Genomic DNA, 129432 nt, shown 5'->3' on the forward strand with positions numbered 1-129432 from the left:
GCACAGACTCGCAGTTAAAAAGATGTTTACATCCTGCAATCAGTGCAAAGCCAGCCTGAAGAGGTCAAGAGACCGAAACGCGTCGCTGGATGGCAGGGCCAGTCATGCCCGTCACTAATTTGGCTGTATGTGTCTGACGCAGCATGCGCATCTTTCGGGGTCTTCGGGGGGTTCCGGGGTTGGTGTGGGCGTCGCCCGGGCGGGCTGCAGACGGACTGTGCATTCCCCTTCCCCCAATCCTAACCCTAACCATAATCCTAACCAAGCCTGTGCCTCCAGTCCGTCTGGGTGGCGTCCCATCATTCGTGGGCCTTCTGGGGACTTTGTTGTGGTGTGTGTGTTGTTGGGGGGCCACAAGTTTAACACACAAACTTGTTGTAGACACAACAATAAACAGGAGTCGGAGAAACATCAAAGCAAACATTTTAATGCTTTCATAACACACCATAATACTTACCTGTCTGGTTGTCCACGTTGTGATGAACATTGTACGTCGAGTAGACCCATCACAACTGTAGGATTCATTTGGCTGTTTGGTTGTCCACGTTGTGATGAACATTGTACGTCGAGTAGACCCATCACAACTGTAGGATTCATTTGGAGAAGCCAAACATCTTTCATAACACACCATAATACTTACCTGTGTAGTTGTCCACGTTGTGATGAACGTCGAGTAGACCCATCACAACTGTAGGATTCATTTGGAGAAGTCAAACAACGACGCTGCAGTGTTGAGCTAGAGCCCCGCCCACTGCAGACCTCCCTATATATTCTCCTCCGGCTCAAAACGGCACAGAACTCTCCAGCAGTCGAAGGGAACACATCCTGCTGTAGAGAAAAATAGAGTAGCCGTAAGTCTAGGGGATTAGAAGTGCCCCACCTACTAGGGAATTAGAAGTGTCCCAGTAGGCACAGACTCGCAGTTAAAAAGATGTTTACATCCTGCAATCAGTGCAAAGCCAGCCTGAAGAGGTCAAGAGACCGAAACGCGTCGCTGGATGGCAGGGCCAGTCATGCCCGTCACTAATTTGGCTGTATGTGTCTGACGCAGCATGCGCATCTTTCGGGGTCTTCGGGGGGTTCCGGGGTTGGTGTGGGCGTCGCCCGGGCGGGCTGCAGACGGACTGTGCATTCCCCTTCCCCCAATCCTAACCCTAACCATAATCCTAACCAAGCCTGTGCCTCCAGTCCGTCTGGGTGGCGTCCCATCATTCGTGGGCCTTCTGGGGACTTTGTTGTGGTGTGTGTGTTGTTGGGGGGCCACAAGTTTAACACACAAACTTGTTGTAGACACAACAATAAACAGGAGTCGGAGAAACATCAAAGCAAACATTTTAATGCTTTCATAACACACCATAATACTTACCTGTCTGGTTGTCCACGTTGTGATGAACATTGTACGTCGAGTAGACCCATCACAACTGTAGGATTCATTTGGCTGTTTGGTTGTCCACGTTGTGATGAACATTGTACGTCGAGTAGACCCATCACAACTGTAGGATTCATTTGGAGAAGCCAAACATCTTTCATAACACACCATAATACTTACCTGTGTAGTTGTCCACGTTGTGATGAACGTCGAGTAGACCCATCACAACTGTAGGATTCATTTGGAGAAGTCAAACAACGACGCTGCAGTGTTGAGCTAGAGCCCCGCCCACTGCAGACCTCCCTATATATTCTCCTCCGGCTCAAAACGGCACAGAACTCTCCAGCAGTCGAAGGGAACACATCCTGCTGTAGAGAAAAATAGAGTAGCCGTAAGTCTAGGGGATTAGAAGTGCCCCACCTACTAGGGAATTAGAAGTGTCCCAGTAGGCACAGACTCGCAGTTAAAAAGATGTTTACATCCTGCAATCAGTGCAAAGCCAGCCTGAAGAGGTCAAGAGACCGAAACGCGTCGCTGGATGGCAGGGCCAGTCATGCCCGTCACTAATTTGGCTGTATGTGTCTGACGCAGCATGCGCATCTTTCGGGGTCTTCGGGGGGTTCCGGGGTTGGTGTGGGCGTCGCCCGGGCGGGCTGCAGACGGACTGTGCATTCCCCTTCCCCCAATCCTAACCCTAACCATAATCCTAACCAAGCCTGTGCCTCCAGTCCGTCTGGGTGGCGTCCCATCATTCGTGGGCCTTCTGGGGACTTTGTTGTGGTGTGTGTGTTGTTGGGGGGCCACAAGTTTAACACACAAACTTGTTGTAGACACAACAATAAACAGGAGTCGGAGAAACATCAAAGCAAACATTTTAATGCTTTCATAACACACCATAATACTTACCTGTCTGGTTGTCCACGTTGTGATGAACATTGTACGTCGAGTAGACCCATCACAACTGTAGGATTCATTTGGCTGTTTGGTTGTCCACGTTGTGATGAACATTGTACGTCGAGTAGACCCATCACAACTGTAGGATTCATTTGGAGAAGCCAAACATCTTTCATAACACACCATAATACTTACCTGTGTAGTTGTCCACGTTGTGATGAACGTCGAGTAGACCCATCACAACTGTAGGATTCATTTGGAGAAGTCAAACAACGACGCTGCAGTGTTGAGCTAGAGCCCCGCCCACTGCAGACCTCCCTATATATTCTCCTCCGGCTCAAAACGGCACAGAACTCTCCAGCAGTCGAAGGGAACACATCCTGCTGTAGAGAAAAATAGAGTAGCCGTAAGTCTAGGGGATTAGAAGTGCCCCACCTACTAGGGAATTAGAAGTGTCCCAGTAGGCACAGACTCGCAGTTAAAAAGATGTTTACATCCTGCAATCAGTGCAAAGCCAGCCTGAAGAGGTCAAGAGACCGAAACGCGTCGCTGGATGGCAGGGCCAGTCATGCCCGTCACTAATTTGGCTGTATGTGTCTGACGCAGCATGCGCATCTTTCGGGGTCTTCGGGGGGTTCCGGGGTTGGTGTGGGCGTCGCCCGGGCGGGCTGCAGACGGACTGTGCATTCCCCTTCCCCCAATCCTAACCCTAACCATAATCCTAACCAAGCCTGTGCCTCCAGTCCGTCTGGGTGGCGTCCCATCATTCGTGGGCCTTCTGGGGACTTTGTTGTGGTGTGTGTGTTGTTGGGGGGCCACAAGTTTAACACACAAACTTGTTGTAGACACAACAATAAACAGGAGTCGGAGAAACATCAAAGCAAACATTTTAATGCTTTCATAACACACCATAATACTTACCTGTCTGGTTGTCCACGTTGTGATGAACATTGTACGTCGAGTAGACCCATCACAACTGTAGGATTCATTTGGCTGTTTGGTTGTCCACGTTGTGATGAACATTGTACGTCGAGTAGACCCATCACAACTGTAGGATTCATTTGGAGAAGCCAAACATCTTTCATAACACACCATAATACTTACCTGTGTAGTTGTCCACGTTGTGATGAACGTCGAGTAGACCCATCACAACTGTAGGATTCATTTGGAGAAGTCAAACAACGACGCTGCAGTGTTGAGCTAGAGCCCCGCCCACTGCAGACCTCCCTATATATTCTCCTCCGGCTCAAAACGGCACAGAACTCTCCAGCAGTCGAAGGGAACACATCCTGCTGTAGAGAAAAATAGAGTAGCCGTAAGTCTAGGGGATTAGAAGTGCCCCACCTACTAGGGAATTAGAAGTGTCCCAGTAGGCACAGACTCGCAGTTAAAAAGATGTTTACATCCTGCAATCAGTGCAAAGCCAGCCTGAAGAGGTCAAGAGACCGAAACGCGTCGCTGGATGGCAGGGCCAGTCATGCCCGTCACTAATTTGGCTGTATGTGTCTGACGCAGCATGCGCATCTTTCGGGGTCTTCGGGGGGTTCCGGGGTTGGTGTGGGCGTCGCCCGGGCGGGCTGCAGACGGACTGTGCATTCCCCTTCCCCCAATCCTAACCCTAACCATAATCCTAACCAAGCCTGTGCCTCCAGTCCGTCTGGGTGGCGTCCCATCATTCGTGGGCCTTCTGGGGACTTTGTTGTGGTGTGTGTGTTGTTGGGGGGCCACAAGTTTAACACACAAACTTGTTGTAGACACAACAATAAACAGGAGTCGGAGAAACATCAAAGCAAACATTTTAATGCTTTCATAACACACCATAATACTTACCTGTCTGGTTGTCCACGTTGTGATGAACATTGTACGTCGAGTAGACCCATCACAACTGTAGGATTCATTTGGCTGTTTGGTTGTCCACGTTGTGATGAACATTGTACGTCGAGTAGACCCATCACAACTGTAGGATTCATTTGGAGAAGCCAAACATCTTTCATAACACACCATAATACTTACCTGTGTAGTTGTCCACGTTGTGATGAACGTCGAGTAGACCCATCACAACTGTAGGATTCATTTGGAGAAGTCAAACAACGACGCTGCAGTGTTGAGCTAGAGCCCCGCCCACTGCAGACCTCCCTATATATTCTCCTCCGGCTCAAAACGGCACAGAACTCTCCAGCAGTCGAAGGGAACACATCCTGCTGTAGAGAAAAATAGAGTAGCCGTAAGTCTAGGGGATTAGAAGTGCCCCACCTACTAGGGAATTAGAAGTGTCCCAGTAGGCACAGACTCGCAGTTAAAAAGATGTTTACATCCTGCAATCAGTGCAAAGCCAGCCTGAAGAGGTCAAGAGACCGAAACGCGTCGCTGGATGGCAGGGCCAGTCATGCCCGTCACTAATTTGGCTGTATGTGTCTGACGCAGCATGCGCATCTTTCGGGGTCTTCGGGGGGTTCCGGGGTTGGTGTGGGCGTCGCCCGGGCGGGCTGCAGACGGACTGTGCATTCCCCTTCCCCCAATCCTAACCCTAACCATAATCCTAACCAAGCCTGTGCCTCCAGTCCGTCTGGGTGGCGTCCCATCATTCGTGGGCCTTCTGGGGACTTTGTTGTGGTGTGTGTGTTGTTGGGGGGCCACAAGTTTAACACACAAACTTGTTGTAGACACAACAATAAACAGGAGTCGGAGAAACATCAAAGCAAACATTTTAATGCTTTCATAACACACCATAATACTTACCTGTCTGGTTGTCCACGTTGTGATGAACATTGTACGTCGAGTAGACCCATCACAACTGTAGGATTCATTTGGCTGTTTGGTTGTCCACGTTGTGATGAACATTGTACGTCGAGTAGACCCATCACAACTGTAGGATTCATTTGGAGAAGCCAAACATCTTTCATAACACACCATAATACTTACCTGTGTAGTTGTCCACGTTGTGATGAACGTCGAGTAGACCCATCACAACTGTAGGATTCATTTGGAGAAGTCAAACAACGACGCTGCAGTGTTGAGCTAGAGCCCCGCCCACTGCAGACCTCCCTATATATTCTCCTCCGGCTCAAAACGGCACAGAACTCTCCAGCAGTCGAAGGGAACACATCCTGCTGTAGAGAAAAATAGAGTAGCCGTAAGTCTAGGGGATTAGAAGTGCCCCACCTACTAGGGAATTAGAAGTGTCCCAGTAGGCACAGACTCGCAGTTAAAAAGATGTTTACATCCTGCAATCAGTGCAAAGCCAGCCTGAAGAGGTCAAGAGACCGAAACGCGTCGCTGGATGGCAGGGCCAGTCATGCCCGTCACTAATTTGGCTGTATGTGTCTGACGCAGCATGCGCATCTTTCGGGGTCTTCGGGGGGTTCCGGGGTTGGTGTGGGCGTCGCCCGGGCGGGCTGCAGACGGACTGTGCATTCCCCTTCCCCCAATCCTAACCCTAACCATAATCCTAACCAAGCCTGTGCCTCCAGTCCGTCTGGGTGGCGTCCCATCATTCGTGGGCCTTCTGGGGACTTTGTTGTGGTGTGTGTGTTGTTGGGGGGCCACAAGTTTAACACACAAACTTGTTGTAGACACAACAATAAACAGGAGTCGGAGAAACATCAAAGCAAACATTTTAATGCTTTCATAACACACCATAATACTTACCTGTCTGGTTGTCCACGTTGTGATGAACATTGTACGTCGAGTAGACCCATCACAACTGTAGGATTCATTTGGCTGTTTGGTTGTCCACGTTGTGATGAACATTGTACGTCGAGTAGACCCATCACAACTGTAGGATTCATTTGGAGAAGCCAAACATCTTTCATAACACACCATAATACTTACCTGTGTAGTTGTCCACGTTGTGATGAACGTCGAGTAGACCCATCACAACTGTAGGATTCATTTGGAGAAGTCAAACAACGACGCTGCAGTGTTGAGCTAGAGCCCCGCCCACTGCAGACCTCCCTATATATTCTCCTCCGGCTCAAAACGGCACAGAACTCTCCAGCAGTCGAAGGGAACACATCCTGCTGTAGAGAAAAATAGAGTAGCCGTAAGTCTAGGGGATTAGAAGTGCCCCACCTACTAGGGAATTAGAAGTGTCCCAGTAGGCACAGACTCGCAGTTAAAAAGATGTTTACATCCTGCAATCAGTGCAAAGCCAGCCTGAAGAGGTCAAGAGACCGAAACGCGTCGCTGGATGGCAGGGCCAGTCATGCCCGTCACTAATTTGGCTGTATGTGTCTGACGCAGCATGCGCATCTTTCGGGGTCTTCGGGGGGTTCCGGGGTTGGTGTGGGCGTCGCCCGGGCGGGCTGCAGACGGACTGTGCATTCCCCTTCCCCCAATCCTAACCCTAACCATAATCCTAACCAAGCCTGTGCCTCCAGTCCGTCTGGGTGGCGTCCCATCATTCGTGGGCCTTCTGGGGACTTTGTTGTGGTGTGTGTGTTGTTGGGGGGCCACAAGTTTAACACACAAACTTGTTGTAGACACAACAATAAACAGGAGTCGGAGAAACATCAAAGCAAACATTTTAATGCTTTCATAACACACCATAATACTTACCTGTCTGGTTGTCCACGTTGTGATGAACATTGTACGTCGAGTAGACCCATCACAACTGTAGGATTCATTTGGCTGTTTGGTTGTCCACGTTGTGATGAACATTGTACGTCGAGTAGACCCATCACAACTGTAGGATTCATTTGGAGAAGCCAAACATCTTTCATAACACACCATAATACTTACCTGTGTAGTTGTCCACGTTGTGATGAACGTCGAGTAGACCCATCACAACTGTAGGATTCATTTGGAGAAGTCAAACAACGACGCTGCAGTGTTGAGCTAGAGCCCCGCCCACTGCAGACCTCCCTATATATTCTCCTCCGGCTCAAAACGGCACAGAACTCTCCAGCAGTCGAAGGGAACACATCCTGCTGTAGAGAAAAATAGAGTAGCCGTAAGTCTAGGGGATTAGAAGTGCCCCACCTACTAGGGAATTAGAAGTGTCCCAGTAGGCACAGACTCGCAGTTAAAAAGATGTTTACATCCTGCAATCAGTGCAAAGCCAGCCTGAAGAGGTCAAGAGACCGAAACGCGTCGCTGGATGGCAGGGCCAGTCATGCCCGTCACTAATTTGGCTGTATGTGTCTGACGCAGCATGCGCATCTTTCGGGGTCTTCGGGGGGTTCCGGGGTTGGTGTGGGCGTCGCCCGGGCGGGCTGCAGACGGACTGTGCATTCCCCTTCCCCCAATCCTAACCCTAACCATAATCCTAACCAAGCCTGTGCCTCCAGTCCGTCTGGGTGGCGTCCCATCATTCGTGGGCCTTCTGGGGACTTTGTTGTGGTGTGTGTGTTGTTGGGGGGCCACAAGTTTAACACACAAACTTGTTGTAGACACAACAATAAACAGGAGTCGGAGAAACATCAAAGCAAACATTTTAATGCTTTCATAACACACCATAATACTTACCTGTCTGGTTGTCCACGTTGTGATGAACATTGTACGTCGAGTAGACCCATCACAACTGTAGGATTCATTTGGCTGTTTGGTTGTCCACGTTGTGATGAACATTGTACGTCGAGTAGACCCATCACAACTGTAGGATTCATTTGGAGAAGCCAAACATCTTTCATAACACACCATAATACTTACCTGTGTAGTTGTCCACGTTGTGATGAACGTCGAGTAGACCCATCACAACTGTAGGATTCATTTGGAGAAGTCAAACAACGACGCTGCAGTGTTGAGCTAGAGCCCCGCCCACTGCAGACCTCCCTATATATTCTCCTCCGGCTCAAAACGGCACAGAACTCTCCAGCAGTCGAAGGGAACACATCCTGCTGTAGAGAAAAATAGAGTAGCCGTAAGTCTAGGGGATTAGAAGTGCCCCACCTACTAGGGAATTAGAAGTGTCCCAGTAGGCACAGACTCGCAGTTAAAAAGATGTTTACATCCTGCAATCAGTGCAAAGCCAGCCTGAAGAGGTCAAGAGACCGAAACGCGTCGCTGGATGGCAGGGCCAGTCATGCCCGTCACTAATTTGGCTGTATGTGTCTGACGCAGCATGCGCATCTTTCGGGGTCTTCGGGGGGTTCCGGGGTTGGTGTGGGCGTCGCCCGGGCGGGCTGCAGACGGACTGTGCATTCCCCTTCCCCCAATCCTAACCCTAACCATAATCCTAACCAAGCCTGTGCCTCCAGTCCGTCTGGGTGGCGTCCCATCATTCGTGGGCCTTCTGGGGACTTTGTTGTGGTGTGTGTGTTGTTGGGGGGCCACAAGTTTAACACACAAACTTGTTGTAGACACAACAATAAACAGGAGTCGGAGAAACATCAAAGCAAACATTTTAATGCTTTCATAACACACCATAATACTTACCTGTCTGGTTGTCCACGTTGTGATGAACATTGTACGTCGAGTAGACCCATCACAACTGTAGGATTCATTTGGCTGTTTGGTTGTCCACGTTGTGATGAACATTGTACGTCGAGTAGACCCATCACAACTGTAGGATTCATTTGGAGAAGCCAAACATCTTTCATAACACACCATAATACTTACCTGTGTAGTTGTCCACGTTGTGATGAACGTCGAGTAGACCCATCACAACTGTAGGATTCATTTGGAGAAGTCAAACAACGACGCTGCAGTGTTGAGCTAGAGCCCCGCCCACTGCAGACCTCCCTATATATTCTCCTCCGGCTCAAAACGGCACAGAACTCTCCAGCAGTCGAAGGGAACACATCCTGCTGTAGAGAAAAATAGAGTAGCCGTAAGTCTAGGGGATTAGAAGTGCCCCACCTACTAGGGAATTAGAAGTGTCCCAGTAGGCACAGACTCGCAGTTAAAAAGATGTTTACATCCTGCAATCAGTGCAAAGCCAGCCTGAAGAGGTCAAGAGACCGAAACGCGTCGCTGGATGGCAGGGCCAGTCATGCCCGTCACTAATTTGGCTGTATGTGTCTGACGCAGCATGCGCATCTTTCGGGGTCTTCGGGGGGTTCCGGGGTTGGTGTGGGCGTCGCCCGGGCGGGCTGCAGACGGACTGTGCATTCCCCTTCCCCCAATCCTAACCCTAACCATAATCCTAACCAAGCCTGTGCCTCCAGTCCGTCTGGGTGGCGTCCCATCATTCGTGGGCCTTCTGGGGACTTTGTTGTGGTGTGTGTGTTGTTGGGGGGCCACAAGTTTAACACACAAACTTGTTGTAGACACAACAATAAACAGGAGTCGGAGAAACATCAAAGCAAACATTTTAATGCTTTCATAACACACCATAATACTTACCTGTCTGGTTGTCCACGTTGTGATGAACATTGTACGTCGAGTAGACCCATCACAACTGTAGGATTCATTTGGCTGTTTGGTTGTCCACGTTGTGATGAACATTGTACGTCGAGTAGACCCATCACAACTGTAGGATTCATTTGGAGAAGCCAAACATCTTTCATAACACACCATAATACTTACCTGTGTAGTTGTCCACGTTGTGATGAACGTCGAGTAGACCCATCACAACTGTAGGATTCATTTGGAGAAGTCAAACAACGACGCTGCAGTGTTGAGCTAGAGCCCCGCCCACTGCAGACCTCCCTATATATTCTCCTCCGGCTCAAAACGGCACAGAACTCTCCAGCAGTCGAAGGGAACACATCCTGCTGTAGAGAAAAATAGAGTAGCCGTAAGTCTAGGGGATTAGAAGTGCCCCACCTACTAGGGAATTAGAAGTGTCCCAGTAGGCACAGACTCGCAGTTAAAAAGATGTTTACATCCTGCAATCAGTGCAAAGCCAGCCTGAAGAGGTCAAGAGACCGAAACGCGTCGCTGGATGGCAGGGCCAGTCATGCCCGTCACTAATTTGGCTGTATGTGTCTGACGCAGCATGCGCATCTTTCGGGGTCTTCGGGGGGTTCCGGGGTTGGTGTGGGCGTCGCCCGGGCGGGCTGCAGACGGACTGTGCATTCCCCTTCCCCCAATCCTAACCCTAACCATAATCCTAACCAAGCCTGTGCCTCCAGTCCGTCTGGGTGGCGTCCCATCATTCGTGGGCCTTCTGGGGACTTTGTTGTGGTGTGTGTGTTGTTGGGGGGCCACAAGTTTAACACACAAACTTGTTGTAGACACAACAATAAACAGGAGTCGGAGAAACATCAAAGCAAACATTTTAATGCTTTCATAACACACCATAATACTTACCTGTCTGGTTGTCCACGTTGTGATGAACATTGTACGTCGAGTAGACCCATCACAACTGTAGGATTCATTTGGCTGTTTGGTTGTCCACGTTGTGATGAACATTGTACGTCGAGTAGACCCATCACAACTGTAGGATTCATTTGGAGAAGCCAAACATCTTTCATAACACACCATAATACTTACCTGTGTAGTTGTCCACGTTGTGATGAACGTCGAGTAGACCCATCACAACTGTAGGATTCATTTGGAGAAGTCAAACAACGACGCTGCAGTGTTGAGCTAGAGCCCCGCCCACTGCAGACCTCCCTATATATTCTCCTCCGGCTCAAAACGGCACAGAACTCTCCAGCAGTCGAAGGGAACACATCCTGCTGTAGAGAAAAATAGAGTAGCCGTAAGTCTAGGGGATTAGAAGTGCCCCACCTACTAGGGAATTAGAAGTGTCCCAGTAGGCACAGACTCGCAGTTAAAAAGATGTTTACATCCTGCAATCAGTGCAAAGCCAGCCTGAAGAGGTCAAGAGACCGAAACGCGTCGCTGGATGGCAGGGCCAGTCATGCCCGTCACTAATTTGGCTGTATGTGTCTGACGCAGCATGCGCATCTTTCGGGGTCTTCGGGGGGTTCCGGGGTTGGTGTGGGCGTCGCCCGGGCGGGCTGCAGACGGACTGTGCATTCCCCTTCCCCCAATCCTAACCCTAACCATAATCCTAACCAAGCCTGTGCCTCCAGTCCGTCTGGGTGGCGTCCCATCATTCGTGGGCCTTCTGGGGACTTTGTTGTGGTGTGTGTGTTGTTGGGGGGCCACAAGTTTAACACACAAACTTGTTGTAGACACAACAATAAACAGGAGTCGGAGAAACATCAAAGCAAACATTTTAATGCTTTCATAACACACCATAATACTTACCTGTCTGGTTGTCCACGTTGTGATGAACATTGTACGTCGAGTAGACCCATCACAACTGTAGGATTCATTTGGCTGTTTGGTTGTCCACGTTGTGATGAACATTGTACGTCGAGTAGACCCATCACAACTGTAGGATTCATTTGGAGAAGCCAAACATCTTTCATAACACACCATAATACTTACCTGTGTAGTTGTCCACGTTGTGATGAACGTCGAGTAGACCCATCACAACTGTAGGATTCATTTGGAGAAGTCAAACAACGACGCTGCAGTGTTGAGCTAGAGCCCCGCCCACTGCAGACCTCCCTATATATTCTCCTCCGGCTCAAAACGGCACAGAACTCTCCAGCAGTCGAAGGGAACACATCCTGCTGTAGAGAAAAATAGAGTAGCCGTAAGTCTAGGGGATTAGAAGTGCCCCACCTACTAGGGAATTAGAAGTGTCCCAGTAGGCACAGACTCGCAGTTAAAAAGATGTTTACATCCTGCAATCAGTGCAAAGCCAGCCTGAAGAGGTCAAGAGACCGAAACGCGTCGCTGGATGGCAGGGCCAGTCATGCCCGTCACTAATTTGGCTGTATGTGTCTGACGCAGCATGCGCATCTTTCGGGGTCTTCGGGGGGTTCCGGGGTTGGTGTGGGCGTCGCCCGGGCGGGCTGCAGACGGACTGTGCATTCCCCTTCCCCCAATCCTAACCCTAACCATAATCCTAACCAAGCCTGTGCCTCCAGTCCGTCTGGGTGGCGTCCCATCATTCGTGGGCCTTCTGGGGACTTTGTTGTGGTGTGTGTGTTGTTGGGGGGCCACAAGTTTAACACACAAACTTGTTGTAGACACAACAATAAACAGGAGTCGGAGAAACATCAAAGCAAACATTTTAATGCTTTCATAACACACCATAATACTTACCTGTCTGGTTGTCCACGTTGTGATGAACATTGTACGTCGAGTAGACCCATCACAACTGTAGGATTCATTTGGCTGTTTGGTTGTCCACGTTGTGATGAACATTGTACGTCGAGTAGACCCATCACAACTGTAGGATTCATTTGGAGAAGCCAAACATCTTTCATAACACACCATAATACTTACCTGTGTAGTTGTCCACGTTGTGATGAACGTCGAGTAGACCCATCACAACTGTAGGATTCATTTGGAGAAGTCAAACAACGACGCTGCAGTGTTGAGCTAGAGCCCCGCCCACTGCAGACCTCCCTATATATTCTCCTCCGGCTCAAAACGGCACAGAACTCTCCAGCAGTCGAAGGGAACACATCCTGCTGTAGAGAAAAATAGAGTAGCCGTAAGTCTAGGGGATTAGAAGTGCCCCACCTACTAGGGAATTAGAAGTGTCCCAGTAGGCACAGACTCGCAGTTAAAAAGATGTTTACATCCTGCAATCAGTGCAAAGCCAGCCTGAAGAGGTCAAGAGACCGAAACGCGTCGCTGGATGGCAGGGCCAGTCATGCCCGTCACTAATTTGGCTGTATGTGTCTGACGCAGCATGCGCATCTTTCGGGGTCTTCGGGGGGTTCCGGGGTTGGTGTGGGCGTCGCCCGGGCGGGCTGCAGACGGACTGTGCATTCCCCTTCCCCCAATCCTAACCCTAACCATAATCCTAACCAAGCCTGTGCCTCCAGTCCGTCTGGGTGGCGTCCCATCATTCGTGGGCCTTCTGGGGACTTTGTTGTGGTGTGTGTGTTGTTGGGGGGCCACAAGTTTAACACACAAACTTGTTGTAGACACAACAATAAACAGGAGTCGGAGAAACATCAAAGCAAACATTTTAATGCTTTCATAACACACCATAATACTTACCTGTCTGGTTGTCCACGTTGTGATGAACATTGTACGTCGAGTAGACCCATCACAACTGTAGGATTCATTTGGCTGTTTGGTTGTCCACGTTGTGATGAACATTGTACGTCGAGTAGACCCATCACAACTGTAGGATTCATTTGGAGAAGCCAAACATCTTTCATAACACACCATAATACTTACCTGTGTAGTTGTCCACGTTGTGATGAACGTCGAGTAGACCCATCACAACTGTAGGATTCATTTGGAGAAGTCAAACAACGACGCTGCAGTGTTGAGCTAGAGCCCCGCCCACTGCAGACCTCCCTATATATTCTCCTCCGGCTCAAAACGGCACAGAACTCTCCAGCAGTCGAAGGGAACACATCCTGCTGTAGAGAAAAATAGAGTAGCCGTAAGTCTAGGGGATTAGAAGTGCCCCACCTACTAGGGAATTAGAAGTGTCCCAGTAGGCACAGACTCGCAGTTAAAAAGATGTTTACATCCTGCAATCAGTGCAAAGCCAGCCTGAAGAGGTCAAGAGACCGAAACGCGTCGCTGGATGGCAGGGCCAGTCATGCCCGTCACTAATTTGGCTGTATGTGTCTGACGCAGCATGCGCATCTTTCGGGGTCTTCGGGGGGTTCCGGGGTTGGTGTGGGCGTCGCCCGGGCGGGCTGCAGACGGACTGTGCATTCCCCTTCCCCCAATCCTAACCCTAACCATAATCCTAACCAAGCCTGTGCCTCCAGTCCGTCTGGGTGGCGTCCCATCATTCGTGGGCCTTCTGGGGACTTTGTTGTGGTGTGTGTGTTGTTGGGGGGCCACAAGTTTAACACACAAACTTGTTGTAGACACAACAATAAACAGGAGTCGGAGAAACATCAAAGCAAACATTTTAATGCTTTCATAACACACCATAATACTTACCTGTCTGGTTGTCCACGTTGTGATGAACATTGTACGTCGAGTAGACCCATCACAACTGTAGGATTCATTTGGCTGTTTGGTTGTCCACGTTGTGATGAACATTGTACGTCGAGTAGACCCATCACAACTGTAGGATTCATTTGGAGAAGCCAAACATCTTTCATAACACACCATAATACTTACCTGTGTAGTTGTCCACGTTGTGATGAACGTCGAGTAGACCCATCACAACTGTAGGATTCATTTGGAGAAGTCAAACAACGACGCTGCAGTGTTGAGCTAGAGCCCCGCCCACTGCAGACCTCCCTATATATTCTCCTCCGGCTCAAAACGGCACAGAACTCTCCAGCAGTCGAAGGGAACACATCCTGCTGTAGAGAAAAATAGAGTAGCCGTAAGTCTAGGGGATTAGAAGTGCCCCACCTACTAGGGAATTAGAAGTGTCCCAGTAGGCACAGACTCGCAGTTAAAAAGATGTTTACATCCTGCAATCAGTGCAAAGCCAGCCTGAAGAGGTCAAGAGACCGAAACGCGTCGCTGGATGGCAGGGCCAGTCATGCCCGTCACTAATTTGGCTGTATGTGTCTGACGCAGCATGCGCATCTTTCGGGGTCTTCGGGGGGTTCCGGGGTTGGTGTGGGCGTCGCCCGGGCGGGCTGCAGACGGACTGTGCATTCCCCTTCCCCCAATCCTAACCCTAACCATAATCCTAACCAAGCCTGTGCCTCCAGTCCGTCTGGGTGGCGTCCCATCATTCGTGGGCCTTCTGGGGACTTTGTTGTGGTGTGTGTGTTGTTGGGGGGCCACAAGTTTAACACACAAACTTGTTGTAGACACAACAATAAACAGGAGTCGGAGAAACATCAAAGCAAACATTTTAATGCTTTCATAACACACCATAATACTTACCTGTCTGGTTGTCCACGTTGTGATGAACATTGTACGTCGAGTAGACCCATCACAACTGTAGGATTCATTTGGCTGTTTGGTTGTCCACGTTGTGATGAACATTGTACGTCGAGTAGACCCATCACAACTGTAGGATTCATTTGGAGAAGCCAAACATCTTTCATAACACACCATAATACTTACCTGTGTAGTTGTCCACGTTGTGATGAACGTCGAGTAGACCCATCACAACTGTAGGATTCATTTGGAGAAGTCAAACAACGACGCTGCAGTGTTGAGCTAGAGCCCCGCCCACTGCAGACCTCCCTATATATTCTCCTCCGGCTCAAAACGGCACAGAACTCTCCAGCAGTCGAAGGGAACACATCCTGCTGTAGAGAAAAATAGAGTAGCCGTAAGTCTAGGGGATTAGAAGTGCCCCACCTACTAGGGAATTAGAAGTGTCCCAGTAGGCACAGACTCGCAGTTAAAAAGATGTTTACATCCTGCAATCAGTGCAAAGCCAGCCTGAAGAGGTCAAGAGACCGAAACGCGTCGCTGGATGGCAGGGCCAGTCATGCCCGTCACTAATTTGGCTGTATGTGTCTGACGCAGCATGCGCATCTTTCGGGGTCTTCGGGGGGTTCCGGGGTTGGTGTGGGCGTCGCCCGGGCGGGCTGCAGACGGACTGTGCATTCCCCTTCCCCCAATCCTAACCCTAACCATAATCCTAACCAAGCCTGTGCCTCCAGTCCGTCTGGGTGGCGTCCCATCATTCGTGGGCCTTCTGGGGACTTTGTTGTGGTGTGTGTGTTGTTGGGGGGCCACAAGTTTAACACACAAACTTGTTGTAGACACAACAATAAACAGGAGTCGGAGAAACATCAAAGCAAACATTTTAATGCTTTCATAACACACCATAATACTTACCTGTCTGGTTGTCCACGTTGTGATGAACATTGTACGTCGAGTAGACCCATCACAACTGTAGGATTCATTTGGCTGTTTGGTTGTCCACGTTGTGATGAACATTGTACGTCGAGTAGACCCATCACAACTGTAGGATTCATTTGGAGAAGCCAAACATCTTTCATAACACACCATAATACTTACCTGTGTAGTTGTCCACGTTGTGATGAACGTCGAGTAGACCCATCACAACTGTAGGATTCATTTGGAGAAGTCAAACAACGACGCTGCAGTGTTGAGCTAGAGCCCCGCCCACTGCAGACCTCCCTATATATTCTCCTCCGGCTCAAAACGGCACAGAACTCTCCAGCAGTCGAAGGGAACACATCCTGCTGTAGAGAAAAATAGAGTAGCCGTAAGTCTAGGGGATTAGAAGTGCCCCACCTACTAGGGAATTAGAAGTGTCCCAGTAGGCACAGACTCGCAGTTAAAAAGATGTTTACATCCTGCAATCAGTGCAAAGCCAGCCTGAAGAGGTCAAGAGACCGAAACGCGTCGCTGGATGGCAGGGCCAGTCATGCCCGTCACTAATTTGGCTGTATGTGTCTGACGCAGCATGCGCATCTTTCGGGGTCTTCGGGGGGTTCCGGGGTTGGTGTGGGCGTCGCCCGGGCGGGCTGCAGACGGACTGTGCATTCCCCTTCCCCCAATCCTAACCCTAACCATAATCCTAACCAAGCCTGTGCCTCCAGTCCGTCTGGGTGGCGTCCCATCATTCGTGGGCCTTCTGGGGACTTTGTTGTGGTGTGTGTGTTGTTGGGGGGCCACAAGTTTAACACACAAACTTGTTGTAGACACAACAATAAACAGGAGTCGGAGAAACATCAAAGCAAACATTTTAATGCTTTCATAACACACCATAATACTTACCTGTCTGGTTGTCCACGTTGTGATGAACATTGTACGTCGAGTAGACCCATCACAACTGTAGGATTCATTTGGCTGTTTGGTTGTCCACGTTGTGATGAACATTGTACGTCGAGTAGACCCATCACAACTGTAGGATTCATTTGGAGAAGCCAAACATCTTTCATAACACACCATAATACTTACCTGTGTAGTTGTCCACGTTGTGATGAACGTCGAGTAGACCCATCACAACTGTAGGATTCATTTGGAGAAGTCAAACAACGACGCTGCAGTGTTGAGCTAGAGCCCCGCCCACTGCAGACCTCCCTATATATTCTCCTCCGGCTCAAAACGGCACAGAACTCTCCAGCAGTCGAAGGGAACACATCCTGCTGTAGAGAAAAATAGAGTAGCCGTAAGTCTAGGGGATTAGAAGTGCCCCACCTACTAGGGAATTAGAAGTGTCCCAGTAGGCACAGACTCGCAGTTAAAAAGATGTTTACATCCTGCAATCAGTGCAAAGCCAGCCTGAAGAGGTCAAGAGACCGAAACGCGTCGCTGGATGGCAGGGCCAGTCATGCCCGTCACTAATTTGGCTGTATGTGTCTGACGCAGCATGCGCATCTTTCGGGGTCTTCGGGGGGTTCCGGGGTTGGTGTGGGCGTCGCCCGGGCGGGCTGCAGACGGACTGTGCATTCCCCTTCCCCCAATCCTAACCCTAACCATAATCCTAACCAAGCCTGTGCCTCCAGTCCGTCTGGGTGGCGTCCCATCATTCGTGGGCCTTCTGGGGACTTTGTTGTGGTGTGTGTGTTGTTGGGGGGCCACAAGTTTAACACACAAACTTGTTGTAGACACAACAATAAACAGGAGTCGGAGAAACATCAAAGCAAACATTTTAATGCTTTCATAACACACCATAATACTTACCTGTCTGGTTGTCCACGTTGTGATGAACATTGTACGTCGAGTAGACCCATCACAACTGTAGGATTCATTTGGCTGTTTGGTTGTCCACGTTGTGATGAACATTGTACGTCGAGTAGACCCATCACAACTGTAGGATTCATTTGGAGAAGCCAAACATCTTTCATAACACACCATAATACTTACCTGTGTAGTTGTCCACGTTGTGATGAACGTCGAGTAGACCCATCACAACTGTAGGATTCATTTGGAGAAGTCAAACAACGACGCTGCAGTGTTGAGCTAGAGCCCCGCCCACTGCAGACCTCCCTATATATTCTCCTCCGGCTCAAAACGGCACAGAACTCTCCAGCAGTCGAAGGGAACACATCCTGCTGTAGAGAAAAATAGAGTAGCCGTAAGTCTAGGGGATTAGAAGTGCCCCACCTACTAGGGAATTAGAAGTGTCCCAGTAGGCACAGACTCGCAGTTAAAAAGATGTTTACATCCTGCAATCAGTGCAAAGCCAGCCTGAAGAGGTCAAGAGACCGAAACGCGTCGCTGGATGGCAGGGCCAGTCATGCCCGTCACTAATTTGGCTGTATGTGTCTGACGCAGCATGCGCATCTTTCGGGGTCTTCGGGGGGTTCCGGGGTTGGTGTGGGCGTCGCCCGGGCGGGCTGCAGACGGACTGTGCATTCCCCTTCCCCCAATCCTAACCCTAACCATAATCCTAACCAAGCCTGTGCCTCCAGTCCGTCTGGGTGGCGTCCCATCATTCGTGGGCCTTCTGGGGACTTTGTTGTGGTGTGTGTGTTGTTGGGGGGCCACAAGTTTAACACACAAACTTGTTGTAGACACAACAATAAACAGGAGTCGGAGAAACATCAAAGCAAACATTTTAATGCTTTCATAACACACCATAATACTTACCTGTCTGGTTGTCCACGTTGTGATGAACATTGTACGTCGAGTAGACCCATCACAACTGTAGGATTCATTTGGCTGTTTGGTTGTCCACGTTGTGATGAACATTGTACGTCGAGTAGACCCATCACAACTGTAGGATTCATTTGGAGAAGCCAAACATCTTTCATAACACACCATAATACTTACCTGTGTAGTTGTCCACGTTGTGATGAACGTCGAGTAGACCCATCACAACTGTAGGATTCATTTGGAGAAGTCAAACAACGACGCTGCAGTGTTGAGCTAGAGCCCCGCCCACTGCAGACCTCCCTATATATTCTCCTCCGGCTCAAAACGGCACAGAACTCTCCAGCAGTCGAAGGGAACACATCCTGCTGTAGAGAAAAATAGAGTAGCCGTAAGTCTAGGGGATTAGAAGTGCCCCACCTACTAGGGAATTAGAAGTGTCCCAGTAGGCACAGACTCGCAGTTAAAAAGATGTTTACATCCTGCAATCAGTGCAAAGCCAGCCTGAAGAGGTCAAGAGACCGAAACGCGTCGCTGGATGGCAGGGCCAGTCATGCCCGTCACTAATTTGGCTGTATGTGTCTGACGCAGCATGCGCATCTTTCGGGGTCTTCGGGGGGTTCCGGGGTTGGTGTGGGCGTCGCCCGGGCGGGCTGCAGACGGACTGTGCATTCCCCTTCCCCCAATCCTAACCCTAACCATAATCCTAACCAAGCCTGTGCCTCCAGTCCGTCTGGGTGGCGTCCCATCATTCGTGGGCCTTCTGGGGACTTTGTTGTGGTGTGTGTGTTGTTGGGGGGCCACAAGTTTAACACACAAACTTGTTGTAGACACAACAATAAACAGGAGTCGGAGAAACATCAAAGCAAACATTTTAATGCTTTCATAACACACCATAATACTTACCTGTCTGGTTGTCCACGTTGTGATGAACATTGTACGTCGAGTAGACCCATCACAACTGTAGGATTCATTTGGCTGTTTGGTTGTCCACGTTGTGATGAACATTGTACGTCGAGTAGACCCATCACAACTGTAGGATTCATTTGGAGAAGCCAAACATCTTTCATAACACACCATAATACTTACCTGTGTAGTTGTCCACGTTGTGATGAACGTCGAGTAGACCCATCACAACTGTAGGATTCATTTGGAGAAGTCAAACAACGACGCTGCAGTGTTGAGCTAGAGCCCCGCCCACTGCAGACCTCCCTATATATTCTCCTCCGGCTCAAAACGGCACAGAACTCTCCAGCAGTCGAAGGGAACACATCCTGCTGTAGAGAAAAATAGAGTAGCCGTAAGTCTAGGGGATTAGAAGTGCCCCACCTACTAGGGAATTAGAAGTGTCCCAGTAGGCACAGACTCGCAGTTAAAAAGATGTTTACATCCTGCAATCAGTGCAAAGCCAGCCTGAAGAGGTCAAGAGACCGAAACGCGTCGCTGGATGGCAGGGCCAGTCATGCCCGTCACTAATTTGGCTGTATGTGTCTGACGCAGCATGCGCATCTTTCGGGGTCTTCGGGGGGTTCCGGGGTTGGTGTGGGCGTCGCCCGGGCGGGCTGCAGACGGACTGTGCATTCCCCTTCCCCCAATCCTAACCCTAACCATAATCCTAACCAAGCCTGTGCCTCCAGTCCGTCTGGGTGGCGTCCCATCATTCGTGGGCCTTCTGGGGACTTTGTTGTGGTGTGTGTGTTGTTGGGGGGCCACAAGTTTAACACACAAACTTGTTGTAGACACAACAATAAACAGGAGTCGGAGAAACATCAAAGCAAACATTTTAATGCTTTCATAACACACCATAATACTTACCTGTCTGGTTGTCCACGTTGTGATGAACATTGTACGTCGAGTAGACCCATCACAACTGTAGGATTCATTTGGCTGTTTGGTTGTCCACGTTGTGATGAACATTGTACGTCGAGTAGACCCATCACAACTGTAGGATTCATTTGGAGAAGCCAAACATCTTTCATAACACACCATAATACTTACCTGTGTAGTTGTCCACGTTGTGATGAACGTCGAGTAGACCCATCACAACTGTAGGATTCATTTGGAGAAGTCAAACAACGACGCTGCAGTGTTGAGCTAGAGCCCCGCCCACTGCAGACCTCCCTATATATTCTCCTCCGGCTCAAAACGGCACAGAACTCTCCAGCAGTCGAAGGGAACACATCCTGCTGTAGAGAAAAATAGAGTAGCCGTAAGTCTAGGGGATTAGAAGTGCCCCACCTACTAGGGAATTAGAAGTGTCCCAGTAGGCACAGACTCGCAGTTAAAAAGATGTTTACATCCTGCAATCAGTGCAAAGCCAGCCTGAAGAGGTCAAGAGACCGAAACGCGTCGCTGGATGGCAGGGCCAGTCATGCCCGTCACTAATTTGGCTGTATGTGTCTGACGCAGCATGCGCATCTTTCGGGGTCTTCGGGGGGTTCCGGGGTTGGTGTGGGCGTCGCCCGGGCGGGCTGCAGACGGACTGTGCATTCCCCTTCCCCCAATCCTAACCCTAACCATAATCCTAACCAAGCCTGTGCCTCCAGTCCGTCTGGGTGGCGTCCCATCATTCGTGGGCCTTCTGGGGACTTTGTTGTGGTGTGTGTGTTGTTGGGGGGCCACAAGTTTAACACACAAACTTGTTGTAGACACAACAATAAACAGGAGTCGGAGAAACATCAAAGCAAACATTTTAATGCTTTCATAACACACCATAATACTTACCTGTCTGGTTGTCCACGTTGTGATGAACATTGTACGTCGAGTAGACCCATCACAACTGTAGGATTCATTTGGCTGTTTGGTTGTCCACGTTGTGATGAACATTGTACGTCGAGTAGACCCATCACAACTGTAGGATTCATTTGGAGAAGCCAAACATCTTTCATAACACACCATAATACTTACCTGTGTAGTTGTCCACGTTGTGATGAACGTCGAGTAGACCCATCACAACTGTAGGATTCATTTGGAGAAGTCAAACAACGACGCTGCAGTGTTGAGCTAGAGCCCCGCCCACTGCAGACCTCCCTATATATTCTCCTCCGGCTCAAAACGGCACAGAACTCTCCAGCAGTCGAAGGGAACACATCCTGCTGTAGAGAAAAATAGAGTAGCCGTAAGTCTAGGGGATTAGAAGTGCCCCACCTACTAGGGAATTAGAAGTGTCCCAGTAGGCACAGACTCGCAGTTAAAAAGATGTTTACATCCTGCAATCAGTGCAAAGCCAGCCTGAAGAGGTCAAGAGACCGAAACGCGTCGCTGGATGGCAGGGCCAGTCATGCCCGTCACTAATTTGGCTGTATGTGTCTGACGCAGCATGCGCATCTTTCGGGGTCTTCGGGGGGTTCCGGGGTTGGTGTGGGCGTCGCCCGGGCGGGCTGCAGACGGACTGTGCATTCCCCTTCCCCCAATCCTAACCCTAACCATAATCCTAACCAAGCCTGTGCCTCCAGTCCGTCTGGGTGGCGTCCCATCATTCGTGGGCCTTCTGGGGACTTTGTTGTGGTGTGTGTGTTGTTGGGGGGCCACAAGTTTAACACACAAACTTGTTGTAGACACAACAATAAACAGGAGTCGGAGAAACATCAAAGCAAACATTTTAATGCTTTCATAACACACCATAATACTTACCTGTCTGGTTGTCCACGTTGTGATGAACATTGTACGTCGAGTAGACCCATCACAACTGTAGGATTCATTTGGCTGTTTGGTTGTCCACGTTGTGATGAACATTGTACGTCGAGTAGACCCATCACAACTGTAGGATTCATTTGGAGAAGCCAAACATCTTTCATAACACACCATAATACTTACCTGTGTAGTTGTCCACGTTGTGATGAACGTCGAGTAGACCCATCACAACTGTAGGATTCATTTGGAGAAGTCAAACAACGACGCTGCAGTGTTGAGCTAGAGCCCCGCCCACTGCAGACCTCCCTATATATTCTCCTCCGGCTCAAAACGGCACAGAACTCTCCAGCAGTCGAAGGGAACACATCCTGCTGTAGAGAAAAATAGAGTAGCCGTAAGTCTAGGGGATTAGAAGTGCCCCACCTACTAGGGAATTAGAAGTGTCCCAGTAGGCACAGACTCGCAGTTAAAAAGATGTTTACATCCTGCAATCAGTGCAAAGCCAGCCTGAAGAGGTCAAGAGACCGAAACGCGTCGCTGGATGGCAGGGCCAGTCATGCCCGTCACTAATTTGGCTGTATGTGTCTGACGCAGCATGCGCATCTTTCGGGGTCTTCGGGGGGTTCCGGGGTTGGTGTGGGCGTCGCCCGGGCGGGCTGCAGACGGACTGTGCATTCCCCTTCCCCCAATCCTAACCCTAACCATAATCCTAACCAAGCCTGTGCCTCCAGTCCGTCTGGGTGGCGTCCCATCATTCGTGGGCCTTCTGGGGACTTTGTTGTGGTGTGTGTGTTGTTGGGGGGCCACAAGTTTAACACACAAACTTGTTGTAGACACAACAATAAACAGGAGTCGGAGAAACATCAAAGCAAACATTTTAATGCTTTCATAACACACCATAATACTTACCTGTCTGGTTGTCCACGTTGTGATGAACATTGTACGTCGAGTAGACCCATCACAACTGTAGGATTCATTTGGCTGTTTGGTTGTCCACGTTGTGATGAACATTGTACGTCGAGTAGACCCATCACAACTGTAGGATTCATTTGGAGAAGCCAAACATCTTTCATAACACACCATAATACTTACCTGTGTAGTTGTCCACGTTGTGATGAACGTCGAGTAGACCCATCACAACTGTAGGATTCATTTGGAGAAGTCAAACAACGACGCTGCAGTGTTGAGCTAGAGCCCCGCCCACTGCAGACCTCCCTATATATTCTCCTCCGGCTCAAAACGGCACAGAACTCTCCAGCAGTCGAAGGGAACACATCCTGCTGTAGAGAAAAATAGAGTAGCCGTAAGTCTAGGGGATTAGAAGTGCCCCACCTACTAGGGAATTAGAAGTGTCCCAGTAGGCACAGACTCGCAGTTAAAAAGATGTTTACATCCTGCAATCAGTGCAAAGCCAGCCTGAAGAGGTCAAGAGACCGAAACGCGTCGCTGGATGGCAGGGCCAGTCATGCCCGTCACTAATTTGGCTGTATGTGTCTGACGCAGCATGCGCATCTTTCGGGGTCTTCGGGGGGTTCCGGGGTTGGTGTGGGCGTCGCCCGGGCGGGCTGCAGACGGACTGTGCATTCCCCTTCCCCCAATCCTAACCCTAACCATAATCCTAACCCTAACCCTAACCCTAACCCTAACCCTAACCCTAACCCTAACCCTAACCCTAACCCCTAACCCTAACCCTAACCCTAACCCTAACCCTAACCCTAACCCTAACCCTAACCCTAACCCTAACCCTAACCCTAACCCTAACCCTAACCCTAACACTACACAGGAGTCTGAGGCAAAAGATCAAAGCAAACATTTTATTACATCAGCCAAACACATATATACTTACCTGTGTGTTTGTCCACTGCATGATGCACATTATATGTCGAGTAGACACATCATGCATGTAGGAAAGATCTGTGAGAAGTTGCTGGTGACACTGCAGAGGGGAGCTGAAGCCCCACCCCCTGCAGAACTCACATATAAGACCTCCTCCTTTCTGAGCGACTCATTCACTCTCCGGCTGCGATGAGGGGACATCCAGCTGCGAAGAGAAAACAGAGAAGTCGTCATTAAAAGGCCTCAGGAGATTAGAAGTGCTCCACCTACTAGGGAATTAGGAGTGTCCCAGTAGGCATGAGGTAACGCAGTTAAAAAGATGGCATACATCCTGCATTAGTAGCCAACCTGATGAGGTCTAAGGGACCGAAACGCGTCGTTGGACAGCAGTATTAATTTGGCCGTGTTTGCCACCAACTGCACACCCAGGAGTTTGGCGTTGTACGACTTCGGGGTTCTCGGGGGGTTCTGCGATTGGTGTGGGCGTCGCCCTGACGGGCTGCAGACGGACTGTGCATTCCCCTTCCCCCAATCCTAATCCTAACCCCAATCCTAACACGCCTGTGCCTCCAGTCCGTCGTTTGGGTGGCGTCCCGCCGGTTGTGGACTCCCTGGGGACTCTGTTGTCGAGGAACGTGTGTGCAAGGGGCACCATGTCAGTGTGGTGAGGGGCTCAAACGCACTACACAGGAGTCTGAGGCAAAAGATCAAAGCAAACATTTTATTACATCAGCCAAACACATATATACTTACCTGTGTGTTTGTCCACTGCATGATGCACATTATATGTCGAGTAGACACATCATGCATGTAGGAAAGATCTGTGAGAAGTTGCTGGTGACACTGCAGAGGGGAGCTGAAGCCCCACCCCCTGCAGAACTCACATATAAGACCTCCTCCTTTCTGAGCGACTCATTCACTCTCCGGCTGCGATGAGGGGACATCCAGCTGCGAAGAGAAAACAGAGAAGTCGTCATTAAAAGGCCTCAGGAGATTAGAAGTGCTCCACCTACTAGGGAATTAGGAGTGTCCCAGTAGGCATGAGGTAACGCAGTTAAAAAGATGGCATACATCCTGCATTAGTAGCCAACCTGATGAGGTCTAAGGGACCGAAACGCGTCGTTGGACAGCAGTATTAATTTGGCCGTGTTTGCCACCAACTGCACACCCAGGAGTTTGGCGTTGTACGACTTCGGGGTTCTCGGGGGGTTCTGCGATTGGTGTGGGCGTCGCCCTGACGGGCTGCAGACGGACTGTGCATTCCCCTTCCCCCAATCCTAATCCTAACCCCAATCCTAACACGCCTGTGCCTCCAGTCCGTCGTTTGGGTGGCGTCCCGCCGGTTGTGGACTCCCTGGGGACTCTGTTGTCGAGGAACGTGTGTGCAAGGGGCACCATGTCAGTGTGGTGAGGGGCTCAAACGCACTACACAGGAGTCTGAGGCAAAAGATCAAAGCAAACATTTTATTACATCAGCCAAACACATATATACTTACCTGTGTGTTTGTCCACTGCATGATGCACATTATATGTCGAGTAGACACATCATGCATGTAGGAAAGATCTGTGAGAAGTTGCTGGTGACACTGCAGAGGGGAGCTGAAGCCCCACCCCCTGCAGAACTCACATATAAGACCTCCTCCTTTCTGAGCGACTCATTCACTCTCCGGCTGCGATGAGGGGACATCCAGCTGCGAAGAGAAAACAGAGAAGTCGTCATTAAAAGGCCTCAGGAGATTAGAAGTGCTCCACCTACTAGGGAATTAGGAGTGTCCCAGTAGGCATGAGGTAACGCAGTTAAAAAGATGGCATACATCCTGCATTAGTAGCCAACCTGATGAGGTCTAAGGGACCGAAACGCGTCGTTGGACAGCAGTATTAATTTGGCCGTGTTTGCCACCAACTGCACACCCAGGAGTTTGGCGTTGTACGACTTCGGGGTTCTCGGGGGGTTCTGCGATTGGTGTGGGCGTCGCCCTGACGGGCTGCAGACGGACTGTGCATTCCCCTTCCCCCAATCCTAATCCTAACCCCAATCCTAACACGCCTGTGCCTCCAGTCCGTCGTTTGGGTGGCGTCCCGCCGGTTGTGGACTCCCTGGGGACTCTGTTGTCGAGGAACGTGTGTGCAAGGGGCACCATGTCAGTGTGGTGAGGGGCTCAAACGCACTACACAGGAGTCTGAGGCAAAAGATCAAAGCAAACATTTTATTACATCAGCCAAACACATATATACTTACCTGTGTGTTTGTCCACTGCATGATGCACATTATATGTCGAGTAGACACATCATGCATGTAGGAAAGATCTGTGAGAAGTTGCTGGTGACACTGCAGAGGGGAGCTGAAGCCCCACCCCCTGCAGAACTCACATATAAGACCTCCTCCTTTCTGAGCGACTCATTCACTCTCCGGCTGCGATGAGGGGACATCCAGCTGCGAAGAGAAAACAGAGAAGTCGTCATTAAAAGGCCTCAGGAGATTAGAAGTGCTCCACCTACTAGGGAATTAGGAGTGTCCCAGTAGGCATGAGGTAACGCAGTTAAAAAGATGGCATACATCCTGCATTAGTAGCCAACCTGATGAGGTCTAAGGGACCGAAACGCGTCGTTGGACAGCAGTATTAATTTGGCCGTGTTTGCCACCAACTGCACACCCAGGAGTTTGGCGTTGTACGACTTCGGGGTTCTCGGGGGGTTCTGCGATTGGTGTGGGCGTCGCCCTGACGGGCTGCAGACGGACTGTGCATTCCCCTTCCCCCAATCCTAATCCTAACCCCAATCCTAACACGCCTGTGCCTCCAGTCCGTCGTTTGGGTGGCGTCCCGCCGGTTGTGGACTCCCTGGGGACTCTGTTGTCGAGGAACGTGTGTGCAAGGGGCACCATGTCAGTGTGGTGAGGGGCTCAAACGCACTACACAGGAGTCTGAGGCAAAAGATCAAAGCAAACATTTTATTACATCAGCCAAACACATATATACTTACCTGTGTGTTTGTCCACTGCATGATGCACATTATATGTCGAGTAGACACATCATGCATGTAGGAAAGATCTGTGAGAAGTTGCTGGTGACACTGCAGAGGGGAGCTGAAGCCCCACCCCCTGCAGAACTCACATATAAGACCTCCTCCTTTCTGAGCGACTCATTCACTCTCCGGCTGCGATGAGGGGACATCCAGCTGCGAAGAGAAAACAGAGAAGTCGTCATTAAAAGGCCTCAGGAGATTAGAAGTGCTCCACCTACTAGGGAATTAGGAGTGTCCCAGTAGGCATGAGGTAACGCAGTTAAAAAGATGGCATACATCCTGCATTAGTAGCCAACCTGATGAGGTCTAAGGGACCGAAACGCGTCGTTGGACAGCAGTATTAATTTGGCCGTGTTTGCCACCAACTGCACACCCAGGAGTTTGGCGTTGTACGACTTCGGGGTTCTCGGGGGGTTCTGCGATTGGTGTGGGCGTCGCCCTGACGGGCTGCAGACGGACTGTGCATTCCCCTTCCCCCAATCCTAATCCTAACCCCAATCCTAACACGCCTGTGCCTCCAGTCCGTCGTTTGGGTGGCGTCCCGCCGGTTGTGGACTCCCTGGGGACTCTGTTGTCGAGGAACGTGTGTGCAAGGGGCACCATGTCAGTGTGGTGAGGGGCTCAAACGCACTACACAGGAGTCTGAGGCAAAAGATCAAAGCAAACATTTTATTACATCAGCCAAACACATATATACTTACCTGTGTGTTTGTCCACTGCATGATGCACATTATATGTCGAGTAGACACATCATGCATGTAGGAAAGATCTGTGAGAAGTTGCTGGTGACACTGCAGAGGGGAGCTGAAGCCCCACCCCCTGCAGAACTCACATATAAGACCTCCTCCTTTCTGAGCGACTCATTCACTCTCCGGCTGCGATGAGGGGACATCCAGCTGCGAAGAGAAAACAGAGAAGTCGTCATTAAAAGGCCTCAGGAGATTAGAAGTGCTCCACCTACTAGGGAATTAGGAGTGTCCCAGTAGGCATGAGGTAACGCAGTTAAAAAGATGGCATACATCCTGCATTAGTAGCCAACCTGATGAGGTCTAAGGGACCGAAACGCGTCGTTGGACAGCAGTATTAATTTGGCCGTGTTTGCCACCAACTGCACACCCAGGAGTTTGGCGTTGTACGACTTCGGGGTTCTCGGGGGGTTCTGCGATTGGTGTGGGCGTCGCCCTGACGGGCTGCAGACGGACTGTGCATTCCCCTTCCCCCAATCCTAATCCTAACCCCAATCCTAACACGCCTGTGCCTCCAGTCCGTCGTTTGGGTGGCGTCCCGCCGGTTGTGGACTCCCTGGGGACTCTGTTGTCGAGGAACGTGTGTGCAAGGGGCACCATGTCAGTGTGGTGAGGGGCTCAAACGCACTACACAGGAGTCTGAGGCAAAAGATCAAAGCAAACATTTTATTACATCAGCCAAACACATATATACTTACCTGTGTGTTTGTCCACTGCATGATGCACATTATATGTCGAGTAGACACATCATGCATGTAGGAAAGATCTGTGAGAAGTTGCTGGTGACACTGCAGAGGGGAGCTGAAGCCCCACCCCCTGCAGAACTCACATATAAGACCTCCTCCTTTCTGAGCGACTCATTCACTCTCCGGCTGCGATGAGGGGACATCCAGCTGCGAAGAGAAAACAGAGAAGTCGTCATTAAAAGGCCTCAGGAGATTAGAAGTGCTCCACCTACTAGGGAATTAGGAGTGTCCCAGTAGGCATGAGGTAACGCAGTTAAAAAGATGGCATACATCCTGCATTAGTAGCCAACCTGATGAGGTCTAAGGGACCGAAACGCGTCGTTGGACAGCAGTATTAATTTGGCCGTGTTTGCCACCAACTGCACACCCAGGAGTTTGGCGTTGTACGACTTCGGGGTTCTCGGGGGGTTCTGCGATTGGTGTGGGCGTCGCCCTGACGGGCTGCAGACGGACTGTGCATTCCCCTTCCCCCAATCCTAATCCTAACCCCAATCCTAACACGCCTGTGCCTCCAGTCCGTCGTTTGGGTGGCGTCCCGCCGGTTGTGGACTCCCTGGGGACTCTGTTGTCGAGGAACGTGTGTGCAAGGGGCACCATGTCAGTGTGGTGAGGGGCTCAAACGCACTACACAGGAGTCTGAGGCAAAAGATCAAAGCAAACATTTTATTACATCAGCCAAACACATATATACTTACCTGTGTGTTTGTCCACTGCATGATGCACATTATATGTCGAGTAGACACATCATGCATGTAGGAAAGATCTGTGAGAAGTTGCTGGTGACACTGCAGAGGGGAGCTGAAGCCCCACCCCCTGCAGAACTCACATATAAGACCTCCTCCTTTCTGAGCGACTCATTCACTCTCCGGCTGCGATGAGGGGACATCCAGCTGCGAAGAGAAAACAGAGAAGTCGTCATTAAAAGGCCTCAGGAGATTAGAAGTGCTCCACCTACTAGGGAATTAGGAGTGTCCCAGTAGGCATGAGGTAACGCAGTTAAAAAGATGGCATACATCCTGCATTAGTAGCCAACCTGATGAGGTCTAAGGGACCGAAACGCGTCGTTGGACAGCAGTATTAATTTGGCCGTGTTTGCCACCAACTGCACACCCAGGAGTTTGGCGTTGTACGACTTCGGGGTTCTCGGGGGGTTCTGCGATTGGTGTGGGCGTCGCCCTGACGGGCTGCAGACGGACTGTGCATTCCCCTTCCCCCAATCCTAATCCTAACCCCAATCCTAACACGCCTGTGCCTCCAGTCCGTCGTTTGGGTGGCGTCCCGCCGGTTGTGGACTCCCTGGGGACTCTGTTGTCGAGGAACGTGTGTGCAAGGGGCACCATGTCAGTGTGGTGAGGGGCTCAAACGCACTACACAGGAGTCTGAGGCAAAAGATCAAAGCAAACATTTTATTACATCAGCCAAACACATATATACTTACCTGTGTGTTTGTCCACTGCATGATGCACATTATATGTCGAGTAGACACATCATGCATGTAGGAAAGATCTGTGAGAAGTTGCTGGTGACACTGCAGAGGGGAGCTGAAGCCCCACCCCCTGCAGAACTCACATATAAGACCTCCTCCTTTCTGAGCGACTCATTCACTCTCCGGCTGCGATGAGGGGACATCCAGCTGCGAAGAGAAAACAGAGAAGTCGTCATTAAAAGGCCTCAGGAGATTAGAAGTGCTCCACCTACTAGGGAATTAGGAGTGTCCCAGTAGGCATGAGGTAACGCAGTTAAAAAGATGGCATACATCCTGCATTAGTAGCCAACCTGATGAGGTCTAAGGGACCGAAACGCGTCGTTGGACAGCAGTATTAATTTGGCCGTGTTTGCCACCAACTGCACACCCAGGAGTTTGGCGTTGTACGACTTCGGGGTTCTCGGGGGGTTCTGCGATTGGTGTGGGCGTCGCCCTGACGGGCTGCAGACGGACTGTGCATTCCCCTTCCCCCAATCCTAATCCTAACCCCAATCCTAACACGCCTGTGCCTCCAGTCCGTCGTTTGGGTGGCGTCCCGCCGGTTGTGGACTCCCTGGGGACTCTGTTGTCGAGGAACGTGTGTGCAAGGGGCACCATGTCAGTGTGGTGAGGGGCTCAAACGCACTACACAGGAGTCTGAGGCAAAAGATCAAAGCAAACATTTTATTACATCAGCCAAACACATATATACTTACCTGTGTGTTTGTCCACTGCATGATGCACATTATATGTCGAGTAGACACATCATGCATGTAGGAAAGATCTGTGAGAAGTTGCTGGTGACACTGCAGAGGGGAGCTGAAGCCCCACCCCCTGCAGAACTCACATATAAGACCTCCTCCTTTCTGAGCGACTCATTCACTCTCCGGCTGCGATGAGGGGACATCCAGCTGCGAAGAGAAAACAGAGAAGTCGTCATTAAAAGGCCTCAGGAGATTAGAAGTGCTCCACCTACTAGGGAATTAGGAGTGTCCCAGTAGGCATGAGGTAACGCAGTTAAAAAGATGGCATACATCCTGCATTAGTAGCCAACCTGATGAGGTCTAAGGGACCGAAACGCGTCGTTGGACAGCAGTATTAATTTGGCCGTGTTTGCCACCAACTGCACACCCAGGAGTTTGGCGTTGTACGACTTCGGGGTTCTCGGGGGGTTCTGCGATTGGTGTGGGCGTCGCCCTGACGGGCTGCAGACGGACTGTGCATTCCCCTTCCCCCAATCCTAATCCTAACCCCAATCCTAACACGCCTGTGCCTCCAGTCCGTCGTTTGGGTGGCGTCCCGCCGGTTGTGGACTCCCTGGGGACTCTGTTGTCGAGGAACGTGTGTGCAAGGGGCACCATGTCAGTGTGGTGAGGGGCTCAAACGCACTACACAGGAGTCTGAGGCAAAAGATCAAAGCAAACATTTTATTACATCAGCCAAACACATATATACTTACCTGTGTGTTTGTCCACTGCATGATGCACATTATATGTCGAGTAGACACATCATGCATGTAGGAAAGATCTGTGAGAAGTTGCTGGTGACACTGCAGAGGGGAGCTGAAGCCCCACCCCCTGCAGAACTCACATATAAGACCTCCTCCTTTCTGAGCGACTCATTCACTCTCCGGCTGCGATGAGGGGACATCCAGCTGCGAAGAGAAAACAGAGAAGTCGTCATTAAAAGGCCTCAGGAGATTAGAAGTGCTCCACCTACTAGGGAATTAGGAGTGTCCCAGTAGGCATGAGGTAACGCAGTTAAAAAGATGGCATACATCCTGCATTAGTAGCCAACCTGATGAGGTCTAAGGGACCGAAACGCGTCGTTGGACAGCAGTATTAATTTGGCCGTGTTTGCCACCAACTGCACACCCAGGAGTTTGGCGTTGTACGACTTCGGGGTTCTCGGGGGGTTCTGCGATTGGTGTGGGCGTCGCCCTGACGGGCTGCAGACGGACTGTGCATTCCCCTTCCCCCAATCCTAATCCTAACCCCAATCCTAACACGCCTGTGCCTCCAGTCCGTCGTTTGGGTGGCGTCCCGCCGGTTGTGGACTCCCTGGGGACTCTGTTGTCGAGGAACGTGTGTGCAAGGGGCACCATGTCAGTGTGGTGAGGGGCTCAAACGCACTACACAGGAGTCTGAGGCAAAAGATCAAAGCAAACATTTTATTACATCAGCCAAACACATATATACTTACCTGTGTGTTTGTCCACTGCATGATGCACATTATATGTCGAGTAGACACATCATGCATGTAGGAAAGATCTGTGAGAAGTTGCTGGTGACACTGCAGAGGGGAGCTGAAGCCCCACCCCCTGCAGAACTCACATATAAGACCTCCTCCTTTCTGAGCGACTCATTCACTCTCCGGCTGCGATGAGGGGACATCCAGCTGCGAAGAGAAAACAGAGAAGTCGTCATTAAAAGGCCTCAGGAGATTAGAAGTGCTCCACCTACTAGGGAATTAGGAGTGTCCCAGTAGGCATGAGGTAACGCAGTTAAAAAGATGGCATACATCCTGCATTAGTAGCCAACCTGATGAGGTCTAAGGGACCGAAACGCGTCGTTGGACAGCAGTATTAATTTGGCCGTGTTTGCCACCAACTGCACACCCAGGAGTTTGGCGTTGTACGACTTCGGGGTTCTCGGGGGGTTCTGCGATTGGTGTGGGCGTCGCCCTGACGGGCTGCAGACGGACTGTGCATTCCCCTTCCCCCAATCCTAATCCTAACCCCAATCCTAACACGCCTGTGCCTCCAGTCCGTCGTTTGGGTGGCGTCCCGCCGGTTGTGGACTCCCTGGGGACTCTGTTGTCGAGGAACGTGTGTGCAAGGGGCACCATGTCAGTGTGGTGAGGGGCTCAAACGCACTACACAGGAGTCTGAGGCAAAAGATCAAAGCAAACATTTTATTACATCAGCCAAACACATATATACTTACCTGTGTGTTTGTCCACTGCATGATGCACATTATATGTCGAGTAGACACATCATGCATGTAGGAAAGATCTGTGAGAAGTTGCTGGTGACACTGCAGAGGGGAGCTGAAGCCCCACCCCCTGCAGAACTCACATATAAGACCTCCTCCTTTCTGAGCGACTCATTCACTCTCCGGCTGCGATGAGGGGACATCCAGCTGCGAAGAGAAAACAGAGAAGTCGTCATTAAAAGGCCTCAGGAGATTAGAAGTGCTCCACCTACTAGGGAATTAGGAGTGTCCCAGTAGGCATGAGGTAACGCAGTTAAAAAGATGGCATACATCCTGCATTAGTAGCCAACCTGATGAGGTCTAAGGGACCGAAACGCGTCGTTGGACAGCAGTATTAATTTGGCCGTGTTTGCCACCAACTGCACACCCAGGAGTTTGGCGTTGTACGACTTCGGGGTTCTCGGGGGGTTCTGCGATTGGTGTGGGCGTCGCCCTGACGGGCTGCAGACGGACTGTGCATTCCCCTTCCCCCAATCCTAATCCTAACCCCAATCCTAACACGCCTGTGCCTCCAGTCCGTCGTTTGGGTGGCGTCCCGCCGGTTGTGGACTCCCTGGGGACTCTGTTGTCGAGGAACGTGTGTGCAAGGGGCACCATGTCAGTGTGGTGAGGGGCTCAAACGCACTACACAGGAGTCTGAGGCAAAAGATCAAAGCAAACATTTTATTACATCAGCCAAACACATATATACTTACCTGTGTGTTTGTCCACTGCATGATGCACATTATATGTCGAGTAGACACATCATGCATGTAGGAAAGATCTGTGAGAAGTTGCTGGTGACACTGCAGAGGGGAGCTGAAGCCCCACCCCCTGCAGAACTCACATATAAGACCTCCTCCTTTCTGAGCGACTCATTCACTCTCCGGCTGCGATGAGGGGACATCCAGCTGCGAAGAGAAAACAGAGAAGTCGTCATTAAAAGGCCTCAGGAGATTAGAAGTGCTCCACCTACTAGGGAATTAGGAGTGTCCCAGTAGGCATGAGGTAACGCAGTTAAAAAGATGGCATACATCCTGCATTAGTAGCCAACCTGATGAGGTCTAAGGGACCGAAACGCGTCGTTGGACAGCAGTATTAATTTGGCCGTGTTTGCCACCAACTGCACACCCAGGAGTTTGGCGTTGTACGACTTCGGGGTTCTCGGGGGGTTCTGCGATTGGTGTGGGCGTCGCCCTGACGGGCTGCAGACGGACTGTGCATTCCCCTTCCCCCAATCCTAATCCTAACCCCAATCCTAACACGCCTGTGCCTCCAGTCCGTCGTTTGGGTGGCGTCCCGCCGGTTGTGGACTCCCTGGGGACTCTGTTGTCGAGGAACGTGTGTGCAAGGGGCACCATGTCAGTGTGGTGAGGGGCTCAAACGCACTACACAGGAGTCTGAGGCAAAAGATCAAAGCAAACATTTTATTACATCAGCCAAACACATATATACTTACCTGTGTGTTTGTCCACTGCATGATGCACATTATATGTCGAGTAGACACATCATGCATGTAGGAAAGATCTGTGAGAAGTTGCTGGTGACACTGCAGAGGGGAGCTGAAGCCCCACCCCCTGCAGAACTCACATATAAGACCTCCTCCTTTCTGAGCGACTCATTCACTCTCCGGCTGCGATGAGGGGACATCCAGCTGCGAAGAGAAAACAGAGAAGTCGTCATTAAAAGGCCTCAGGAGATTAGAAGTGCTCCACCTACTAGGGAATTAGGAGTGTCCCAGTAGGCATGAGGTAACGCAGTTAAAAAGATGGCATACATCCTGCATTAGTAGCCAACCTGATGAGGTCTAAGGGACCGAAACGCGTCGTTGGACAGCAGTATTAATTTGGCCGTGTTTGCCACCAACTGCACACCCAGGAGTTTGGCGTTGTACGACTTCGGGGTTCTCGGGGGGTTCTGCGATTGGTGTGGGCGTCGCCCTGACGGGCTGCAGACGGACTGTGCATTCCCCTTCCCCCAATCCTAATCCTAACCCCAATCCTAACACGCCTGTGCCTCCAGTCCGTCGTTTGGGTGGCGTCCCGCCGGTTGTGGACTCCCTGGGGACTCTGTTGTCGAGGAACGTGTGTGCAAGGGGCACCATGTCAGTGTGGTGAGGGGCTCAAACGCACTACACAGGAGTCTGAGGCAAAAGATCAAAGCAAACATTTTATTACATCAGCCAAACACATATATACTTACCTGTGTGTTTGTCCACTGCATGATGCACATTATATGTCGAGTAGACACATCATGCATGTAGGAAAGATCTGTGAGAAGTTGCTGGTGACACTGCAGAGGGGAGCTGAAGCCCCACCCCCTGCAGAACTCACATATAAGACCTCCTCCTTTCTGAGCGACTCATTCACTCTCCGGCTGCGATGAGGGGACATCCAGCTGCGAAGAGAAAACAGAGAAGTCGTCATTAAAAGGCCTCAGGAGATTAGAAGTGCTCCACCTACTAGGGAATTAGGAGTGTCCCAGTAGGCATGAGGTAACGCAGTTAAAAAGATGGCATACATCCTGCATTAGTAGCCAACCTGATGAGGTCTAAGGGACCGAAACGCGTCGTTGGACAGCAGTATTAATTTGGCCGTGTTTGCCACCAACTGCACACCCAGGAGTTTGGCGTTGTACGACTTCGGGGTTCTCGGGGGGTTCTGCGATTGGTGTGGGCGTCGCCCTGACGGGCTGCAGACGGACTGTGCATTCCCCTTCCCCCAATCCTAATCCTAACCCCAATCCTAACACGCCTGTGCCTCCAGTCCGTCGTTTGGGTGGCGTCCCGCCGGTTGTGGACTCCCTGGGGACTCTGTTGTCGAGGAACGTGTGTGCAAGGGGCACCATGTCAGTGTGGTGAGGGGCTCAAACGCACTACACAGGAGTCTGAGGCAAAAGATCAAAGCAAACATTTTATTACATCAGCCAAACACATATATACTTACCTGTGTGTTTGTCCACTGCATGATGCACATTATATGTCGAGTAGACACATCATGCATGTAGGAAAGATCTGTGAGAAGTTGCTGGTGACACTGCAGAGGGGAGCTGAAGCCCCACCCCCTGCAGAACTCACATATAAGACCTCCTCCTTTCTGAGCGACTCATTCACTCTCCGGCTGCGATGAGGGGACATCCAGCTGCGAAGAGAAAACAGAGAAGTCGTCATTAAAAGGCCTCAGGAGATTAGAAGTGCTCCACCTACTAGGGAATTAGGAGTGTCCCAGTAGGCATGAGGTAACGCAGTTAAAAAGATGGCATACATCCTGCATTAGTAGCCAACCTGATGAGGTCTAAGGGACCGAAACGCGTCGTTGGACAGCAGTATTAATTTGGCCGTGTTTGCCACCAACTGCACACCCAGGAGTTTGGCGTTGTACGACTTCGGGGTTCTCGGGGGGTTCTGCGATTGGTGTGGGCGTCGCCCTGACGGGCTGCAGACGGACTGTGCATTCCCCTTCCCCCAATCCTAATCCTAACCCCAATCCTAACACGCCTGTGCCTCCAGTCCGTCGTTTGGGTGGCGTCCCGCCGGTTGTGGACTCCCTGGGGACTCTGTTGTCGAGGAACGTGTGTGCAAGGGGCACCATGTCAGTGTGGTGAGGGGCTCAAACGCACTACACAGGAGTCTGAGGCAAAAGATCAAAGCAAACATTTTATTACATCAGCCAAACACATATATACTTACCTGTGTGTTTGTCCACTGCATGATGCACATTATATGTCGAGTAGACACATCATGCATGTAGGAAAGATCTGTGAGAAGTTGCTGGTGACACTGCAGAGGGGAGCTGAAGCCCCACCCCCTGCAGAACTCACATATAAGACCTCCTCCTTTCTGAGCGACTCATTCACTCTCCGGCTGCGATGAGGGGACATCCAGCTGCGAAGAGAAAACAGAGCAGTCGTCATTAAAGGGCCTCAGGAGATTAGAAGTGCTCCACCTACTAGGGAATTAGAAGTGTCCCAGTAGGCATGAGGTAACGCAGTTAAAAAGATGGCATACATCCTGCATTAGTAGCCAACCTGATGAGGTCTAAGGGACCGAAACGCGTCGTTGGACAGCAGATTAATTCGGCCGTGTTTGCCACCAACTGCACACCCAGGAGTTTGGCGTTGTACGACTTCGGGGTTCTCGGGGGGTTCTGCGATTGGTGTGGGCGTCGCCCTGACGGGCTGCAGACGGACTGTGCATTCCCTTACCCCAATCCTAATCCTAACCCCAATCCTAACACGCCTGTGCCTCCAGTCCGTCGTTTGGGTGGCGTCCCGCCGGTTGTGGACTCCCTGGGGACTCTGTTGTCGAGGAACGTGGGTGCAAGGGGCACTCATGTCAGTGTGGTGAGGGGCTCAAACGCACTACACAGGAGTCTGAGGCAAAAAGATCAAAGCAAACATTTGATTACATCAGCCAAACACATTTATACTTACCTGTGTGTTTGTCCACTGTATGATGCTCATTATATGTCGAGTAGACACATCATACATGTAGGATAGATCTGTGAGAAGTTGCTGGCGACACTGCAGAGGGGAGCTGAAGCCCCACCCCCTGCAGAACTCACATATAAGACCTCCTCCTTTCTGAGCGACTCATTCACTCTCCGGCTGCGATGAGGGGACATCCAGCTGCGAAGAGAAAACAGAGCAGTCGTCATTAAAGGGCCTCAGGAGATTAGAAGTGCTCCACCTACTAGGGAATTAGAAGTGTCCCAGTAGGCATGAGGTAACGCAGTTAAAAAGATGGCATACATCCTGCATTAGTAGCCAACCTGATGAGGTCTAAGGGACCGAAACGCGTCGTTGGACAGCAGATTAATTCGGCCGTGTTTGCCACCAACTGCACACCCAGGAGTTTGGCGTTGTACGACTTCGGGGTTCTCGGGGGGTTCTGCGATTGGTGTGGGCGTCGCCCTGACGGGCTGCAGACGGACTGTGCATTCCCTTACCCCAATCCTAATCCTAACCCCAATCCTAACACGCCTGTGCCTCCAGTCCGTCGTTTGGGTGGCGTCCCGCCGGTTGTGGACTCCCTGGGGACTCTGTTGTCGAGGAACGTGGGTGCAAGGGGCACTCATGTCAGTGTGGTGAGGGGCTCAAACGCACTACACAGGAGTCTGAGGCAAAAAGATCAAAGCAAACATTTGATTACATCAGCCAAACACATTTATACTTACCTGTGTGTTTGTCCACTGTATGATGCTCATTATATGTCGAGTAGACACATCATACATGTAGGATAGATCTGTGAGAAGTTGCTGGCGACACTGCAGAGGGGAGCTGAAGCCCCACCCCCTGCAGAACTCACATATAAGACCTCCTCCTTTCTGAGCGACTCATTCACTCTCCGGCTGCGATGAGGGGACATCCAGCTGCGAAGAGAAAACAGAGCAGTCGTCATTAAAGGGCCTCAGGAGATTAGAAGTGCTCCACCTACTAGGGAATTAGAAGTGTCCCAGTAGGCATGAGGTAACGCAGTTAAAAAGATGGCATACATCCTGCATTAGTAGCCAACCTGATGAGGTCTAAGGGACCGAAACGCGTCGTTGGACAGCAGATTAATTCGGCCGTGTTTGCCACCAACTGCACACCCAGGAGTTTGGCGTTGTACGACTTCGGGGTTCTCGGGGGGTTCTGCGATTGGTGTGGGCGTCGCCCTGACGGGCTGCAGACGGACTGTGCATTCCCTTACCCCAATCCTAATCCTAACCCCAATCCTAACACGCCTGTGCCTCCAGTCCGTCGTTTGGGTGGCGTCCCGCCGGTTGTGGACTCCCTGGGGACTCTGTTGTCGAGGAACGTGGGTGCAAGGGGCACTCATGTCAGTGTGGTGAGGGGCTCAAACGCACTACACAGGAGTCTGAGGCAAAAAGATCAAAGCAAACATTTGATTACATCAGCCAAACACATTTATACTTACCTGTGTGTTTGTCCACTGTATGATGCTCATTATATGTCGAGTAGACACATCATACATGTAGGATAGATCTGTGAGAAGTTGCTGGCGACACTGCAGAGGGGAGCTGAAGCCCCACCCCCTGCAGAACTCACATATAAGACCTCCTCCTTTCTGAGCGACTCATTCACTCTCCGGCTGCGATGAGGGGACATCCAGCTGCGAAGAGAAAACAGAGCAGTCGTCATTAAAGGGCCTCAGGAGATTAGAAGTGCTCCACCTACTAGGGAATTAGAAGTGTCCCAGTAGGCATGAGGTAACGCAGTTAAAAAGATGGCATACATCCTGCATTAGTAGCCAACCTGATGAGGTCTAAGGGACCGAAACGCGTCGTTGGACAGCAGATTAATTCGGCCGTGTTTGCCACCAACTGCACACCCAGGAGTTTGGCGTTGTACGACTTCGGGGTTCTCGGGGGGTTCTGCGATTGGTGTGGGCGTCGCCCTGACGGGCTGCAGACGGACTGTGCATTCCCTTACCCCAATCCTAATCCTAACCCCAATCCTAACCCTAACCCTAACCCTAACCCTAACCCTAACCCTAACCCTAACCCTAACCCTAACCCTAACCCTAACCCTAACCCTAACCCAACGACAACGACCCCTCCCCAAAGGTCACCTGGAGGGGTCAACAACACACACGCAGGTCACTACAGCTGCCGCTGCCATCATTGAGTGTCACCAGCGTTGTTGTCGTTGTGTGCTTGTTGTTTTTGGTCGGGGTCCCCCGGGACCTTGCGCGCAGTTTGGGCACCACCCTGGCGGTCCTTGACGGACCGTGCATTCCCCTAATCCCTTACCCTAACCCCAACCCCAACCCCAACCCTAAACCTAACCCGCCTGTGCCTCGGGACTGCCGCCTGGGGGGTGCCCTGCTGTTTGTGGGTTTTCTCGGGTGGACTCCGTGCCGGAAACACACAGGTGCAAAACAAATATGCATTAAAAAATATATTTGTGTGGACTATATTGGGTGAGAATTGGGAACAGATTCAATGTAATTCTCAAAAATTGCCATATTATGTGTTTTTGAAGTCCATATTGGATACTGCATAATTTATGGTATTTATAACATTATTATTATTTCTTTAATTTTGCCATATTTGGTCATTATTTACATATATATAGTCTTATTATGCTATGTATATATATTATTTCTGTTTTATACCAGTCACCGGGTGATTTTGATAATAACTGCACTGGCCCTTTAAATCGGCATCCATTTTGTGTGCAAGAGCACGTCACCATGTGTAGGCTGGCAGAGGCAGTTCAGCTCCCGGCTGGAATGCATGCCTCTGGGAGGCCTGGCTGCCTCTCATTATGTTTGTACCATTTTAGGCCTGATGAAGACTGAATAAAGTCGAAACGTTGCCTGTTCATCTGGATGGTAATTATTCTTTTTTTATTTATTTATTTTTCCATTTTTGAGCAATATTTTGGTCTGGCTGTGGCTTGTGGCCTACTTAGCTCCACAGCTAATTAGCGGTAGCTCGCTGCTATGGTTCACAATAACCAATATTTTTGAACCTGCAAAACCTCTTGCTGCTTCCAAAATGCTCTCATGCCGTGAATATTGGACTCTGCACGCGCCTGGAGGCCCCGGACCCCTCGGTGAGACACCTGGACACCGTAGGTGAGTCGCCATGACAACCACAAAATGGCTGGCCCCTATTTGACTTTAAATGACCCTAAAGGTCACTGGGCTAATTTGGCTTCACTATGCCCACTAGCAGCAATGTTGCTATCAATTATGCAACCACATTATGCAGAGGTTCACTCCCCATTTTTTGCCACAAATAAGAAGAATGTCAGTGAGGATTATTAAAATTTTAATGAACATTGAGGTCCACAACACATCCAGCTCGCAGTAAAAAAGATGGCACGCAGCCCGCTGGAGCGGTTAAAAAGATGGTGCCAATCCTGCTTGAGTCACGTGACCTCTGACCCCGGATCAGCATCCTCTTCACGCCTGTGGCGCGTCCGAGCGCACAGGGATGGACAGCTACACGGTATGTCTGAGGCCGACAATACCGCAACGAGTCCGCCGTCAGCACAGCAACCTGCGACCCGATAATCCGGCCCCCCCCAGCATGACCTCGAGGCCGCGTGAGGAAGAGCCAGAGAGAGCCACCCACTGCATAATGCCCAAGCAGGCAGCTCGGGGACAAGGTGCAGAGGACCAAAGCGAGCCAACTGACGGTACGACAAACCTGCGATGGAGGAGACCCTCAGACCGCCGCTTGGGGACCCCCTTCCTGCTGCTCAAGTGCGCCAGGCACGTGAGAGGTCATCCGGAGGGTCAGCACATTTGCCACCTTGCAACAGCCGTCGTCACATGTCAGCAGACGGGACACGGCCACGCTGACCTTTCATTCGGACTCGCTGACATCCAACGACAACGACCCCTCCCCAAAGGTCACCTGGAGGGGTCAACAACACACACGCAGGTCACTACAGCTGCCGCTGCCATCATTGAGTGTCACCAGCGTTGTTGTCGTTGTGTGCTTGTTGTTTTTGGTCGGGGTCCCCCGGGACCTTGCGCGCAGTTTGGGCACCACCCTGGCGGTCCTTGACGGACCGTGCATTCCCCTAATCCCTTACCCTAACCCCAACCCCAACCCCAACCCTAAACCTAACCCGCCTGTGCCTCGGGACTGCCGCCTGGGGGGTGCCCTGCTGTTTGTGGGTTTTCTCGGGTGGACTCCGTGCCGGAAACACACAGGTGCAAAACAAATATGCATTAAAAAATATATTTGTGTGGACTATATTGGGTGAGAATTGGGAACAGATTCAATGTAATTCTCAAAAATTGCCATATTATGTGTTTTTGAAGTCCATATTGGATACTGCATAATTTATGGTATTTATAACATTATTATTATTTCTTTAATTTTGCCATATTTGGTCATTATTTACATATATATAGTCTTATTATGCTATGTATATATATTATTTCTGTTTTATACCAGTCACCGGGTGATTTTGATAATAACTGCACTGGCCCTTTAAATCGGCATCCATTTTGTGTGCAAGAGCACGTCACCATGTGTAGGCTGGCAGAGGCAGTTCAGCTCCCGGCTGGAATGCATGCCTCTGGGAGGCCTGGCTGCCTCTCATTATGTTTGTACCATTTTAGGCCTGATGAAGACTGAATAAAGTCGAAACGTTGCCTGTTCATCTGGATGGTAATTATTCTTTTTTTATTTATTTATTTTTCCATTTTTGAGCAATATTTTGGTCTGGCTGTGGCTTGTGGCCTACTTAGCTCCACAGCTAATTAGCGGTAGCTCGCTGCTATGGTTCACAATAACCAATATTTTTGAACCTGCAAAACCTCTTGCTGCTTCCAAAATGCTCTCATGCCGTGAATATTGGACTCTGCACGCGCCTGGAGGCCCCGGACCCCTCGGTGAGACACCTGGACACCGTAGGTGAGTCGCCATGACAACCACAAAATGGCTGGCCCCTATTTGACTTTAAATGACCCTAAAGGTCACTGGGCTAATTTGGCTTCACTATGCCCACTAGCAGCAATGTTGCTATCAATTATGCAACCACATTATGCAGAGGTTCACTCCCCATTTTTTGCCACAAATAAGAAGAATGTCAGTGAGGATTATTAAAATTTTAATGAACATTGAGGTCCACAACACATCCAGCTCGCAGTAAAAAAGATGGCACGCAGCCCGCTGGAGCGGTTAAAAAGATGGTGCCAATCCTGCTTGAGTCACGTGACCTCTGACCCCGGATCAGCATCCTCTTCACGCCTGTGGCGCGTCCGAGCGCACAGGGATGGACAGCTACACGGTATGTCTGAGGCCGACAATACCGCAACGAGTCCGCCGTCAGCACAGCAACCTGCGACCCGATAATCCGGCCCCCCCCAGCATGACCTCGAGGCCGCGTGAGGAAGAGCCAGAGAGAGCCACCCACTGCATAATGCCCAAGCAGGCAGCTCGGGGACAAGGTGCAGAGGACCAAAGCGAGCCAACTGACGGTACGACAAACCTGCGATGGAGGAGACCCTCAGACCGCCGCTTGGGGACCCCCTTCCTGCTGCTCAAGTGCGCCAGGCACGTGAGAGGTCATCCGGAGGGTCAGCACATTTGCCACCTTGCAACAGCCGTCGTCACATGTCAGCAGACGGGACACGGCCACGCTGACCTTTCATTCGGACTCGCTGACATCCAACGACAACGACCCCTCCCCAAAGGTCACCTGGAGGGGTCAACAACACACACGCAGGTCACTACAGCTGCCGCTGCCATCATTGAGTGTCACCAGCGTTGTTGTCGTTGTGTGCTTGTTGTTTTTGGTCGGGGTCCCCCGGGACCTTGCGCGCAGTTTGGGCACCACCCTGGCGGTCCTTGACGGACCGTGCATTCCCCTAATCCCTTACCCTAACCCCAACCCCAACCCCAACCCTAAACCTAACCCGCCTGTGCCTCGGGACTGCCGCCTGGGGGGTGCCCTGCTGTTTGTGGGTTTTCTCGGGTGGACTCCGTGCCGGAAACACACAGGTGCAAAACAAATATGCATTAAAAAATATATTTGTGTGGACTATATTGGGTGAGAATTGGGAACAGATTCAATGTAATTCTCAAAAATTGCCATATTATGTGTTTTTGAAGTCCATATTGGATACTGCATAATTTATGGTATTTATAACATTATTATTATTTCTTTAATTTTGCCATATTTGGTCATTATTTACATATATATAGTCTTATTATGCTATGTATATATATTATTTCTGTTTTATACCAGTCACCGGGTGATTTTGATAATAACTGCACTGGCCCTTTAAATCGGCATCCATTTTGTGTGCAAGAGCACGTCACCATGTGTAGGCTGGCAGAGGCAGTTCAGCTCCCGGCTGGAATGCATGCCTCTGGGAGGCCTGGCTGCCTCTCATTATGTTTGTACCATTTTAGGCCTGATGAAGACTGAATAAAGTCGAAACGTTGCCTGTTCATCTGGATGGTAATTATTCTTTTTTTATTTATTTATTTTTCCATTTTTGAGCAATATTTTGGTCTGGCTGTGGCTTGTGGCCTACTTAGCTCCACAGCTAATTAGCGGTAGCTCGCTGCTATGGTTCACAATAACCAATATTTTTGAACCTGCAAAACCTCTTGCTGCTTCCAAAATGCTCTCATGCCGTGAATATTGGACTCTGCACGCGCCTGGAGGCCCCGGACCCCTCGGTGAGACACCTGGACACCGTAGGTGAGTCGCCATGACAACCACAAAATGGCTGGCCCCTATTTGACTTTAAATGACCCTAAAGGTCACTGGGCTAATTTGGCTTCACTATGCCCACTAGCAGCAATGTTGCTATCAATTATGCAACCACATTATGCAGAGGTTCACTCCCCATTTTTTGCCACAAATAAGAAGAATGTCAGTGAGGATTATTAAAATTTTAATGAACATTGAGGTCCACAACACATCCAGCTCGCAGTAAAAAAGATGGCACGCAGCCCGCTGGAGCGGTTAAAAAGATGGTGCCAATCCTGCTTGAGTCACGTGACCTCTGACCCCGGATCAGCATCCTCTTCACGCCTGTGGCGCGTCCGAGCGCACAGGGATGGACAGCTACACGGTATGTCTGAGGCCGACAATACCGCAACGAGTCCGCCGTCAGCACAGCAACCTGCGACCCGATAATCCGGCCCCCCCCAGCATGACCTCGAGGCCGCGTGAGGAAGAGCCAGAGAGAGCCACCCACTGCATAATGCCCAAGCAGGCAGCTCGGGGACAAGGTGCAGAGGACCAAAGCGAGCCAACTGACGGTACGACAAACCTGCGATGGAGGAGACCCTCAGACCGCCGCTTGGGGACCCCCTTCCTGCTGCTCAAGTGCGCCAGGCACGTGAGAGGTCATCCGGAGGGTCAGCACATTTGCCACCTTGCAACAGCCGTCGTCACATGTCAGCAGACGGGACACGGCCACGCTGACCTTTCATTCGGACTCGCTGACATCCAACGACAACGACCCCTCCCCAAAGGTCACCTGGAGGGGTCAACAACACACACGCAGGTCACTACAGCTGCCGCTGCCATCATTGAGTGTCACCAGCGTTGTTGTCGTTGTGTGCTTGTTGTTTTTGGTCGGGGTCCCCCGGGACCTTGCGCGCAGTTTGGGCACCACCCTGGCGGTCCTTGACGGACCGTGCATTCCCCTAATCCCTTACCCTAACCCCAACCCCAACCCCAACCCTAAACCTAACCCGCCTGTGCCTCGGGACTGCCGCCTGGGGGGTGCCCTGCTGTTTGTGGGTTTTCTCGGGTGGACTCCGTGCCGGAAACACACAGGTGCAAAACAAATATGCATTAAAAAATATATTTGTGTGGACTATATTGGGTGAGAATTGGGAACAGATTCAATGTAATTCTCAAAAATTGCCATATTATGTGTTTTTGAAGTCCATATTGGATACTGCATAATTTATGGTATTTATAACATTATTATTATTTCTTTAATTTTGCCATATTTGGTCATTATTTACATATATATAGTCTTATTATGCTATGTATATATATTATTTCTGTTTTATACCAGTCACCGGGTGATTTTGATAATAACTGCACTGGCCCTTTAAATCGGCATCCATTTTGTGTGCAAGAGCACGTCACCATGTGTAGGCTGGCAGAGGCAGTTCAGCTCCCGGCTGGAATGCATGCCTCTGGGAGGCCTGGCTGCCTCTCATTATGTTTGTACCATTTTAGGCCTGATGAAGACTGAATAAAGTCGAAACGTTGCCTGTTCATCTGGATGGTAATTATTCTTTTTTTATTTATTTATTTTTCCATTTTTGAGCAATATTTTGGTCTGGCTGTGGCTTGTGGCCTACTTAGCTCCACAGCTAATTAGCGGTAGCTCGCTGCTATGGTTCACAATAACCAATATTTTTGAACCTGCAAAACCTCTTGCTGCTTCCAAAATGCTCTCATGCCGTGAATATTGGACTCTGCACGCGCCTGGAGGCCCCGGACCCCTCGGTGAGACACCTGGACACCGTAGGTGAGTCGCCATGACAACCACAAAATGGCTGGCCCCTATTTGACTTTAAATGACCCTAAAGGTCACTGGGCTAATTTGGCTTCACTATGCCCACTAGCAGCAATGTTGCTATCAATTATGCAACCACATTATGCAGAGGTTCACTCCCCATTTTTTGCCACAAATAAGAAGAATGTCAGTGAGGATTATTAAAATTTTAATGAACATTGAGGTCCACAACACATCCAGCTCGCAGTAAAAAAGATGGCACGCAGCCCGCTGGAGCGGTTAAAAAGATGGTGCCAATCCTGCTTGAGTCACGTGACCTCTGACCCCGGATCAGCATCCTCTTCACGCCTGTGGCGCGTCCGAGCGCACAGGGATGGACAGCTACACGGTATGTCTGAGGCCGACAATACCGCAACGAGTCCGCCGTCAGCACAGCAACCTGCGACCCGATAATCCGGCCCCCCCCAGCATGACCTCGAGGCCGCGTGAGGAAGAGCCAGAGAGAGCCACCCACTGCATAATGCCCAAGCAGGCAGCTCGGGGACAAGGTGCAGAGGACCAAAGCGAGCCAACTGACGGTACGACAAACCTGCGATGGAGGAGACCCTCAGACCGCCGCTTGGGGACCCCCTTCCTGCTGCTCAAGTGCGCCAGGCACGTGAGAGGTCATCCGGAGGGTCAGCACATTTGCCACCTTGCAACAGCCGTCGTCACATGTCAGCAGACGGGACACGGCCACGCTGACCTTTCATTCGGACTCGCTGACATCCAACGACAACGACCCCTCCCCAAAGGTCACCTGGAGGGGTCAACAACACACACGCAGGTCACTACAGCTGCCGCTGCCATCATTGAGTGTCACCAGCGTTGTTGTCGTTGTGTGCTTGTTGTTTTTGGTCGGGGTCCCCCGGGACCTTGCGCGCAGTTTGGGCACCACCCTGGCGGTCCTTGACGGACCGTGCATTCCCCTAATCCCTTACCCTAACCCCAACCCCAACCCCAACCCTAAACCTAACCCGCCTGTGCCTCGGGACTGCCGCCTGGGGGGTGCCCTGCTGTTTGTGGGTTTTCTCGGGTGGACTCCGTGCCGGAAACACACAGGTGCAAAACAAATATGCATTAAAAAATATATTTGTGTGGACTATATTGGGTGAGAATTGGGAACAGATTCAATGTAATTCTCAAAAATTGCCATATTATGTGTTTTTGAAGTCCATATTGGATACTGCATAATTTATGGTATTTATAACATTATTATTATTTCTTTAATTTTGCCATATTTGGTCATTATTTACATATATATAGTCTTATTATGCTATGTATATATATTATTTCTGTTTTATACCAGTCACCGGGTGATTTTGATAATAACTGCACTGGCCCTTTAAATCGGCATCCATTTTGTGTGCAAGAGCACGTCACCATGTGTAGGCTGGCAGAGGCAGTTCAGCTCCCGGCTGGAATGCATGCCTCTGGGAGGCCTGGCTGCCTCTCATTATGTTTGTACCATTTTAGGCCTGATGAAGACTGAATAAAGTCGAAACGTTGCCTGTTCATCTGGATGGTAATTATTCTTTTTTTATTTATTTATTTTTCCATTTTTGAGCAATATTTTGGTCTGGCTGTGGCTTGTGGCCTACTTAGCTCCACAGCTAATTAGCGGTAGCTCGCTGCTATGGTTCACAATAACCAATATTTTTGAACCTGCAAAACCTCTTGCTGCTTCCAAAATGCTCTCATGCCGTGAATATTGGACTCTGCACGCGCCTGGAGGCCCCGGACCCCTCGGTGAGACACCTGGACACCGTAGGTGAGTCGCCATGACAACCACAAAATGGCTGGCCCCTATTTGACTTTAAATGACCCTAAAGGTCACTGGGCTAATTTGGCTTCACTATGCCCACTAGCAGCAATGTTGCTATCAATTATGCAACCACATTATGCAGAGGTTCACTCCCCATTTTTTGCCACAAATAAGAAGAATGTCAGTGAGGATTATTAAAATTTTAATGAACATTGAGGTCCACAACACATCCAGCTCGCAGTAAAAAAGATGGCACGCAGCCCGCTGGAGCGGTTAAAAAGATGGTGCCAATCCTGCTTGAGTCACGTGACCTCTGACCCCGGATCAGCATCCTCTTCACGCCTGTGGCGCGTCCGAGCGCACAGGGATGGACAGCTACACGGTATGTCTGAGGCCGACAATACCGCAACGAGTCCGCCGTCAGCACAGCAACCTGCGACCCGATAATCCGGCCCCCCCCAGCATGACCTCGAGGCCGCGTGAGGAAGAGCCAGAGAGAGCCACCCACTGCATAATGCCCAAGCAGGCAGCTCGGGGACAAGGTGCAGAGGACCAAAGCGAGCCAACTGACGGTACGACAAACCTGCGATGGAGGAGACCCTCAGACCGCCGCTTGGGGACCCCCTTCCTGCTGCTCAAGTGCGCCAGGCACGTGAGAGGTCATCCGGAGGGTCAGCACATTTGCCACCTTGCAACAGCCGTCGTCACATGTCAGCAGACGGGACACGGCCACGCTGACCTTTCATTCGGACTCGCTGACATCCAACGACAACGACCCCTCCCCAAAGGTCACCTGGAGGGGTCAACAACACACACGCAGGTCACTACAGCTGCCGCTGCCATCATTGAGTGTCACCAGCGTTGTTGTCGTTGTGTGCTTGTTGTTTTTGGTCGGGGTCCCCCGGGACCTTGCGCGCAGTTTGGGCACCACCCTGGCGGTCCTTGACGGACCGTGCATTCCCCTAATCCCTTACCCTAACCCCAACCCCAACCCCAACCCTAAACCTAACCCGCCTGTGCCTCGGGACTGCCGCCTGGGGGGTGCCCTGCTGTTTGTGGGTTTTCTCGGGTGGACTCCGTGCCGGAAACACACAGGTGCAAAACAAATATGCATTAAAAAATATATTTGTGTGGACTATATTGGGTGAGAATTGGGAACAGATTCAATGTAATTCTCAAAAATTGCCATATTATGTGTTTTTGAAGTCCATATTGGATACTGCATAATTTATGGTATTTATAACATTATTATTATTTCTTTAATTTTGCCATATTTGGTCATTATTTACATATATATAGTCTTATTATGCTATGTATATATATTATTTCTGTTTTATACCAGTCACCGGGTGATTTTGATAATAACTGCACTGGCCCTTTAAATCGGCATCCATTTTGTGTGCAAGAGCACGTCACCATGTGTAGGCTGGCAGAGGCAGTTCAGCTCCCGGCTGGAATGCATGCCTCTGGGAGGCCTGGCTGCCTCTCATTATGTTTGTACCATTTTAGGCCTGATGAAGACTGAATAAAGTCGAAACGTTGCCTGTTCATCTGGATGGTAATTATTCTTTTTTTATTTATTTATTTTTCCATTTTTGAGCAATATTTTGGTCTGGCTGTGGCTTGTGGCCTACTTAGCTCCACAGCTAATTAGCGGTAGCTCGCTGCTATGGTTCACAATAACCAATATTTTTGAACCTGCAAAACCTCTTGCTGCTTCCAAAATGCTCTCATGCCGTGAATATTGGACTCTGCACGCGCCTGGAGGCCCCGGACCCCTCGGTGAGACACCTGGACACCGTAGGTGAGTCGCCATGACAACCACAAAATGGCTGGCCCCTATTTGACTTTAAATGACCCTAAAGGTCACTGGGCTAATTTGGCTTCACTATGCCCACTAGCAGCAATGTTGCTATCAATTATGCAACCACATTATGCAGAGGTTCACTCCCCATTTTTTGCCACAAATAAGAAGAATGTCAGTGAGGATTATTAAAATTTTAATGAACATTGAGGTCCACAACACATCCAGCTCGCAGTAAAAAAGATGGCACGCAGCCCGCTGGAGCGGTTAAAAAGATGGTGCCAATCCTGCTTGAGTCACGTGACCTCTGACCCCGGATCAGCATCCTCTTCACGCCTGTGGCGCGTCCGAGCGCACAGGGATGGACAGCTACACGGTATGTCTGAGGCCGACAATACCGCAACGAGTCCGCCGTCAGCACAGCAACCTGCGACCCGATAATCCGGCCCCCCCCAGCATGACCTCGAGGCCGCGTGAGGAAGAGCCAGAGAGAGCCACCCACTGCATAATGCCCAAGCAGGCAGCTCGGGGACAAGGTGCAGAGGACCAAAGCGAGCCAACTGACGGTACGACAAACCTGCGATGGAGGAGACCCTCAGACCGCCGCTTGGGGACCCCCTTCCTGCTGCTCAAGTGCGCCAGGCACGTGAGAGGTCATCCGGAGGGTCAGCACATTTGCCACCTTGCAACAGCCGTCGTCACATGTCAGCAGACGGGACACGGCCACGCTGACCTTTCATTCGGACTCGCTGACATCCAACGACAACGACCCCTCCCCAAAGGTCACCTGGAGGGGTCAACAACACACACGCAGGTCACTACAGCTGCCGCTGCCATCATTGAGTGTCACCAGCGTTGTTGTCGTTGTGTGCTTGTTGTTGTTGTTTTTGGTCGGGGTCCCCCGGGACCTTGCGCGCAGTTTGGGCACCACCCTGGCGGTCCTTGACGGACCGTGCATTCCCCTAATCCCTTACCCTAACCCCAACCCCAACCCCAACCCTAAACCTAACCCGCCTGTGCCTCGGGACTGCCGCCTGGGGGGTGCCCTGCTGTTTGTGGGTTTTCTCGGGTGGACTCCGTGCCGGAAACACACAGGTGCAAAACAAATATGCATTAAAAAATATATTTGTGTGGACTATATTGGGTGAGAATTGGGAACAGATTCAATGTAATTCTCAAAAATTGCCATATTATGTGTTTTTGAAGTCCATATTGGATACTGCATAATTTATGGTATTTATAACATTATTATTATTTCTTTAATTTTGCCATATTTGGTCATTATTTACATATATATAGTCTTATTATGCTATGTATATATATTATTTCTGTTTTATACCAGTCACCGGGTGATTTTGATAATAACTGCACTGGCCCTTTAAATCGGCATCCATTTTGTGTGCAAGAGCACGTCACCATGTGTAGGCTGGCAGAGGCAGTTCAGCTCCCGGCTGGAATGCATGCCTCTGGGAGGCCTGGCTGCCTCTCATTATGTTTGTACCATTTTAGGCCTGATGAAGACTGAATAAAGTCGAAACGTTGCCTGTTCATCTGGATGGTAATTATTCTTTTTTTATTTATTTATTTTTCCATTTTTGAGCAATATTTTGGTCTGGCTGTGGCTTGTGGCCTACTTAGCTCCACAGCTAATTAGCGGTAGCTCGCTGCTATGGTTCACAATAACCAATATTTTTGAACCTGCAAAACCTCTTGCTGCTTCCAAAATGCTCTCATGCCGTGAATATTGGACTCTGCACGCGCCTGGAGGCCCCGGACCCCTCGGTGAGACACCTGGACACCGTAGGTGAGTCGCCATGACAACCACAAAATGGCTGGCCCCTATTTGACTTTAAATGACCCTAAAGGTCACTGGGCTAATTTGGCTTCACTATGCCCACTAGCAGCAATGTTGCTATCAATTATGCAACCACATTATGCAGAGGTTCACTCCCCATTTTTTGCCACAAATAAGAAGAATGTCAGTGAGGATTATTAAAATTTTAATGAACATTGAGGTCCACAACACATCCAGCTCGCAGTAAAAAAGATGGCACGCAGCCCGCTGGAGCGGTTAAAAAGATGGTGCCAATCCTGCTTGAGTCACGTGACCTCTGACCCCGGATCAGCATCCTCTTCACGCCTGTGGCGCGTCCGAGCGCACAGGGATGGACAGCTACACGGTATGTCTGAGGCCGACAATACCGCAACGAGTCCGCCGTCAGCACAGCAACCTGCGACCCGATAATCCGGCCCCCCCCAGCATGACCTCGAGGCCGCGTGAGGAAGAGCCAGAGAGAGCCACCCACTGCATAATGCCCAAGCAGGCAGCTCGGGGACAAGGTGCAGAGGACCAAAGCGAGCCAACTGACGGTACGACAAACCTGCGATGGAGGAGACCCTCAGACCGCCGCTTGGGGACCCCCTTCCTGCTGCTCAAGTGCGCCAGGCACGTGAGAGGTCATCCGGAGGGTCAGCACATTTGCCACCTTGCAACAGCCGTCGTCACATGTCAGCAGACGGGACACGGCCACGCTGACCTTTCATTCGGACTCGCTGACATCCAACGACAACGACCCCTCCCCAAAGGTCACCTGGAGGGGTCAACAACACACACGCAGGTCACTACAGCTGCCGCTGCCATCATTGAGTGTCACCAGCGTTGTTGTCGTTGTGTGCTTGTTGTTTTTGGTCGGGGTCCCCCGGGACCTTGCGCGCAGTTTGGGCACCACCCTGGCGGTCCTTGACGGACCGTGCATTCCCCTAATCCCTTACCCTAACCCCAACCCCAACCCCAACCCTAAACCTAACCCGCCTGTGCCTCGGGACTGCCGCCTGGGGGGTGCCCTGCTGTTTGTGGGTTTTCTCGGGTGGACTCCGTGCCGGAAACACACAGGTGCAAAACAAATATGCATTAAAAAATATATTTGTGTGGACTATATTGGGTGAGAATTGGGAACAGATTCAATGTAATTCTCAAAAATTGCCATATTATGTGTTTTTGAAGTCCATATTGGATACTGCATAATTTATGGTATTTATAACATTATTATTATTTCTTTAATTTTGCCATATTTGGTCATTATTTACATATATATAGTCTTATTATGCTATGTATATATATTATTTCTGTTTTATACCAGTCACCGGGTGATTTTGATAATAACTGCACTGGCCCTTTAAATCGGCATCCATTTTGTGTGCAAGAGCACGTCACCATGTGTAGGCTGGCAGAGGCAGTTCAGCTCCCGGCTGGAATGCATGCCTCTGGGAGGCCTGGCTGCCTCTCATTATGTTTGTACCATTTTAGGCCTGATGAAGACTGAATAAAGTCGAAACGTTGCCTGTTCATCTGGATGGTAATTATTCTTTTTTTATTTATTTATTTTTCCATTTTTGAGCAATATTTTGGTCTGGCTGTGGCTTGTGGCCTACTTAGCTCCACAGCTAATTAGCGGTAGCTCGCTGCTATGGTTCACAATAACCAATATTTTTGAACCTGCAAAACCTCTTGCTGCTTCCAAAATGCTCTCATGCCGTGAATATTGGACTCTGCACGCGCCTGGAGGCCCCGGACCCCTCGGTGAGACACCTGGACACCGTAGGTGAGTCGCCATGACAACCACAAAATGGCTGGCCCCTATTTGACTTTAAATGACCCTAAAGGTCACTGGGCTAATTTGGCTTCACTATGCCCACTAGCAGCAATGTTGCTATCAATTATGCAACCACATTATGCAGAGGTTCACTCCCCATTTTTTGCCACAAATAAGAAGAATGTCAGTGAGGATTATTAAAATTTTAATGAACATTGAGGTCCACAACACATCCAGCTCGCAGTAAAAAAGATGGCACGCAGCCCGCTGGAGCGGTTAAAAAGATGGTGCCAATCCTGCTTGAGTCACGTGACCTCTGACCCCGGATCAGCATCCTCTTCACGCCTGTGGCGCGTCCGAGCGCACAGGGATGGACAGCTACACGGTATGTCTGAGGCCGACAATACCGCAACGAGTCCGCCGTCAGCACAGCAACCTGCGACCCGATAATCCGGCCCCCCCCAGCATGACCTCGAGGCCGCGTGAGGAAGAGCCAGAGAGAGCCACCCACTGCATAATGCCCAAGCAGGCAGCTCGGGGACAAGGTGCAGAGGACCAAAGCGAGCCAACTGACGGTACGACAAACCTGCGATGGAGGAGACCCTCAGACCGCCGCTTGGGGACCCCCTTCCTGCTGCTCAAGTGCGCCAGGCACGTGAGAGGTCATCCGGAGGGTCAGCACATTTGCCACCTTGCAACAGCCGTCGTCACATGTCAGCAGACGGGACACGGCCACGCTGACCTTTCATTCGGACTCGCTGACATCCAACGACAACGACCCCTCCCCAAAGGTCACCTGGAGGGGTCAACAACACACACGCAGGTCACTACAGCTGCCGCTGCCATCATTGAGTGTCACCAGCGTTGTTGTCGTTGTGTGCTTGTTGTTTTTGGTCGGGGTCCCCCGGGACCTTGCGCGCAGTTTGGGCACCACCCTGGCGGTCCTTGACGGACCGTGCATTCCCCTAATCCCTTACCCTAACCCCAACCCCAACCCCAACCCTAAACCTAACCCGCCTGTGCCTCGGGACTGCCGCCTGGGGGGTGCCCTGCTGTTTGTGGGTTTTCTCGGGTGGACTCCGTGCCGGAAACACACAGGTGCAAAACAAATATGCATTAAAAAATATATTTGTGTGGACTATATTGGGTGAGAATTGGGAACAGATTCAATGTAATTCTCAAAAATTGCCATATTATGTGTTTTTGAAGTCCATATTGGATACTGCATAATTTATGGTATTTATAACATTATTATTATTTCTTTAATTTTGCCATATTTGGTCATTATTTACATATATATAGTCTTATTATGCTATGTATATATATTATTTCTGTTTTATACCAGTCACCGGGTGATTTTGATAATAACTGCACTGGCCCTTTAAATCGGCATCCATTTTGTGTGCAAGAGCACGTCACCATGTGTAGGCTGGCAGAGGCAGTTCAGCTCCCGGCTGGAATGCATGCCTCTGGGAGGCCTGGCTGCCTCTCATTATGTTTGTACCATTTTAGGCCTGATGAAGACTGAATAAAGTCGAAACGTTGCCTGTTCATCTGGATGGTAATTATTCTTTTTTTATTTATTTATTTTTCCATTTTTGAGCAATATTTTGGTCTGGCTGTGGCTTGTGGCCTACTTAGCTCCACAGCTAATTAGCGGTAGCTCGCTGCTATGGTTCACAATAACCAATATTTTTGAACCTGCAAAACCTCTTGCTGCTTCCAAAATGCTCTCATGCCGTGAATATTGGACTCTGCACGCGCCTGGAGGCCCCGGACCCCTCGGTGAGACACCTGGACACCGTAGGTGAGTCGCCATGACAACCACAAAATGGCTGGCCCCTATTTGACTTTAAATGACCCTAAAGGTCACTGGGCTAATTTGGCTTCACTATGCCCACTAGCAGCAATGTTGCTATCAATTATGCAACCACATTATGCAGAGGTTCACTCCCCATTTTTTGCCACAAATAAGAAGAATGTCAGTGAGGATTATTAAAATTTTAATGAACATTGAGGTCCACAACACATCCAGCTCGCAGTAAAAAAGATGGCACGCAGCCCGCTGGAGCGGTTAAAAAGATGGTGCCAATCCTGCTTGAGTCACGTGACCTCTGACCCCGGATCAGCATCCTCTTCACGCCTGTGGCGCGTCCGAGCGCACAGGGATGGACAGCTACACGGTATGTCTGAGGCCGACAATACCGCAACGAGTCCGCCGTCAGCACAGCAACCTGCGACCCGATAATCCGGCCCCCCCCAGCATGACCTCGAGGCCGCGTGAGGAAGAGCCAGAGAGAGCCACCCACTGCATAATGCCCAAGCAGGCAGCTCGGGGACAAGGTGCAGAGGACCAAAGCGAGCCAACTGACGGTACGACAAACCTGCGATGGAGGAGACCCTCAGACCGCCGCTTGGGGACCCCCTTCCTGCTGCTCAAGTGCGCCAGGCACGTGAGAGGTCATCCGGAGGGTCAGCACATTTGCCACCTTGCAACAGCCGTCGTCACATGTCAGCAGACGGGACACGGCCACGCTGACCTTTCATTCGGACTCGCTGACATCCAACGACAACGACCCCTCCCCAAAGGTCACCTGGAGGGGTCAACAACACACACGCAGGTCACTACAGCTGCCGCTGCCATCATTGAGTGTCACCAGCGTTGTTGTCGTTGTGTGCTTGTTGTTTTTGGTCGGGGTCCCCCGGGACCTTGCGCGCAGTTTGGGCACCACCCTGGCGGTCCTTGACGGACCGTGCATTCCCCTAATCCCTTACCCTAACCCCAACCCCAACCCCAACCCTAAACCTAACCCGCCTGTGCCTCGGGACTGCCGCCTGGGGGGTGCCCTGCTGTTTGTGGGTTTTCTCGGGTGGACTCCGTGCCGGAAACACACAGGTGCAAAACAAATATGCATTAAAAAATATATTTGTGTGGACTATATTGGGTGAGAATTGGGAACAGATTCAATGTAATTCTCAAAAATTGCCATATTATGTGTTTTTGAAGTCCATATTGGATACTGCATAATTTATGGTATTTATAACATTATTATTATTTCTTTAATTTTGCCATATTTGGTCATTATTTACATATATATAGTCTTATTATGCTATGTATATATATTATTTCTGTTTTATACCAGTCACCGGGTGATTTTGATAATAACTGCACTGGCCCTTTAAATCGGCATCCATTTTGTGTGCAAGAGCACGTCACCATGTGTAGGCTGGCAGAGGCAGTTCAGCTCCCGGCTGGAATGCATGCCTCTGGGAGGCCTGGCTGCCTCTCATTATGTTTGTACCATTTTAGGCCTGATGAAGACTGAATAAAGTCGAAACGTTGCCTGTTCATCTGGATGGTAATTATTCTTTTTTTATTTATTTATTTTTCCATTTTTGAGCAATATTTTGGTCTGGCTGTGGCTTGTGGCCTACTTAGCTCCACAGCTAATTAGCGGTAGCTCGCTGCTATGGTTCACAATAACCAATATTTTTGAACCTGCAAAACCTCTTGCTGCTTCCAAAATGCTCTCATGCCGTGAATATTGGACTCTGCACGCGCCTGGAGGCCCCGGACCCCTCGGTGAGACACCTGGACACCGTAGGTGAGTCGCCATGACAACCACAAAATGGCTGGCCCCTATTTGACTTTAAATGACCCTAAAGGTCACTGGGCTAATTTGGCTTCACTATGCCCACTAGCAGCAATGTTGCTATCAATTATGCAACCACATTATGCAGAGGTTCACTCCCCATTTTTTGCCACAAATAAGAAGAATGTCAGTGAGGATTATTAAAATTTTAATGAACATTGAGGTCCACAACACATCCAGCTCGCAGTAAAAAAGATGGCACGCAGCCCGCTGGAGCGGTTAAAAAGATGGTGCCAATCCTGCTTGAGTCACGTGACCTCTGACCCCGGATCAGCATCCTCTTCACGCCTGTGGCGCGTCCGAGCGCACAGGGATGGACAGCTACACGGTATGTCTGAGGCCGACAATACCGCAACGAGTCCGCCGTCAGCACAGCAACCTGCGACCCGATAATCCGGCCCCCCCCAGCATGACCTCGAGGCCGCGTGAGGAAGAGCCAGAGAGAGCCACCCACTGCATAATGCCCAAGCAGGCAGCTCGGGGACAAGGTGCAGAGGACCAAAGCGAGCCAACTGACGGTACGACAAACCTGCGATGGAGGAGACCCTCAGACCGCCGCTTGGGGACCCCCTTCCTGCTGCTCAAGTGCGCCAGGCACGTGAGAGGTCATCCGGAGGGTCAGCACATTTGCCACCTTGCAACAGCCGTCGTCACATGTCAGCAGACGGGACACGGCCACGCTGACCTTTCATTCGGACTCGCTGACATCCAACGACAACGACCCCTCCCCAAAGGTCACCTGGAGGGGTCAACAACACACACGCAGGTCACTACAGCTGCCGCTGCCATCATTGAGTGTCACCAGCGTTGTTGTCGTTGTGTGCTTGTTGTTTTTGGTCGGGGTCCCCCGGGACCTTGCGCGCAGTTTGGGCACCACCCTGGCGGTCCTTGACGGACCGTGCATTCCCCTAATCCCTTACCCTAACCCCAACCCCAACCCCAACCCTAAACCTAACCCGCCTGTGCCTCGGGACTGCCGCCTGGGGGGTGCCCTGCTGTTTGTGGGTTTTCTCGGGTGGACTCCGTGCCGGAAACACACAGGTGCAAAACAAATATGCATTAAAAAATATATTTGTGTGGACTATATTGGGTGAGAATTGGGAACAGATTCAATGTAATTCTCAAAAATTGCCATATTATGTGTTTTTGAAGTCCATATTGGATACTGCATAATTTATGGTATTTATAACATTATTATTATTTCTTTAATTTTGCCATATTTGGTCATTATTTACATATATATAGTCTTATTATGCTATGTATATATATTATTTCTGTTTTATACCAGTCACCGGGTGATTTTGATAATAACTGCACTGGCCCTTTAAATCGGCATCCATTTTGTGTGCAAGAGCACGTCACCATGTGTAGGCTGGCAGAGGCAGTTCAGCTCCCGGCTGGAATGCATGCCTCTGGGAGGCCTGGCTGCCTCTCATTATGTTTGTACCATTTTAGGCCTGATGAAGACTGAATAAAGTCGAAACGTTGCCTGTTCATCTGGATGGTAATTATTCTTTTTTTATTTATTTATTTTTCCATTTTTGAGCAATATTTTGGTCTGGCTGTGGCTTGTGGCCTACTTAGCTCCACAGCTAATTAGCGGTAGCTCGCTGCTATGGTTCACAATAACCAATATTTTTGAACCTGCAAAACCTCTTGCTGCTTCCAAAATGCTCTCATGCCGTGAATATTGGACTCTGCACGCGCCTGGAGGCCCCGGACCCCTCGGTGAGACACCTGGACACCGTAGGTGAGTCGCCATGACAACCACAAAATGGCTGGCCCCTATTTGACTTTAAATGACCCTAAAGGTCACTGGGCTAATTTGGCTTCACTATGCCCACTAGCAGCAATGTTGCTATCAATTATGCAACCACATTATGCAGAGGTTCACTCCCCATTTTTTGCCACAAATAAGAAGAATGTCAGTGAGGATTATTAAAATTTTAATGAACATTGAGGTCCACAACACATCCAGCTCGCAGTAAAAAAGATGGCACGCAGCCCGCTGGAGCGGTTAAAAAGATGGTGCCAATCCTGCTTGAGTCACGTGACCTCTGACCCCGGATCAGCATCCTCTTCACGCCTGTGGCGCGTCCGAGCGCACAGGGATGGACAGCTACACGGTATGTCTGAGGCCGACAATACCGCAACGAGTCCGCCGTCAGCACAGCAACCTGCGACCCGATAATCCGGCCCCCCCCAGCATGACCTCGAGGCCGCGTGAGGAAGAGCCAGAGAGAGCCACCCACTGCATAATGCCCAAGCAGGCAGCTCGGGGACAAGGTGCAGAGGACCAAAGCGAGCCAACTGACGGTACGACAAACCTGCGATGGAGGAGACCCTCAGACCGCCGCTTGGGGACCCCCTTCCTGCTGCTCAAGTGCGCCAGGCACGTGAGAGGTCATCCGGAGGGTCAGCACATTTGCCACCTTGCAACAGCCGTCGTCACATGTCAGCAGACGGGACACGGCCACGCTGACCTTTCATTCGGACTCGCTGACATCCAACGACAACGACCCCTCCCCAAAGGTCACCTGGAGGGGTCAACAACACACACGCAGGTCACTACAGCTGCCGCTGCCATCATTGAGTGTCACCAGCGTTGTTGTCGTTGTGTGCTTGTTGTTTTTGGTCGGGGTCCCCCGGGACCTTGCGCGCAGTTTGGGCACCACCCTGGCGGTCCTTGACGGACCGTGCATTCCCCTAATCCCTTACCCTAACCCCAACCCCAACCCCAACCCTAAACCTAACCCGCCTGTGCCTCGGGACTGCCGCCTGGGGGGTGCCCTGCTGTTTGTGGGTTTTCTCGGGTGGACTCCGTGCCGGAAACACACAGGTGCAAAACAAATATGCATTAAAAAATATATTTGTGTGGACTATATTGGGTGAGAATTGGGAACAGATTCAATGTAATTCTCAAAAATTGCCATATTATGTGTTTTTGAAGTCCATATTGGATACTGCATAATTTATGGTATTTATAACATTATTATTATTTCTTTAATTTTGCCATATTTGGTCATTATTTACATATATATAGTCTTATTATGCTATGTATATATATTATTTCTGTTTTATACCAGTCACCGGGTGATTTTGATAATAACTGCACTGGCCCTTTAAATCGGCATCCATTTTGTGTGCAAGAGCACGTCACCATGTGTAGGCTGGCAGAGGCAGTTCAGCTCCCGGCTGGAATGCATGCCTCTGGGAGGCCTGGCTGCCTCTCATTATGTTTGTACCATTTTAGGCCTGATGAAGACTGAATAAAGTCGAAACGTTGCCTGTTCATCTGGATGGTAATTATTCTTTTTTTATTTATTTATTTTTCCATTTTTGAGCAATATTTTGGTCTGGCTGTGGCTTGTGGCCTACTTAGCTCCACAGCTAATTAGCGGTAGCTCGCTGCTATGGTTCACAATAACCAATATTTTTGAACCTGCAAAACCTCTTGCTGCTTCCAAAATGCTCTCATGCCGTGAATATTGGACTCTGCACGCGCCTGGAGGCCCCGGACCCCTCGGTGAGACACCTGGACACCGTAGGTGAGTCGCCATGACAACCACAAAATGGCTGGCCCCTATTTGACTTTAAATGACCCTAAAGGTCACTGGGCTAATTTGGCTTCACTATGCCCACTAGCAGCAATGTTGCTATCAATTATGCAACCACATTATGCAGAGGTTCACTCCCCATTTTTTGCCACAAATAAGAAGAATGTCAGTGAGGATTATTAAAATTTTAATGAACATTGAGGTCCACAACACATCCAGCTCGCAGTAAAAAAGATGGCACGCAGCCCGCTGGAGCGGTTAAAAAGATGGTGCCAATCCTGCTTGAGTCACGTGACCTCTGACCCCGGATCAGCATCCTCTTCACGCCTGTGGCGCGTCCGAGCGCACAGGGATGGACAGCTACACGGTATGTCTGAGGCCGACAATACCGCAACGAGTCCGCCGTCAGCACAGCAACCTGCGACCCGATAATCCGGCCCCCCCCAGCATGACCTCGAGGCCGCGTGAGGAAGAGCCAGAGAGAGCCACCCACTGCATAATGCCCAAGCAGGCAGCTCGGGGACAAGGTGCAGAGGACCAAAGCGAGCCAACTGACGGTACGACAAACCTGCGATGGAGGAGACCCTCAGACCGCCGCTTGGGGACCCCCTTCCTGCTGCTCAAGTGCGCCAGGCACGTGAGAGGTCATCCGGAGGGTCAGCACATTTGCCACCTTGCAACAGCCGTCGTCACATGTCAGCAGACGGGACACGGCCACGCTGACCTTTCATTCGGACTCGCTGACATCCAACGACAACGACCCCTCCCCAAAGGTCACCTGGAGGGGTCAACAACACACACGCAGGTCACTACAGCTGCCGCTGCCATCATTGAGTGTCACCAGCGTTGTTGTCGTTGTGTGCTTGTTGTTTTTGGTCGGGGTCCCCCGGGACCTTGCGCGCAGTTTGGGCACCACCCTGGCGGTCCTTGACGGACCGTGCATTCCCCTAATCCCTTACCCTAACCCCAACCCCAACCCCAACCCTAAACCTAACCCGCCTGTGCCTCGGGACTGCCGCCTGGGGGGTGCCCTGCTGTTTGTGGGTTTTCTCGGGTGGACTCCGTGCCGGAAACACACAGGTGCAAAACAAATATGCATTAAAAAATATATTTGTGTGGACTATATTGGGTGAGAATTGGGAACAGATTCAATGTAATTCTCAAAAATTGCCATATTATGTGTTTTTGAAGTCCATATTGGATACTGCATAATTTATGGTATTTATAACATTATTATTATTTCTTTAATTTTGCCATATTTGGTCATTATTTACATATATATAGTCTTATTATGCTATGTATATATATTATTTCTGTTTTATACCAGTCACCGGGTGATTTTGATAATAACTGCACTGGCCCTTTAAATCGGCATCCATTTTGTGTGCAAGAGCACGTCACCATGTGTAGGCTGGCAGAGGCAGTTCAGCTCCCGGCTGGAATGCATGCCTCTGGGAGGCCTGGCTGCCTCTCATTATGTTTGTACCATTTTAGGCCTGATGAAGACTGAATAAAGTCGAAACGTTGCCTGTTCATCTGGATGGTAATTATTCTTTTTTTATTTATTTATTTTTCCATTTTTGAGCAATATTTTGGTCTGGCTGTGGCTTGTGGCCTACTTAGCTCCACAGCTAATTAGCGGTAGCTCGCTGCTATGGTTCACAATAACCAATATTTTTGAACCTGCAAAACCTCTTGCTGCTTCCAAAATGCTCTCATGCCGTGAATATTGGACTCTGCACGCGCCTGGAGGCCCCGGACCCCTCGGTGAGACACCTGGACACCGTAGGTGAGTCGCCATGACAACCACAAAATGGCTGGCCCCTATTTGACTTTAAATGACCCTAAAGGTCACTGGGCTAATTTGGCTTCACTATGCCCACTAGCAGCAATGTTGCTATCAATTATGCAACCACATTATGCAGAGGTTCACTCCCCATTTTTTGCCACAAATAAGAAGAATGTCAGTGAGGATTATTAAAATTTTAATGAACATTGAGGTCCACAACACATCCAGCTCGCAGTAAAAAAGATGGCACGCAGCCCGCTGGAGCGGTTAAAAAGATGGTGCCAATCCTGCTTGAGTCACGTGACCTCTGACCCCGGATCAGCATCCTCTTCACGCCTGTGGCGCGTCCGAGCGCACAGGGATGGACAGCTACACGGTATGTCTGAGGCCGACAATACCGCAACGAGTCCGCCGTCAGCACAGCAACCTGCGACCCGATAATCCGGCCCCCCCCAGCATGACCTCGAGGCCGCGTGAGGAAGAGCCAGAGAGAGCCACCCACTGCATAATGCCCAAGCAGGCAGCTCGGGGACAAGGTGCAGAGGACCAAAGCGAGCCAACTGACGGTACGACAAACCTGCGATGGAGGAGACCCTCAGACCGCCGCTTGGGGACCCCCTTCCTGCTGCTCAAGTGCGCCAGGCACGTGAGAGGTCATCCGGAGGGTCAGCACATTTGCCACCTTGCAACAGCCGTCGTCACATGTCAGCAGACGGGACACGGCCACGCTGACCTTTCATTCGGACTCGCTGACATCCAACGACAACGACCCCTCCCCAAAGGTCACCTGGAGGGGTCAACAACACACACGCAGGTCACTACAGCTGCCGCTGCCATCATTGAGTGTCACCAGCGTTGTTGTCGTTGTGTGCTTGTTGTTTTTGGTCGGGGTCCCCCGGGACCTTGCGCGCAGTTTGGGCACCACCCTGGCGGTCCTTGACGGACCGTGCATTCCCCTAATCCCTTACCCTAACCCCAACCCCAACCCCAACCCTAAACCTAACCCGCCTGTGCCTCGGGACTGCCGCCTGGGGGGTGCCCTGCTGTTTGTGGGTTTTCTCGGGTGGACTCCGTGCCGGAAACACACAGGTGCAAAACAAATATGCATTAAAAAATATATTTGTGTGGACTATATTGGGTGAGAATTGGGAACAGATTCAATGTAATTCTCAAAAATTGCCATATTATGTGTTTTTGAAGTCCATATTGGATACTGCATAATTTATGGTATTTATAACATTATTATTATTTCTTTAATTTTGCCATATTTGGTCATTATTTACATATATATAGTCTTATTATGCTATGTATATATATTATTTCTGTTTTATACCAGTCACCGGGTGATTTTGATAATAACTGCACTGGCCCTTTAAATCGGCATCCATTTTGTGTGCAAGAGCACGTCACCATGTGTAGGCTGGCAGAGGCAGTTCAGCTCCCGGCTGGAATGCATGCCTCTGGGAGGCCTGGCTGCCTCTCATTATGTTTGTACCATTTTAGGCCTGATGAAGACTGAATAAAGTCGAAACGTTGCCTGTTCATCTGGATGGTAATTATTCTTTTTTTATTTATTTATTTTTCCATTTTTGAGCAATATTTTGGTCTGGCTGTGGCTTGTGGCCTACTTAGCTCCACAGCTAATTAGCGGTAGCTCGCTGCTATGGTTCACAATAACCAATATTTTTGAACCTGCAAAACCTCTTGCTGCTTCCAAAATGCTCTCATGCCGTGAATATTGGACTCTGCACGCGCCTGGAGGCCCCGGACCCCTCGGTGAGACACCTGGACACCGTAGGTGAGTCGCCATGACAACCACAAAATGGCTGGCCCCTATTTGACTTTAAATGACCCTAAAGGTCACTGGGCTAATTTGGCTTCACTATGCCCACTAGCAGCAATGTTGCTATCAATTATGCAACCACATTATGCAGAGGTTCACTCCCCATTTTTTGCCACAAATAAGAAGAATGTCAGTGAGGATTATTAAAATTTTAATGAACATTGAGGTCCACAACACATCCAGCTCGCAGTAAAAAAGATGGCACGCAGCCCGCTGGAGCGGTTAAAAAGATGGTGCCAATCCTGCTTGAGTCACGTGACCTCTGACCCCGGATCAGCATCCTCTTCACGCCTGTGGCGCGTCCGAGCGCACAGGGATGGACAGCTACACGGTATGTCTGAGGCCGACAATACCGCAACGAGTCCGCCGTCAGCACAGCAACCTGCGACCCGATAATCCGGCCCCCCCCAGCATGACCTCGAGGCCGCGTGAGGAAGAGCCAGAGAGAGCCACCCACTGCATAATGCCCAAGCAGGCAGCTCGGGGACAAGGTGCAGAGGACCAAAGCGAGCCAACTGACGGTACGACAAACCTGCGATGGAGGAGACCCTCAGACCGCCGCTTGGGGACCCCCTTCCTGCTGCTCAAGTGCGCCAGGCACGTGAGAGGTCATCCGGAGGGTCAGCACATTTGCCACCTTGCAACAGCCGTCGTCACATGTCAGCAGACGGGACACGGCCACGCTGACCTTTCATTCGGACTCGCTGACATCCAACGACAACGACCCCTCCCCAAAGGTCACCTGGAGGGGTCAACAACACACACGCAGGTCACTACAGCTGCCGCTGCCATCATTGAGTGTCACCAGCGTTGTTGTCGTTGTGTGCTTGTTGTTTTTGGTCGGGGTCCCCCGGGACCTTGCGCGCAGTTTGGGCACCACCCTGGCGGTCCTTGACGGACCGTGCATTCCCCTAATCCCTTACCCTAACCCCAACCCCAACCCCAACCCTAAACCTAACCCGCCTGTGCCTCGGGACTGCCGCCTGGGGGGTGCCCTGCTGTTTGTGGGTTTTCTCGGGTGGACTCCGTGCCGGAAACACACAGGTGCAAAACAAATATGCATTAAAAAATATATTTGTGTGGACTATATTGGGTGAGAATTGGGAACAGATTCAATGTAATTCTCAAAAATTGCCATATTATGTGTTTTTGAAGTCCATATTGGATACTGCATAATTTATGGTATTTATAACATTATTATTATTTCTTTAATTTTGCCATATTTGGTCATTATTTACATATATATAGTCTTATTATGCTATGTATATATATTATTTCTGTTTTATACCAGTCACCGGGTGATTTTGATAATAACTGCACTGGCCCTTTAAATCGGCATCCATTTTGTGTGCAAGAGCACGTCACCATGTGTAGGCTGGCAGAGGCAGTTCAGCTCCCGGCTGGAATGCATGCCTCTGGGAGGCCTGGCTGCCTCTCATTATGTTTGTACCATTTTAGGCCTGATGAAGACTGAATAAAGTCGAAACGTTGCCTGTTCATCTGGATGGTAATTATTCTTTTTTTATTTATTTATTTTTCCATTTTTGAGCAATATTTTGGTCTGGCTGTGGCTTGTGGCCTACTTAGCTCCACAGCTAATTAGCGGTAGCTCGCTGCTATGGTTCACAATAACCAATATTTTTGAACCTGCAAAACCTCTTGCTGCTTCCAAAATGCTCTCATGCCGTGAATATTGGACTCTGCACGCGCCTGGAGGCCCCGGACCCCTCGGTGAGACACCTGGACACCGTAGGTGAGTCGCCATGACAACCACAAAATGGCTGGCCCCTATTTGACTTTAAATGACCCTAAAGGTCACTGGGCTAATTTGGCTTCACTATGCCCACTAGCAGCAATGTTGCTATCAATTATGCAACCACATTATGCAGAGGTTCACTCCCCATTTTTTGCCACAAATAAGAAGAATGTCAGTGAGGATTATTAAAATTTTAATGAACATTGAGGTCCACAACACATCCAGCTCGCAGTAAAAAAGATGGCACGCAGCCCGCTGGAGCGGTTAAAAAGATGGTGCCAATCCTGCTTGAGTCACGTGACCTCTGACCCCGGATCAGCATCCTCTTCACGCCTGTGGCGCGTCCGAGCGCACAGGGATGGACAGCTACACGGTATGTCTGAGGCCGACAATACCGCAACGAGTCCGCCGTCAGCACAGCAACCTGCGACCCGATAATCCGGCCCCCCCCAGCATGACCTCGAGGCCGCGTGAGGAAGAGCCAGAGAGAGCCACCCACTGCATAATGCCCAAGCAGGCAGCTCGGGGACAAGGTGCAGAGGACCAAAGCGAGCCAACTGACGGTACGACAAACCTGCGATGGAGGAGACCCTCAGACCGCCGCTTGGGGACCCCCTTCCTGCTGCTCAAGTGCGCCAGGCACGTGAGAGGTCATCCGGAGGGTCAGCACATTTGCCACCTTGCAACAGCCGTCGTCACATGTCAGCAGACGGGACACGGCCACGCTGACCTTTCATTCGGACTCGCTGACATCCAACGACAACGACCCCTCCCCAAAGGTCACCTGGAGGGGTCAACAACACACACGCAGGTCACTACAGCTGCCGCTGCCATCATTGAGTGTCACCAGCGTTGTTGTCGTTGTGTGCTTGTTGTTTTTGGTCGGGGTCCCCCGGGACCTTGCGCGCAGTTTGGGCACCACCCTGGCGGTCCTTGACGGACCGTGCATTCCCCTAATCCCTTACCCTAACCCCAACCCCAACCCCAACCCTAAACCTAACCCGCCTGTGCCTCGGGACTGCCGCCTGGGGGGTGCCCTGCTGTTTGTGGGTTTTCTCGGGTGGACTCCGTGCCGGAAACACACAGGTGCAAAACAAATATGCATTAAAAAATATATTTGTGTGGACTATATTGGGTGAGAATTGGGAACAGATTCAATGTAATTCTCAAAAATTGCCATATTATGTGTTTTTGAAGTCCATATTGGATACTGCATAATTTATGGTATTTATAACATTATTATTATTTCTTTAATTTTGCCATATTTGGTCATTATTTACATATATATAGTCTTATTATGCTATGTATATATATTATTTCTGTTTTATACCAGTCACCGGGTGATTTTGATAATAACTGCACTGGCCCTTTAAATCGGCATCCATTTTGTGTGCAAGAGCACGTCACCATGTGTAGGCTGGCAGAGGCAGTTCAGCTCCCGGCTGGAATGCATGCCTCTGGGAGGCCTGGCTGCCTCTCATTATGTTTGTACCATTTTAGGCCTGATGAAGACTGAATAAAGTCGAAACGTTGCCTGTTCATCTGGATGGTAATTATTCTTTTTTTATTTATTTATTTTTCCATTTTTGAGCAATATTTTGGTCTGGCTGTGGCTTGTGGCCTACTTAGCTCCACAGCTAATTAGCGGTAGCTCGCTGCTATGGTTCACAATAACCAATATTTTTGAACCTGCAAAACCTCTTGCTGCTTCCAAAATGCTCTCATGCCGTGAATATTGGACTCTGCACGCGCCTGGAGGCCCCGGACCCCTCGGTGAGACACCTGGACACCGTAGGTGAGTCGCCATGACAACCACAAAATGGCTGGCCCCTATTTGACTTTAAATGACCCTAAAGGTCACTGGGCTAATTTGGCTTCACTATGCCCACTAGCAGCAATGTTGCTATCAATTATGCAACCACATTATGCAGAGGTTCACTCCCCATTTTTTGCCACAAATAAGAAGAATGTCAGTGAGGATTATTAAAATTTTAATGAACATTGAGGTCCACAACACATCCAGCTCGCAGTAAAAAAGATGGCACGCAGCCCGCTGGAGCGGTTAAAAAGATGGTGCCAATCCTGCTTGAGTCACGTGACCTCTGACCCCGGATCAGCATCCTCTTCACGCCTGTGGCGCGTCCGAGCGCACAGGGATGGACAGCTACACGGTATGTCTGAGGCCGACAATACCGCAACGAGTCCGCCGTCAGCACAGCAACCTGCGACCCGATAATCCGGCCCCCCCCAGCATGACCTCGAGGCCGCGTGAGGAAGAGCCAGAGAGAGCCACCCACTGCATAATGCCCAAGCAGGCAGCTCGGGGACAAGGTGCAGAGGACCAAAGCGAGCCAACTGACGGTACGACAAACCTGCGATGGAGGAGACCCTCAGACCGCCGCTTGGGGACCCCCTTCCTGCTGCTCAAGTGCGCCAGGCACGTGAGAGGTCATCCGGAGGGTCAGCACATTTGCCACCTTGCAACAGCCGTCGTCACATGTCAGCAGACGGGACACGGCCACGCTGACCTTTCATTCGGACTCGCTGACATCCAACGACAACGACCCCTCCCCAAAGGTCACCTGGAGGGGTCAACAACACACACGCAGGTCACTACAGCTGCCGCTGCCATCATTGAGTGTCACCAGCGTTGTTGTCGTTGTGTGCTTGTTGTTTTTGGTCGGGGTCCCCCGGGACCTTGCGCGCAGTTTGGGCACCACCCTGGCGGTCCTTGACGGACCGTGCATTCCCCTAATCCCTTACCCTAACCCCAACCCCAACCCCAACCCTAAACCTAACCCGCCTGTGCCTCGGGACTGCCGCCTGGGGGGTGCCCTGCTGTTTGTGGGTTTTCTCGGGTGGACTCCGTGCCGGAAACACACAGGTGCAAAACAAATATGCATTAAAAAATATATTTGTGTGGACTATATTGGGTGAGAATTGGGAACAGATTCAATGTAATTCTCAAAAATTGCCATATTATGTGTTTTTGAAGTCCATATTGGATACTGCATAATTTATGGTATTTATAACATTATTATTATTTCTGTAATTTTGCCATATTTGGTCATTATTTACATATATATAGTCTTATTATGCTATGTATATATATTATTTCTGTTTTATACCAGTCACCGGGTGATTTTGATAATAACTGCACTGGCCCTTTAAATCGGCATCCATTTTGTGTGCAAGAGCACGTCACCATGTGTAGGCTGGCAGAGGCAGTTCAGCTCCCGGCTGGAATGCATGCCTCTGGGAGGCCTGGCTGCCTCTCATTATGTTTGTACCATTTTAGGCCTGATGAAGACTGAATAAAGTCGAAACGTTGCCTGTTCATCTGGATGGTAATTATTCTTTTTTTATTTATTTATTTTTCCATTTTTGAGCAATATTTTGGTCTGGCTGTGGCTTGTGGCCTACTTAGCTCCACAGCTAATTAGCGGTAGCTCGCTGCTATGGTTCACAATAACCAATATTTTTGAACCTGCAAAACCTCTTGCTGCTTCCAAAATGCTCTCATGCCGTGAATATTGGACTCTGCACGCGCCTGGAGGCCCCGGACCCCTCGGTGAGACACCTGGACACCGTAGGTGAGTCGCCATGACAACCACAAAATGGCTGGCCCCTATTTGACTTTAAATGACCCTAAAGGTCACTGGGCTAATTTGGCTTCACTATGCCCACTAGCAGCAATGTTGCTATCAATTATGCAACCACATTATGCAGAGGTTCACTCCCCATTTTTTGCCACAAATAAGAAGAATGTCAGTGAGGATTATTAAAATTTTAATGAACATTGAGGTCCACAACACATCCAGCTCGCAGTAAAAAAGATGGCACGCAGCCCGCTGGAGCGGTTAAAAAGATGGTGCCAATCCTGCTTGAGTCACGTGACCTCTGACCCCGGATCAGCATCCTCTTCACGCCTGTGGCGCGTCCGAGCGCACAGGGATGGACAGCTACACGGTATGTCTGAGGCCGACAATACCGCAACGAGTCCGCCGTCAGCACAGCAACCTGCGACCCGATAATCCGGCCCCCCCCAGCATGACCTCGAGGCCGCGTGAGGAAGAGCCAGAGAGAGCCACCCACTGCATAATGCCCAAGCAGGCAGCTCGGGGACAAGGTGCAGAGGACCAAAGTGAGCCAACTGACGGTACGACAAACCTGCGATGGAGGAGACCCTCAGACCGCCGCTTGGGGACCCCCTTCCTGCTGCTCAAGTGCGCCAGGCACGTGAGAGGTCATCCGGAGGGTCAGCACATTTGCCACCTTGCAACAGCCGTCGTCACATGTCAGCAGACGGGACACGGCCACGCTGACCTTTCATTCGGACTCGCTGACATCCAACGACAACGACCCCTCCCCAAAGGTCACCTGGAGGGGTCAACAACACACACGCAGGTCACTACAGCTGCCGCTGCCATCATTGAGTGTCACCAGCGTTGTTGTCGTTGTGTGCTTGTTGTTTTTGGTCGGGGTCCCCCGGGACCTTGCGCGCAGTTTGGGCACCACCCTGGCGGTCCTTGACGGACCGTGCATTCCCCTAATCCCTTACCCTAACCCCAACCCCAACCCCAACCCTAAACCTAACCCGCCTGTGCCTCGGGACTGCCGCCTGGGGGGTGCCCTGCTGTTTGTGGGTTTTCTCGGGTGGACTCCGTGCCGGAAACACACAGGTGCAAAACAAATATGCATTAAAAAATATATTTGTGTGGACTATATTGGGTGAGAATTGGGAACAGATTCAATGTAATTCTCAAAAATTGCCATATTATGTGTTTTTGAAGTCCATATTGGATACTGCATAATTTATGGTATTTATAACATTATTATTATTTCTTTAATTTTGCCATATTTGGTCATTATTTACATATATATAGTCTTATTATGCTATGTATATATATTATTTCTGTTTTATACCAGTCACCGGGTGATTTTGATAATAACTGCACTGGCCCTTTAAATCGGCATCCATTTTGTGTGCAAGAGCACGTCACCATGTGTAGGCTGGCAGAGGCAGTTCAGCTCCCGGCTGGAATGCATGCCTCTGGGAGGCCTGGCTGCCTCTCATTATGTTTGTACCATTTTAGGCCTGATGAAGACTGAATAAAGTCGAAACGTTGCCTGTTCATCTGGATGGTAATTATTCTTTTTTTATTTATTTATTTTTCCATTTTTGAGCAATATTTTGGTCTGGCTGTGGCTTGTGGCCTACTTAGCTCCACAGCTAATTAGCGGTAGCTCGCTGCTATGGTTCACAATAACCAATATTTTTGAACCTGCAAAACCTCTTGCTGCTTCCAAAATGCTCTCATGCCGTGAATATTGGACTCTGCACGCGCCTGGAGGCCCCGGACCCCTCGGTGAGACACCTGGACACCGTAGGTGAGTCGCCATGACAACCACAAAATGGCTGGCCCCTATTTGACTTTAAATGACCCTAAAGGTCACTGGGCTAATTTGGCTTCACTATGCCCACTAGCAGCAATGTTGCTATCAATTATGCAACCACATTATGCAGAGGTTCACTCCCCATTTTTTGCCACAAATAAGAAGAATGTCAGTGAGGATTATTAAAATTTTAATGAACATTGAGGTCCACAACACATCCAGCTCGCAGTAAAAAAGATGGCACGCAGCCCGCTGGAGCGGTTAAAAAGATGGTGCCAATCCTGCTTGAGTCACGTGACCTCTGACCCCGGATCAGCATCCTCTTCACGCCTGTGGCGCGTCCGAGCGCACAGGGATGGACAGCTACACGGTATGTCTGAGGCCGACAATACCGCAACGAGTCCGCCGTCAGCACAGCAACCTGCGACCCGATAATCCGGCCCCCCCCAGCATGACCTCGAGGCCGCGTGAGGAAGAGCCAGAGAGAGCCACCCACTGCATAATGCCCAAGCAGGCAGCTCGGGGACAAGGTGCAGAGGACCAAAGTGAGCCAACTGACGGTACGACAAACCTGCGATGGAGGAGACCCTCAGACCGCCGCTTGGGGACCCCCTTCCTGCTGCTCAAGTGCGCCAGGCACGTGAGAGGTCATCCGGAGGGTCAGCACATTTGCCACCTTGCAACAGCCGTCGTCACATGTCAGCAGACGGGACACGGCCACGCTGACCTTTCATTCGGACTCGCTGACATCCAACGACAACGACCCCTCCCCAAAGGTCACCTGGAGGGGTCAACAACACACACGCAGGTCACTACAGCTGCCGCTGCCATCATTGAGTGTCACCAGCGTTGTTGTCGTTGTGTGCTTGTTGTTTTTGGTCGGGGTCCCCCGGGACCTTGCGCGCAGTTTGGGCACCACCCTGGCGGTCCTTGACGGACCGTGCATTCCCCTAATCCCTTACCCTAACCCCAACCCCAACCCCAACCCTAAACCTAACCCTAACCCTAACCCTAACCCTAACCCTAACCCTAACCCTAACCCTTTCTTGTGGTAAATAAACCGTTCTATTTTGTTATAATTCTTCTCCAGTGGTATTATTAATTCGTTCCGTTTTATTATTCGCGTGAAATATTGCATATTTTTTGCAAAAATTACATTTTTTCAACTTCACGCTCGAACTGAAGACCGGAAGTACTTCCCTCGACCTCACTCGAAGGTCCCGCCCATTAGTACCCGGATCTTCCACGTTTTCATCGATAAAACGGTCAAATACCACCAAAAACTTTTTTTGAAAAAGCGAACTCACCTCTTTTTTGCCGACTTGTGCTACCGTGGTACTTTCCAGCGGTAAAAATCCATCATTCGCTCGGAAATGGCGGAGTACTACGACGAGGGGTGGGTCCCGGTGAGATCCCGGAAGCAGCGCCGTCAACACCGGCAAAATGTGTCCGCAGAACGACGCAGAAGACCGGATTACCGCTCTTTTGACCGCCAAGATTACCCTGAGGATTACCAGCGACAAAGACCACAGAGATCATATGCTGAGGTGGCGCGAGGACGCGGGGATCTCCGCTTTCAGAGACCGCGTCCTCGCTCTCAGACACGCCCCCGTTCTCAAACACGCCCCTTCTGGTTTGATGGACAGCAGCAGCAGCAGCGCCGCAGGAGCGCATCTCGCAGGTATTTTGGGAACAATTCCCGTCCTCAAAACAATAACAATAACTTTGGCCAGCAAAGATATTATCCACAAAATTACTACACGCCTCCATACTCACCTCCAAGGCGTCCCCGCAATCCTCCTCGTCCCAAAAAGGCGCGTAAACAGCGTCAAGATGCCCCCAGGAGGAATGCACCCCTCAATAATTTCAAAACTGTCATTGAGGGAAATTTAATGGCCAAAAGCTGTTATAATATTATTAAAGTGACACACCACCTTAATAATGTCAAAAAAGACACTCTCCCCAAATCCATCTCCAATATGCGGGAAACACTTGCCACGATGATTCGGCCAGCAGTTTCAAACCCTGAAATAGAGTGTGAAATACGTGGCAATGCCACACAGTGGGCACATCAAACTATCGTCACACTCAAACGACACTATAAAACCACACTCGAATTGGAATTATCCAAATTAACCACATTTATTGAGGAAGACTGGAGACCTGCTTTCCACCTGGCCAAAGAATGGACCAGGAAACACCTGGGACGTAGACTGTTGGGGGACACTCTCCAGGAGGCCGAGGCACTCATCACCAGTGCCTTTGAACATCTGCTGCTCAACACAGATGTGGTGCCCCCCACCCGCCCCTCACCACCCCATGCTGCCACCCGGACATCGGTGGCCACAGTCACGGACCCTGTCGGACCTGACAGGTCCCCGGCTGTGACACGGGCTCCACACCGCCCTCCAACACCGACGGTGACCCGCGTGTCAGTAGCCACAAGCACCGACTTTGGGGGCCCGGATTGGTCCCCTCAAGTGGATCGACCAGCAGACCCTCCACTACGGGTGGCCCCAATCTTCCTCCCCCGCCGGCCGCCCGCTCCGGCTGCCACACCACCACCCATGGAGCAGAGGAGGACACCGCGCCGATCTCCGTGCATCGCGTATGTGGACGACGTCATCCAGGAGCATCCGACCATCCAGCCGCCTTCTCCTCCACGCCGCAGGACCCCGCTTCAGAGATCACCTACGAGACAGGATCGAGTCATCATGGTCCACAGGACGGACCAAGCAACACAAGACACCCCGGTGCAAACGGAGTACGACATCCACTCACCACCGAGAGCTGCAGTTCCCGAGGCTCTCCTCATCGACCTTCGGGATCAGGAGCAGGACAACTTCGACCCCTCCTCCCTGATGTCCCCTCTTAACATCTCTACGTCCAGCGATGAGTCCCAACTCAGCCGGGACCTGAAAAAGGACACAACATCAGAAGGAGAATCCTCATCATCTGGTCCCACACAATCCGTGGCGCCACTGGTGGATTATCCAGACTCACCCCGGCAGGAGCATGACAGCGAAGAAATGGTTGTCACTCCTCCCTCTCACCCTCCCTGCTCACCTCCAGACTGGGTCCCCAACTTTGGTCGCATGACATCTGTCCCAGGTACTTCTTCACCACACCTGACACGTAGTGAAACCTTGGTTACAAACACCTCACCACTACTCTTCCACACATCCAGGGAACCCTCGGTTCCAGACACACCACCACACATACCTGATAGGGCACCCTCTGTGCCAGACACTTCATCATCACACACATCTGACACAGAGGATGAAGACGTACAGGAAGTGTTTAGACATGCTAACACTAATCGCAAAATGCTCGATTGGAGACTCGTGGCCACCAGAAAGATTCTGGTGATCGGAGACTCCAACCTGAGCCATATACCTCCTTTTACTGTGCCCGATCTCCAAGTAGACAGTTACCCGGGGGCAAATTTCCGCCACGCGGAAGCCATCCTGTCCAAGACAAGATCCACGGTCCAGGTGGAGGTTCTAGTCCTAGCTTTTGGTATCAACAACCGTGAGCAGAAGGTGAAGGAGACCACACTCAAACAGCTCCAAGGGGCACTCCGGGCAGCCAGGAAGACATTCCCACATGCCCGATTGCTGATCCCCCTGATAAATTTTTCAGCTTCTCTGCCTGTTGAGCAACAGAACAATCTGGAGATGCTGAACGAATATATCAGGAATCATTATGCTCACATCCCGGCCCTGGACAGCCGGGTATTTGATACTCGCAGTGACCTGATCCACTGGACTCGGGACACAGCCGTGCGCATGTTGGAGCACTGGCTCGAATCGTTAAACTAGGCACCCCCAAAATCCCGAAAAATCGGGGGGGCAGTAAGAACGTAGTAAATTTGGCCCTTAGTTTTACGCCAACCCCCTCACAGGTTTCCCTACTCAACAAGGGCCTCAACTTCATCCCCTCCTCTAATCTGTGTAGTGACTGGCACCAGCAGTTGAGGTTTGACCTCCAGCACTATCACAGACGTGTCAAACTAGCCTTGTATTATGAGAAACAGGACCATCTCATACCCAAACCCTTCACAGCCCGCTCCCACTGGGAGCCCTCACCTGGACTCTTGCCTCCGGAATTCCAGGCATTGGTCCAGGCTGACGGGCTCACATTGTCCGGTTCGGGCTGTGCACCTGCGGTTCCCCCTAACCTGACACGCGAGGAAGTTGAGGCCCTTGATAGTCTTAAGTGCAATAAGCACATTGTGATCAAGCCTGCCGACAAAGGCAGTGCTGTTGTCATTTTTGACAGAGCACAATACATATGGGAGGGCTCTCGGCAGTTGAGTGACACTACATATTATAAACCGCTGCCTGAACCTATTTACCCCGAAACTATCCCCATGGTAGAAAAGATTATTCATAATCTACTACTTAAAAAGTTTATCAATTCGAAACAAGAAAAGTACCTCCTTGGTGAGCCGGATCCCCGCCCCCGCAGATTTTACATGCTCCCTAAGATCCATAAGGAGCCAGAGCAATGGAGCAGGCCCCATGAGATACCGCCGGGCCGCCCCATTGTATCTGACTGCGGGAGCGAGACGTATAGAACGGCAGAGTACATCGACCATTATTTAACGCCACTCTCCCTTCTACACGGCAGCTACATCAAGGACACTTACGATTTCATTGATAAGATTAAAAATGTGCACATTCCCCCAGATGCCATCTTATTTACGATTGATATTGACAGCCTGTATACTAACATTGATATCGAGGAGGGTATCCGGGCTGTCAAAAATGTCTTCCACAGGTATCGTGACGTCAGCAGGCCTGAGAAGGAGCTCTTGGAGCTCCTTGATATTAATTTGAGGCGAAACGATTTTGAGTTCGATGGTCGTTTCTACCTCCAAATTAAGGGCACTGCTATGGGCAAGAAATTTGCACCTGCGTATGCCAACATTTTTATGGCAGAATGGGAGACATCTGCTTTGGCCTCTTGCCCAAAACGTCCCGAACATTATTTTCGGTACCTGGATGACATCTGGGGCGTTTGGACTCACTCTAGTGAGGAGTTCAGCGTGTTTTTAAACACGCTCAACACGCACAATAAAAATATCACCATCAAGTCGACCACGAGTCACACATCCGTCGACTTTTTGGACACCACGACATTCAAGGGTCCGAATTTTGCTAAAACGCAACTTTTGGACATAAAAGTGTTCTTCAAGGAGACGGACACCCATGCGCTCCTTTACAAAAGCAGCTTCCACCCCAGGCACACATTTGCGGGGCTGGTGAAATCCCAACTCCTGAGGTTTCATCGTATTTGTACTAGGCAGGAGGATTTCCTGGTGGCCGCGAAGACCCTCTTTACTGCTCTGAAGAGGAGGGGCTATTCCAGGTCCTTCCTCAGAAGACAGTTTAGGGTCTTCCTGGACCCGAAGGGACCTCCTCCTGGTACGGACATGATTCCTCTTATCACCACCTACTCTCCTTCGGCCGTCAGGGTCGTGAGAAAAGTCAAAACCCATTTCCGTACATTCTCGGAGAGTAGCGGGAGGCTGCAGGGGCACTATGTGGTACCGGCCTACCGGAAGAACCCCAACTTGAATGATATGTTGGTCAGGGCCAGGGTCAGCCCACTGGGAGACCCACCCTCCGTTCAGAGGGACGCCCTTGTCCGACACGCGCCGTGGTTTGTGAACCCCCAGAACCGCAAGGTTTTCCAACCACTGTGTCGTGGCGGACTACATACACAAAACTGTGTTTATGTCATTCGCTGTCAACGATGTGGCAATATGTACGTGGGCGAGACGGGCAATACCTTAGCTAGGAGATTCGCCCAACATAAGTACAACATCGTTAGACGCAAAAACACCAATACTCACCTGGTCCGGCATTTTGTCCGACACGGGTGGTCTGCCGTCCGGGCTACTGTCGTCGAAGCGAACCCCAGATGGAGCCTCGCCCAACGTCGGAGGGCGGAACACATCTGGATCGCGAACTTGGGCACCAGGTATCCAGTAGGCCTCAACGAGGTATGAGGGTGAGCCATAGGACTGTTGATGGACAGGGCATATTCCTTTTTTTACTTCCCTTTTTATTTTTCTTATATATCCCCCCACCCCCCCTTCCTTCCTAACCCTACCCATTTTTCTTTTTTATGGTTTTTACCATAACCCCAATCCTAACCCTAATCCTAACCCCAACCCCAACCCCAACCCTAAACCTAACCCTAACCCTAACCCTAACCCTAACCCTAACCCTAACCCTAACCCTAACCCTAACCCTAACCCTAACCCTAACCCTAACCCTAACCCTAACTCTAACCCTAACCCTAACCCTAACTCTAACCTCTAACCCTAACCCTAACCCTAACCCTAACCCTAACCACAAAAGAACAACCATATTTACATTGCCTTGCGTGGTTGGGCTGAGGGGTCCGTTGTGACACTGCAGGGGAACCGAAGCTCCACCCCCTGTAGAGCTCTCATAAATAAGTCCTCCTCCTACTCCACCGGCTCAGTCGCTCTCCAGCTGTCGATGAGGGGACATCCAGCTGTGAAGACAGGACAAGCCGTGTGTTAGAGAACAGCCAACCTGATGAGGTCTGAGGGACCGAAACGCGTCGTTGGACAGCCAAAACCATTTGGCCGTGTTTGCCACCACATTGCACACCCAGGAGTTTGGCGTTGTACGCCTTCGGGGTTCTCGGGGGGTTCTGCGACTGGTGTGGGCGTCGCCCGGGCGGGCTGCAGACGGACCGAGCACACCCTTACCCCAACCCTAATCCTAACCCCAAACCTAACCCGCCAGTGCCTCCAGTCCGTCTGGGTGGCGTTCTGCCGGTCGTGGGGCTTCCTGGGGACTCTGTTTGCGAGGGACGTGAGTGCGAGGGGCACCATGTCAGTGTGGTGGGGAGCTCAAACACATGTACAGGAGTTGAGGCACAAAAGAACAACCATATTTACATTGCCTTGCGTGGTTGGGCTGAGGGGTCCGTTGTGACACTGCAGGGGAACCGAAGCTCCACCCCCTGTAGAGCTCTCATAAATAAGTCCTCCTCCTACTCCACCGGCTCAGTCGCTCTCCAGCTGTCGATGAGGGGACATCCAGCTGTGAAGACAGGACAAGCCGTGTGTTAGAGAACAGCCAACCTGATGAGGTCTGAGGGACCGAAACGCGTCGTTGGACAGCCAAAACCATTTGGCCGTGTTTGCCACCACATTGCACACCCAGGAGTTTGGCGTTGTACGCCTTCGGGGTTCTCGGGGGGTTCTGCGACTGGTGTGGGCGTCGCCCGGGCGGGCTGCAGACGGACCGAGCACACCCTTACCCCAACCCTAATCCTAACCCCAAACCTAACCCGCCAGTGCCTCCAGTCCGTCTGGGTGGCGTTCTGCCGGTCGTGGGGCTTCCTGGGGACTCTGTTTGCGAGGGACGTGAGTGCGAGGGGCACCATGTCAGTGTGGTGGGGAGCTCAAACACATGTACAGGAGTTGAGGCACAAAAGAACAACCATATTTACATTGCCTTGCGTGGTTGGGCTGAGGGGTCCGTTGTGACACTGCAGGGGAACCGAAGCTCCACCCCCTGTAGAGCTCTCATAAATAAGTCCTCCTCCTACTCCACCGGCTCAGTCGCTCTCCAGCTGTCGATGAGGGGACATCCAGCTGTGAAGACAGGACAAGCCGTGTGTTAGAGAACAGCCAACCTGATGAGGTCTGAGGGACCGAAACGCGTCGTTGGACAGCCAAAACCATTTGGCCGTGTTTGCCACCACATTGCACACCCAGGAGTTTGGCGTTGTACGCCTTCGGGGTTCTCGGGGGGTTCTGCGACTGGTGTGGGCGTCGCCCGGGCGGGCTGCAGACGGACCGAGCACACCCTTACCCCAACCCTAATCCTAACCCCAAACCTAACCCGCCAGTGCCTCCAGTCCGTCTGGGTGGCGTTCTGCCGGTCGTGGGGCTTCCTGGGGACTCTGTTTGCGAGGGACGTGAGTGCGAGGGGCACCATGTCAGTGTGGTGGGGAGCTCAAACACATGTACAGGAGTTGAGGCACAAAAGAACAACCATATTTACATTGCCTTGCGTGGTTGGGCTGAGGGGTCCGTTGTGACACTGCAGGGGAACCGAAGCTCCACCCCCTGTAGAGCTCTCATAAATAAGTCCTCCTCCTACTCCACCGGCTCAGTCGCTCTCCAGCTGTCGATGAGGGGACATCCAGCTGTGAAGACAGGACAAGCCGTGTGTTAGAGAACAGCCAACCTGATGAGGTCTGAGGGACCGAAACGCGTCGTTGGACAGCCAAAACCATTTGGCCGTGTTTGCCACCACATTGCACACCCAGGAGTTTGGCGTTGTACGCCTTCGGGGTTCTCGGGGGGTTCTGCGACTGGTGTGGGCGTCGCCCGGGCGGGCTGCAGACGGACCGAGCACACCCTTACCCCAACCCTAATCCTAACCCCAAACCTAACCCGCCAGTGCCTCCAGTCCGTCTGGGTGGCGTTCTGCCGGTCGTGGGGCTTCCTGGGGACTCTGTTTGCGAGGGACGTGAGTGCGAGGGGCACCATGTCAGTGTGGTGGGGAGCTCAAACACATGTACAGGAGTTGAGGCACAAAAGAACAACCATATTTACATTGCCTTGCGTGGTTGGGCTGAGGGGTCCGTTGTGACACTGCAGGGGAACCGAAGCTCCACCCCCTGTAGAGCTCTCATAAATAAGTCCTCCTCCTACTCCACCGGCTCAGTCGCTCTCCAGCTGTCGATGAGGGGACATCCAGCTGTGAAGACAGGACAAGCCGTGTGTTAGAGAACAGCCAACCTGATGAGGTCTGAGGGACCGAAACGCGTCGTTGGACAGCCAAAACCATTTGGCCGTGTTTGCCACCACATTGCACACCCAGGAGTTTGGCGTTGTACGCCTTCGGGGTTCTCGGGGGGTTCTGCGACTGGTGTGGGCGTCGCCCGGGCGGGCTGCAGACGGACCGAGCACACCCTTACCCCAACCCTAATCCTAACCCCAAACCTAACCCGCCAGTGCCTCCAGTCCGTCTGGGTGGCGTTCTGCCGGTCGTGGGGCTTCCTGGGGACTCTGTTTGCGAGGGACGTGAGTGCGAGGGGCACCATGTCAGTGTGGTGGGGAGCTCAAACACATGTACAGGAGTTGAGGCACAAAAGAACAACCATATTTACATTGCCTTGCGTGGTTGGGCTGAGGGGTCCGTTGTGACACTGCAGGGGAACCGAAGCTCCACCCCCTGTAGAGCTCTCATAAATAAGTCCTCCTCCTACTCCACCGGCTCAGTCGCTCTCCAGCTGTCGATGAGGGGACATCCAGCTGTGAAGACAGGACAAGCCGTGTGTTAGAGAACAGCCAACCTGATGAGGTCTGAGGGACCGAAACGCGTCGTTGGACAGCCAAAACCATTTGGCCGTGTTTGCCACCACATTGCACACCCAGGAGTTTGGCGTTGTACGCCTTCGGGGTTCTCGGGGGGTTCTGCGACTGGTGTGGGCGTCGCCCGGGCGGGCTGCAGACGGACCGAGCACACCCTTACCCCAACCCTAATCCTAACCCCAAACCTAACCCGCCAGTGCCTCCAGTCCGTCTGGGTGGCGTTCTGCCGGTCGTGGGGCTTCCTGGGGACTCTGTTTGCGAGGGACGTGAGTGCGAGGGGCACCATGTCAGTGTGGTGGGGAGCTCAAACACATGTACAGGAGTTGAGGCACAAAAGAACAACCATATTTACATTGCCTTGCGTGGTTGGGCTGAGGGGTCCGTTGTGACACTGCAGGGGAACCGAAGCTCCACCCCCTGTAGAGCTCTCATAAATAAGTCCTCCTCCTACTCCACCGGCTCAGTCGCTCTCCAGCTGTCGATGAGGGGACTTCCAGCTGTGAAGACAGGACAAGCCGTGTGTTAGAGAACAGCCAACCTGATGAGGTCTGAGGGACCGAAACGCGTCGTTGGACAGCCAAAACCATTTGGCCGTGTTTGCCACCACATTGCACACCCAGGAGTTTGGCGTTGTACGCCTTCGGGGTTCTCGGGGGGTTCTGCGACTGGTGTGGGCGTCGCCCGGGCGGGCTGCAGACGGACCGAGCACACCCTTACCCCAACCCTAATCCTAACCCCAAACCTAACCCGCCAGTGCCTCCAGTCCGTCTGGGTGGCGTTCTGCCGGTCGTGGGGCTTCCTGGGGACTCTGTTTGCGAGGGACGTGAGTGCGAGGGGCACCATGTCAGTGTGGTGGGGAGCTCAAACACATGTACAGGAGTTGAGGCACAAAAGAACAACCATATTTACATTGCCTTGCGTGGTTGGGCTGAGGGGTCCGTTGTGACACTGCAGGGGAACCGAAGCTCCACCCCCTGTAGAGCTCTCATAAATAAGTCCTCCTCCTACTCCACCGGCTCAGTCGCTCTCCAGCTGTCGATGAGGGGACATCCAGCTGTGAAGACAGGACAAGCCGTGTGTTAGAGAACAGCCAACCTGATGAGGTCTGAGGGACCGAAACGCGTCGTTGGACAGCCAAAACCATTTGGCCGTGTTTGCCACCACATTGCACACCCAGGAGTTTGGCGTTGTACGCCTTCGGGGTTCTCGGGGGGTTCTGCGACTGGTGTGGGCGTCGCCCGGGCGGGCTGCAGACGGACCGAGCACACCCTTACCCCAACCCTAATCCTAACCCCAAACCTAACCCGCCAGTGCCTCCAGTCCGTCTGGGTGGCGTTCTGCCGGTCGTGGGGCTTCCTGGGGACTCTGTTTGCGAGGGACGTGAGTGCGAGGGGCACCATGTCAGTGTGGTGGGGAGCTCAAACACATGTACAGGAGTTGAGGCACAAAAGAACAACCATATTTACATTGCCTTGCGTGGTTGGGCTGAGGGGTCCGTTGTGACACTGCAGGGGAACCGAAGCTCCACCCCCTGTAGAGCTCTCATAAATAAGTCCTCCTCCTACTCCACCGGCTCAGTCGCTCTCCAGCTGTCGATGAGGGGACATCCAGCTGTGAAGACAGGACAAGCCGTGTGTTAGAGAACAGCCAACCTGATGAGGTCTGAGGGACCGAAACGCGTCGTTGGACAGCCAAAACCATTTGGCCGTGTTTGCCACCACATTGCACACCCAGGAGTTTGGCGTTGTACGCCTTCGGGGTTCTCGGGGGGTTCTGCGACTGGTGTGGGCGTCGCCCGGGCGGGCTGCAGACGGACCGAGCACACCCTTACCCCAACCCTAATCCTAACCCCAAACCTAACCCGCCAGTGCCTCCAGTCCGTCTGGGTGGCGTTCTGCCGGTCGTGGGGCTTCCTGGGGACTCTGTTTGCGAGGGACGTGAGTGCGAGGGGCACCATGTCAGTGTGGTGGGGAGCTCAAACACATGTACAGGAGTTGAGGCACAAAAGAACAACCATATTTACATTGCCTTGCGTGGTTGGGCTGAGGGGTCCGTTGTGACACTGCAGGGGAACCGAAGCTCCACCCCCTGTAGAGCTCTCATAAATAAGTCCTCCTCCTACTCCACCGGCTCAGTCGCTCTCCAGCTGTCGATGAGGGGACATCCAGCTGTGAAGACAGGACAAGCCGTGTGTTAGAGAACAGCCAACCTGATGAGGTCTGAGGGACCGAAACGCGTCGTTGGACAGCCAAAACCATTTGGCCGTGTTTGCCACCACATTGCACACCCAGGAGTTTGGCGTTGTACGCCTTCGGGGTTCTCGGGGGGTTCTGCGACTGGTGTGGGCGTCGCCCGGGCGGGCTGCAGACGGACCGAGCACACCCTTACCCCAACCCTAATCCTAACCCCAAACCTAACCCGCCAGTGCCTCCAGTCCGTCTGGGTGGCGTTCTGCCGGTCGTGGGGCTTCCTGGGGACTCTGTTTGCGAGGGACGTGAGTGCGAGGGGCACCATGTCAGTGTGGTGGGGAGCTCAAACACATGTACAGGAGTTGAGGCACAAAAGAACAACCATATTTACATTGCCTTGCGTGGTTGGGCTGAGGGGTCCGTTGTGACACTGCAGGGGAACCGAAGCTCCACCCCCTGTAGAGCTCTCATAAATAAGTCCTCCTCCTACTCCACCGGCTCAGTCGCTCTCCAGCTGTCGATGAGGGGACATCCAGCTGTGAAGACAGGACAAGCCGTGTGTTAGAGAACAGCCAACCTGATGAGGTCTGAGGGACCGAAACGCGTCGTTGGACAGCCAAAACCATTTGGCCGTGTTTGCCACCACATTGCACACCCAGGAGTTTGGCGTTGTACGCCTTCGGGGTTCTCGGGGGGTTCTGCGACTGGTGTGGGCGTCGCCCGGGCGGGCTGCAGACGGACCGAGCACACCCTTACCCCAACCCTAATCCTAACCCCAAACCTAACCCGCCAGTGCCTCCAGTCCGTCTGGGTGGCGTTCTGCCGGTCGTGGGGCTTCCTGGGGACTCTGTTTGCGAGGGACGTGAGTGCGAGGGGCACCATGTCAGTGTGGTGGGGAGCTCAAACACATGTACAGGAGTTGAGGCACAAAAGAACAACCATATTTACATTGCCTTGCGTGGTTGGGCTGAGGGGTCCGTTGTGACACTGCAGGGGAACCGAAGCTCCACCCCCTGTAGAGCTCTCATAAATAAGTCCTCCTCCTACTCCACCGGCTCAGTCGCTCTCCAGCTGTCGATGAGGGGACATCCAGCTGTGAAGACAGGACAAGCCGTGTGTTAGAGAACAGCCAACCTGATGAGGTCTGAGGGACCGAAACGCGTCGTTGGACAGCCAAAACCATTTGGCCGTGTTTGCCACCACATTGCACACCCAGGAGTTTGGCGTTGTACGCCTTCGGGGTTCTCGGGGGGTTCTGCGACTGGTGTGGGCGTCGCCCGGGCGGGCTGCAGACGGACCGAGCACACCCTTACCCCAACCCTAATCCTAACCCCAAACCTAACCCGCCAGTGCCTCCAGTCCGTCTGGGTGGCGTTCTGCCGGTCGTGGGGCTTCCTGGGGACTCTGTTTGCGAGGGACGTGAGTGCGAGGGGCACCATGTCAGTGTGGTGGGGAGCTCAAACACATGTACAGGAGTTGAGGCACAAAAGAACAACCATATTTACATTGCCTTGCGTGGTTGGGCTGAGGGGTCCGTTGTGACACTGCAGGGGAACCGAAGCTCCACCCCCTGTAGAGCTCTCATAAATAAGTCCTCCTCCTACTCCACCGGCTCAGTCGCTCTCCAGCTGTCGATGAGGGGACATCCAGCTGTGAAGACAGGACAAGCCGTGTGTTAGAGAACAGCCAACCTGATGAGGTCTGAGGGACCGAAACGCGTCGTTGGACAGCCAAAACCATTTGGCCGTGTTTGCCACCACATTGCACACCCAGGAGTTTGGCGTTGTACGCCTTCGGGGTTCTCGGGGGGTTCTGCGACTGGTGTGGGCGTCGCCCGGGCGGGCTGCAGACGGACCGAGCACACCCTTACCCCAACCCTAATCCTAACCCCAAACCTAACCCGCCAGTGCCTCCAGTCCGTCTGGGTGGCGTTCTGCCGGTCGTGGGGCTTCCTGGGGACTCTGTTTGCGAGGGACGTGAGTGCGAGGGGCACCATGTCAGTGTGGTGGGGAGCTCAAACACATGTACAGGAGTTGAGGCACAAAAGAACAACCATATTTACATTGCCTTGCGTGGTTGGGCTGAGGGGTCCGTTGTGACACTGCAGGGGAACCGAAGCTCCACCCCCTGTAGAGCTCTCATAAATAAGTCCTCCTCCTACTCCACCGGCTCAGTCGCTCTCCAGCTGTCGATGAGGGGACATCCAGCTGTGAAGACAGGACAAGCCGTGTGTTAGAGAACAGCCAACCTGATGAGGTCTGAGGGACCGAAACGCGTCGTTGGACAGCCAAAACCATTTGGCCGTGTTTGCCACCACATTGCACACCCAGGAGTTTGGCGTTGTACGCCTTCGGGGTTCTCGGGGGGTTCTGCGACTGGTGTGGGCGTCGCCCGGGCGGGCTGCAGACGGACCGAGCACACCCTTACCCCAACCCTAATCCTAACCCCAAACCTAACCCTAACCCTAACCATTAATGCTAACTGTTAGCCTACAACCACATGGTCCTGACTCTCACTCTGGGCCACACAAGAGCGGCCATTTAGGCTACAGAACACCACAGGGAGGTAGCCCCCAAGACAATCATTTTGGCCTCCAAACTAGATGCATGCAAAACATCATAATTATGATGCATCATCAAAAAAATATTAATAATCATAATTGGCCACCAACCATCAAAAGAATGGTTCAAACACTGACTATCATGATCAAGCCTGCACAAAACAATGCCGGCACGCAGGCTTTGATCTCAGTGAATGCAAAAAATTGGGCTAACACAACAATTGGCATATTAAGGAAGCATTATTTAAATTCCATAAAAATTGAAATGGACAAACTGACCACCCAAATTGATTCAAAATGGAGGTCCGCTTTCTTCATCGCTTCCAATTGGGCCAAGAAAAAGTTGGGCTCAAAATTGACTCTTGACACCCTAAAACATGCGGAGACCCAAATCACTTCGCTGGTGTCACCTGACCCCCACATGGCTACCACGACTGGAGACCAGGATGACGCAGGACGAGCAACACCATCAGGACCGACCGATGACGTCACACCGGCGACTCCCCCCGATCCACCCCCGAAACCTCGGGCCCAGGCGGAGATCCATGGCGAGTTCCGTCCTTCTACCGGCGTGGCACCGGCTGTTCCCACGACTCCACAACCGTCCACGATACACGCTGAGGCTACCTGCCCCCCTTCTGTGACGCAAGAATACGGCAGTAAAGGGTTACCCTGCAGACGTCCCGTGATCGACCGGAGACCTTGGACCGTGGGACCCCGGCCCCCCCAGGTACGAAACCGGACTTATTATGAACCCCCTCCCACCTGCAGGCGACTTGGGACGGAGAGGTTGAAGCGCACGAGTGCTGAACTGATCCGGCCTCCTGAATACAGCTCGTATACCATCCCTGTCGAACCAGAGCGACAGCCCAGCACCGACCTCACCGATGTGCTGACACGGTGGTTCCGACAGTGGACTGGCCTATCCCACATGGGGTGCCCTACTCCAGTAAACAATCTGGTAAAATTATTGTAACTAAACAGGTGAAAAAATGTGTCTCACCTACATATGTCTGATTTGCACTATTTTGGCTCATTTGCATATGTCTGACCTGCCCTTATGTGTTGATGTGCCTCTTGCGGGGTCCTCGGGGGTTCCCGTGTTTGGCGGGGCGTCACCTTGGCGGGGGGATAGATGGACAGTGCACACACCCCTCCCCCCCTTTTTCTTTCTCTCTCTCTCTCTCTATCTCTCTATTTTTCACACCCTCCTCTAAACCTAATCAGCCCGTGCCTCCCCCCCGTCGCCGGGTTGGCGCCTTGCTTTGCGTGGGTCCCTCTGGGGTCTCTGTTGGGGGCCTCCACTACCAAATTCCTGTAAAAATTGCACAGGTGAACAATTAACATAAATCATTCCTGTAAACATGCACAGGTTAATAATTAACAAAAATGATTCCTGTAAACATTACACAGGTCAATTAATAGCATATCCAATTCCTGTAAAAATTTAACAGGTTAATTCACAACACATTCAATTCCTGTAAACAATCCACAGGTTAATTGAGAACATATCCAAGTCCTGTAAACCTACACAGGCACAATTGTCATATTCAATTCAATTGTCACTTTTTGTCTTGGGACCACAGAGATACTGTACTATTTCATCACCCTTTTAAAACTTGTTGTACAACTTTTCTAGGGTTACAGTTTTCTCTCGCACCTAGTTATGCTATTTGATAATCCATGCTGGACATTCATAACTAAGGTGCATTCTAGTGCACATGGGCTGCAGAGAACTTTTTCCTAAACCTAACCATAGTCCTGGCCCTATCATAGCCCCGGCCCTATTCTCATCCTAACCCTAACCTTGTTTGTAATTGTGCACAATAATTCAAGGCTTAAGGCATAATAATATAATTCATGGTGACTGTGGTAAAACAACAGGTTCCTGGATGAAGTTCTCTGCCACCTAGATTGTCTTTTGAAACTCCCAATGGGACAAAGAATATCTAAGGTGTTTTTCCTGTATTTTATTTATCATTATTTGTCATTATTTGTTACATTTTACAGTTTTATACAGGTTTATATGGCACTGCATTGTGATGAGCGGCTTTGTCCACCAGATGGCAGCATTGACCTATTTATAAACGCCTGTTGAATGTTTGTGTGAAAAAAACAAAAAAGTTCACCTGACTTCACTTTGCTGCTTGTGATCGATGAGAGAAGACTCCCGCACTCTGTAAGCATTTAACTTTTATTTCCTCTTTCCTTTTCTATGGCACATCACGCCTGATGAAGGTTATTCTTACCGAAACGTTGCATGGATGTGTCATAGTTTGTAAATAAATAGTGCTATTTTTTCGAACTTTTGGACCTTTTCCTTGGATTATATTTTTCTATTTTTACTGCCCATGTGCACATTTTGGCTACCTCCCATTACTGTAGCATATCTTTTATTCATATAATGTCCGAATTTGTGCGGATGCAGCCGCTATTTGGGTCAAATCAATCGACCCAGGCCATGCCATTCGGACGGCCGCCATTAATGCTAACTGTTAGCCTACAACCACATGGTCCTGACTCTCACTCTGGGCCACACAAGAGCGGCCATTTAGGCTACAGAACACCACAGGGAGGTAGCCCCCAAGACAATCATTTTGGCCTCCAAACTAGATGCATGCAAAACATCATAATTATGATGCATCATCAAAAAAATATTAATAATCATAATTGGCCACCAACCATCAAAAGAATGGTTCAAACACTGACTATCATGATCAAGCCTGCACAAAACAATGCCGGCACGCAGGCTTTGATCTCAGTGAATGCAAAAAATTGGGCTAACACAACAATTGGCATATTAAGGAAGCATTATTTAAATTCCATAAAAATTGAAATGGACAAACTGACCACCCAAATTGATTCAAAATGGAGGTCCGCTTTCTTCATCGCTTCCAATTGGGCCAAGAAAAAGTTGGGCTCAAAATTGACTCTTGACACCCTAAAACATGCGGAGACCCAAATCACTTCGCTGGTGTCACCTGACCCCCACATGGCTACCACGACTGGAGACCAGGATGACGCAGGACGAGCAACACCATCAGGACCGACCGATGACGTCACACCGGCGACTCCCCCCGATCCACCCCCGAAACCTCGGGCCCAGGCGGAGATCCATGGCGAGTTCCGTCCTTCTACCGGCGTGGCACCGGCTGTTCCCACGACTCCACAACCGTCCACGATACACGCTGAGGCTACCTGCCCCCCTTCTGTGACGCAAGAATACGGCAGTAAAGGGTTACCCTGCAGACGTCCCGTGATCGACCGGAGACCTTGGACCGTGGGACCCCGGCCCCCCCAGGTACGAAACCGGACTTATTATGAACCCCCTCCCACCTGCAGGCGACTTGGGACGGAGAGGTTGAAGCGCACGAGTGCTGAACTGATCCGGCCTCCTGAATACAGCTCGTATACCATCCCTGTCGAACCAGAGCGACAGCCCAGCACCGACCTCACCGATGTGCTGACACGGTGGTTCCGACAGTGGACTGGCCTATCCCACATGGGGTGCCCTACTCCAGTAAACAATCTGGTAAAATTATTGTAACTAAACAGGTGAAAAAATGTGTCTCACCTACATATGTCTGATTTGCACTATTTTGGCTCATTTGCATATGTCTGACCTGCCCTTATGTGTTGATGTGCCTCTTGCGGGGTCCTCGGGGGTTCCCGTGTTTGGCGGGGCGTCACCTTGGCGGGGGGATAGATGGACAGTGCACACACCCCTCCCCCCCTTTTTCTTTCTCTCTCTCTCTCTCTATCTCTCTATTTTTCACACCCTCCTCTAAACCTAATCAGCCCGTGCCTCCCCCCCGTCGCCGGGTTGGCGCCTTGCTTTGCGTGGGTCCCTCTGGGGTCTCTGTTGGGGGCCTCCACTACCAAATTCCTGTAAAAATTGCACAGGTGAACAATTAACATAAATCATTCCTGTAAACATGCACAGGTTAATAATTAACAAAAATGATTCCTGTAAACATTACACAGGTCAATTAATAGCATATCCAATTCCTGTAAAAATTTAACAGGTTAATTCACAACACATTCAATTCCTGTAAACAATCCACAGGTTAATTGAGAACATATCCAAGTCCTGTAAACCTACACAGGCACAATTGTCATATTCAATTCAATTGTCACTTTTTGTCTTGGGACCACAGAGATACTGTACTATTTCATCACCCTTTTAAAACTTGTTGTACAACTTTTCTAGGGTTACAGTTTTCTCTCGCACCTAGTTATGCTATTTGATAATCCATGCTGGACATTCATAACTAAGGTGCATTCTAGTGCACATGGGCTGCAGAGAACTTTTTCCTAAACCTAACCATAGTCCTGGCCCTATCATAGCCCCGGCCCTATTCTCATCCTAACCCTAACCTTGTTTGTAATTGTGCACAATAATTCAAGGCTTAAGGCATAATAATATAATTCATGGTGACTGTGGTAAAACAACAGGTTCCTGGATGAAGTTCTCTGCCACCTAGATTGTCTTTTGAAACTCCCAATGGGACAAAGAATATCTAAGGTGTTTTTCCTGTATTTTATTTATCATTATTTGTCATTATTTGTTACATTTTACAGTTTTATACAGGTTTATATGGCACTGCATTGTGATGAGCGGCTTTGTCCACCAGATGGCAGCATTGACCTATTTATAAACGCCTGTTGAATGTTTGTGTGAAAAAAACAAAAAAGTTCACCTGACTTCACTTTGCTGCTTGTGATCGATGAGAGAAGACTCCCGCACTCTGTAAGCATTTAACTTTTATTTCCTCTTTCCTTTTCTATGGCACATCACGCCTGATGAAGGTTATTCTTACCGAAACGTTGCATGGATGTGTCATAGTTTGTAAATAAATAGTGCTATTTTTTCGAACTTTTGGACCTTTTCCTTGGATTATATTTTTCTATTTTTACTGCCCATGTGCACATTTTGGCTACCTCCCATTACTGTAGCATATCTTTTATTCATATAATGTCCGAATTTGTGCGGATGCAGCCGCTATTTGGGTCAAATCAATCGACCCAGGCCATGCCATTCGGACGGCCGCCATTAATGCTAACTGTTAGCCTACAACCACATGGTCCTGACTCTCACTCTGGGCCACACAAGAGCGGCCATTTAGGCTACAGAACACCACAGGGAGGTAGCCCCCAAGACAATCATTTTGGCCTCCAAACTAGATGCATGCAAAACATCATAATTATGATGCATCATCAAAAAAATATTAATAATCATAATTGGCCACCAACCATCAAAAGAATGGTTCAAACACTGACTATCATGATCAAGCCTGCACAAAACAATGCCGGCACGCAGGCTTTGATCTCAGTGAATGCAAAAAATTGGGCTAACACAACAATTGGCATATTAAGGAAGCATTATTTAAATTCCATAAAAATTGAAATGGACAAACTGACCACCCAAATTGATTCAAAATGGAGGTCCGCTTTCTTCATCGCTTCCAATTGGGCCAAGAAAAAGTTGGGCTCAAAATTGACTCTTGACACCCTAAAACATGCGGAGACCCAAATCACTTCGCTGGTGTCACCTGACCCCCACATGGCTACCACGACTGGAGACCAGGATGACGCAGGACGAGCAACACCATCAGGACCGACCGATGACGTCACACCGGCGACTCCCCCCGATCCACCCCCGAAACCTCGGGCCCAGGCGGAGATCCATGGCGAGTTCCGTCCTTCTACCGGCGTGGCACCGGCTGTTCCCACGACTCCACAACCGTCCACGATACACGCTGAGGCTACCTGCCCCCCTTCTGTGACGCAAGAATACGGCAGTAAAGGGTTACCCTGCAGACGTCCCGTGATCGACCGGAGACCTTGGACCGTGGGACCCCGGCCCCCCCAGGTACGAAACCGGACTTATTATGAACCCCCTCCCACCTGCAGGCGACTTGGGACGGAGAGGTTGAAGCGCACGAGTGCTGAACTGATCCGGCCTCCTGAATACAGCTCGTATACCATCCCTGTCGAACCAGAGCGACAGCCCAGCACCGACCTCACCGATGTGCTGACACGGTGGTTCCGACAGTGGACTGGCCTATCCCACATGGGGTGCCCTACTCCAGTAAACAATCTGGTAAAATTATTGTAACTAAACAGGTGAAAAAATGTGTCTCACCTACATATGTCTGATTTGCACTATTTTGGCTCATTTGCATATGTCTGACCTGCCCTTATGTGTTGATGTGCCTCTTGCGGGGTCCTCGGGGGTTCCCGTGTTTGGCGGGGCGTCACCTTGGCGGGGGGATAGATGGACAGTGCACACACCCCTCCCCCCCTTTTTCTTTCTCTCTCTCTCTCTCTATCTCTCTATTTTTCACACCCTCCTCTAAACCTAATCAGCCCGTGCCTCCCCCCCGTCGCCGGGTTGGCGCCTTGCTTTGCGTGGGTCCCTCTGGGGTCTCTGTTGGGGGCCTCCACTACCAAATTCCTGTAAAAATTGCACAGGTGAACAATTAACATAAATCATTCCTGTAAACATGCACAGGTTAATAATTAACAAAAATGATTCCTGTAAACATTACACAGGTCAATTAATAGCATATCCAATTCCTGTAAAAATTTAACAGGTTAATTCACAACACATTCAATTCCTGTAAACAATCCACAGGTTAATTGAGAACATATCCAAGTCCTGTAAACCTACACAGGCACAATTGTCATATTCAATTCAATTGTCACTTTTTGTCTTGGGACCACAGAGATACTGTACTATTTCATCACCCTTTTAAAACTTGTTGTACAACTTTTCTAGGGTTACAGTTTTCTCTCGCACCTAGTTATGCTATTTGATAATCCATGCTGGACATTCATAACTAAGGTGCATTCTAGTGCACATGGGCTGCAGAGAACTTTTTCCTAAACCTAACCATAGTCCTGGCCCTATCATAGCCCCGGCCCTATTCTCATCCTAACCCTAACCTTGTTTGTAATTGTGCACAATAATTCAAGGCTTAAGGCATAATAATATAATTCATGGTGACTGTGGTAAAACAACAGGTTCCTGGATGAAGTTCTCTGCCACCTAGATTGTCTTTTGAAACTCCCAATGGGACAAAGAATATCTAAGGTGTTTTTCCTGTATTTTATTTATCATTATTTGTCATTATTTGTTACATTTTACAGTTTTATACAGGTTTATATGGCACTGCATTGTGATGAGCGGCTTTGTCCACCAGATGGCAGCATTGACCTATTTATAAACGCCTGTTGAATGTTTGTGTGAAAAAAACAAAAAAGTTCACCTGACTTCACTTTGCTGCTTGTGATCGATGAGAGAAGACTCCCGCACTCTGTAAGCATTTAACTTTTATTTCCTCTTTCCTTTTCTATGGCACATCACGCCTGATGAAGGTTATTCTTACCGAAACGTTGCATGGATGTGTCATAGTTTGTAAATAAATAGTGCTATTTTTTCGAACTTTTGGACCTTTTCCTTGGATTATATTTTTCTATTTTTACTGCCCATGTGCACATTTTGGCTACCTCCCATTACTGTAGCATATCTTTTATTCATATAATGTCCGAATTTGTGCGGATGCAGCCGCTATTTGGGTCAAATCAATCGACCCAGGCCATGCCATTCGGACGGCCGCCATTAATGCTAACTGTTAGCCTACAACCACATGGTCCTGACTCTCACTCTGGGCCACACAAGAGCGGCCATTTAGGCTACAGAACACCACAGGGAGGTAGCCCCCAAGACAATCATTTTGGCCTCCAAACTAGATGCATGCAAAACATCATAATTATGATGCATCATCAAAAAAATATTAATAATCATAATTGGCCACCAACCATCAAAAGAATGGTTCAAACACTGACTATCATGATCAAGCCTGCACAAAACAATGCCGGCACGCAGGCTTTGATCTCAGTGAATGCAAAAAATTGGGCTAACACAACAATTGGCATATTAAGGAAGCATTATTTAAATTCCATAAAAATTGAAATGGACAAACTGACCACCCAAATTGATTCAAAATGGAGGTCCGCTTTCTTCATCGCTTCCAATTGGGCCAAGAAAAAGTTGGGCTCAAAATTGACTCTTGACACCCTAAAACATGCGGAGACCCAAATCACTTCGCTGGTGTCACCTGACCCCCACATGGCTACCACGACTGGAGACCAGGATGACGCAGGACGAGCAACACCATCAGGACCGACCGATGACGTCACACCGGCGACTCCCCCCGATCCACCCCCGAAACCTCGGGCCCAGGCGGAGATCCATGGCGAGTTCCGTCCTTCTACCGGCGTGGCACCGGCTGTTCCCACGACTCCACAACCGTCCACGATACACGCTGAGGCTACCTGCCCCCCTTCTGTGACGCAAGAATACGGCAGTAAAGGGTTACCCTGCAGACGTCCCGTGATCGACCGGAGACCTTGGACCGTGGGACCCCGGCCCCCCCAGGTACGAAACCGGACTTATTATGAACCCCCTCCCACCTGCAGGCGACTTGGGACGGAGAGGTTGAAGCGCACGAGTGCTGAACTGATCCGGCCTCCTGAATACAGCTCGTATACCATCCCTGTCGAACCAGAGCGACAGCCCAGCACCGACCTCACCGATGTGCTGACACGGTGGTTCCGACAGTGGACTGGCCTATCCCACATGGGGTGCCCTACTCCAGTAAACAATCTGGTAAAATTATTGTAACTAAACAGGTGAAAAAATGTGTCTCACCTACATATGTCTGATTTGCACTATTTTGGCTCATTTGCATATGTCTGACCTGCCCTTATGTGTTGATGTGCCTCTTGCAGGGTCCTCGGGGGTTCCCGTGTTTGGCGTGGGCGTCACCTTGGCGGGGGGATAGATGGACAGTGCACACACCCCTCCCCCCCTTTTTCTTTCTCTCTCTCTCTCTCTATCTCTCTATTTTTCACACCCTCCTCTAAACCTAATCAGCCCGTGCCTCCCCCCCGTCGCCGGGTTGGCGCCTGGCTTTGCGTGGGTCCCTCTGGGGTCTCTGTTGGGGGCCTCCACTACCAAATTCCTGTAAAAATTGCACAGGTGAACAATTAACATAAATCATTCCTGTAAACATGCACAGGTTAATAATTAACAAAAATGATTCCTGTAAACATTACACAGGTCAATTAATAGCATATCCAATTCCTGTAAAAATTTAACAGGTTAATTCATAACACATTCAATTCCTGTAAACAATCCACAGGTTAATTGACAACATATCCAAGTCCTGTAAACCTCACACAGGCACAATTGTCATATTCAATTCAATTGTCACTTTTTGTCTTGGGACTACAGAGATACTGTACTATTTCATCACCCTTTTAAAACTTGTTGTACAACTTTTCTAGGGTCACAGTTTTCTCTCGCACCTAGTTATGCTATTTGATAATCCATGCTGGACATTCATAACTAAGGTGCATTCTAGTGCACATGGGCTGCAGAGAACTTTTTCCTAAACCTAACCATAGTCCTGGCCCTATCATAGCCCTGGCCCTATTCTCATCCTAACCCTAACCTTGTTTGTAATTGTGCACAATAATTCAAGGCTTAAGGCATAATAATTAATAATTAATAATTCAATTTGACTGTGGTAAAACAACAGGCTCCTGGATCAAGTTCTCTGCCACCTAGATTGTCTTTTGAAACTCCCAATGGGACAAAGAATATCTAAGGTGTTTTTCCTGTATTTTATTTATCATTATTTGTCATCATTTGTTACATTTTACAGTTTTATGCAGGTAAATAAGGCACTGCATTGTGATGAGCGGCTTTGTCCACCAGATGGCAGCATTGACCTATTTATAAACGCCTGTTGAATGTTTGTGTGAAAAAAACAAAAAAGTTCACCTGACTTCACTTTGCTGCTTGTGATCGATGAGAGAAGACTCCCGCACTCTGTAAGCATTTAACTTTTATTTCCTCTTTCCTTTTCTATGGCACATCACGCCTGATGAAGGTTATTCTTACCGAAACGTTGCATGGATGTGTCATAGTTTGTAAATAAATAGTGCTATTTTTTCGAACTTTTGGACTTTTTCCTTGGATTATATTTTTCTATTTTTACTGCCCATGTGCACATTTTGGCTACCTCCCATCACTGTAGCTTATCTTTTATCCATATAATGTCCGAATTTGTGCGGATGCAGCCGCTATTTGGGTCAAATCAATCGACCCGGGACAGGGCCTTCGGACGGCCGCCATTAATGCTAACTGTTAGCCCACAACCACATGGTCCTGACTTTCACTCTGGGCCACACAAGAGCGGCCATTTAGGCTACAGAACACACCAGGGAGGTAGCCCCCAAGACTATCATTTTGGCCTCCAAACTAGATGCATGCAAAACATCATAATTATGATGCATCATCAAAAAAATATTAATAATCATAATTGGCCACCAACCATCAAAAGAATGGTTCAAACACTGACTATCATGATCAAGCCTGCACAAAACAATGCCGGCACGCAGGCTTTGATCTCAGTGAATGCAAACAATTGGGCTGACACAACAATTGGCATATTAAGGAAGCATTATTCAAATTCCATAAAAATTGAAATGGACAAACTGACCACCCAAATTGATTCAAAATGGAGGTCCGCTTTCTTCATCGCTTCCAATTGGGCCAAGAAAAAGTTGGGCTCAAAATTGACTCTTGACACCCTAAAACATGCGGAGACCCAAATCACTTCGCTGGTGTCACCTGACCCCCACATGGCTACCACGACTGGAGACCAGGATGACGCAGGACGAGCAACACCATCAGGACCGACCGATGACGTCACACCGGCGACTCCCCCCGATCCACCCCCGAAACCTCGGGCCCAGGCGGAGATCCATGGCGAGTTCCGTCCTTCTACCGGCGTGGCACCGGCTGTTCCCACGACTCCACAACCGTCCACGATACACGCTGAGGCTACCTGCCCCCCTTCTGTGACGCAAGAATACGGCAGTAAAGGGTTACCCTGCAGATGTCCCGTGATCGACCGGAGACCTTGGACCGTGGGACCCCGGCCCCCCCAGGTACGAAACCGGACTTATTATGAACCCCCTCCCACCTGCAGGCGACTTGGGACGGAGAGGTTGAAGCGCACGAGTGCTGAACTGATCCGGCCTCCTGAATACAGCTCGTATACCATCCCTGTCGAACCAGAGCGACAGCCCAGCACCGACCTCACCGATGTGCTGACACGGTGGTTCCGACAGTGGACTGGCCTATCCCACATGGGGTGCCCTACTCCAGTAAACAATCTGGTAAAATTATTGTAACTAAACAGGTGAAAAAATGTGTCTCACCTACATATGTCTGATTTGCACTATTTTGGCTCATTTGCATATGTCTGACCTGCCCTTATGTGTTGATGTGCCTCTTGCAGGGTCCTCGGGGGTTCCCGTGTTTGGCGTGGGCGTCACCTTGGCGGGGGGATAGATGGACAGTGCACACACCCCTCCCCCCCTTTTTCTTTCTCTCTCTCTCTCTCTATCTCTCTATTTTTCACACCCTCCTCTAAACCTAACCCTAACCCTAACCCAGGGCCAGTCATGCCCGTCACTAATTTGGCTGTGAGTGTCTGACGCAGCATGCGCATCTTTCAGGGTCTTCGGGGGGTTCCGGGGTTGGTGTGGGCGTCGCCCGGGCGGGCTGCAGACGGACTGTGCATTCCCCTTCCCCCAATCCTAACCCTAACCATAATCCTAACCCTTAGGGTTAGGGTTGGGGTTGGAGTTGGGGTTGGGATTCGGGTTAGGGTTGGGGTTGGGGTTAGGGTTGGGGTTAGGGTTAGGGTTGGGGTTAGGATTGGGGTAAGGAGTTGGGGTTTGGGGTTAGGGTTAGGGTTGGGGTCTGGGTTAGGGTTGGGGTTAGAGGGTAGGTCTTAATTATAGAAAGAAAGTCGGTTAGGGTTGGGGTTAGAGGGTAGGTTTTAGGCATAGAAAGACAGTCGGTTAGGGTTGGGGTTAGGATTGGGGTTAGGGTTGGGGTAAGGAGTTGGGGTTTGGGGTTAGGGTTGGAGTTGGGGTTAGGGTTGGGGTTAGGGTTGGGGTTAGGGTTGGGGTTAGGATTCGGGTTAGGATTCGGGTTAGGGTTAGGGTTGGGGTTAGGTTTGTGGTTGGGGTAAGGAGTTGGGGTTAGGGTTGGGGTTAGAGTTGGGGTTGGGGTTAGGGTTGGGGTTAGGGTTGGGGTTGGGGTTGGGGTTGGAGTTGGGGTTTGGGGTTGGGGTTAGGGTTAGGGTTGGGGTTGGGGTAAGGAGTTGGGGTTTGGGGTTAGGGTTAGGGTTGGGGTCTGGGTTAGGGTTGGGGTTAGAGGGTAGGTCTTAACTATAGAAAGAAAGTCGGTTAGGGTTGGGGTTAGAGGGTAGGTTTTAGGCATAGAAAGACAGTCGGTTAGGGTTGGGGTTAGGATTGGGGTTAGGGTTGGGGTAAGGAGTTGGGGTTTGGGGTTAGGGTTGGAGTTGGGGTTTGGGGTTAGGGTTGGGGTTAGGATTCGGGTTAGGGTTGGGGTTAGGGTTAGGATTGGGGTTAGGGTTAGGGTTGGGGTTAGGTTTGTGGTGGGGGTTGGGGTAAGGAGTTGGGGTTAGGGTTGGGGTAAGGGTTAGAGTTGGGGTTGGGGTTAGGGTTGGGGTTGGAGTTGGGGTTTGGGGTTGGGGTTGGGGTTAGGGTTGGGGTAAGGAGTTGGGGTTTGGGGTTAGGGTTGGGGTCTGGGTTAGGGTTAGAGGGTAGGTCTTAACTATAGAAAGAAAGTCGGTTAGGGTTGGGGTTAGAGGGTAGGTTTTATGCATAGAAAGACAGTCGGTTAGGGTTGGGGTTAGGATTGGGGTTAGGGTTGGGGTAAGGAGTTGGGGTTAGGGTTGGAGTTGGGGTTGGAGTTGGGGTTAGGGTTAGGGTTGGGGTTAGGATTCGGGTTAGGATTCGGGTTAGGGTTAGGGTTGGGGTTAGGGTTAGGATTGGGGTTAGGGTTGGGGTTAGGTTTGTGGTTGGGGTAAGGAGTTGGGGTTGGGGTTGGGGTTAGAGTTGGGGTTAGGGTTGGGGTTAGGGTTGGGGTTGGAGTTGGGGTTGGGGTTGGAGTTGGGGTTGGAGTTGGGGTTTGGGGTTTGGGGTTGGGGTTGGGGTTAGGTTTGTGGTTGGGGTTGGGGTTGGGGTTGGGGTTGGGGTTGGGGTTAGGGTTGGGGTTGGGGTAAGGAGTTGGGGTTTGGGGTTAGGGTCTGGGTTAGGGTTGGGGTTAGAGGGTAGGTCTTAACTATAGAAAGAAAGTCGGTTAGGGTTGGGGTTAGAGGGTAGGTTTTATGCATAGAAAGACAGTCGGTTAGGGTTGGGGTTAGGATTGGGGTTAGGGTTGGGGTAAGGAGTTGGGGTTTGGGGTTAGGGTTGGGGTTGGGGTTAGAGTTGGGGTTAGGGTTGGGGTTAGGGTTAGGGTTGGGGTTGGGGTTGGGGTTGGGGTTGGGGTTAGGGTTAGGGTTGGGGTAAGGAGTTGGGGTTTGGGGTTAGGGTTAGGGTTGTGGTTGGGGTCTGGGTTAGGGTTGGGGTTAGAGGGTAGGTCTTAACTATAGAAAGAAAGTCTGTTAGGGTTGGGGTTAGAGGGTAGGTTTTAGGCATAGAAAGACAGTCGGTTAGGGTTGGGTTAGGATTGGGGTTAGGGTTGGGGTAAGGATTTAGGGTTGGATTTAAAGAGAAAGAGAGAAAGGTAGGATTTAGGCATAGAAAGAAAGTCGGTTAGGGTTGGGGTTAGGATTGGGGTCAGGGGGTAGGTTTTAGGCAAAGAAAGACAGTCGGTTAGTGTTGGGGTTTGGATTGGGGTCATGGGGTAGGTTTTAGGCATAGAAAGACAGTCGGTTAGGGTAAGGATTTGGGTTAGGATAAGGGTTAGGTTTTAGGCATAGACAGACAGTCGGTTAGGGTTGGGGTAAGGGTAAGGATTTGGGTTAGGTTAAGGGTTGGGTTAGGGTAAGGTTAGGGTTGGGGTTGTGGTTGGGATTGGGGTTGGGGTTAGAGGGTAGGTCTTTGACATAGAAAGACAGTCGGTTAGGGTTGGGGTAAGGGTAAGGATTTAGGGTTAGATTTAAAGAGAAAGAGAGACGGGTAGGATTCAGGCATAGAAAGAAAGTCGGTTAGGGTTGGGGTTAGAGGGTAGGTTTTAGGCATAGAAAAGACAGTCGGTTATGGTTGGGGTTAGGATTGGGGTTAGGGTTGGGGTAAGGATTTAGGGTTAGATTTAAAGAGAAAGCGAGATGGGTAGCATTTAGGCATCGAAAGAAAGTCATTTAGGGTTGGGGTTATGGTTAGGGTTAGAGGGTAGGTTTGAGGCATAGAAAGACAGTCGGTTAGGGTTGGGGTTAGGGTTAACCCTCTAACCCTAACCCCAATTCGTTGTACGTTTGTATACTGACTAAAAAAAAAGTGCATACATATGTACACATTGGTACAAATGTATACACGTTTAAATATGTATATGTAAGCATATGTATACACACACATTACTGTAGATGAAACTAAACATGTCCCTACCTTTAAGACATGTGTTTCCAATCCGTCTGTCAGCTCCCATCGTTCCAGGAATTCTTCGGGAACCAGGCAAATCATGTGGTCCTTGTGGAACCATTAATCACGGAGGACCAGAATAGCCGGTTGTTCAACGGCACAGCCCTTTTAGTGCTCACTGCTACTGCTGCCAGCCTCTCTGTCACAAAAAAGAGATTCATTTAGGAACTGTATAATGTAGAGATTAAAAATATACCATACATACATCTTATACACCAGGGGGCACCAACCTTTTTGAAACCAAGGGTTACGTCTTGAGTACTGATTTATGCGAAAGCCTACCAGTTTGTTACACACTTAAATAAATTGCCAAAAATAGCCAATTTGCTACATTTACCTTTAGCTCTATGTTATTATTAATAATAAATATTATGTGGAAAAACTGATCTTAATGATTTAGGGTTAGGGTTAAGGTTAGCTAGCCACTAACATTTTTTAACAAATCATGAATTACTTTGCACCATGTTTGTACAAATAATAACTCACGTAAAATACAAAAGTCAACTCTCATCATGTCACACTTTGAACTGGACACCAAATCTGATATCTGTTTCTTTGTCAGTTAGTGGGAAGCCTGGCATGGCATTCTGTTAACTAGTGTGTTGTACTCTGCTGTGTAACTAGAAACTGCAACTCTGAGTGAGTCTTGCAGATGTGCATCAGTGAGGCTTGTTCTGTGTTTCTTCTTGATGAAGTTCATGTCAGAAAAGGCTGATTCACAAAGATAAGTGGAACCAAACAGGCTTGCAACCTTCATAGTTGCTGCACATACACCACTGTACTTTTCTGTGTGAACAAAGCACCAAAAGTTTGGTGCAGCCTGGTGGGCTTAACATTTTAAATTTTCAGGAAAGAAGAGGAATGAATTTAAAAGGTAAAAAGGTATATGTGTTTAAAAATCCTAAAATCATTTTCAAGAATGTATTTTTTCTCTTAAATTGTCTTTCTGAAAGTTATAAGAAGCAAAGTAAAAAGACAGGGTCTTTAAAATATTTTCTTGGATTTTCTAATTAAATTTTAGTTTTGTCTCTCTTTGAATTAAAAATGTCAAGCAAAGCGAGAGTTGGGGTTAACCCTAACCCTGATAGTACATAAATATAATTTAAAAAATAGAGGCAGCTCACTGGTAAGTGCTGCTATTTGAGCTATTTTTAGAACAGGCCAGCGGGCTACTCATCTGGTCCTTACGTGTTAGGGTTAGGGTTAGGGTGTCCGCGTTGGTGACCCCTGTTATACACAATAACTTATTCCTTACTATAAAACACTAACCCTAACCTCTCCACCACATCTCCACACATCTTCCAACATTTTCGGTTTTGATTTGATTTTGGCTAACTGTCATTTTCAATTTTGACATATTGAACTGAAACTTTACATATGTAATAGAGTTTTTGTTTACAATAACAAGCAATTGATTATTTTTTGGGAGGGAAATTAGAGTGGTAAAGCTCACCTTGCAACATTCTTTATACCACATCAATAATATGCTGGTCAGATATATCTTGTCCCTGAAGAGAAGAACAACATTGTGTAAAAGTGACAACCATTACATTTCCCAAACAGTGAGTGGACTCACCGGTGGACCCTCAATACCCGGCCTGCCATGCACACCGCTCATGCCTTTCAACCCCCGAGGACCAGGCAGTCCAGGGGGTCCTACATCACCTGGCTTCCCAGAGTCTCCATGTTGGACCATTATGTCCAAGGTCTCCTCACTCTGTGCTGCAAACACATACAAGTGCATGAAGTGTATATTTACTTAACACATGATCATACACAACTCACCTGTCCTTTAGTGCCAGATTCTCCAGACATACCCTGTCACACCCAAACAATCATGAGATACTGATTTTAAAAATTGCAAGTTCTTGTCCTTTAGATTTGTTTTCCTCCGTTCAGTAAGCACAGCACCCAGAAACATTTGTGTTTCTACATGTAAGGTTCAACTACGAAAATGTTTGAATGCAGCGTTGAAAGATTGTCCAACAATAGTTTGTACAAAAACATGCAGAATGAGGGTTCCTACAAGTGGCAGGGCAAAAATACTGAAACACAATGACTCACTTTAATTAAAAAAAAATGTTTTAAAGTACTGTTAATGTATAATCTATACAAGATTCCTTTCTGCTCAGCTATTCATTAAAACGAAACAAGGGATGTCCAAAACTTTACCACAAAGGGCCGCACACTTAAAAGTTAACGAATGTAGGGGCCATTTTGGTTTTTAAAACCTTAAGGTCTTTCCTTGATTGTTAAAAGTCTTAGGGACCCAAAATGGGTCTCAGTCAAATAGTATATTATTTGTCTTTGCTTTCAATATTTAAATATCAACAGGTCAACTTCAGAAAGTTCAAAATGACTGGTCTTACTTTTCCCCTTTCTCACCAGCTAGCCCCTCCACGTCGGAGTCTACCTTCAAGCAGAAAACAGAATATTTGTTAGTGTTTCATATTGAAGGCTCCAATCATTCACAAACAAAAGTGATACTCACAATGTCTCCTTTGGGTCCACCTCTTCTTTGGAAGCCCTTTGAATGAGGAGACAAACATACATGTATAACATGGAGTTAAAAATATCCTGTAAATACATCTTGTACATGATAACTAATTCCACTACCTTCTATAAAACACTACCTTTAGAAGAAAGTGTAAGTATTGATGTACTACAGTACAAGGATAGAAACACTTATATAATTTTGAACTTTAGGGGAAATAGTGAGTATTGATGGACAGAAACACTTATATACTATCTTTACAAAAAAAACTATGTATTGATGTACAGGGACAGAAATACTTAGTTTACTGTTATATTTAGAATAAAGTGTACTACAGTACAAGGACAGAATCACTTGTATAATATATTATCTTTAGAAGAAAATGTATGTATTGATGTACTGAAATACTTGTATAGTATACTACCTTTAGGAGAAAGTACATGACAAGGATAGAAACACTTACAGTTGTGATCAAAATTATTCAACGCCCACACAATTTTGGTGTTTTAGCAAGTTGGACATTTATTCCGTATTTTATTTATAGTCATATCAAATAAAGATGCATTAAGTAGACAAATGCAAATTGAATTACAACATTATATGTTGTAACATACCAAACAGTGTCATTTCTTTTAATATTTCAGTGACAAAATTATTCAACCCCTTGAAGATCTTAACTCTTAAGAACATAATTTGAATAAGATATTTTCAATCAGGTGTTGAAAACACCTGTAGATGTGATTAGAAGCATAAAGAGCAAAATTAAACTGATTGAAAAAGACTGTGACGCTCAGCTTCTTGTAGTGGGTCAATGGTGTATTTGCAACATGGTGAAGTCCAGGGAGTAGTCAAAGAAGTCAAGAAAGGAGGTCATTTCTCTTCATAAGAAAGGATATGGATATAAGAAAATAGCAAAGACATTACACATTCCAAGAGACACAGTTGGGAGCATAATTTGCAAGTTTAAAGCTAAAGACACAGTGGAAACACTACCTGGGCGTGGTAGAAAGAGGATGCTGTGTGCAACTGCTGTCCGGTATTTGGAGCGTACAGTGGTGAAAAACCCCCGGGTAACAGCTGAGGAACTACAACAGGACATTGCAGAGGGGGGAACACAGGTTTCGTCCCAGACAATAAGGTGCGCACTACGAGATGAAGGCCTCCATGCCAGAACTCCCAGGTGCACACCACTTCTGACTACCAGGCACAAGAAAAATAGACTCCAGTATGCCAAAAATCATCTGGAGAACCCCCAAAGTTTTTGGGAAACTGTTCTATGGAGTGATGAGACAAAACTGGAACTCTTTGGGCCTATGAATCAAGGTTATGTCTGGAGGAGAAAAAATGAAGCTTACAAAGAGAAGAACACCTTGCCTACTGTTAAGCATGGTGGGGGGGTCAATCATGCTCTGGGGGTGTTTCTCTGCCTCAGGTACCGGGAATCTCCAGCGCGTTCAAGGCATTATGAATTCTATTTCCTAGCAGGATATATTAGCTGCAAATGTCATGAAGTCAGTGAGGAAGCTGAGGCTTGGGAGACGTTGGACCTTCCAACAGGACAAGGATCCCAAGCAACCTCCAAATCAACATCAGAGTGGTTGCAGAAGAAGGGCTGGGAGACTCTGGAGTGGCCTTCACAGTCACCAGACCTAAATCCTCTAGAAAAGCTGTGGTGGGACTTGAAGAAGGCAGTTGCAGCACGCAAGCCCAAGAATATGAATGAACTGGAGGCCTTTGCCCAAGAGGAATGGGCTAAAATACTGGAGATGCTTGCAAGAAGCTTGTGTCCGGTTATGTATCACGTTTGAAGGATGTCATTACTGCCAAAGGCTGTTCTACTAAGTACTAAAGATGCATGTAACCAGGGGGTTGAATCATTTTGTCAATGAGATATTAATAAAAATGTCCTTTTTTGGTATTTTGTAAAATACAGTGTTACAATTTAAGTTGCATTTGTCTATTTGATACATCTTTATTTGATATGACTATAAACAAAATAAGGAATAAATGTCCAACTTGCTAAAACACCTAAATTGTGTGGGGGTTGAATAATTTTGATCATAACTGTATATGCTATCAATAGAAGTCAGTTTAAGTAATGGTGTGCTACAAATACAAGGAGAGAAAGACTTGGATCATTTACTATCTTTAGAATAAGTGTAAGTATTGATGTACTACAGTCCAAGGATAGAAACACTTATACAGTGCCCTCCAAAAGTATTGGAACAGTGAGGCCAGTTCCTTTATTTTTGTTGTAGACTGAAAACATTTGGGTTTGACATCAAAAGATGAATATAAGACAAGAGATCAACATTTTAGCTTTCATTTCCAAGTATTTACATCTGGATCTGATACACAACTTATAAGATAATATTATTTGTAATGGAACACAACACTTTTAGGTGAATAAAACTATTGGAACTGTTACGGCTACTCTGTCGTTCCAAAAAGTTTCGAAAAAACTAAAATAAAGATAGCCGAGTAGCCTTGAAGAGAAGGTTTAATACTCACTAAATTCCTTAAGCACTCGCGGAGATATTTCTAGATTCAAAATGTTGATTATTTATTTTCACAAACAAAAAATATTCTTTGTGGTTGACTTTCTACATAACCAAAATAACTTATTTCGTGGTAAAAAAAAAACTATTTCACTCCTCACTCCATCATGACAGACAGACAAAGGGAGCGCCCAGCTGTCCTGTCTTCTTAATCATGGGAGGAGGAAGTGGATTAGGGTTGAATCAATCTTTTCGTTATGTGACTGTGTTTTGAATTGTGAGCAGTCAATCAGAGCATGTTTGCCATTAAAATACTACATAAAGGGATGATACCACTGGGTGTGGTTTGAGCAGGTTGCAGTGGAACAGAGTATTTTACAGCGCTTCCTGCTGACTCTGTATTCACAGCTACTGAAGTAGCAAAGCTGCTGTTTATGCCTCTAATTGGTTTTAGTCCACTTGTGCTTTTTGGAAGAGGCCTTTTTGTTATTTGGTCCTGAATGTCTCCAAACAATGGATCCAAAAGCATCTTGGCATGCATTTCTAGAAAATACACAAAATTGTTGAATCTGATTCTCCTGACAGTCCTCTGTTGTGTCTCATAAGCTGTGCTTTGCCACTTTTCTCTGAGTTTGTAGGGTAGTTTGGATGTAATCAGCCTTAGGTTTGATGGGATATCAAGTTCCTCCAAATGCTGTAAATCATGCATTACATTACAGCATCCTCTCAAATACATTGCATATGCATGAAGCATTTTTCCATCCTCAGCTTTAATTGCTGTCCAATTCAAGGCTTTTTCCAAGTAACCTCCCGAAATTTTCATCTCATTTCCAAAGTGTTCCTTTAAGAGGCGCCTTGCTTCATTATAGCCCCTACTGGCTTCCATGTGCAAACAGCTGTGAACCAAGTCTCTTGGCAAACCAGATGCAAACTGTTCAAAGTAGTAGAGTCGGTCTTGATGATTCTCAGTCTTGTCTTCAATCAAGTGTTCAAATGCATGGATAAAAGACTGATATGCCAGTGGGTTACCATCAAACAGACATCTCTCTAGCTGGTAGTAGAGTTTTTGCTGTGAGACAATGAGTTTTACGATTTCACTTTGTCTTTGAATAACCATTTCCAAGTTATCATGAGCAGCATTAATAACCACATTATCTTGTGCAGAGTGATTTATTATGAGTCTGATTTACACTCTGGGTCTTGTGTTTTTTAATTGCATTTTTGTTTTGAGGTTTATTTAGATCTTCTGATGTGCTGGTGTTCCTTTTAGGTAGAGGTGTGTGGAGACTTAAGATGGTTTGGTGAAGTGGGGTTTTGTGTATTACACCAAACTCTATAAAGTCCACATTGCTCGCCATAGTTTCTCTTTCATGGTGAGAATCATAATACTCAGTCATGGGTTCCTGAGTCACCTCATTACTTTCATGAATTAAATCACTTTGAAGGATTTGTATTTTAGCAGTTGATGCTGCGAGATCTGCTTCCAACTCCATTTGCTCCATCTTTGCTTTAAGCTTTGTTCCCTCCAGTTCCATTTTCTCCATCTTTGCTTAAAGCTTTGTTTCCTCCAGTTGCAAGATGTGTTTTTCCTTCAGTGCAGCAGCTCGAGCCACTGTAGCAGCCTGTTACGCTTTGGCCCTTTTTAATTCTGAGGATACTGAGGAACATCTAGAGGCTTTTGATCCAGTGACAGACTTTGATTTGTGAGATAAATTTGATATGCTGTCCAGTGGTCCAACTTTTGATTGTGCAATTTCTCTTTTCCATGTTTCATGAAATAATTCACATTTATTATCCTGGGTTCATACCAGTCATAATAATCATTTTCCTTTTCCTCTCCTGATAGCAAGTTTTGCACAAAGTTGTGAGCATTTTTAAATCCATCCACAGCTCTTTTAAATATTTCAAAATCATCATTGACTTTATCAGCATTTCTAACATGAGTCATCAAAGTCTTTATTTCATTTAGCTTCCTTGTGCACGCGCCCAGTCTGCCTCTGCGCAAAGCAATGCGCGTTCTCGGCATGTGGTCGGCCTCAGCTGCCGTCTCAGGTGTGCCAGACATCATTCCAAATAATCACACTGCTCAATTTATTTTACACTTAGTCCATTGTTTAGTTCATTCCTATATGTCCTTCCAACATGTGCATTTCACATCCACAATCTGCAACTTTCCTTTCTATAGCGTTAAAATGATTCCATACAGCGCAGCGGCGCGATCATTCATTCATTCATGACGTTCATCTGTTGATTTTACTCACGGCCCGCCGGCTGCTTGCTGTCGTCGGTGCAGAGCGATCGTGGATGGTCCTTCGGGTCTACAGTGTAGTTTGTTTACTTGTTACGGCTACTCTGTCGTTCCAAAAAGTTTAAAAAAAATTACAATAAAGATAGCCAAGTAGCCTTGAGGAGGAGGTTTAATACTCACTAAATTCCTTAATAAGCACTCGGGGAGATATTTCTAGATTGAAAATGTTGATAATATATTTTCACAAACAAAAAATATTCTCCGTTGTTGACTACATAATCAAAATAACTTATTTGGTGGTAGACAAACTATTTCACTCCTCACTCCTTCAGCATGACAGACAGAGAAAGGGAACGCCCAGCTGTCCTTTCTTCTTAATCATAGGAGGAGGAAGTGGCTCACTTAATCATAATCAATCTAAAACAGCCAATAATTAATCAACATCATCATTGACATTATTGGATTAGATTGTCAAAACAATTAATAAATAAATAATATAGATAGGCTCCAACAGGAACATATAAACTTAAAATACATTAAAGTGTATAGGACTTAATATTTAGTTGCAAAACTTTTGTGATGCTTTCCCAGGCTTTCTCCATAGCCTTTTTCAGTTTTGTTTGTTTTGGGGGGGGGGGGTTACTCCTGTCAGTCTCCTCTTCAGCAGGTAAAATACATGCTCTATTGGGTTTAAGTCTGGAGACTGACTTAGCCAGTCTAAAACCTTCCACTTCTTGCTCCTGATCAACTCCTTTGTTGTTTTGGCAGTGTGTTTTGGGTCGTTATCTTGCTGCATGATGAAGGATCTCCCAATCAGTTTAGTTGCATCTTTCTTTAAATTAGAAGACTAAATGTTTCTGTAGACTTCTGAGTTCATTTTGCTGCTGCCATCATGGGTTACATCATCAATGAAGATGACGTCCCAGAAGAAGCCTTGCAAGCCCAAGCCATGACATTAGCTCTGCCGTGTTTCACATATGAGCTTGTATGTTTGGGATCATGAGCAGATCCTTTCTTTCTCCAAACTTTCGCCTTTCCATCACTTTGGAAGAAGATAATCTTTGTCTCATCAGTCCATAAAACATTTTCCCAGAATTTTTTAGGCTCATCCCTGCACCTTTTGGACAAAATGTAGCCTGGCCTTCCAATTATTCTTGCTATCGAGTGGTTTGCATCTTCTGGTGTAATCTCTGTACTTCTGTTCATGAAGTCTTCTGCAAACAGTAGATTGTGATACCTTCACTCCTGCCCTCAGGAGGTTGTTGCTGATGTCACTAACAGTTGTTCTTTATAGCTCTTACAATGTTTCTTTCATCAACTGCTGATGTTTTCCTTGGTCCTGTTCCACGTCTGTAGCCTAGTACACCAGTGGTTTCTTTCTTCTTCAGAACATTCCAAACGGTTGTACTCACTATGGCCAATGCTTGTGCAATGGCTCTGATTGAATGTCCATCTTCTCTCAGATTCACAATTGCTTTGTTTTCACCCATAGACCCATAGACTCTCATTTTCATGTTGGCGCCAACTCTAAATGCAGTCTGCACAGGTAAAACCTATCCTACTCAATCTGAAACTGAGCTCAGACATTTAGTGCTATTTAGTGTTTGAATAATCAATGTAATTGGGAAACACCTGGGCAACAACACACATCTGTCAGTCACATGTTCCGATACTTTTGCTCTCATGAAAAATGGGTAGGTTGAACCAAAAGGTGCTATCTTCTAAGTTGTGTATCAGATCCAGATGCAAATACCTGGAAATAAAAACTAACAAGTTGATCTATTGTCCCATACTCATCTTTTACTGTCAAACCCAAATGTTTTCAGTCTACAACAAAAATAAACAAATTGGACTCACTGTTCCAATACTTTTGGAGGGCACTGTATGTATAGTACCCTTAGAAGAAACTAAGTATTGATGTACTGAAACACTTACACGTTCTTCTAAAGATAGAATATTGTATAAGTATTCGTGTACTGAAATACTTCAAAGACAGTTTAAGTAATGATGTACTACAATGCATGGACAGAAATACTTATATAATCTTTAGAATAAAGTTTATGTATTGATGTTCTATAGTACAACGACATAAATACTTGGACATTGTATCTTTAGAAGAAACTAAGTATTGATTTACTGACATACTTTTACAATACACTATCTTTGGAAATAAGTGTAAGTATTTATGTACTGAAGTACTTATATAGGAGAAATTGTATGTATTGATGTACTGAAATACTTATATAAAATACTATCTTAAGGGGGATGTAATATTGATGTACAACAAGGACGCAAACACTTTAGAAAAAAAAGTGTAACTACACACGTATATGCTATCTTTTGTAGTATTGGTGTACTACAGTACAAGGCTAGAAACACATACTATATTTCGAAGAGAGTGTATGTATTGATGCACTACAGTATAAGGACAGAAATACTTATATAATACAGCAAGTTTAAAGGACAGCAGGTTAGGCCACCGTGAGCTGAGACAGTCTCTACACAAGTCCCAGTATGTAATGTGATAAATGGCATAAACGCGCCAGTGACACAAGATTTGAAGTCATTTACACTATATATATCCGCCTCTCTGCAATTGGTGAGATATATTCTACTCACGAGGGTGATTTGGCTGAAAATAAGGTGCCTCGAACGCCGAGTGGCCCATTGTTCCCCTGCAACTATGCCACAACGCGGATCAAAGGAATCTAAACACGTCCGTGATCAATTGTCCTCTAGGGATTTGGACGAAAATGCAATGTTTACTCCGGACGATCGAAAAATGTTGCGAGCTATGGTTGAAAAACTGGACATTTTGATTGAACTAATAACTGACGTTCCAGAGCTGAAAAAAATCAGTCAAGTACAATCACGCTGAAATGGTGGAGATAAAAAAGGAAAAGACGACACTAAAAGTTGAGTTAACAAGCCAGGAACTCGAAACTACTAGACTGACAACAGAGAGCGAGAAATTAAAGGCGGACTTGTTGGAACTCCGCTGCAGGAGCATGCGGGACAAGTTGCTGATTATGAAGATGAAGGTGACAAGATGGCTGCCAATGCTTCTCCCTGCTCAGAGTCTCTCTACAATTCATCAAATATATCTGGAATCTGAGACAAATATCTTGAAATGCTCCATTGCTGATGGTGAAGGAATACTTTACTTCACTACTTTGGGGATATTGCAACAACATTGGACTCTGAAAAAGGTATTTTAGGAGTATCAAATCAAGGCCCAAACAGGCCTTCTGAAAACTTCAGTGCAGCTCATCAAGTTACCGTATTTTCTGCGCTATAAGCCGCATCTAAAAACCAAACATTTTCTCAAAAGATGACAGTGCGGCTTATAACCCGGTGCGCCTTATATATGTATTAATATAAATATTTATTTTCATAGAGTTTAGGTTTCGCAACTACGGTAAACAGCCGCCATCTTTTTTCCCCGTAGAAGAGGAAGCCCTTCTTCTTCTACGGTAAGCAACCGCCAAGGTAAGCACCCGCCTACCTGGAAAGAGGAAGCGCTTCTTCTTCTACGGTAAGCAACCGCCAAGGTAAGCACCCGCCTACCTGGAAAGAGGAAGCGCTTCTTCTTCTACGGTACGCAACCGCCAAGGTAAGCACCCGCCCACCTGGAAAGAGGAAGCGCTTCTTCTTCTACGGTACGCAACCGCCAAGGTAAGCACCCGCCCCCGTAGAAGAAGAAGCGCGCGGCTAATCCGATTCATTTCATTTGTGTGTTTCTGTAAAGACGACCACAAAATGGCTCCTACTAAAAGACACGCGTACAACGCAGAATTCAAACTCAAGGAAATAAGTCACGCAGAAGAACAGGGAAATAGAGCAGCAGCGAGAGAATTGAACATAAATGAATCAATGGTGCTTAGGTGGAGGAAGCAACAAGATGACCTGCGCCAAGTAAAGAAGACAACACAGAGTTTGAGGGAACAAAGCAAGATGGCAAGAGTTGGAGGACAAACTCTAACAGTGGGTTGTTGAGCAGAGAGCAGCAAGCAGAAGTGTCAGTAACATCACTATTCCAATGAAGGCAACAGCGCCAGCAAGCGAACTTCACTTGGATGATTTTAAAGGTGGAGCTTCTTGGTGTTTCCGGTTCATGAAAAGACGCAATCTCTCCGTCCGCACACGGACTACTATTTCACAGCAACTGCCAAAAGACTTTCAAAAAAAGCTGGCTACTTTCCGCGCATATTGTAAAAACAAGATAGCTGAAAAAAGATCCGGCCAGGAAGGCAGGATTCATGGAACTGCCGGACACCAACAGCGACACTGACTCTGATGACTTCGACGAGACGGAGCCCGCCATTTTGGATGCCGTATTCGCCCAATTTTTTAATTCAGACACCGAAGAAGAAAAATTCGAGGGATTTATGGATGAGGAATAACTTCTGAAGGTGAGCTTTAAATGTTTATTTTGTGTGCTGTGACATTAACGTTCGACCAAAGTTGAGTTATTGATGTTGCTATTGCTCTGCAATATTTTGAGTGTTACTATTGTTGTGATTGCACATTCGCACACTGGTTTGTATTATTAAAGTTTGACTGACCTATCTGACTGTTTTTTTGACATTCCCTTTAGCGCAGCATGGGCGCGGCTTATGACCCGGTGCGGCTTATAGGTTTACAAAGTTTTTAAATATGCCATTCATTGAAGGTGCGGCTTATAACACGGGGCGGCTTATAGCGCGGAAAATACGGTACCTAAAATACCTGTGTAAAATTACTTGAAAAGATGACAATAACAATTAAAAAGTTGTCAGAGGAAATTGAAGAGATAAAGAAATCTCTAAACTTCATGGGTGAAGAGATTGCTAAGGTTCTAAAGCAACAAGGAAACATCATGGGCCTCATGGAGGAAGTGAAGGAGCTGAAGGAGAATGTGATCCAGAGAGACAAAAGGATTGAACTTTTGGAACAGAGATGTGAGGATTTGGAACAACAATCACTTGTCAATGACATTGTGGTCACAGGACTAGAGCTGAAACACCGCAGTTATGCTCGAGTTACAGCTGGGCTGAACCAAGGTGAAGATGCTCCTACGGAGGAACTTGAAACTCTTGAGCAAAAACTCCTGGACTTTTTCAGAGGTAAAAACATCATCGTTGAGAAACAAAACATATCAACATGCTATTCATTTCCAAACAAGAATGTTAAAGCAAGACCAATAATAGTGATGCAGATGGTTAACCAGAAACACAAAATGGAGCTGCTGAGACAGTCCAAAAAGCTAAAGGGCACTGGAATTTATCTGAATGAGCACCTGACAAAGAAAAATGGTGAAATTCCAAGAAGTGGCCGCATTCTCAGGAAAGAAAATAAGATTCAATCTACATGGACGAGACATGGCAAAGTCTACATAAAGCCAAATGGATCGGATCAAATGAAGCCAATATGGATTAAAAACGTGAAAGACTTGGAACAATTTAAATAACTTGTTGAATCAGGACAACAAATGGTATGTGGACAATGAAAATGTATGGTACACATGGTATATGGACATTAGGATTATGGATAATGTGTGTTTTTTTAAGTTATATCGTACATTTTAGTACATTATTGATATTTTGGTTAAACTTCTTTGGAGGATGACTAATAATGAGTTTGACTTTTATATTTCTGACGAGGAAGAAAGCAGTATAGCTGGGCAAGAAGATATTCAAGACAGGATAAGCTGTAAGGAACTAAATTTAAGTTATTTAGAAATGAATGATGATAAAGTAGGAGAATTTTGTAATGACATTGATCCAGAAATTAATCTAAGTGGATTACATAACATAAATGTTTCATATTACTCAGAGGATAGTTTTAAAAATGTGGATTTAAAGGGTTTTTTGCTTATTCATTTTAATAGTAGAAGTCTCAGGGCTAATTTTGAGAAGATACAAGAGTGTTTGGAATCTTTAAAATCAACATTCCAAGCAATTGCATCTCAGAGACATGGTTGACAGATGAAATTAATGATATGTTTATATTAGAAGGTTATGATTTTTATAATATAAATAGAAAAAATTAAAAAGGAGGTGGCGTTGCGTTCTATGTACAAAAAAAATATTACTGTGAAATTATCGACAGTCTAGTTATAGATGATGTTATGGAGAGTATGACTATAAAAATACAAATAAACAACGAACGTAGTGCATATTTGAGTTGTATTTATAGGACACCTGGGTCACATGTAGAGCTTTTCCATGACAGCCTACTAAAAGTACTTGGAAAACTAGCTAACAAGAAATGTGTCTTTGTGTGTGGAGATTTCAATTTTGATTTATTAAAATGGAGAACCCATAAACCAACTAATGACTTTATAAATGAAATGTTTACTTATGGTTTGCAACCAATAATTGATAAACCAAGCAGAATAACGCGAGAATCTGCTACCCTCATTGACAATATTTTTACAAATATCCATGACATAACTACAGGTGGAATACTCCTTAGTGACATCACAGATCATTTTCCAGTGTTTGTGAATATTCAAAGTATGATTGTAAATAATATAGCACAAAAAACATTGTTGAAATTAACAAGATTAAGGACACCTGAAAGAATACAAGCATTTAAGAATGAGCTTTCAAAATGTTTCTGGGAAGGGGTGTATGTTGAAAATTGTAATGATTCATACAGGGCATTTCTGTTTAAATGGATAGAACTTTATAATTCCTGCTGTCCAGTCGTGAAGTCCACACTAAAGAAAGTGAGTAAAAATAAGCCTTGGATGACGAAGGGTCTAGTAATGGCCTCCAATAGAAAAAATGTTCTGTATAATAGTTACTTAAAAAATAAAACTGAACAAAATGAAAGGGAGTATAAAATTTATAAAAATGAGTTGACTTCTATTCTACGAAAGCAAAAGAAAAGTTATTATAACGAGAAATTTGAAGATAGCAAAAAATAATATTAAACAAACATGGAACACAATCAACCAGGTTTTAGGTAATAGATGTAAAAATCATGAGACTCCGAGCTACTTTATAAATGATAATAATATAAAACTAAACAAAAAAGAAATGATAGTGGAAGAATTTAATGACTATTTGGTTAATATGGGCCCTGCACTTGCAGAAAAAATACCTGTTTATGAGGACACAGGCTTGACTAAAAACACAATAAACCCTCATTTAAAATCAATGTTTTTGAGTGGAGTAACAGAAGTGGATATAATTCAAACAGTAAGAGCCTTTAAAAGTAAAACATCTACAGACATATATCACATAGATATGGTAATTATTAAAGAATGTATTCATTTAATTCCTAAGCCATTGGCTCACATATGTAATCAATCATTCAAGTGTGGATACTTCCCAGATGATATGAAGATAGCAAAGGTTATTCCTGTTTTTTAAAAACGGAAATAAGCATCTTATGGAAAATTATAGACCGATTTCAATACTCACTCAATTTTCAAAAATTTTAGAAAAGCTTTTTACAAAACAGTTTAATAATTTTCTGGAAAAAAACACCTTGCTTAAGCAGCAGCAGTATGGTTTTGGGGAAAATCGAACAACTACGTATGCAGTAATGCATATGCTGGAGGAGGTTAGTACTGCTATGGATAATGATGAATTTACAATAGCCATCTATATTGATTTAAAAAAGGCCTTCGATACCATTGACCACAGACAGTTAATAAATAAGTTGGATAAGTACGGCATCCGAGGGCCAGCTCTGTCCTGGATCAAGAGCTATCTAGAAAATAGAAAACAATGTGTTCAGGTGGATAATACAATATCTGGATTTAAAAATATAGTTTGTGGAATTCCACAGGGTTCTATAATTGGTCCTAAGTTATTTACAATTTTCATTAATGATTTTTGTGATGCATCAAGTTTCTTAACATTTTTTATGTTTGCTGATGATACAACTATCCTTTGTTCTGGAAAATCTTTTAATGAACTTTTGGTAAAAATAGAACAAGAAATGACAGTGCTTAAAAACTGGTTTGATATGAATAAATTATCACTTAATATTGCTAAAACTAAATTTATGATATTTGGTACCAAAACTGAGGTATCTAATGAAGTAAATATTAAAATAAATGGATATAAAATTGAGCGTGTCTTTGATACTAAGTTTTTAGGAGTTATAATTGATTATAAATTATCATGGAGACAACATGTAAATTATATAAAAACAAAAATATCAAAAACACTTGGTGTTTTGTATAAAACTAAAGAATTACTTAATTATAATTCTTTGTTAACAATTTATTATACTTTGATACTTCCATACATGACATACTGTGTAGAACTCTGGGGAACCACTTTTAAAACCATAACTAATGATATTGTTTTGCTGCAAAAAAAAAGCTGTACGGCTAATAAAAAAAGCAGGATATTATGACCATACCCATCCATTATTTGTTAAATCAAAACTTATGAAATTTCAAGATATTGTTTATTATAAAATAACACAGATAATGTTCAAAGCAAAAATAAATACTCTTCCAGAAGGAATTCAAAAATACTTCACTCTACAGACCAGCAAATACAATCTAAGAGATGAATCTAGGTTTATTTTACCAAAAGCAAGACTAGTGGTTAAATGTAGATGTCTATCTGTTCTCGGTGTTAATTTGTGGAATTCTGTTGGTAAAGAAATAAAAATGAGTGACTCAGTATTTAATTTAAAAAAGAACATGTCACAATGTATTTTAAAAAGTTATGTGAACTAGAAATGTATGTTTGTTTGGTTAAATGTTGTATTTAGAAGGTATGTATGTTTATCTATTTACAGAAAAGTGTATGTGTGTAGGTACATATTTTTGTATTGTTTGTTGGGGGGCAGCTTGAATGTGGATGCTGAATGACTATATTTCTTTTTGTGTTGCAGAATTATTAGAAAGGGTAACTTAATTGAATGTAAAAAATGTATGTTGGGCATATAAGCTTTTTTGCTTCTGCCCGTTTCAGTCATGTTATTCATTTTTGAATCGTGATCTATGTTTGAATATGTTTTTGTTAGACTGAAAATAAACTGAACTGAACTGAACTGAAAGATGTAGAAGAGACTTACAGCATCGCGGAGAACCTCGTCACAGCCATTCTGCAGAAGCAACTGGGCATTTCGGATGAAGAAGTCAAGAGGATCCAAATGGAACGAGCACACAGGATTGGCAAACGCAAAGAGGATGCTAGACCGAGACCTATGGTTGTAAAGTTGATCAAATCCAAATGCAAAGACGGAGTGCTTGCTCTCTCCAGAGGGTTACTAACCCTCCTTAATCTTTACAAAAGATTAAAAATGTTATGGATGCATTTGATTTAATTGATATCTGGAGATTAAAAAATACTAGGTTAGTACAATATATGTGGAGAAGACAAAACCAGGCAAGTCCTATTGACTATTTTTTATATACCATTTTCATTGCTAAACAAAGTGACTGCAATATCAAGCAATGATAAATTGTGTTCTGATAATAATTGTATAGGTTTAAAAAACTGCAATTGAAGATAATACATGTGAGCCCAGATATTGGAAGTTGAATCAAATGCTTCTACAGGATGAATAATTCATTGAAAAAAAAAAACTTATTACTGACTAATTTAAAAATAATATAGGATCATCAAATCGCCAAATCGCCTGGGAAGCCTTCAAATATTTAAGGGGATATGCCATTGCGTACTCTTCATGGAGAAAAAAAACTTAAAATGGTCTAACAGGAATTAAAGAAAGAAATTGAGGATTTACAAAAAACATTGATAGTAGTGATAATCTAATTAGCGAGCAACTGAATTCCTTTTACAGCCAAAAAAGAAGAGTTAAACTTAACTGAAAAACAATTATTTTAAAGTTATGACTGCAACAGAGCAATCTGGATGAAAAAAAGGTGATAAGTGATCAAAATTCATTTGAAATATCCAAGCAAAAAAACGTTATAAAAGAACATTTCCATACGTATTAAAACAAATGGAAAGGTATTGGATACACACACCACATTGTTGAAAGTAAAGGAAAATTACTTTGGAAATATTTTTTCTAATAAAGTAATCTCTCCTGAAACTACTTTTTTTTTTTCAGAAAATTATAAAAGAAAATTGACTTCAGAAGAAAGCCATTCATGTAAAGGCCTCATTAGAGAGGAAGAACTTGTGGAAGCTGTTAAGTCTTTTCATCCAGGGAAACCCCAGAATTAGGTGGAATACCTATTGAGGTCTATCAAGTATTTTATGAAGAGGTTAAGAAACAACTGCTTTTGTAGTTTTAATTACTCTTATAAAACACATGTTTTTGTCTAACACTCAAACAGAAGGTCTTATTTCTTTTTTCTGAAACAGGAAATAAATGGTGAGTATAAAGACCAAGTTTATCTAAAAAATTGGAGACCAATGACACTTCAGTGATACGATGCCAAGATCCTGGCAAAATGTTTGGCTTAAGGACTTAAGTCTGTTTTGTCAAATATTAGGGTTAGGGTGAAATATTATTCACCAAGATCAATCAGGTTTCCTACAATTAAGTAACATAGGAAACAATATTAGACAGTTATTAGAAATTATAGAAAATTATAATATGGAAAATAAAAAAGGATCAATTTTTACAGTCAACCTGGAGAAAGAATTTTACAAAATTAGCCTAGATGTGTAAAAGCTTAGTTTGTTTCAATTTTGGCAACACCTTACTACACTGGATCAAGACGCTATATATTTAAATGAACTGTAGAATCATCAATAATGGATACATCTCTGGGACAATACTTCTATTAAGAGGTCTAAAACAAGGGTGCCTTTTGTCTCCATACTTATTTATTATTGCTATGGAAATATTGACGGTAAAAGTTAGATTGAATAAAAACATTGAAGGGCTCAGTAATAATATTAATGGACCATTTAACATACTTGGTGTTTTTGTACCAGAGAATCTGGAAGATCTCGGCTCAGTAAATTATGTTAATCGATTAAGAAAACTGGATAAAATTATGCAATTATGGAAAGGGAAATCCTTAATCTTGTATGGTAAAATATCTATTGTCAACTCGTTAATCATTCCTCGATTTATTTATTTGTTTTTGTCATTACTAGCTCCATCAAAAAACTTTAAGGTCTATGAGCGGAGGGTCTTCCATTTTGTCTGGGACGGCAAACCAGAAAAGATTAGAAGAAAGGTTTTGTACAATGAATATGAGGGCCTGAAACTTCTCAACCATGAAGCTATGTGCCTGTCTTTAAAAGCATCAATTGTTCCAAAGATGTAATTAAACACTGAGTGGTACACAAGTGTCCTGTTGGACAAAAAACATGTACTGTATCAAAATAAATTGTATCCGTTTTTACAATTGATGACCTCGCATTTTCCTTATGTAGAGAGAGAGTCTGCTGGGAAACATGGCGAGGTTCATGAAGGAAACAATCCACTCATGGTGGTGTTTTATATTTGATGTGCCAGAAAAAAGAGATGACATTTTGCAGAAGATAAAATGGATGAACTCTATTGTTGTAATAGATGGAAAGCCTTTCTTTTGGTAAACTATGTTTGAAAGAGGAATCATTTTTGTCAATGACATTATCAATGAGAACGGTAAGATTATGAAGTATGATGAATTTAAAGGCCTACTGAAAGCCACCACTACCGACCACGCAGTCTGATAGTTTATACATCAATGATGAAATATTAACATTGCAACACATGCCAATACGGCCGCTTTAGTTTACTAAATTGCAATTTTAAATCTCCCGCGAAGTTTCCTGTTGAAAACATTGCAGAATGATGACGCTTATGTTGACGCGTGTTTGTGACGTTATTGTTTGTAGTGGACATTTTATCCAAGCATCATTCACAGCTAAAAGTTGTCCAATTTAATTGCATAATTACACAGTATTTTGGACATCTGTGTTGCTGAATCTTTTGCAATTTGTTCAATTAATAATGGAGACGTCAAAGAAGAATGCTGTTGGTGGAAAGCGGTGGATTGCAGCCGCCTTTAGCAACCAAAACACAGCCGGTGTTTCTTTGTTTGTTGTGAAGCTTTACTATGGAACAGAGCAGTCAAGCGAACATGTTTCTCTACCACATGTCAACCAGCAGGTTTCGGTGAGAAAATTGTGGTAATAAGTCGGCTCTTATCGGAGACATCAGCGGAGCTTGTGTCGTTCTTCCTGCAGCAGCTGTCAAATAGCCAGCTGCCACTTTCTTGGCTCCTCCATGGCTTCCATCAGAGACACTGCTGGTCACCAAACCCCTCCCAATTTCAGGTATGACTTTATAATCTCACTAGAACACTAGTAACACAATAATCAGATAAGGAATTTTCCAGAATTATCCTAGTAAATGTGTCGAATAACATCTGAATCGCTCCCACTGCCCTAGCCTTTTTTTTCTATTGCTTCACTCTAACTTTCCTCATCCACGAATCTTTCATTCTCGCTCAAATTAGTTGGGAAATCGTCGCTTTCTCGGTCCGAATCGCTCTTGCTGCTGGTGGCTGTGAATATAAACAATGTAAGGAGCCCTACAACCAGTGACGTCACACGCACATCGTCTGCTACTTCCGGTACAGGCAAGGCTTTTTTTTTAGCCACCAAAAGTTACGTACTTTATGGTTGATGTTCTCTACTAAATCCTTTCAGCAAAAATATGGCAATATCGCGAAATGATCAATTATGACACATAGAATAGACCTACTATCCCCGTTTGAATAAGAAAATCTCATTTCAGTAGGCCTTTAGAACTATGTATGATGATGCTTGTTCAAGTTTTTCATTCAATCAACTAACTGGAATCATTGGGAAAAGATGGAAACAAATAATTAATTACGGAACTACTAAATTATTAGTTTGTAAACCTCTAATAAGAAATTCTAGTTGGCAAAAAGAAACTAAAATAAATATAAAATAATATAATGTTTATTTAATAAAGAAATCTTTGAAGGATGCTCATATAACACATGGAAAATGGGAGGACATTTTTGACTGCTTTTTGACTGAAGAAATATTCAAATTAATCTACAAAACTACTATCGATTTGCAAAATTGTTAATTTCAAATTAAAATTATTTATAACTTTTCGAACACAAGAAAAATGTTAAAACTATGGAATATGACAAGAGTCGGATGAATACCTATTTTGTTGTAAGGAGTCTGAATCCACCCTGCTTTTGTTTTGGTATTGTCATATTGTGTCTTCCTTTTGGGTGGAAGTTGGAAAAATGTGTTTAATTATTGGTTTGTTTATGAAGCTTAATATGGTTTCTGTTATTTTAGGAGAGTTCATTGACAGTCATGACTAAGTCAATTTAATTATAGCATTCAGTGAAAGGTTTTTTTTAAGGCCAAAAACAGATATTCACTTTTTACCCTCATTAAAACATGTATTCAGTATTTTTTGACTTCAGGAAGTTATATGGTTAAAACCGATAATGATGCCAATATACATAAAAAAAGATGGGAAGTTTGAAAATGTAATTTTGTTTACAGATATTTGCAATTTATTGTTGTGTTTCCTAATTTTGAGTGTACATAAATGAAGGCGTGTGTTGCTGAGCCCGACTTTGATTGATTGATTGAAACTTTTATTAGTAGATTGCACAGTTCAGTACATATTCCGTACAATTGACCACTAAATGGTAACACCCCAATAAGTTTTTCAACTTGTTTAAGTCGGGGTCCACGTTAATCAATTCAGGTAAACTCGACCTGGACATAATCTGGACTGGACCTGGTTTGAAGAACCCTTCAAACAATCTAATTTCATTCATAAGGTCCTTTTCAAAAAATATATATAAAATAAAATAAAATAAATACATTTAAAACATTTTCTTGAATAAGAAAGAAAGTACAACAATATAAAACAGTTATAGAGAAACTAGTAGTTAATGAAAATGAGTAACATTAACTGTTAAAGGTTAGCACTATTAGACAGAGTAATGAAATACATGTTATACAATCTTTAGAAGAAATTGTAAGTATAATATATTATCTTCAGAATATGTTCATAGTGAAGCACTACAAGGACAGAAATATTTCATCCTGCTTGAATGTAAGATTTGTATTCAACTCCTGGGTAAACACTGCCCCCTGGTGGACTCTTTAACTACATACCTTGTCTCCTTTGCGTCCACTCAGACCTTGAGCACCTGGAACGCCCATGGGTCCTCTCTCTCCTTTGCGTCCACTCAGACCTTGAGCACCTGGAACGCCCATGGGTCCTCTCTCTCCTTTGCTTCCACTCAGACCTTGAGCACCTGGAACGCCCATGGGTCCTCTCTCTCCTTTGCGTCCACTCAGACCTTGAGCACCTGGAACGCCCATGGGTCCTCTCTCTCCTTTGCGTCCACTCAGACCTTGAGCACCTGGAACGCCCTTGGGTCCTCTCTCTCCTTTGCGTCCACTCAGACCTTGAGCACCTGGAACGCCCATGGGTCCTCTCTCTCCTTTGCGTCCACTCAGACCTTGAGCACCTGGAACGCCCATGGGTCCTCTCTCTCCTTTGCGTCCACTCAGACCTTGAGCACCTGGAACGCCCATGGGTCCTCTCTCTCCTTTGCGTCCACTCAGACCTTGAGCACCTGGAACGCCCTTGGGTCCTCTCTCTCCTTTGCTTCCACTCAGACCTTGAGCACCTGGAACGCCCATGGGTCCTCTCTCTCCTTTGCGTCCACTCAGACCTTGAGCACCTGGAACGCCCTTGGGTCCTCTCTCTCATTTGCTCTCCTGTCATATATGAGAACAATGAATAAGTATTGTACTTACAATGTGCTGTGCTGAGCAGACATGTGTTGAGTTGGCTCCAGCAGCAAACTTTCCATATTCACTTTTAGACCTTGTCATTGAAGCAATTTGAAGTACAGCGAGGTATTGCATGCATGACATACATGTAGATGTTTTTAAAAATGTATTTTGTAATTTGTGATTGCTGCTGTTCACATTCACTCACAATCACGTCCACACAGAAGTAATACAAATAACACTTTACTAGACAAAAGCAGCACCGTTGTATAGCACACTCGATGTAGATACTTTTTTAAATGTATTTTGTAATTTATGATTGGCCTCACGCGGGCCGGACAGGGACGCACATAGAGCCGCAGAATGCCCGGGTCTGTGTTACAGTGAATGAATATGCATTTTAATGTATAATCACCTCATGATAGTATTACACAATTCCCTAAGCCAGTGACTATCTAACTGTGGTAAGACAGAGAATGACATAAATATGCAAACAGTTTTACTGTTCAAACTGTGGCCAAAAATATTCAATGAATACTTATGGCCACTACGCAACTGGTCATTATGGTGGTACTTGGAGAGCAACGTTTTTTTTTCTTGAAGTGGTACTTGGAGAACAACCTTTACATATTTGCTTTTGAAGTCATAAGTCAGGGGAACAAGCATTTAAACAAAAAAATTTCAGGAATATAAATGTTAACACAGGGGTGTCTAAACGTTTTCACCAAAAAGTCAAAGTATGTTGGTACCGTTTTGAGATATTTTTATATATCTTAAAAATAATACTCAAAACTGACATTAAAGAAAAAACTTGGGCCATGTCCACACGATTACAGAGTGTTTCAAAAACACATATTTGGGGTGAAAACAGTCTTTATTCACACAAGTGTAGTTTCAAAAGTGTCTCTGTCTACACACAAACACATACACCTGCTGTCATGCACATTTTGTCCAATCAAAATCCTGACAAATGGTGGCATTACACCTCTTATTATTTTTATTTTTATACACTACACGTAAAATGACTTGTCCATTATCTTTAAACCCAGCCTGCACGTACACAGAGCCCCGGGAACATTATTAAAGAGCGAATAATAGAATTATAACATGTTCAGCAAAATGGTGATGAATTACATGTGCAGTGAAGTCGACATTATTTCTAAAATCAGCACGCACTAAGGAAACCATTTTGCATGTTTGAGGGAATTATAAAGCATTTAATCATGGATATAATGATATGGTACATGGATGATGAAGTGTATATTGTCTTTCACATCAGTACAAATTACAAGGATGACGTTACATTGTTTTTTTTGTTTCTGCTTGGTCGCTCTTTTTGTGTGTGTGCGGTCGCGCCCGGCTCAATCTACAATAATGGAAGCAAGACACGTAAGTTCACTTCATGACTTGTCGTTAAACAAGGACTAAAAACATAAGATAATGTTGCACCTTTCTTATGACACAGAGCAAAAAGTCTTGCTTGTCAAAGTTGTGCCATCAGGTGGAGGTTCCACAGCCATCACATCCAAAACAGCTGACTGTCATTTGCGCTGACGGGAGTGTCACCAAGCCCATTTTAATGAATCTTTTTTTAATTCATGTTGAGTGAAAATAGCGCATCCAAACATAGAATAAATCATCTTATGGTGCGTTTAAAGGCAGCAAGGTAGCAAGGCAGTGTTGTTGAGCTTGGAAATGACACAAGCGTGACGTCATCTCAAGTCTCCGGTTGTGCCGTGTACACGCATACGCTCAGCGGAGACTTTTGGAACTCTACACTTTGACCAGCGTTTGCAAAAGTCTGCATTTTTAAAGACACGAGAGGCCTAAACACAGAGATATGTATGCGTTTATTAGGTTTCTCTGTTCGTGTGGACATGGCCTTAGTGTCAGCTTTGTGTTATAGACTACAAAGTGTAGCAAAGTATTACAGTAAAAAATAGAACATAGGTGGTTCCACAGCTGGGTGATATATCGATATACGCGATATATTGCGGGTTTGTCTCTGTGCGATATAGAAAATGACTATATCGTAATATTGGAGTAGACATTCTCACGCCGTTGTTTTTAGCTGCGGGCATTACACTACAGGCTCTCCTCGCTCTTTCCTGTGTCTCCTTCTCACAGACAAGCAGGCGCACATTCTTACATACGTCACATACTGTCACCTCTTACTTCACATACGTATACGCCCTCGCCCAGCAGAGAGGTAGCGGCGTGGCTAACGTTAGCTGTGATGCTAGCGGGTTGTTGCAAGAGAACGAAGGTGCGAATCTCGTAACAAATGAATGAATTAATTCCCAAGAAAAACAGCACGGGGTCCATCGTCTGGCGGTGGTTCGGCTTCAATCGGAAATATGTCGAATAGACAACTTTAATTTGTTATGTGTGGAGCACAAGCGTTGCTACCAAAAGTAGCATTACTGCTAATATGTAGCATCATTTGAAAAGTTTAATAAATACAGTTTTGGTCAATTGACTTAGTTGTGATTTCCTTCTCTGCATGAAAGTTTTAAAAGTAGCATATATTAGTGCAGTATGGAGAATAATCACCATACTGCTGTGATTATATGTATCCAGTGTTTATTCAAGGCTAAGGCAAAATACCGAGAAATATATCGTATATCGCGATATGGCCTAAAAATATTGCAGTATTACAAAAAGGCAATATCGCCCAGCCCTAGGTGGTTCAACGTAGCACATTTTTCTGCCTATATTTTTCACATTTACTAATAGGGTGTCCAGAGCAGCAACGGTGGGCAAAATGAACTTTCACAAAATATTCATTATGAACAGTCCTGCAATGCGTTCACTTGTGGAAATGTCTAAACATAAAAGCTAAATGTCCTCCAATAATAAGCGCACAAGTCTTGCTGGGTAATATGGCCCAAAACGGATAGCATTTATGCATTTATAGTCTGAATGGCGATATATGTTATACCGTATTTCCTTGAATTGCCGCCGGTGCGCTAATTAATTTAAAACCTCCTCTCACTCCTGCGCTTACCAAAGGCATGCGGTAAAAGTAAGCATGCGCACATTATTTTAAAACCTCTTCTCACTCCGACACTTACCAAAGGTATGCAGTAAAAATCTGAGTGTGATGTAAGCTTGGATCTTAAATCCTACTGAATAGTAGGGGTGTAACGGTACGTGTATTTGTATTAAACCGTTTCAGTACGGGGGTTTCGGTTCGGCACGCGGGCGTACCGAACAAGTTTGGAAGCAGAAGTCTTCACAAGCTGCTATGCTTTCTGCCTCTGTCTCAGCAGTGAGCACCCAGCATTGTCCTGCCCACACAACCATCTGATTGGTTACATACAAAGCCAATCAGCAGTACGTATTCAGAGCGATGTAATAGCCAATCAGCAGTGTGTATTAAGAGCGATGTAATCAATGCTTTAGCGTCGAGCAGAGATATTCGTTTAGCAGGGGAGCAGCGGACTCTACCCAAATTATACTTAACACTTCCCAGTCACAACTATTACAAACATCACTATGAGCCCGTTGACCTTCTAGAAACTTAAACTGCAGCTCAGGTAGCTCACAGTATAGGTTTGAGGTGAAGGCTAATTAGCTTTTAGCGTAACATTAGCTCATTTTGCTGTGTGTGTGTGTGTGTGTGCGTGCTAGGGGGAGCAAAGCCCTGTCTGTCTGTTATTTCATTGAACTCCATCGTGTTTAGGGATAAATAGTCTCTCCCATTGCTATTGTACTATTTTTCAGCAATAGTTACATTAATCATTAGTAATGTAGCAGCCTAGTTTTGAATAGCAGGGTCCCTGCTATCGCATGTTGATAAAAATACAACATGTACATAATAAAAGTCAACTACAGGCTTCCCTAATACTGTAATAAATTAAGCATGATGAGTTGACATTAAAAAGTTTCAATGGAAACTGTTTAATGTTGCACTTTTTATATGTAGAAGAAAGGTTTTTTCATTTTATTTAATCACAGCAACAACTTGAGACAGTTTAATGTGGATTAACGTGGGCAGAATTATTATAGTTTTCCTCATGTTAGAAGGATAAAGCCATTGTTTACAAATTTGGTAAATAACCAAAAAAGGTATATTTTGTTGTTTTCTTACTGTACCGAAAATGAACCGAACCGTGACCTCTAAACCGAGGTACGTACCAAACTGTAATTTTTGTGTACTGTTGCACCCCTACTAAATAGCTCTTAGTCTTCTTCCCTTTATGCGATTTCAAATTACCGGTATTAAAATCAGCCTCCTCCATTTTGAAAATGATGACAGGGGAAGTGTCACTCGTGACATCACGAGTTTGACCAGGCGGTAATACTAAGCATGCGCTAATTTTTTGGGGGAGCGAGTTTGACCCCGCAATAATTCAAGGCAGGCGCATACTATATGCCCTGCGGCAATTCAAGGAAATACGGTATGCTGGTACCTGAAACAACAGGTGTAAAGTGCTCGAGGCCGCTGACCTACTTATCTCCATTGCAGCGGTGGTTTGCGTTGTGCATCGTTGCTTCCTGTGCGTGGGTTATTTTCAGAGCAACTGAAAAGCAGAGACGTGGAAATTCACAACTCTAAGCTGAAGAAGTAGAATAAATCAACACGCAAAATGTTTACATCTCAAGATCGTATCAAATTATACCCAAAGCTAAGTTTTAATTTCTTTACTCATAATTCAAGACAATTGTATACATTTTTTCTGTATAATCCTGAAATATGAAGTCAGTCTACGCATCCTATCATGATTTATAAGCTTCCATAAAATCTTTTTGTAAGGCTGCCGGCGCCGCCTCAGACAAACAAAACCATTGTAACATTTCACCCGGAAAAAAGTCCTCTGCTATGGTCCGATAGTGGTATACAAGTGCTAAATTATTCACTGTAAAACCCTGTTTGAAAATTCAACAAAATATGGAAGTTACAGCTATTGTTTATTGTAACGTCAGTACTTGGTTCATTAAATAGTAAAATATATAATCTATCAAGTTTTAAAATATTGAATGAAGTGATTTTCTTTAAGTTACTGACTTTTTATTCATGCATTTATCATGTTTTGTAGTTCACCTTCCAAAAAGTAGCTCACTTATTTTCTTAGTCTTAAAAAGCGACAAGTTTTGAGCTTCAAAAATGCCTAGCTCCTTTGATATCATATTGGTTCAAATACCATTTAAACTTGGTTTGCCTTTGCACTAGTGTCACTTTTTTTTAAAGATATTCAGCATTTTAAATTTGGAGAGTATGCAGATTAATTTTTCCTGTATGTAGTAACCTAACGTGTTGCTTATAAAGTCATTAATTAGCAGTTTTTGTTATTTTTTTCCATTACGCTAGGTTTATTGCCTAAAGGCTGCTGGCTATTCAGTTTGTAACTACTCTTCAGTCGCTATACGACACACGGGCTATAAAGAAAGACATTTTCAAGCCCAGGATTAGCTAATCATTTGCAGGCATGTGAGCACCCTTTAAAAAAAAAAACATAAAGGCTGGCAAAAAAAATAAGAATAAATTAAATCAAGACTACATTTCCTGCAATGGAAACAATCACAAACAAACAAACAAATAAATACACACTATTTTTTTTGAACAACAAACATGTCCACATGTGAATAAAAGTTAAGGCACTTTCAACATATTCAACAATTTTACACATCAGGTTGAGCAAATTATGACTTTAACACAACATGTCAAGGAAAGAAAATAAAAGCAAATACAGTATTACAAATAATAAAACAATGTGATAAAATACACAAATTATAGAGAAAAAAAGGCTACATTCAATCACCTTAAATGTTTTCAATAATGATATCAATTTAAAGTTTTTGGTACTTTTAATCATTTTCCAAGAATTAATTGGTAATTTGAAACCATTAAGCCAATTAAAACATGTAGGTTTTAACTTCAGAAATCGACATTTATGTATAAAAATAGTTGCTTGCAGCATAATAGTGTTGACAAACATGTCTAAGGATGTGGAGATGTCCCCATTCACAATAAAAGAGATCAAATTTGACACATATGTGAATGACAGTAACATATAAATGTTTGTCAACATTTTTATGCTGCAAGCAAATTTTTGTATGCATAAATGTTGATTTCTGAAAGAAAAAACGTTTTCTAATTGGCTAAACGGTAAAACTATCAAATAAATATGCAAAAATGGTTAAAAGTACAAAAACCCTTAAACATACATCTTTATTAAAAAGTTTGAAAGTGACTTAATTTAACCCTTTTTTTTTAATTGTATCATAGTTTTTTATTATTTGGAATACTCTTTTTTATGTGCTTTTAACCCTTTCATTGACATGTTTTATTCATGCTAATGGATGTGTAAAATTGTTGAATATAAAAGAAAAAGTTTAACAACTAACTATATAGTTCTGATGTTGTGACCTCTGTTTATAATATACCTTTTCGTATAGTAATTATACGTCAAAGGCCGGGATCCGCGCATGCGCGAAGGTAACTTTTTGACTGCATTCTGTGACTTCACGTTTTGTTGAATTAGAATATTTTATGAATGTGTTGTCTAAAAATTAGCTGACCTAAAAGTAAAGGAAAAGAAGAATATAAACACGAAGAAGGGGAAATATATATAAATGAATAATTATAATGCAATAGTAATCGTCCAAATATGATTAGCAGTATGACGTGAACATGAATGTTTGGACGGCGAGATTTTAGCCGAGGAGCTATCGTTAGCTGTTGTGCTAAAACGCTACAAGGAGAGATATAGGTTATATGTGTAAATAAAGCTGTAGTCACTCACCAATCTGGAGATATAGGTTATATGTGTAAATAAAGCTGTAGTCACGCAGCAATCTTCAAAACAAAACATTGCTTCACGCGGGAGTAGAGAAGTTGCGCCAATTCACTCCAAATGTTTGGAGGTTGCTCCACGCATGCGCGAAGAGAACGTCACTCCCGTCACATTGTTCCAGATTTAGAAATTCTTTGACGTTCCGTGGCATTTATCGATTTTGAACTGGCAAAAAAGTTCATTGTTATGATCATTATTCGAGCAACAATTGTTAATAGAAGATTGCATACAAAACAACAGTTATTTAGGAATACAGTATTTATTTTGTAACTGCACGTAACCGGAAGCAGCCTTAAATTGGAACTAAATACATCTTTCAAAAAAAATACTTTGTATGAATAAAATACATCAATCGAAAATACCAATCATTCTACGTTTTAGCGATACAACAAAAATAAACATTTTAAACAATAAAGTTCAAAAAGCCATCGTAAACACGCAAGGGCCGAACTCTGCGCATGCGCGAAGATAACGTAACTTCCGGGACCTATTTTCCGAGTGCGTATTTGAATGTTTTATGAATCTGTTGTCTAAAAGCTAGCCTAAGAGTGAAAGGGAACATGAAAATAAACATGGACAAGGGGGTATATTTAACAAAAAAATCAGGGCGTATTAGAGCCACATTTCAACCACATTCACTAATCTGTCATTGCAAGACATGACACACGAGGGCGCCACTGACTCACAATGCTTAAATATTTGTTTTAATGTTGATTTTGTTTCTCAAACAAAGCACCTACTGCAACTTAAATCTATGTCTGTAGCCTAAAAACACTTCCAAATGATCAGTATTGCGAATTGATGTTAATAAAGTAGCCCAAAAATATGTATT

At 47.4% G+C, this 129432-nt stretch overlaps 1 long non-coding RNA gene across 3 annotated transcripts; it reads right to left on the reverse strand.

The window, feature by feature from the left end:
• Positions 1 to 36873: 36873 nt before the first annotated feature.
• On the reverse strand, positions 36874 to 121313 carry LOC133554023 (uncharacterized). 3 transcript variants are annotated; one of them, XR_009807046.1, is made up of 9 exons: positions 121174 to 121313; positions 102374 to 102409; positions 102252 to 102295; positions 101668 to 101700; positions 101459 to 101604; positions 101336 to 101390; positions 99850 to 100021; positions 37754 to 39174; positions 36874 to 37688 (listed from the first exon to the last, which is right to left on the reverse strand). It is a non-coding gene; the product is annotated as an uncharacterized LOC133554023 (long non-coding RNA). The 3 variants fall into 3 exon arrangements; XR_009807045.1 differs by having other exon boundaries at positions 36874 to 39174; XR_009807047.1 differs by lacking the exons at positions 36874 to 37688; positions 37754 to 39174 and adding an exon at positions 71790 to 72003.
• Positions 121314 to 129432: the final 8119 nt, after the last annotated feature.

This window comes from Nerophis ophidion, linkage group LG06 (genome assembly GCF_033978795.1).
Source record: "Nerophis ophidion isolate RoL-2023_Sa linkage group LG06, RoL_Noph_v1.0, whole genome shotgun sequence".
Classification (NCBI taxonomy): Eukaryota; Metazoa; Chordata; class Actinopteri; order Syngnathiformes; family Syngnathidae; genus Nerophis; species Nerophis ophidion.